At 36.8% G+C, this 144,179-nt stretch overlaps 11 protein-coding genes and 3 long non-coding RNA genes across 21 annotated transcripts; 3 read left to right on the top strand and 11 right to left on the bottom strand.

Annotated features, from left to right (window-relative positions):
• Positions 1 to 7,675: 7,675 nt before the first annotated feature.
• On the top strand, positions 7,676 to 9,385 carry LOC109193838. Its single transcript, XM_019344670.1, has one exon. It carries the CDS (start codon positions 7,676 to 7,678, stop codon positions 9,383 to 9,385), a length of 1,710 nt encoding a protein of 569 aa, XP_019200215.1.
• Positions 9,386 to 15,930: 6,545 nt separating this feature from the next.
• LOC109193889 (ras-related protein Rab7-like) lies at positions 15,931 to 18,423 on the top strand. Of its 3 annotated transcripts, none has more exons than XM_019344718.1 (8): positions 15,933 to 16,326; positions 16,402 to 16,428; positions 16,529 to 16,696; positions 16,767 to 16,932; positions 17,565 to 17,651; positions 17,763 to 17,908; positions 18,060 to 18,095; positions 18,215 to 18,423. In XM_019344718.1, exons 1-8 carry the CDS (start codon positions 16,274 to 16,276, stop codon positions 18,279 to 18,281), a joined length of 750 nt encoding a protein of 249 aa, XP_019200263.1. In that variant the 5' UTR covers positions 15,933 to 16,273; the 3' UTR covers positions 18,282 to 18,423. The 3 variants fall into 3 exon arrangements, with proteins under 3 accessions (XP_019200268.1, XP_019200263.1, XP_019200273.1); XM_019344728.1 differs by having other exon boundaries at positions 15,953 to 16,326; positions 16,529 to 16,628; positions 16,786 to 16,932; XM_019344723.1 differs by lacking the exon at positions 16,402 to 16,428 and having other exon boundaries at positions 15,931 to 16,326.
• A 15,608-nt stretch (positions 18,424 to 34,031) lies between these two features.
• On the bottom strand, positions 34,032 to 34,669 carry LOC109193301. Its single transcript, XR_002056253.1, has 3 exons — positions 34,634 to 34,669; positions 34,385 to 34,464; positions 34,032 to 34,240 (listed from the first exon to the last, which is right to left on the bottom strand). It is a non-coding gene; the product is annotated as an uncharacterized LOC109193301 (long non-coding RNA).
• Positions 34,670 to 35,429: 760 nt separating this feature from the next.
• Positions 35,430 to 36,109, bottom strand: LOC109193293. Of its 2 annotated transcripts, none has more exons than XR_002056244.1 (3): positions 35,936 to 36,109; positions 35,708 to 35,820; positions 35,430 to 35,581 (listed from the first exon to the last, which is right to left on the bottom strand). It is a non-coding gene; the product is annotated as an uncharacterized LOC109193293 (long non-coding RNA). The 2 variants fall into 2 exon arrangements; XR_002056251.1 differs by having other exon boundaries at positions 35,732 to 35,820.
• A 53-nt stretch (positions 36,110 to 36,162) lies between these two features.
• Positions 36,163 to 40,642, bottom strand: LOC109193829 (MDIS1-interacting receptor like kinase 2-like). Its single transcript, XM_019344660.1, has 4 exons — positions 40,345 to 40,642; positions 36,412 to 38,922; positions 36,305 to 36,324; positions 36,163 to 36,195 (listed from the first exon to the last, which is right to left on the bottom strand). The coding sequence occupies exons 1-4, from the start codon at positions 40,640 to 40,642 to the stop codon at positions 36,163 to 36,165; spliced, it is 2,862 nt and encodes a 953-aa protein (XP_019200205.1).
• A 10,707-nt stretch (positions 40,643 to 51,349) lies between these two features.
• Positions 51,350 to 53,032, bottom strand: LOC109193819. The gene is made up of 6 exons (XM_019344648.1): positions 52,961 to 53,032; positions 52,756 to 52,870; positions 52,527 to 52,712; positions 52,106 to 52,417; positions 51,826 to 52,005; positions 51,350 to 51,480 (listed from the first exon to the last, which is right to left on the bottom strand). Exons 1-6 carry the CDS (start codon positions 53,030 to 53,032, stop codon positions 51,350 to 51,352), a joined length of 996 nt encoding a protein of 331 aa, XP_019200193.1.
• Positions 53,033 to 56,091: 3,059 nt separating this feature from the next.
• On the bottom strand, positions 56,092 to 75,725 carry LOC109193268 (MDIS1-interacting receptor like kinase 2-like). 2 transcript variants are annotated; one of them, XM_019344126.1, is made up of 5 exons: positions 75,345 to 75,725; positions 72,681 to 72,956; positions 72,485 to 72,591; positions 69,795 to 70,076; positions 69,278 to 69,616 (listed from the first exon to the last, which is right to left on the bottom strand). In XM_019344126.1, exons 1-4 carry the CDS (start codon positions 75,643 to 75,645, stop codon positions 69,813 to 69,815), a joined length of 948 nt encoding a protein of 315 aa, XP_019199671.1. In that variant the 5' UTR covers positions 75,646 to 75,725; the 3' UTR covers positions 69,278 to 69,616; positions 69,795 to 69,812. The 2 variants fall into 2 exon arrangements, with proteins under 2 accessions (XP_019199663.1, XP_019199671.1); XM_019344118.1 differs by lacking the exons at positions 69,278 to 69,616; positions 69,795 to 70,076; positions 72,485 to 72,591 and adding an exon at positions 56,092 to 56,506.
• LOC109193310 lies at positions 58,468 to 74,891 on the top strand. Its single transcript, XR_002056255.1, has 3 exons — positions 58,468 to 58,495; positions 63,668 to 63,669; positions 74,751 to 74,891. It is a non-coding gene; the product is annotated as an uncharacterized LOC109193310 (long non-coding RNA).
• Positions 62,067 to 63,061, bottom strand: LOC109193279 (protein LURP-one-related 10-like). Its single transcript, XM_019344138.1, has 2 exons — positions 62,289 to 63,061; positions 62,067 to 62,116 (listed from the first exon to the last, which is right to left on the bottom strand). The coding sequence occupies exon 1, from the start codon at positions 62,964 to 62,966 to the stop codon at positions 62,334 to 62,336; it is 633 nt and encodes a 210-aa protein (XP_019199683.1). The 5' UTR covers positions 62,967 to 63,061; the 3' UTR covers positions 62,067 to 62,116; positions 62,289 to 62,333.
• LOC109193244 (MDIS1-interacting receptor like kinase 2-like) lies at positions 68,459 to 90,851 on the bottom strand. 4 transcript variants are annotated; one of them, XM_019344088.1, is made up of 7 exons: positions 90,739 to 90,851; positions 87,482 to 88,312; positions 82,712 to 83,166; positions 82,239 to 82,632; positions 81,897 to 82,057; positions 81,714 to 81,808; positions 68,459 to 69,077 (listed from the first exon to the last, which is right to left on the bottom strand). In XM_019344088.1, the coding sequence occupies exons 1-3, from the start codon at positions 90,748 to 90,750 to the stop codon at positions 82,822 to 82,824; spliced, it is 1,188 nt and encodes a 395-aa protein (XP_019199633.1). In that variant the 5' UTR covers positions 90,751 to 90,851; the 3' UTR covers positions 68,459 to 69,077; positions 81,714 to 81,808; positions 81,897 to 82,057; positions 82,239 to 82,632; positions 82,712 to 82,821. The 4 variants fall into 4 exon arrangements, with proteins under 4 accessions (XP_019199633.1, XP_019199639.1, XP_019199644.1 ...); XM_019344094.1 differs by lacking the exons at positions 68,459 to 69,077; positions 81,714 to 81,808; positions 81,897 to 82,057 and adding an exon at positions 69,670 to 69,705; XM_019344099.1 differs by lacking the exons at positions 68,459 to 69,077; positions 81,714 to 81,808; positions 81,897 to 82,057 and adding an exon at positions 82,063 to 82,116.
• On the bottom strand, positions 86,314 to 87,180 carry LOC109193287 (MDIS1-interacting receptor like kinase 2-like). The gene is made up of 3 exons (XM_019344149.1): positions 86,995 to 87,180; positions 86,520 to 86,908; positions 86,314 to 86,389 (listed from the first exon to the last, which is right to left on the bottom strand). Exons 1-2 carry the CDS (start codon positions 87,164 to 87,166, stop codon positions 86,538 to 86,540), a joined length of 543 nt encoding a protein of 180 aa, XP_019199694.1. The 5' UTR covers positions 87,167 to 87,180; the 3' UTR covers positions 86,314 to 86,389; positions 86,520 to 86,537.
• An 8,300-nt stretch (positions 90,852 to 99,151) lies between the features above and the next one.
• Positions 99,152 to 103,016, bottom strand: LOC109193810 (MDIS1-interacting receptor like kinase 2-like). Its single transcript, XM_019344636.1, has 6 exons — positions 102,983 to 103,016; positions 100,413 to 102,911; positions 99,939 to 100,327; positions 99,771 to 99,859; positions 99,529 to 99,644; positions 99,152 to 99,186 (listed from the first exon to the last, which is right to left on the bottom strand). Exons 1-3 carry the CDS (start codon positions 103,014 to 103,016, stop codon positions 99,957 to 99,959), a joined length of 2,904 nt encoding a protein of 967 aa, XP_019200181.1. The 3' UTR covers positions 99,152 to 99,186; positions 99,529 to 99,644; positions 99,771 to 99,859; positions 99,939 to 99,956.
• A 716-nt stretch (positions 103,017 to 103,732) lies between these two features.
• On the bottom strand, positions 103,733 to 104,457 carry LOC109193803 (leucine-rich repeat receptor-like serine/threonine-protein kinase BAM2). The gene is made up of 2 exons (XM_019344624.1): positions 103,846 to 104,457; positions 103,733 to 103,792 (listed from the first exon to the last, which is right to left on the bottom strand). Exons 1-2 carry the CDS (start codon positions 104,455 to 104,457, stop codon positions 103,733 to 103,735), a joined length of 672 nt encoding a protein of 223 aa, XP_019200169.1.
• A 28,694-nt stretch (positions 104,458 to 133,151) lies between these two features.
• Positions 133,152 to 136,579, bottom strand: LOC109193786 (MDIS1-interacting receptor like kinase 2-like). The gene is made up of 6 exons (XM_019344601.1): positions 136,208 to 136,579; positions 135,768 to 135,916; positions 135,552 to 135,695; positions 133,478 to 135,407; positions 133,201 to 133,391; positions 133,152 to 133,166 (listed from the first exon to the last, which is right to left on the bottom strand). The coding sequence occupies exons 1-6, from the start codon at positions 136,563 to 136,565 to the stop codon at positions 133,152 to 133,154; spliced, it is 2,787 nt and encodes a 928-aa protein (XP_019200146.1). The 5' UTR covers positions 136,566 to 136,579.
• Between the last annotated feature and the right edge of the window lie 7,600 nt (positions 136,580 to 144,179).

Raw genomic sequence — 144,179 nt, 5'->3', positions numbered from 1 at the left:
GAGACAAAATTAATTTTTTTTAAAACTACAATGTCACATTTTTTCTAAAAAAGGATATTGTTTTAGACTCGTATCTAGAATGTATTGTGGACACAATTCCACAGCATAATTTGCGAATCAAAACAGAAAGGAATTTTATTAAATGGGCTCAACATGTTGGGCTCAAAGAATGCGCTGACACAATTTTAATAACATCTCTAACTCAATATTGATAAAAACACTAGAGCCCGATATTTAATTACAAAATTATTAATAATAAAAGTATAAACATAATTAATTAAAAATTGCATATGAATTATACAAATTTTATTTAAATTGATAATAAAAAGAAGGCTCATCAAAGAAAAAAAGGTTAAAATTGATCACTGAATTGTATTATATATACAATAAGATGCAATTAGGTCACTGAATTTTAAGAAAGAAGTGCATTTGACTCCCTCAACAAGTTAAAAGCATGCAATTAGACCAAATACGCATTTATTATACAGATCACCAACTGGTTATCTTGTTATTATAGCCGATTATTTGTCATTTTTATCATGTTTATTTATATTTACTAAAATTATTATACATCTAAATATGTCTTCATTAAAAAAAAAAAAGTTCAATCACAGTTATTGTCAAGATAAAATATCTCAATATGAGACGAACGAAGTAACAAACTTCATCTTTTTTGTGATCCCAAAAATTAAATGAAACAACAAGTTTCGCCTCTACTTAAATGTTAATTGCACAAATTTAAATAGTTAGATGTTTCAATTGCATACTTGATGATTTAAATAAATAAATTGTAAAAGTTCAATTGCATATTTGATGTTTTTTCGTTATAAATAAAAGAATCAAATAAATAAATAAATTTGTAAGGAAGTAACAATTAACCATTAATATGAAATATATATATATATATATATATATATATATATATATATATATATCAAAATCACCTAATATTTATGAAAGTCATAACTAATTCTTTAATATCAGAGTACCCAAAATAAGAAAGAGCATACTTTGCATGCAATGCATGAGTGATTATATAGCCATCCATTTCAACATTAATTTTGTCTCACCTCAATTTCAAATAAGCTTTTTGAGAAAGTCATTTTATATGTAATAATTTATCAAACACATTTTTATAATCAATTAATAATATCAACTAATCAAAATCACTAACCCAATCAACTAACAGCTATTTACCAAACAATCCCTTAATATTTTTTAGCTATTTTTTTTTTTCAACTGAATTATAGACGCCATTAATTAATAGAGCATGACTTATCAAAAGTTAAAATTGCCTCGATATGAAGTGTAATATATTTGTGAAATTTCAACATCCAATAAACAAATTAAAGCAATAATCGAAATGCAATATATACCTCAAATTCATTAATCAACTTTTCAACCAATTTGACAATATGCATGTGAAGTCACAAGAAAAGCTACATGACTTGTGACTGCTTCAATTAATAATGTGATAGGAAATCTCACAAAAAAGGTTGCTTTAGGATGTGTATTCAATATGACATTTATATATTTTAAAAGTTTGGGTGCATTTAAAATTTTGATAAATTTTTAAAAGTCAAATGTAGTATTCGATTTAAATTTTAATTTTTAAAAGTAGAGTGGTATGTGATTAGACCTTTTAAGTAGTATTTAAAAAAGAGTAAATACCTAAAATAGTCCCTCGACTATAGCTAAATTCACAAATTGGTCCTCGACTTTCAATTTCAAACAATTAAGTCCTTAACTTTGTAATTTTAACACAATTTGGTCCTCTGTCTATTTGACCGTTTGTTGACTGTGATTTTTGAGGATATATATGTAATTTCATGGTCCATCGTCGGTTTTTTAAGGTATCGGTTGCATTTCCAGACCGCATTGTTACATTTGAATCCACTTTAGAAAGCAATCTACCAAATCCGGTCGTCTTTCTTCATCCTCTCTTTGGATTCAATGTAATTGAGTTCAAACTAGAACGAAGAAGACGGCATGTTTTCGAACCGGTGCAACGTCATCCTGGAGGCCTCCACATGCTCCGACGAGAGTTGAAGGTTCTTCTGGAGATCGTTGATCACGGTCAACAAACGGTCAAATAGATGGAGGACCAAATCGTGTCAAAATTGCAAAGTTAAGGACTTAATTGGTTGAAATTGAAAGTCGATGACCAATTTGTGAATTTTGCTATAGTCGAGGGACCATTTTGAGTATTTACTCTTTAAAAAAATACTTCATATCTATTGAAATTTATTTCTTACCTGATATTGCTAAATTGTTTTCTCCATATCTAAAACCTACTTACTTTTTCTCTATATCTAAACTCTACTAACTATTTTTCTCTTCGTGTCAAAACTCTACAAAATCTATCTTTCTACTTTGCAAATTTTTTCTCCTATCTAGACTTTTATTTTATCTAAATTTTATAGACATTTTCTATGGCCTAAACTCTCTCGACATTTTCTCCGTACTTAAATTTTACAAGTTTTTTTTTCTCAAAGTTTATATTTAACATTGGTAGTGAAATTTGCTAAAAACACATTTGAGTATTCCTTTTTTTTTTTTTTTTTTTTTTTTTTTAAGTGTTGCATATTACCATGCATCTTATGTACCTAATTAAGCCAATGGTGGATGGAAATTAAAGGGGTTAACTGTCCCCCCACCCCTACCCATACATCATCATCATCATCAATACTTTTTTTCTTTTTTTCCTTATATTGTTTCGTATGAGAAATCTTTGATTTCAAAAGAAGATGATTATGAAATTAGCTAACAAATTCTTTAATCTACATAGCGGTCAGTTCAATATATTCATTAATAAATACTTTTTGTTAGACATTTTGATTGTTTATTTATTCTTCAAGGTTGATATTACATTACTCCGCATTAGGAAATTTTATTTTATAGCTTGCTCTTAAATATGTAACTGCTAGTATTAAATTTTGATATTAATTTTTTTAGATTGCAAATTAAAATTATCGAAATGAATTTTGAGTTTACTTTTGCTTGCAACTTACTTGTATTTAATATGTGAATTCTAGTAAAATTGTTATTATTTAATTATTGTCTTATTAAAGATTTTAACTTTATTAATACTTAATTAATTACTTGCTCTCAAAATAGAAACTTTCTTTGCTTAAATGCTTAATGCTTTCGGATCTGTTTGACAAAATCTCAGCTCCAGCCTCCACTACTGAATTAAGCAAAGGTTAAATTCAGAAAATATAAATCGGAAGGAAAGAAGAAGATCAAAGATGTGATGAACATATTGTGTTGTTTGGGATAATATGTTCAATGAGAGCAAATTAACAATGATAATGCTAATTAGCAAGAAGCCAACAACCTAAATACTTGCTCTTGTGGACGAATTCCTAGCCTCACACCTTAGCTTGACAAGATAAGTATATAAATAAATTACAAAAATATATAGGTTCTATTTTGTAAACTACTTAGTCTATCAGTCAATTTGATTTATTCGACTGCTATTAGTTGTTTGACTTGGTCAAATAATCAATATGAGTGTTTGATTAATTAACTTTTTGTAACAATTTATTGCTCCAATGCTAAAATTCAAAAAGCTGCTCAAAGTAGCATTTTCAATCAACTTTTTGAGAAAGTCATTTTGTATATAATCGCTAATAGCTAACAACTAATTCATCAAACATTTTTCTATAATCAGCTAATTTTATTAACTAGTCAAACTCACTAACCCAATCAACTAATAACTATCAGCTAATAACCATTTACCAAACCCCCACGTAAATACATTAGGTGGGAGGACCAATGTCTGATGTTCACAAAGAGTTAACTATATTATATCTGACGGATATATTAGGAACCGACCCGCACCGACCCGAGAGCGCGGAAAAGAACAGGGCCCGGGGCGGCGCCACGTACCCGCCCCGGACGGGGCCCCGCCACGTGGCCCCCGCACGGGCCACGTCGGAGGCCGGGCCGACCTCCAGATGGGCTCGGCCCGAGCTCATGACGGGCTCGGCCTGGCCCCACAGCACGGCCCGGTCGCGAGACCGGGCGCGGTCAACTCGGATCTAACCACCCCCCGCTTTAGGGGGTAGCGGTTAGGGGCGGGGGTTGTATAAAAACCCCCCACCTTGTCCAGTTAGGACACGATCTATTTTACGGACACACTTTGTACTGAAGAATCATTGTAATAGCCAATTCCACGGCATTTAATACAATTTACGGTCTCACGGCCTTCGCTATATCACTCGTATAATCTCTTTATTATTCATATTCTCATTCGGGTTAGTTAAGTCGGACCCCCGGTTTAATTAATTCCATCAGTGGTACTCTTGTTGAGAGTTGTTGTACAAGCTTAAGCGCTCTCTCCCCACTATTGTTCATCGACAGCGATGGCACGATCGAGATCCAGCTCTCGTCATTCCAATGGTTCCCGCGGCACCCAGCTCGTCGCGAACGGGAACGGCCCCAACGGGGCCCCCGCTCCCAGCCTCCAACCAGCCGCCTCCGCCAGGTCGGGGGAGGATCTGAGGGCCCAGCTCACCAACCACCGCAGTAGCGGTGCGCCACCAGCTCCCCCCGCCGCCCCCGCTCCAGCTCGCGCACTCATCCAGGAAGGGGTGGCGGTCTTCGAGCAAGCTTCCACCGCGCTGGCGCGCGTCGCGGCGGGCCTCCGAGCAGAGGAACAAGCCGCCCTGGGCGCCGCCGGGGGGGGCGCCGGCGTCGCCTCCGCCTCCTCCTACCCGGGGGCGCAGCGGCCCGAGCACCCGACCGCCCCAGGCACCTGTCACCCAGGGGGAGGTCACCTCGCCTCGACCATCGGAGAGGCGGGGAGGAGGAGATTCCCGCCGAGACCGTCAGCGTGACGACGATGGAAGGGCGCCGACCCAAACCAGGCCTGCCCTGGAGAGATTGGGCGATCGCGTGACAGCCCGGGATAGGTTGGGTCCGAGGCCGGCCAATGGGCCACCGGCGGCGGAGTCATGCTCCCGCCGGCCGCCACGACAGGGATCGGTCACTCGGAGGTCGCCGAGCCGTGGGCCCCGCGCCCCGCCGCGACACGAGGCAGCCTCGTGCGGGTCAGCAGGTCGGGTCCCCCGACTCCACCCGCGACGCGAGCAGGCCTCCCGGGTCAAACGATCGGGGGAAACGAAAGGTAGAGCTCCGAGCTCCCATCGGGTGGAGGTCGAGAAGCTGCAGAGGAGGATAGACGAGCTCCAACGGAAGATTGATGAGAGGGACGGGTCTCCGGAGCCCCAGGACGTGTTGGCCTCCCCATTCGCGGACACCATCATGGCAGAGCCCCTACCTCGAGACTTTCGCTTTCCCACCATTAAAGCATACTCGGGGACCACGGACCCGCAGGCACACCTGACCAGGTACAGAGCCGCCATGATGATCACCGAGGCAACAGACGCCATCCTATGCAGGGGGTTCTTCGCCACCCTGGACGGGCAGGCACACGATTGGTTCGGGTCCCTCCCGGCGGGGTCCATCTCCACCTTCGCGGACCTCACCCGGCAGTTCCTATCCCATTTCGCCACCAGCATACAGCGGAAGAAGCAAATTGCCGACCTGTGTGATTTGAAGCAGGGGAGCTCGGAATCACTCGTTGAGTACCTTAGCAAGTGGAAGAAAGAGGCCATGGGGGTCGCCGACTTTGATGGGAAGTCGGCCATAGTGATTTTTCGGAACAACCTGAGGTCGGGCGCCTTTCACCAAGACCTCATCAGGTACCCCCCCAGGACCTATAACGACCTGATGGATAAGGCAGCAAGGTACGCTGACGCCGAGGCTGCCGAGAAGAGGAAGAAAGAGTAGGAGGAAGGATGTGGTCGAAAAGACAAGGCACCCCAGGAGGAGCGCAAAGCGCCGCGGCCGCACCGACGTGAGTACGCTGAGGGGCCCAGACTGAACCCCACACGCTATCTCACCCCGCTGACACAACCAGTGGGTACCATCTTGACGCACGCGGATGACCAGGGAGTCGTGGTGTTCCCGAAGGAGGAGTGCATGAAGATATCGGCGAGGGGGGATCCCAACAAGTACTGCAGGTTCCACAGGCAGAAGGGGCACGATACAGACGAATGCATCCTCTTGAAGCGACAAATCGAGGAACTCATCCAAATGGGTTACCTCGGCCAATTCATTAAGAGGCCCGGCCAGGCGCAAGGGCAGGCACAAGGGCAGGCGCAGGGCCAGAAGCTAGGCAACGTATGGAGGAAGGGGGGTGGCCAGGCGCCATCCACCTCGGCTCCCCGCAAGAGGGACCACCACGACCACAGCTCCGAGGAGGAGGAGAAGACGACGGAGGACTCCCAGCCCCCGAAGAAGCGGACCATCTACGTCATCTTTGGGGGGCCCGAGGGAGGGGACTCACCAGCCGAGCGGAAGAGGTGGGCGAGGAGCTTGTACGTGGGGGAGGTAACACGTACCCCCCACGAGAAGAAACCAAAGAGGGAACCCATCATGTTCACCGACGCCGACCTGCCAGATGGGCCCCTCCCCCATCGAGACGCCCTGGTGGTTAAGCTGGACATAAACAACGTGGTGGTGCACCGGGTGCTCGTAGACACGGGCAGCTCGGTAAACGTCATGTACTACGACACGTTCACCCAGCTGGGATTCTCAAGAGGACAGCTGGAGCAGGTACGGACCCCCCTGTCCGGGTTCACGGGGGATTCGATCGAAACGGAGGGGTCGATCAATTTGGAGGTGGAGATAGGCACCCCACCGCACACCAGGAGGTGGGAGGTTGAGTTCGTAGTCGTCAAGATCAGTTGCGCCCACAACATTATTCTCGGCCGGCCCGCCCTGGAGGACCTCAGGTGTGTGATTTCCATGGAGCACCTGTGTCTCAAGTTCCCAACACCAACCGGGGTTGGGGTCGCCCGGGGAGACCAAAAGGTGAGCCGCAGCTGCTACCTGAAGGCGTGCTGCCAAATTGGTCAGAAGGACCTCCAGGTCCATACCATTGCTGAAAAGGCGTTTCGAGAGGAGGCAGGTCGACCTCGAGCCGAGCCCGTGGTCGAGACAGAGGAGGTCATCCTCGACCTCAGCCGACCTGACCGGGTCGTGAAGGTAGGGGTCGGCTTCCCGGCCGACCTCCGGGCACGGATAATCGACACCATCAGGAGCTACAAGGAGGTCTTCGCATGGGGCCCCGAGGATATGCCGGGCCTGAGCCGAGACGTGATCACGCACAAGCTGGCTGTCGACCCCGCGGTCAAGCCAGTCCAGCAACGCAAAAGGTACCTCTCCGCTGAGAGGAGGGAGTTCGTCAAAAAGGAGGTCGATACCCTGCTAGAGATTGGCCATATCCGGGAGGTCATATACCCCACGTGGTTAGCAAACATAGTCCTCGCCCCGAAGCCACCCACCTGGAGGATGTGCGTGGACTACACCGACCTCAACAAGGCCTGCCCTATGGACCCCTTCCCCCTCCCCAACATTGACCAGCTGGTGGACGAGACTGCAGGTTGTGCCCTTATGAGCTTCCTAGATGCGTCCCGGGGGTACCACCAAATTTTCATGGAGGAAGCCGATGAGGAGAAGACGGCCTTCACCACGCCAGAGGGGGTCTATTGCTACAAAGTCATGGCTTTTGGACTGAAAAATTCGGGCGCCACCTACACTCGAATGGTGGCCAAGGTGTTCAAGCAGGTCCTCGGCCGCAACCTCCAGGCCTACGCCTGACGACATGATCGTCAAGAGCACCGACGCCGACCTCCACACGGACGACCTTACCGAGGTATTTTCGATTATGCAACGCTTCAATTTACGGTTGAACCCCAAGAAGTGTACTTTCGGGGTACACGGGGGGAAGTTTTTGGGGTACATGGTCTCGAAGAGGGGAATTGAGCCCAACCCCGACAAGATCAAGGCCATCCTGGACATGGAACCTCCGAGGTCCCTCCGGGAGGTCCAGCGCCTCAACGGCCGGTTGGCAGCCTTGGGCCGTTTCCTTTCGAGGTCGGCCGAGAAATCGTTGCCATTCTTTGGAGTCCTCAAAAAGACGAAGGGCTTCGAGTGGTCCGAAGAGTACCAGAAGGCGTTCGAAGACCTCAAGACGTACCTCATGTCACTCCCCCCCCTGGCCAAACCCGTTAAGGGGGAGGTCCTGTACCTCTACCTGGGCATCTCGCAGGCCGCGGTCAGCTCCGTGCTGGTCCGGGACGATGAGGGGGTCCAGCGGCCCGTATACTACACGAGCCGAGCTCTACGGGGGGCGGAGGTCAGGTACACACCCGTGGAGAAGGCTATCTTCGCGGTAGATGCGACGGCGAAAAAGCTGAACCACTACTTCCAGGCCCACCCCGTGCAGGTCCTCACAAATCAGCCACTAGACGCGGTGATGAGGGCCTCGGGGTCGGCCAGCAGGTTGGTCAGGTGGGCCATGCGGCTGAGCCAATTCGACATCCAATTCAAGCCCAGACCCGCCATCAAGGGGCAGGCACTGGCTGACTTCATAGTCGAGTGCACCGCCCGGGAGGCCACGGGGCGGGTCCGAGAGGACGACGAGGAATGGTGGACCCTCTCAACGGACGGGTCCTCCAGCGCCAAAAGTTGCGGGGGTGGGGTCGTACTCATAACCCCGGAGGGGTTCTGGGCCTACTACGCCCTCCGCTTCGCGTTCAAGTTATCCAACAACGAAGCCGAGTATGAGGCGCTCCTAGTGGGGCTCCGCCTCGCGCTAAACATGAGGGTGAAAAAGCTCAAAATCCGGTGTGACTCCAGACTCGTCGTGGGACAGGTCACAGGTGAATTTGAGGCAAGTGACGAAAGAATGAGGAGGTACCGGGACGTGGTGCTCCAGCTATTGGGGCAGCTGATCAACTACGAGGTCCTACAGGTACCTCGGGACCAGAATACAGACGCTGACATCTTGTCCAAACTCGCCCAAGGGGCCCCAGTACATATCTCAAAAATAGCTCGAATCGAGGATTTCGAGAGGTCGAGCCTGGACGCCTACCCGGTCCTACCCGTGCAAACCAGGCCTCCTTGCTGGCTAGACCACCTCAAGGAATACAAGAGAACAGGTGCACTGCCTCCCGACGAGGCCGATGCCAAATTGGTGAGACGACGAGCCCCCACGTACGTAATCATGGGGTACACACTTTACAAGAGGTCCTATAACGGCACCTTGTTGCGCTGCCTGTACCCGGACGAAGCCAGGGCAGTCATGGAAGAAATCCACGAGGGGACTTGCTCCGCCCACCAAGGGGCCTTCGCCGTGTCCCGAAGGGCCATCATACAGGGTACTTTTGGCCCAAAATGGCCAAGGAGTGCGCTGACTACGCTAGGGGTTGCGAAACCTGCCAGCATTTCCAGGTCACCCTCGGCCGACCCGCCACGAGCTACACCCCCATCAGCTCGGTCATCCCCTTCTCCAGGTGGGGAGTGGACCTAGTGGGAGCTCTGCCTATGGGGTCGGGAAAAAGGAAATACCTCATAGTGGCAGTGGACTACTTTACCAAGTGGGTGGAGGCGGAACCACTGGCAACCATAACAAGCACCCGTTGCAAGCACTTTGTGTACAAAAACATCTTGTGCCATTTTGGGGTCCCGATGCAACTCATCACCGACAACGGACGCCAATTCGAGGGGCAAGAGTTCAAGGGGTTCTGTGCAGAATGGCACATTACTCACAGTCGGGTGGCCGTGTGCTATCCCCAAGCAAATGGGCAGGTGGAGAATGCCAACCGCACCATAGTGGGCGGTCTGAAAAAGAAATTGGAATCCGCAGGGGGGGCGTGGGTAGAGGAGCTCGACGCCATTTTGTGGGCCTACCGCACCACCCCCCGGAGGGCCACGGGGGAGACACCTTTCTCCCTGGCCTACGGGTTCGAAGCTCGAGCCCCGGCAGAGGTAGTCATACCTTCCCGCCAGGAGGAGGACTACGACCCCGACACGAATGAGGAGCACCATAGAACTGACCTCCACCTGATCGATGACAGGCGCGAAGCAGCTGCGATTCGAGCCGAGAATTATCAGAGGCAAACCAAAGCTTACCATGACAAGCGGGTACGGCCCCGCTACTTCCAAGCGGGAGACTACGTACTCAGGAGGAGAGAGGCAAGCCAGCCCCAGGCGGGAGGAAAATTTGCCCCTAATTGGGAGGGCCCGTACATTATAGCAGCCGTGGTCCGCCCGGGCAGCTACAAGCTCAAAACTCCCAAAGGAAAGATGATAGCCAGGGTCTGGAACTCAGAGCACCTGCTGAAATTTTACCAGTAGACCTACCACGTGAGAGGCGGGTCTTGGCGTGCTATTCTAGGAGGAGGACCATTCCCCTCCCCTAATAATGTCTTAGTGAGCGGCAATAGTCAGAATAAAATCGCATATTACAGAACACATTGTGCGCAGGATCCTTTTGCTACAAAGTTGGTTCTCATGCATTTTATCTCCCTTAAAAAAAAAAGTAGAAAAAATCACGAAACAGGGGGGAACGAGTGCTTACTCATGTCTTACCCCCCAGCGAACCCTAAGGGGGCACGAGGCCCGACCTCGCGTACAAACCCCGACGGAGGACGCACCCTAAGGGGGCACGAGGGCCGACCTCGCGTACAAACCCCGACGGAAGAGCCCAGTGGCACGGTCTTGATAGGCCGTGCCCGAGCAGCTAACGCGCACCCTAAGGGGGCACGAGGTCTAACCTCGCGTACAAACCCCGACGGAGGAGCCCGGAGGCCTGGTCCGACAGGACTGGGCCCAAGTGGTTTGGCGCACCCTAAGGGGGCACGAGGTCCGACCTCGCGTACAAACCCCGACGGAAGAGCCCGGTGGCGTAGTCCGCAAGGACTTAGCCTGAGAGGCTAACGCACCCTAAGGGGGCACGAGGTCCGGCATCGCGTACCAACCCCGACGGGAGAGCCCGATGACATAGTCCCCTCGAACTTTGTCGAAGAGGCTAACACATGGTAAAAAAAAAAAAAAAAAAAAAAAAGATAGGCCTATCACGCCCCGGCGACATCGGGGCGCAGCAAGGTGCCGCCTCGGCCGCACAACCGGGGCGCACCATGCTGCGTGCACCTCGGCTGTGCTGTCGGGGTGCACCATGCTGCGTGCACCTCGGCCGTACCGCCGGGGTGCGCCACGCTGCATCAAGATCCCCGGCATTGGTCGGACACTCAAAAAAAAAAAAAAAAAAAAAAAAAAAAAACCCCAACATGGTTACGGCAGCAGGAACGCATAATCAAACATAAGTCATAAACATATAACGAAGATCCAACATTCGAAGCACAGCAAGATAAAGCAGGAAGAGTCATCAAAGGAAACAAACAGCAAAAGAGGGCAAGAGTACACGTCTAAAGTCTATGCCCGGATACACAAAACAGGGAAGGAGCTGAAACGAGCACAATCAAGGCTGCTCATCCAAACCCGGCGTGGCGGCAAGTGGCAGCTCAGTCGACGGTGCAACGGCAACGGTCACTCCCTCGGCCCCCTCATCCAAGTCAGGAACATGAACGCTCAGCAAAGTGGGAGAAATAACTCCCGAGGAGGCCACCAACTCCACAGGCTCGTCGACACGATCAAGGGGTGATAGTGAGAAGCCCGCCGCAGGGGTCACTGGCTCGGGGTTCTCCATCTCGACCGGCAGCTTAAGGGCGACCGGGTCGAAGGCATCTCCTTTCTGACGAAGGGCGGTGTAGATCTCCCGCTGCATAGCATATCGGCCCACCTGGAAGGCCATAGCACTCTCCTCCGCAATCGTCTCCTTCCCAGCATCGCTAGCTAGCCACGAGGTGACTATATCGCCGCTGCGCCCACGGACATACTCCTCGGCATCGCGCTCAAACTCATCCGACTTCTTGTAGGCGGGGACGACCTGTGCAAGCTCCTCCGCATGCCTCTTCCGCTCCGCCTCCAGGGCCTTCCGGGACTCAGCATCACGCCTGACCGCCTCATCGGCCCGCCTGGTCTCGGCCTCCAAAGCTCGCACCAGCTCACGAGCGCGAGCCTGCTCATCCTCGACAAGGGCCACGGTGGACACGGTCCAACCCTGAGAAGAGACACAATCATAACAAAGCAACATCGAGGACTAAGTGCAATAAAGGAAGTCACAAGCAAGAATGCATACCTCGATGGTACGGAGGGCCTCTCGAACGACAGGGGGCAAGCTCTGCGTCGCGTGCTCGGCAGGCGGCGACGGGGGCGGTACAGCCGGTGGTACAGGGGGGCGACTCGCCTGCGGCCGCGTCCCTCCCAGTGGGGGCGCACCAGGCTCAGAAGGGAGGACGCCAGACTGCGCGGTAACCTTCTGTCTCTTCGCAATGGGGCCACGCGCCACGACACGCTCAAGGCGCTCACGAAATGAAGACATGATGGGAGATCTCGCTGCAAAAGGAGACGAGCAAGGGTTAATCCATAAGCCATATGCACAAACAACGGGCCAGCGAAGGAAAAGGGAACAAACCACGAGTAGAGGCACGCGAAGGGCCGACAGGGGGATCCGGAGGACCTGGGCTCAGCAAAGACCTCGCCCGAAGAACCCGAGGATCCCGGGGACTGCTCTGGGGGCTCATCGTCCGACAACTCGATCAAGGGACGTGCATCCGACTGGGGCGTACGCAGAAGGCGCGGGCGAATACGAGGTGGTAGCGGCCCATCCGATACAAAGCCCAGACTACGCATGTTCTCCGGCGTAATCATCTCGCCAATGATAATCTCTCCCCGATCGCCCCGGAAGGCATGGACGTCCCGGGCTAGAGCGGCCGTCTGGAGCGGGTCCCTGTGGCGCACAAACCTGTTGTTCCAAGATAGGAACGGCCGACGATCACCAACCGAGATGAAGACAAAGTGCGGTTTCCAATCTCTGTTGGTCTGATTGAAGTCATGGAACGTCTTCATACGCGTCCGGGCCGCTATACCCACAAACCCCTTACTGGCCTGGCCGGAGGACGAGGTGACTTGAAACAAACTCTGGAAGAGATCCATATAGGGCTTGACACGAATGGTGTGGTAGCGAAGCAAGAAGGCAAGAAGTAAGTAATGGGCATTCGGCACCAACTGCCCGGGTGCGATGCCGTAGTGGTTGAGGAAGGATTCGACGAAGGGATGAATAGGGAAGCGAAAACCAAGGTACATGGACTGCACGTGAACCCCGAAGAAGAGGGGTGTCGGCGGCTCGGTGACATTCCCCGACGGAGAAGGCAGGCGTACCTCGCCCGCAGATCCAACATAGCTCTTGGCCTCCTCAAACTCCTGCACAGAGGTCTGAGCCAAGGTCGAGGCCGCGACAAGTGTCTCCAGAGGAGTGTACTGGACGGGATCCTCGTACGGGACTACGAAGGGATCCTTCATGACGGGAGGATGGGCGTCCAACGGACCCTCGTACGGCATGGTGACCTCCCCAGAGGGGGAATGAGCAGGAAAAGGAGTGGGGGGGGGTCGCTAGTTTCGTCCATGGGGAGGACGTGAGTGTCTACGGAGTCCAAAAAATCGTCCAAGGAACCGGAAGAAGTGTACATGCACCAACTAAACCTACGAGATAAAGAAGAAGGGGTGTAAGACCGGGGAGTGTTCGAAAAAAAAAAAAAAAAAAAAAAAAAGGGGGGGGGGCGGTTTTAGAGGACCTCGGCCCAAGGCCGAGGTCAAGGTCGGCACACCCCGTGGCGACGACGCCACGGAGCTGCGGCCTGTAGGCCCACCCCGTGGCGACGACGCCGGCGCACCGGCGCCGTGAGGGACGGCGTGTTCAAAAAAAAAAAAAAAGAAAAAAAAAAGGGGGGGGGGGGGGGGTGCAAGTTGGAGGACCTCGACCCTAGGCCGAGGTCAAAGTCGGCCTGACCTTAGCAGAGCAGCAGGCCGGCATGGCCTCGGCGAACGGGGTCGGCCCGGCCTCAACAGGGCAGGCCGGCACGACCTCGCCGGGGCCTGAACCCGAGAGGTCGGCCGGGGACCACGGGAGCGTGGCTGGCGAGCCGCCCCCGTAGCAGTGGCCGGACAGCGCCACCACGACGGAGCAGCCTGCCACCGTGGCACGACCGCGACGGGGCGGCGGCGCCACCGGAGTAGCCCAGCACCGGGGCGCGGGCAGCGGCGCCGCCGGAGCAGCCCAGCACCATGGCGAAAAAAAAAAAAAAAAAAAAGAGGAAGAGGGAAGAGAGAGGGGCGTACCACGCTCGGGCCTACGGGGCTCGGCGACGGGGTAGTGGGAGGTCGGCCGGAGCTTGTTGCCGCGAGCTCGTCGGAATCCGGTGGTGGCTCGCCGGAGGTGTCGCCGGAATCCGGTGGGGGGGGGCTCGCCGGAATTTTGAGGGAGAGGATGGGTGTTGGAGTGATGGAAAGTGGAGAATGAAAGAAGGGAAGGGGTTTATATAGAAGAGGGGGAGTTTTGAAATTCAAAATGCAAAAAAGGGGGGGGGGGGGGGGGAAGATGAAAAGAGGGATGTGATTGGTTGAAAAGATGGATGTGATTGGTTGACTTGGAGAAGATGACCAAGACCTAAGAGGACTCCACTGTGTATGTGTCCTAACAGATGAAGGAGTCATATTCCGGAGGGAGTTTGTTCATCATTATCGCGAGAAGCACACTTGGACGACATCTATAACGCGGGGACGCGGGCGTCTTGGGGTCGGCATTTTTGGAGGTCGGCCAGAGCGTCTACTCTGCTTCACTGACGATTACTCGCAGCTCGGAGAGTGGGGGACTGATGATGGATATATTAGGAACCGACCCGCACCGACCCGAGAGCGCGGACAAGAACGGGGCCCGGGGCGGCGCCACGTACCCGCCCCGGACGGGGCCCCGCCACGTGGCCCCCGCACGGGCCACGTCGGAGGCCGGGCCGACCTCCAGATGGGCTCGGCCCGAGCCCATGACGGGCTCGGCCTGGCCCCACAGCACGGCCCGGTCGCGAGACCGGGCGCGGTCAACTCGGATCTAACCACCCCCCGCTTTAGGGGGTGGCGGTTAGGGGCGGGGGTTGTATAAAAACCCCCCACCTTGTCCAGTTAGGACACGATCTATTTTACGGACACACTTTGTACTGAAGAATCATTGTAATAGCCAATTCCATGGCATTTAATACAATTTACGGTCTCACGGCCTTCGCTATATCACTCGTATCATCTCTTTATTATTCATATTCTCATTCGGGTTAGTTAAGTCGGACCCCCGGTTTAATTAATTCCATCAATATCTAAACTCGACCATATATCATTGCCCATAATAGGTCAAAGTACCTTCTAGGTTTCTGTATTGTAGCATTTTGTTCAATTTAGTCTCAGTACCTTAATTTTGTTCAATTTAATCACTGTACTTTAAGATTTAGAACGATTAAGAACAATACTTAACACCGTTAATTTTTTCCGTTAAGTTTGTCCACGTGGCGTTGGATTTGCCATGTCAGATTGTGTGATGTGGCATAAAATAACTATTATTATATAGTACTTCAGAAGAATAACTATTATTATATAATTTTAACTAACATTAAACAAGTGCTACGTGTAGCTTAGCGGTGGAGAGCTCATCCTTTAAAGCAAAGGTTCTAGGTTTGAGTAGGGATGACCAGTTCGGTTCGAATCGGATGTTTGAACCGTAACTGAGGCACTGTACTAACCGAACCGAAACCGGAACCGTCCGTACGGTTTCAGATCCGGTTAAGGTTTATAGAATCTGAAGTACTATATAATATATAATAGTTATTTTATACCACATCACACAATCTGACATGACAAATCCAAAGTCACGTGGACAAACTTAACGGAGAAAAAGTTAACGGTGTTAAGTATTGTCCTTAATTGTTCTAAATCTTAAAGTACATAATTTAATTAAACAAAATTAAGATATAGGGACTACATTGAACAAAATGCTACAATATAAGGATCTAATAGGAGGTACTTTGTCCCCCATAATATAATCTATCACTTTAAAACCAACTAAGTCATGGAATGACAACCACCTAAACACTTCATTTGTGGGATGCACGACCTCTTGGATCGGAAGAAAAAAAAAAGCTACACCGTATTTAATAAAACTCGAGACTATAATTAAGTTGACAAAATGTTAGCTTTATTTGCTGTCAGCCGGTCTTTCAGGGGTGTTCTCAAAGGAGAAGAATATTGGAGAATGGCCTAAAAAATGTCAACCTTTATCCTCATCATATTAATTATTTCGCCCAGATATTGATCCTTCGATCACCAACTAACCCGGCCACTTTATTAATTATACCCCGTTCTGGAGAACTCCATAGCTTAAATCTTTAAATACAAAAGCAAATTAAAGCCCGGCCTCCTCATATATATTGCATGCGTACAACTACACACTATATTACAGTACTTTTTTCTATATATCATGTCCACTTCCTCAAGAAGTTTGCTTAAGGTGATTGTGCTGGGAGATTGCGGGTAAGCTAGATTTTACTTTAATTTTCAATTTTTCATATGTGATATATATATATTTTTTTAATGATGAATTTTCAGAGTGGGAAAGACTTCTCTGGTGAATCAGTATCCACGATATAATAAATAATATTTTTACGTATTTATCAATATTTTGGGAGAAGTATAGGTAGTCGATCCCTTTTTGTTGCCTTGACTGGCATTGCAGATATGTATACAAGAAATTCAGAGAGCAGTACAAGGCAACAATAGGGGCGGATTTTGTGACCAAAGAAGTTGAGATTGATGAGAAAGTTGTCACCTTGCAAGTAAGTCGTTATATATTATTAGCTAGTGAAAAAATTAAGGATGCGTTTTGTTCAATTGAAGCATGTGCTTCATCTTAATTAAAAGCCTAAATTGATAGTTGGATTGCACATTAATGGTTATATGCTCAACACGTTCATGGGTTGGAAGTTGTTGCAGATTTGGGATACAGCAGGGCAGGAAAGATTTCACAGCCTAGGAGTCGCGTTTTACAGAGGAGCAGATTGCTGCGTTCTTGTCTATGATGTCAATGCACCTAAATCGTTCCAGACTCTTCAACACTGGCATGAAGAGTTCATCAAACAGGTTAATTATTACTATATATATATTTTTTATTGAGTTAATACCCAAAATCGTCATCGACTATAATGGTTTTTCTCGATTTCGTCCTAAACGACTTTGGTGACCTAATATCGTCCCAGACTTTTGTGTTTCGCTCAATTTAGTCCTCAATTTGTTATTCCGTCAAATTGGTGTTAAATTAAGGGACAATTCAGTAATGTCAATGTTGATCTCTCTTTACTTTCAACTTGTGAAATGTGAAATTCCTATTTCTTGTACGAATTACACCCAGAATTACTCCCGGACCTGCAAATCAAATTTTATATTCGCGGTTTTAGAAGTAATTCTGGTAGTAATTCGTAAAAAAAAAAAGGATTTCGCAGTTCACATGTCTATGAGTAAAGATATGCCAATATTAAAATTACTGAATTGTCTATTTATTTAACACCAAATGGACAAAATAACAAATGAGGGACTAAATTGAGCAAAAACACAAAAGTCTGGGACTAAATTGAGCGAAACACAAAAGTCTGGGACGATATTAGGTCACCAAAGTCGTTTAGGACGAAATTGAGAAAAACCACTATAATCGAGGACGATTTTGGGTATTAACTCATTTTTTATTTTATTTTTTTTTAATATTTTTTTTTTTTCAGGCAGGGTTGACTGAACCTGAGAAATTCCCTTTCATATTAATGGGAAACAAAGCAGATTTAGAAAGCAAAGAAAGGAATGATGAAACAGTAAGCATATATAATGCCCGCAGCCTGTAATTCATTATATATATGTGTGTGTGTGTATATATATATAGGCCGGAATATATAATGGTTCTTGAATTGATATATGATCTGCAGATATCTGAGAAGAGAGCAAGGGAATGGTGCACTTCCAAGGGAAACATACCTTACTTCATTACCTCCGCCAAGGAGGATTACAACGTGGGTGCTGCATTTCTTTGTGCTGCAAAACTCGCACTCGCCAATGAAGATGAAAACAGCTTGTCAGTATTTTCATTTTTCAACAACGAACTTCAATTCTCATGTGGATGGACGTTTGATCGAGTTTACGCATAATAATATCATATATATAAATCGTGTTACATTAATTAATGTTTCTGATCTAAATCTATTTCTTGTTGTTCTTTGAACCAGTTGGCAGGTACTAGAAGAGGAAATGCCATCGCATATGTAAGTAGCTAGCTAGTGTTATTATGTTATCGTGTCAAAATGAAATTAGAATTTCATCATTTTTTTGACACACACATGTTTGCAACTTTTTTTTTTTTTTTTTTTTTTTTTTTTTGCAGACATCTTCAAAGAATACCAGAATCTGTATCAGGAATCGAGCAACAGAAAGGAGGATGTGCATGTTGAATCCCTAAATACATTGCGTAGCGACGTTACGTATTGTGTCATTTATTTAGAAATTAAGTTGTACACTTGCATTGCACATTACTTTTTATACGCAAATCCAATTGAATCCCTCATGCTTTGAACATATCTTCTAGTTACGTTTGTTGATGACTTAAATGATTAAATGAAAATTTGTTGCATTTAATTTCGCGGTAACTTAGTTTAAGGTTTAGGGTCTTTTTGGAATCCCAAACATTTTATTAAACCATCCAAATCAAATACAAAGAAGAGATTGGCCTGGACCAAACTATATGTTCAAAATTTCACAAATATATCACACTTCATATCAAGGCAATTTTAACTTTTGAAAAGTTGCGTTCTATTAATTAATGCTGTTTATAATTCTATTGAAAAAAATTAGCTAAAAATATTAAGATGGGTATTTGATCTGTTAGCTGATTGGTTAATGCGTTTAACTAGTTGATAGCATTAGCTGATTGTAAAAATGTGTTTGGTAAATTAGCTAATATATAACTTATTACATTCAAAATAACTTTCTCAAACAGCTTATCGAAAAAGTTATTTTAAACAACTTTTTGAATTTAATTTTTACATTTTGAAGCAATAAGTTGTTATAACAAGTTAATTAATCAAACGCTTATATTAGTTATTTAATCAAGCCAAACAGCTAATAGTGATAAAATAAATCAAAATTAACTAATAAGCTAATTATATGTTACCAAATCGGGTCTAAGTATCGTATTTAAACCTTTAATTTAGCATTTGTAGTATTTGAATGCATTATTGAAACTAAAAAATAAATAAATTCACTTTTTCATATGAGTATTTTGATTAACATTGTCAAAGCAGGCCTGCTCGCGGTCTAATGCAACCCTAGCTCGCCCATGCTTGCGAGTTGACGGGCCCCAAGTCGGCCCGCAATTTTTTTTTTCCTTTCTAATTTTATTATTCAAAAAATACATAAAATCTAAAAATACTAACATTGTGAATTCACAATCCAACTTTAAAGTTTAACAAAAATTAATATTAATTCAAAGTTCAAAAAATTAAGTCACGGCTGGAAATCAACGATTTTCCAACCACCAAAGAGTGGTTGGAAGTCACCAAAATCCAGTAAAAAAACCATTGTTTCGACCGCATTTCCGATCACTTTTGGGATCCAAAAAAAAAAAAGCTTGTCGGTATTTCTGACCACCCCATGCAATGGTCAAAAATACCGTCCACCAAAATAGTGGCGTAGAAAATTTTCGCCACCGTATGGAAAAGTTTCGTTGGCTGGTCACCGGTGGTCAGAAAACTGGTGACAAATAACATCAAACATTTCCGACCACTATTTTGGTAAGATGCTGAAAACATATACACATTTCATATGCTTGAAGAAAATTCATTCATCAATATGCAGTAGAAAATTTAAAACAAATCAAAATTTGACATCTCTATATTAGTCTCTTAATTTTTGAATTTATAAACATGAAATACATCATTTCTTTACTCACTTTTTTTTTTTTTTTTTGAATGCTACTAACTTTATTACAATGTAGTATCTGTTCATAACTACTTTCTCAACCTGCTGAAGCACAAAAAGCTAATAATACCTCCACTGAGGCTTGAACATAGTTGCACATATAGTGTGAATAACTTTTCCTTTTCTTCCTCATATTTGTTCACAACATTTGTCAAATATCCTCAACGCAGTCATCAGTATATATTATAAGGTTCTCAAAACTAGGTCTACAATATCCAAAATCATCTTTTTTGGTTGGACTAAGCCAACCGGCAAGCATTTAAGAAAGATACCTTTCAGAGTCTGCAAATGTGTAGCCTTCCCCTTGCTGATGAACTTCTCATATAGATTGCTTGGAACTTGGCACTTTCATTCTTCAGTAAGTTTTCACACGGCATGTAAGCAAGCAAAATATGTTCAAACTAGAAGATACAAGTTATTAATTGTCTAAACAACACTATAATAATCCATTAAAAAAAAAAGAAGCAATATCAAGTTAAATTCGGTTGCGATGATCAAGTACTAGCTCTCAAGAGCATCTAATCTTTGCTGCATAAAAAGCAATGAAATATCAGGCTTGTTAAGTGACATGAGGGCATAAGAGAAGAACAAAAGGTATAAATTAAACCTTTGTCATATAAAGATGTGTTATATATCACCATATTTCTCAAGAAAGTGCTCCTTAGATAATGCATTCTGCAATACAAAGACAATAAAAATAAAAGACAATTCACCAATAATGTGTTAGTCTATAAAGTTCTTAGCAATCTAGTTATCAATCTGACCATTATTACAAGCATTTATTATCTACTACCATATGCCCAAAAAATGTTGTATAGGCAACACTCAAAAACTACTTCAATATCTTAATACAATTCATTCTTCTCATTAAGCAAGAGAAGAAACTCATATTTTATATGATTTTGTCATTAATAGATTGCATTTATATATCTCAGCGGGCAGATGATGCATCAAATACATAGAACTAAAGTGCTCGAGAAACCATAGTTAGGGGTGGAAATGGGCCGAGCCGAGCCGAGCTTTGAAAATTAGGCCTGGGCCCGTTACGAAAATCTAAGGCCTAGGCCCAGGCCTGAGCCTGTATGTAGGCTTCTTGTTAGGCTCAAGCCTGAGCCTGCAATTAGCCTGGCCTAGCCTGAAGCCTCCTTAAAAGCCTGTTTAATATTTAGGTCATTAAAAATGTTTCAAAGCAAGTCCTACCTTGAGTCTATTAAAGCCTACATGTTAAAACTTTAGTATATTTAAATAATATAAGAAATGTACCTAATACAAAATAATACATAATTACATAAGTATATCATCACCACAATGCAAACATAATAGCAAATAAATATAAAATAAAACAAAACAAGTCACGACTTCAGCATGCTCGTTAACTTGTTTAGAAATAAATTCAATTGTATTATTGTTTGTTATCCTATATAATATTGTAAATAATTAACAATCTACTCACATAATTAAGTTGTGACATTTCATTAAATATTATGATTGTAAGAACAATTAATAAAAAAAAAATTACACAATAAGAACACTCATAGCAGGATTAACAGCAATGTTTATAGTTGAGTCATAATTTATAATGAAATTTTGGAGGTGCAGGGTTAGGGTTTGGTAATTATATATACTTGGGGTTATATTCTAAATAATATATATTTATATATAGGCCAGGCCTGTAGGCCTGAAGGCCGAGCCTGGTATATATAGGCCTAGCCTGTTTAGTTTAATAGGCTTTGAAATTGGCTCAAGCCTGGCCTTTTTACTAAACGAGCTAGGCCTAACTAGGCTTTAATTAGGCCTGGACATAGGCCCCTACAAGGGGCCTGGCCTATTCCCACCCCTAACCATAGTAGCAATGGAACATAAATGTTCAATCAATAGTTTGCATATCAAAAAACAAGAGTTTGAAGTATTCCTATGTAACCACGGATGTAAGAAATATTAGTACTAAATGTGCAAACCTGGAAAAGTTAAAAATTACAGATTTTAGTGTTCAAGTTTGCATAGTAAAGTTGATCATAATTACAAAAATGTCACTGCGTTTTTTGATCTGATGTGATCCATCTGTTTTTTTTATCAGATGTAAGGCTATGATTAGTTCTTATTTCTCTTTTAAGGACTTGTTCTCATTTGATCCAACACACACACTCTTCATATATAAATAATAAACGCATCATCGATCTAATCTTTTAAGGGAAAATCACACTTTTGATCTCTCAATTATTACTGTATATGCAATGTAGTCCCTGGTTTCCAATTTTAACAAATTCAATCCCTCAATCTTTCTAACTTTAGACAATTTATTCCATCCGGTATTTTTCACGTTAGAATATGTTTAAGGTAGGGATAATTTTGGAATTGCACACATCACTTAATATTTTCTCCCAATTTCTTCCCTCCCTTCTCCCCCTTCTGCCATTTACGCACAATTAGTTGGTGGGTGAAGGAGAGCTGGAAGCGGTGGTGAAGAAACTATTTTGGAAGATCAAGAAAGGAGAACTGGGTTCTGCCAATGAAGGCCCTTTCAAGAATGTTCAACTTATTCCAATCGACAAAGATATATTATCCAACAGGAATGATATTTCCATAAAGATTAAGGAACTAGGCGGCCTAAAGGGAGTAGCATATATAGGGAATGGTAAGTGCAATTCTGGATTTGGGCGATATGAAAAGGTTGGTGGAATAGCCAGTGAGCGGTGGGATTCAGCAATGGCAACTGTTGGTTTCCAACGCCAGCCACACCACTATGGCGGAGATAGGGAAGCTACTAGCACTTTTGGAGACAATGTCGTTGCTAGCGCCGACCATGGTAGGATATGATTGATAAGCACAACCACTTGCGAGACTTATTTAAGGTGTCAAGTTTACCATTCCACCATGAAAAACGATTGGGATTTGCAGGTCATGCCAATGGCATCAAAGTCAACTAATCATGAGATTTCTCCCTGATATGAAATCCCCTTATCTTCTCATAATCTTATCCCTAATAATTTTTCTTTTCCGAATGTTGGGGTAATTGTTCCAATAGAAACTAAGTGATTATGATGCTCTAGAATCAACTTATTTCTGAGAATTTTTTGAAGATCAGTATGGGGAAAACATTGCATTCTTTAGTGTTCAGATTTATTCTCCAGAAAATGCATTCAGTCCTCTTATTACGGATTGATTGATTTTGAAAAACTTCATATATTATTGATAAGTGCCAAATATGCCATGTTTGATAGGGTAATTAGGAGGCATTTTGTGCTATAAGTGGAGTCCTTTGAACCTATTTTGTGCTTAAATTGGTAGAAATTAGGATTAAGGACTAATTGTGATTGCCTTTGGAAAAAAGAGCAAAACATTGTCAATTGTAGGGCATTCCGGCGATAGTTCAGTAGATTGATCATATCTTGAGTTAGGAGTGTCCAAATGAGGTGATTCAAGTGGCTATTGTTCGGCAACTTCAAGGGCTACGACTTTGCCGAAGACAAGAATGAAAAATTCCCACGAACGTGTTCCCACGCGCGTTGTGAAGTGCGTTGTCGGGAAACATAAAGTTCCACGCATTCCACAACACGCGTTGTGGCCTGCGTTGTGCAGTTTAGAGTAGGGATGGCAACGGGGCGGGGTGGGGGCGGAGAGTATACTCCCGTACCCGTCCCTGCTACCCCGACCCCGTCCCCATCCCCACCCCCATCCCCATCCTCGTCCCCGACGGGGAATTGAAAAAGTTCCCCGTCTCTGTCCTCGCGGGGAATTTGGTGGGGACGGGGAATCCCCACCCCGTCAACCCATAGTCAAAATATGAAACTAGTACAATTTTTAAAAATAAAAAAAAAAAAAGAAAAAATTAAAATCCATAAGTCATAATAAGCTTATTTTATAAATTATAATTCTTCAACAACTAACATTGAATTATTTTTACACTAAAAAAAAAAACATTGAACTATTTTTAATAATAAATAGTAACTTACTGAGTTTCCGATCATTGGTGCTTTAATTTTAAATTCTAATAAAACAAATACTCTAATTCCTATTTTCAAAAAAAAAAAAAATACTCTAATTCCTAATACTGATATCTAATCTAATAAAACTAATAATCTAATCTAATTCCTAATCCTAATAAAACACAGTGTATATATATACGTGTGTGTGTGTATATATATATATATATATATATATATATATATATATATATATATATATATATTATTTTTTATATATATTTTAAATTTTCGGGGACGGGGACGGGGACGGGGACGGGGCGGGGCGGGGCGGGGAGGGGTATCCCCGTCCTCGTCCCCTTCGGGGACTTTCAAAAATTTTCCGTCCCCGTCCCCGATCTCCGATCCTTTTCCCCATCCCCATCCTCTACGGGGACGGAGATCCCCGACAGAGACGGGACACATTACCATCTCTAGTTCAGAGCGAAAATTTCAGGATTTAGTCTATTTAAAAGACTTGTGGCGGGATCACTTTAGAACATAACACTTTCCTTCTTAAGAAATGAGATTTTAGCACTCTTAGTTAGGTTTCTTAGGATAGATTTACATTATCTTCATCATCTATCATTTCATCTTGTAATTTCTCCCAATTAGAAGTAGATTAGATCTCTCTTTCTAGAATCTAGGTCATTTCTAGCCTATTCCATTGTTGAAGACTCTTGGAGAAGAAGATTGACAAGCTTCAATTCAAGGGACAATTGTAGAAGAGATCAACTATTGCAATCTAATTTGGTATTCTCTTATAGCTTTCATTCTCTAATTGTTGTTTGATTTCATATTGCAATGTTGATTTACTTAGTTATGCTTGGCTAGAATCCCTTATGAATTGGATCTTATTCTCTTGTGTTGAATGTGATTGATCTATGGATTTGTGATGATGTGTTGATTGCCTTGTTGTAGGAGGACCTTGTATAGACTCATTGGATGTGAGTGCACCACACATTTATGTAGGTTTGAGAAGGATCAAGCTAACAAGAGATTGTAGCTTGATCCTAAGCTCCTCCTTCTTGCAATTGCCCTCTCAAGGAATCCTATGGGACTTGGTCGGGAATGAGATGTAGACAAGGTGTTTGTAGGAATGCTCCTTAGGAATGGTCACGGAATGGTGCTCCATACCAAGGAAATGCCTGGTAACCCGAGAGGTGAACGGTATTGGGAGTCATCTCATGTAGGTTATGCACCACTAGTTGCACTCCTAGGTTGATTCATTACACACACACACAAGGGATATGAGTCCAATTCACCTAACTCCATCCTTACTAGCTAGTTTCCTTCCTTTGCACACTGATTTCAACTAGCTTTCCCATTGCGATTGTGGACTTGTGTTTGACCTCACGACATTTGATTCCGATTGTCCATCCTTTGACAACGACAACCCTGGGAATCTTCATTTCCAACATTCTTTCCACCCCACGCATACTACGACTTGTCAATTATTGACTGTAATTGATATTTACGTGATTCTAACATGTATGTTTCATGCGAGAAGGGAGGAAGAAATTGTGCGTAAATGGCAGAATGGAGGAAGAAGGGATGGAAGAAATTTGCGTAAAATATTAAATGGCGTGTGTAATTTATACTAATTATTTTCAATAGTTAAAAATGAAAATTTTAAAATTGAAAGAAAATGAATTCATGGCTCTCTTTTGGTATTTAATTTTCATACTTTTTGGGAGAAATAGAAAAATTACAACATGAATTCTGAAATTATCCTCCATATATTTATTATGTAGGAGTAGTTAAATATTTATTATAATTATTTTTAGGGAAAATTGCATTTTTCGTCACTAAGTTATAGGGTAATTGTAGAATTCGTCCCTGAGTGTTGGTCATGCTCAATTTTCGTCCCTAAGTTATCATTGGTGTTGCACTTTTCGTCCCTGAGTTATAGAGTAATTGTAGAATTTGTCCCCGAGTGTTGTTTATGCTCACTTTGCGTCCTTAAGTTATCATTTGCGTTGCACTTTTCGTTCCTGAGTTATACTAAAATTGCAATTTTCGTCCCTAATCACTACTACATAAATGGTATACTACGTCACTTAATAGACAGGTGTTTTTTAAATAACCACTGTCTTATATATTTTGTTATACTATGTCATTTAATAGACAACGGGTTTTTAAATAACCGCCGTATATAACTTAATTAATTTTTTTTACGTCATACACTTTAAATAACCACCGGCGGTGTTTTTACACATACACGACAGTTTTCGAAGTGTCGCGCGTGTAAGTGACTGCCGTTGTAAATATACACTTTCTACGACAGTTTTGGAAATCGTCGTGTATGTTAACTATATACGGTGGTTAAAAAACTACCGTGTATGTCAACTATATAGGTAGTTATTTGAACAACCGTCGTCTATTAAGTGACGTAGTATAAGTGTATAACAGAATATATTAGACAACGGTTATTTAAAAAGTGACGTAGTATACAATTTATGTAGTAGTGATTATGGGCGAAATTTGCAATTTTAGTATAACTCAGAGACGAAAAGTGCAATGTCAATGATAACTTAGGGACGGAAAGTGAACATGACCAACACTTAGGGACGAATCCTACAATTACCTTATAACTCAGGGCCGAAAAGTGCAACGCCAATGATAAGTTAGGGACAAAAAATGAGCATGACCAACACTTAGGGACGAATTCTACAATTACTCTATAACTTAGGGATAAAAAGTGCAATTTTCCCTTATTTTTAACAACTTATTTTTCACAAACTAAATTATAAAATTAATATTTCAAATAATTTATTTTTCGAGAAATTTGAATGAGTCAACAATGTATATAAGTAATTAATTTTAACTGTAAACTGTAAATGGTGTAGGAAGACTCCAAAAGCAGTCTTCTGTTGTTGGCAACTCACCAGTCACCACACTTGGAACATTCCAAGAAAAAAAAAAGGTAATCTTGTAATTAAATATTAATGGTGGCCATTATTTTGTAATGTTTGTAACAGATATATTAATGTCTCTTTATGTATGCCATTATTATTCTATATTATATATGTGTGCAATCCTTTTGTAAGAGAATGCCATGGAAATGAAATCATATCACTCCCTTCTCTTTGTCTATTACTTCTTATTGTTGATTCAATCTTGAAACTCACCGGTTAAGAGCTATAGGTCAACGGGCACAAACAACAACATGATAACACGTTATCAGCCGTTCAATCCCCGGTGAACGGTAACTTTATGTATATGTTCTGTGAATATATGCACATGATGATATGATTACTTTTTTTTCTAGGAATCTGCCTAGTATCTACTGACATCCTGCTTATTGCATATTGCCTATTATTTCAATTCCATTATGGATATTTATAGGCTAAATATCATGCCATTTTTTTTCATCCCGAATTGCTAAAATACTTGCATATTTGTATGCTGTGGATCTGTGGATATGATTATATTGATTATATGCAAGATATTGTTTCTGCTTTGAACTACCGAAAAAAGACAAGAAACAAAACAAAAAAATTTCGATTTTTTTTCAAAACTAGAATAATTTCGACACCTTCGAACAAGAATTCTTTCTTTCTCAGAATGTATGTTTCTCAAAAATAATAAAACAAACAAAATTCATGTATATGCATATTTTTTCCCAGTATGCAACAAATTCATATTTTTTTCGAAATTTGAAAGAAATTATATATTTCGGGCATACACAGTTTTTTCGAAAAAAAATAAAAATACAGTCCTGATTCTTTTTCGGCAAGCAATTTGTAGTGAACAAATTGATACATTTTATACAACTCTATAGATCGAATCGATTGTATGTGTATTTTTTTCGAACAAAAAGAATCATCAATACCTTTTGGTGTTTTGCGGCTATGGCGACGCATGAGACCTCTGGTTTGGAAATTGTTTCTTTAAGGGAAAAGTTTTACGGAGTATTTTATTTTATTTTAAAAAAGAGGATTGGATCCAAAAATAAAATTCGCTGGACAATATGATAATAACACTAGGACAATTTATATGACTAATGTCAAATTGACTTAATTTTGATTTGAAAGTCAATAATTTATTTGTCGAAATCCGTGCATATTGATGGTGCTAATTTTATCATAAAATTATATGACATGAGTCTTGAATCTTGAATCTTGAATATCTCAAATCTGAGTATCAAAACAAAATAATAGTGCATATTTTTAATAAAATTTTGCCCAGAGGTAAACACTTACATCACTAATTTTTTTTTTTTGACACCTTTTGGTCTAAACCATCAGTTATGAATATTTGATCTAAAAGGATCTATAGACCCTAAGTAAATCCCTGAAGGATATTTGGTGTATGCATATCTCATTGTCAACTATGATGGTTATATTATTGCCCATATTATTTACGATATTTTTTTTTATATATTGGCTATTCATGTCAATTTTGAAATTTGTGAGAAGGCAATATTACTCTACTTGTTTCTCTCATTATCATGAAACAATTATTTAAGATAGACAATATCATTTTTTTTAAACCAAAGTTCAAAATCTTAATACAACTTTGTCCGGAAAGCAAATTAAGCAATTTTGGAGGAAATATTTTGTTGGGGACCTTCAAAATTAAAAAACCAATATGCTGATCCACTACATATCGCATACGCTAGTACAAGATGCATTTCCCTATCTGCGTTAATTTTTTTTAGTATGCAACCCTTCTAGCTATATCTCATCATGAGAAATCAATAGTGATGTTGGTTGCATTATAAGATCTTTTCTCGGCATTAGGGGTAGATTTGAAATTTCTAATTAATTAAATGCTGAGAAATTGATAAAAATCTTCAAACCCATGTACTAGCCTTATAGAACCAAAAGTTCAGACATTGAACAAATTATCTGCTAGAAATCTCAAAGAGTCACTAAGTCCATAGAAAATATTTCATATATATTAAGAGTTGAAATCCCCAACTAGGACTAAATATTTCTACCATTATGCAGGAAGCATATATTGGTTTAAGAATTTACAAAACTAGATCTAGTATAGAAATTTCGTCACTCCAGAAATATAGAAATTTTATCCTGAAGATTTTCGTCTAGAAGGCGAAAACCCCCAGTAAAATTGTAGGTGCACCAAACAACTAAAATATTGGGGAAGCGGAACAACCAAATTCAAATAATCTTGGGAAATGCCATATTTTTTGTTGATACGAAATGGTCATGTGTATAAAAGATATTTACAAAGCTGTTATAGTTGTCGACAACATTTTTTGCCTCTATTGCTCATAAATACTTAAATCTTGATCCATAAATGAAAACAGTAGCATAACGTCTGCAGCGTGCTAACTGTTTTGATAGAAAAGAGCAATTAAGGCATACAAATCAAAACTCGCTAATAAAAGGCGAGTTGAGGGTTTTCGCAGAGACCCAATATTACTCATGGCTTTATATTCCGCTATTCAATAAAACTAGCAGTAAATAAATTAGATATGTAGCTAATAGTTATAGTTATAACATATTTATATGGGTAACTTGTTACTTATATTTAAAATTCTTGATGGATTTTCTCAAAATGTGATGAATGAAAATCACAAAATAAGAAGTATAAAAGTTAGTAAATTACTAACTATGATCTTTCTTATAGTCAATAATAAATTGACTAAAGGTATTTACTCCCACATAACAAAGTATGAAAACATATTATCATAAACATGCCTAGTGGCCCTAGTAATGTTATATGTGATTAGGAAACTTAAATATTGTTTCCTCTTGAAAATATCCTAAATATATCCTCTAGTTTATCTTGAAAAATCCCTAATGAATTTATAATTCCCGAAATGAGGATTTATTTATGTGTCATTATTTACTCTTTAAAGAGTTGCGAATGGGGTTATTATCCTCATATAGAAGGAATAATATGTACCACTATATGCTCAATAAGGAGTTGATAATGGACTTATTTATTATCTCAGTCAACATTTATGGTGTAAACATCAATGAAATATGTAAAGAGCTTGATGATGTTAAGTTATAAGATAAGATAACGAATAGTAAATCAAGGTACAAATACTCGTATTGATGCTTTTTGGCATGAAGTCATCATACTTGTTACAGATAAAAACGTATATAGTTTTTCATGATATAAAATACCTTGATCCACATGAACTCCAGAAGAGTGATAAAATATTTGTTCAGAAGGTTTGCTCCAGTGACAAGTTAGCAAATATATACCTACAAAATATCCATAAGATTGATATGTGTAGATAAAGAAAAATTATTATATTTAGGGGGAGCAACAAAATATAAACTATAAATAATTTTATTGGTCCAGATGATCATGAGAAAATATGATAAATTCTAATGACAATCCTGAAAATTGTACCACATCCCTTCTCTACACCCTTTAGAAACAATGATTTTACAGGCAATGTAGAATTTGAAGATTGTTATCTTCAAGGGGAGACAGGAAGTACATTCACTCGAGTCAATCCCGTAGATTGGGTCTTAAAAAGACTAATAGTTGCACTTTTTGCAGCGTATATATTCAATTGAGTCAATCCTGTAGTTTGAGTCTTAAAATGACTAATAGTTATACTTTTTGCAGCATATACATACCATGTGGTTTTTAATGAGGTATGAGTATGTGGGGAAGTTGTATATAAACACTTAAGTAAACAAACCCCAAATATCCTGAAGATTATGCCTTGAAGGCTTATAATTGTGCTCTTTTTCCCCTTAACTAAGTTTTTCCCACGAGGTTTTCTTAAGTTAAGGTTTTTAACGAGGCAATCAGTACAATATATGAGTTTACAAATATCATGTATTCTTTTCTTCAAACTAGGTTTTTCCATGTAGTTTTCCTAGTGAAGTTTTTAACGAGGCATGAATATTTTTAAATATACTTTACCTTGTACTCTTTTCTTGTATAGGTTTTTCCCACATGGTTTTCCTAGCAAGTTTTTAACGAGGCAAGGTCATGGACAAATAATGTCCAAGGGGGAGTGTTGTAATTAAATATTAATGGTGGCCATTATTTTGTAACGTTTGTAACAGACATATTAATGTCTCTTTATGTATGCCATTATTATTCTATATTATATATGTGTGTAATCCTTTTGTAAGAGAAGGCCATGAAAATGAAATCATATCACTCCCTTCTCTTTGTCTATTACTTCTTATTGTTGATTCAATCCTGAAACTCACCGGTTAGGAGCTATAGGCCAACGGACACAAACAACAACATGATAATAGGTAACATATTATTGTTAGATGACTTAAGACGTGCTAATGCACGTATACGGGGCAAAGTATTTATTGTATGTAGTAATGAAGTTGACAAGTACGTACGTACCAATATATGGATGGCATTGCAGATTTGCAGGCTGATATTATTTCCCATGATTTATATATATAAACCCTTTGACTACTGATGGATATATTATACCCACGATCCGATCCGGAGCATCACAGTGGAGTCCAAGAGCAACGCGGACCTGGGACACCACATTAGAACCCAAGAGCAACACGGACCCGGGGCACCACGGAAGTGCCCTAACCCGAGCCGAGCCACGTGGGGCTCAGGTCGGATGGCACGACCCTACCCGAGCTCGGCCCATGGCGGGCTCGGGTAGGGTAGCTCGATATCAATCGAGCTCGGCACCACCCGAGCTCGAGACCCGACCTGACCCGGTCCACCCGGGCCCGGTCAAAGTAGTGATCTAACCATCCCCCGACAATGGGCATTCTATCTACATTCTACACTTATTACACACTTTGTCTTACCGAATCTTTGTAATAGCCAATTCCTACGGCAATTAATATAATATACGGTCTCACGGCCTTTTGCTATATCATTCTATATTATTTATATTAGGTTCTTATCCATATTTATTGATTCGGGTCCACCCCGGGTTAATTAAATCCATCAACTACTTTGATCAATTCGTCACTTGAAAATCAAGCAGCTAAAGATTGAGCTACTAAATTAGACATTGAAGATAAGTTAATTTCAATTTTGGTCCTAGATTTATATGTGACATTTTATTTTTAGTCCTTTCTTTCTTCAAAATATCAATTTTTGATTCTAGTATTACTGTGGCATGATCATTTTTTGTCCTCCATAAAAAAAACAGTTTAAATTTCGTCAAATACAAGAGCATTTCAATCTTCAATTTTTATTTTTTAAAAATTAAACATAAAAAAATATAGTGGGTCATCCTATTTTGTATAAAAAGATCGAAATGTCCTTGTATTTAATAGCATTTTAATGATTTTGTTAACGGAAGACCAAAAATGGTAATGCCACAACAATACTAAGACCAAATGAGAATGTTCTAATAAAAATGGATTAAAAGTGAACTACCACCTATAAATCTAGGACCAAAAATGAAATTAACACTTTTATATACAAATAAAATTCATGGAGTATATATATATATATATATATATATATATATATAGACTTGCACTCGGGTGCGAGCGGTTCGCCTAGGCGCGAAATAGGAATGGATTCTGTTCGTTCACGTGTCCAGATCTAATGAATGAGAAACATTGATTTTTTTAAAAAACACGGTGGCATTTTCGTAAATAATTGAACATCGAAGTGCAAGTAAAATGTATTACAAGTGCATGTAAAATGTATTATAGGTGCAAGTAAAAATTTACACTAAGCATCAATACTTAGTTGCACTTATAGTTCTAAGTAGTTGCACCTATAGTTCTAAGTAGTTGCACACATAGGTATAAGTAGTTGCATCTAGGTGTATGAATGTTTGCGAGTGGTTTTCAGGAGTATTACTACCCGCTAAACTCATATCAATGAATGTTAACAAGGCAAAATTACATGTACTTATAGGTGAAAGTAGTTGCATCTATAGTTATAAGTAGTTGCACCTATAGTTATAAGTAGTTGCACCTATAGTTATAAGCACACCCAGGTGCATGAATGGTTGCAGAAAGTGAATGCTAACAAGGCAAAATTACATGCACTTATAGGTGAAAATAGGTGCACTTATAAGAGATTTTACTTGCACTTCGATGTTCAATTATTTACGAAAATGCAACCGCGTTTTTTTTTTAAGTTATTAGATCTGGACACGTGTCGCGCGCTGATTCGTTCGCATTTTCTTCCTGGGCACTTATTCGCACCTGAGTGCCCCTCTCTCTCTCTCTCTCTATATATATATATATATATATATATATATATATATATATATATATATATTAGGAAATTTCAGACGAATTGAAACAACTGTCTGCATGGTGCCTTATTATTGTGATCTCTTTCCTTAGATATGATATAGACGCAACAGATCATAGAAGCGTACTTGAAAACAGCAGTACAGTGCAGTGAATGATGCATCTCCAGTCCTCCTGCATCCATCTTATATTAGAGATGTCTGTCCATTGTCAAATTAAAAACTCAGATCGAAATCAAGAAATACAGGATAGAGAACACGACAAGCGATGATAAGTTATCTTCATTCTAAGGTATTAAAAAACTCATATGGAAATCAAGAAATAGTCACCGGAGAACCATTTGTTCCAAAATCCTCAAAAGAGGCAGAAATGGAGCCTAACTTGTATCACGTTCTTCATTGCTCCATTAAGCCTATGAATATGAATGCTCTATATCAATATGTTGTTCCTTCAGGGTATGCCGGGAGCACCTTAACTGGCATGAAAATGTACTCCAGGGAAGATCTGATGAACCAAAACTTCAATTCGGTGATGAAGATGCAGAAGAAGATTTGGTAAACACAAATCTGAAATCTCTTTATTCTTATTAATCAAACTTTGCAGAAGAACAAAAACTGAGAATTCAGAATTTTGTTGCAGGGTAAAGTTCTTAAAGGAAAACAAACTATGGAGATGGATTGGAAGCAGAGGATTATCAAAGGAATTAAAGATGCAACCAAGTGGTTAGGAAAAAAAAAAAAAAAGGAACAACTACAGAAGCCTAAGTCCAGTAAAGCTGAACTCTAGTGGCCAATCTACAGTTGAATGTTTACAAACACATTTGCATATTCCTTAATTACAAATTTAAAAAAAAAAAAAGATTTTGAATGACTGCAAAATTGCACCAGAAAATTAAATAGCATGTAATCCTTGATCATTGTTAAGAGAGCAGAGACAAAGTTGTTCGTTCAACTTTGTATAGAGAGGAAAAGAAGTGTTCTTAAACCAACAAATAGTCAAATACCATGTAATCCTTAAGATCTATCAAGCCATCACATCACATGCTGTCACCGCATTCTGTAATATTGAGTTCTGGACACAATGCAATGACGACAACCGCCATTATATCCAAGTGAAGATGATTGTTGTTGCTATGTGAAACAGTGATGCTCCCTACTATGGCCTCCCCTGGGCAAATGGTTAGAACGTTTTCAAAGTCGAGAGCCGTTTATTTCCAATGTGGTAGCAGGCAGGCAGGCATGGATGTATCCGCAACAAGCTTCAAAGGAGCAGTGAAGCGAAGGATGCATCTCTTGCATCCATCTTACAATTGTACATTGTCTGTAAATGCAAAAATATAATGTTATCACTGAAAATATGAAAAATTATATATAGACATGCAAGAGATGAGTAAAAACTCGATCACAACTCAAGATATATCTAAGATGATTAGGTTTTAAAATCAACATGAATAATAGGTCTTACCACCTTCATTAATTGCAATTCATAACAATTTGTTCACAACAAGCTAAGAGGTTCCACATTGCTTACTTCTTTCTTCCAAACTGCAATTTCCAGTAAATGCACATAGTTTTAGATGAAAGCAAACTTAAATATATAGATGCTAGTCAAGGACTCTTTCTTTGCACACGTACGCTTATCCTGAATACTACTCAGTATATATAAAACGTTGAAGCTAGCTCAAGCCATATGGTGGTGCACCGGCCAGCTCACATTCATTCTTGTCCTTCATACTCACCATCTTCAATCACAACTCCATCTTATACCTTCAATACAAGCCAACAAGGCAACAAGTTAAGATAGCAGTACTGGAATCTTTAAATGCGTGTGTGTGTTGGTAAATTAAGAAGAGTAGAAATGAAGACTTGAACCCAAAACCTGATCAGTAGTTTTTGTTTTCCACCAAGTAGAAATCATCATTTGTCCTAACAATTCATTACAAGATCGAATACTTACTCACCACTTGCCAATAGCATAAAGGACTATTTATTTTCACAATTTCTTGTGCCATATCAGCCAATGTGGAGTAGGAGTCGAAGGAGTACTTAGCACTGGTCATATCACTCCCTATAGTTTACAGTATACCAATCTGAAGAAAACACATGCATAAGGGTAAAGCAAACTCCATTTTCAATTCACATATATTTTCAATCAGCAAGTATATATGATATGAGGGTAATGAAGTTGACCAGTGCCCATATATGGATTTGCAGGTAGATTTGTTTTCCCATGATTTATATAAACTTTGACAAATTCATCACTTGAAAATCAAGCAGCGAAAGATTAAGCTACTAAATTGGGTATTGAAGATAATTATACAAAGAAAATACCATAATACAACCAAACTAGTCCAGTAGATCAGATCAACAACCTTTTGCATTTTGTTTATTCAAAACAGATCTTTAATTAAGTAAAACTAATAACCATAATCACAATTCATAGCATTCACATATCACAAATAGCATAGATGATAGTGATAAAACTTGTTTAGGATAACTTACTTTCAATGGTGTATAGTAGGAAATTTCAGACGAAGCAATTCAACTGTCTGCCTTATTGTGATCTCTTTCCTTGGGTATAGAAGCAACTGAGAAACTTGAAAACAGCAGTGCAGTGAATGATGCATCTCCTGCATCCATCTTAGCGATGTCCATTGTCAATCTGTAAAAGCAAATATGTTATAGACATGCAAGAGATGATAAAAAAAACTCATAAATCAAGAAATAGCTAATATTATTAATTAGATTCTATAATCAACATGAGAGGGCATTGCAAATTGAATGCGACCTTGTTTGACTGGCAGTTTGATACCATTTGTTTATGATCGATCTATGTACGGGTTCCAAGATTGCCTACTTCCATATGCATCCTCATGTTAAAACCACATACATTGTTCCAAACTGCAATGTCCAGTAAATAGCCATGGTTTTAGAAAAAAACAACAAATGTAGGAAGCTAAGCCCTATATATAACTCAAATAGATAGGGATAACATGATAGTTTAGTATGAACATACCTTGAATAGTGTAAAAATTTATGGATTTGGAAATTCAAGACCAAACAACTGGCTTAAGGTGATATCAAGAGAAAAATTTGGAAAATCCCTTTCCTTGGATAGCAACATAGAAACTTGTTGCATAGTTGGCCGATATTGTGGATTGGAATTCAAACAAGATACTGCTATCTTTGCAACCAAAACGAGTTGTTGCATGACATTTCTTTTTGGAGTAGGTACTCGAGGATCTAACAGATCCTTAAAAAGCATGCCATCAATTGCTGAAAACGAGGATGAAGAAAGGCATGTAATGAGGTCTCCAGGATGTTTCCCCATAATCACTTCAAGTGTTACCACTCCAAAGCTATACACATCACATTTGCAGTTTACCTCTGCAGTGTAAGCAAACTCTGCAAATAAATACCAATTATATTAGACCATATATAAGGTCAAAAGGGGAAGAGAATAACAAGAAAAAAAAATATAATGGTGCAGACCCGGAGCTGTATATCCCATGGTTCCAGCAATTGAAGTCCAATTTGATGAATCAAGGCTCAAAAATCTTGCTGTCCCGAAATCGGAAACATGAGCTTCATGCTCAGAATCGAACAGAACATTGTTGCTTGATATGTCCCGATGAATAATAGGAGGTAAACAATCATGGTGCATGTACGATAAAGCTTTAGCTACAGCTTTGACCACATTTATCCTTTCCAACCATCCCAACTGGAGTGCTTTCTCATCATCACTCAAAATTTGTGCTAGACTCCCCCCTTGTAAATACTCATAAATCAAGAATGAATGTCTATTGTGAGAACAAAAGCCATAGAGCTTCACAATATTTCGATGCCTCAAATTTGTTAATGTGCTTATCTCATTTGAAAAACTTTTGAGATCATGCCACCTTTCATCATCTTGCATGCCTAATGTATGAAACTTCTTCACGGCAACAATCTGACCACTAGGTAGCTCGGCCCTAAACACACTTCCATGCCCTCCTACACCAATGCAATAACTGGAGTCGAAGTTCCCTGTTGCTTCAATAATGCTTTCATATGTCATTTTTCCATCAAAGCTCCATATTGTGAACAAATCTTTTGTAAAGTCTCTACGCTCCTCCACTGTATTTCTCATGGGTCGTCGAAAGACTAAAAGAACTATAATAACCACGGTCAATAGAAACAAACTTCCCAAGACTACTGATATAATTACTACCAAATTTCTATTCTTGCTATCAATTTGACTGTGTGGAGAGCAAGGCTTTATGCCAGAATGATTGCCACATAACCCTTTGTTATTACTCAAGGCAGCATATGGTGCTTGTAGAAATGCTTTAGTGTTAGGGATAGGGCCTTCCAACAGATTGTAAGATATATCAACAGAAACTAAAGCTGCACATTGAGCAATGCTTGATGGGATGGAGCCTGAAAAATTATTGTGAGATAAGTCCATGGTGTTTAAATTGGTTAATCCTCCAACTTGTGGAGGTATCTGATCAGAGAGCATGTTGTGACTGAGACTGAGATTTTCAAGGGATTTCAAGCTTAGCATATCAAGAGGAATCTTGCCCACAAGCATATTTCTGCTCAGATTCAATGTGATTAGGTGTTGGCATCTTCCAATTTGTGGGGGAATTGAGCCAACAAACATATTTGAAGCTAAGTTTAGCTCTGAAAGCAAATATAGTTCCCCAACTTCTAGTGGTATTTTGCCAGTAAGTTTGTTATTATCTAACTTTAGCATATACAACAATCTCAGCTTTCCCAAAGTTGTGGGAATCTTTCCAACCAACTGATTTGATGAGAGATCAAGAAACTGTAGTTGAGATGCATTGACAAGGTCAAGTGGGATATTTCCAGAAATTCTATTGCCCGACATCTTCAAAGCAGTAAGTGTTGGACAAAGACCCCAATTTGAAGATAATTGGCCGTGTAAGTTATTATAACTCAAATCTATGTAATTTAGGTTTGGATATATCCCAAAATCTTTTGATACATCTCCATAAATCTCATTTCCGTCAAGCCTAACTCTATTAAGGCTTGTACAATTCTTGAGACTTTTAGGAATCTTTCCACTAAATTCGTTGTTTGCAATAGATAATTTTTCAAGTGACTGGCCAAAACATATATTCTCAGGCAAAGATCCAGTGAGATGATTACTGCCAATTTGAAAACTCCTCAAATTAGTGAGATTGTTGAACTCAACTGGAATTTGACCAACAAGGTTATTTGAAAGCAATATTAGCCTTTGAAGAGATTTCAACTTTCCTAACTCCTTAGGAATGGATCCACGGAGCTGGTTTTTGTATAGATTTAAGTGTACCAACATTGACAAGTTCCCTATTTCTGGAGGGATTTGACCAAAGAGAGCATTTGATGAAAGATCCAAATACACAAGGGATTTTAATAATCCAATTTGTTGAGGGATATGGCCAGATAAATTGTTGCGAAAAAGGACCAAGAATTTTAAGTTTTGTAAGTTACCAATTGAAGCTGGAATTTGGTCATAGACTTGATTTTCAAGTAAAGAAAAATTTACCAACTTTGACAACTTCCCTATTTCTTGAGGGATATAGCCAGACAAATGATTATAGTCAAAATATAAAGCTGTCAAATCTCCTAAGTTCTCAAGTGAAACAGGAATTTGACCCGTAAGAGTGTTTGTCCGAAAATCCATTTGTACAAGCGAAATCAGCAACCCAATTTCTTGAGGGATCTGCCCTGATAGATTGTTGTTGTTTAGAGACAACACTTTTAAGTTCTGCAGGTTCCCTATTTCTTGAGGGATTTGACCACTGAGAGCATTTGATGAAAGATCCAACAATATTAGCAATTTTAACAATCCAATTTGTTGAGGGATTTTGCCACTAAGGTTATTTGAGTACAACCATAACCCTTGAAGAAATGTCAATTTTCCTAATTCCTTAGGGATGGATCCATAGAATTGATTTATAGATAGAGATAAATTTACTAACTTTGATAAGTTCCCAATTTCTGGAGTAATCTGACCTGAAAAATTGTTGCCATAAAAAAAACAACCATTTTATGCTTTGTGTGTTCACAATTGAAATAAGCATTTGGAAAGTGGGAGAGTTTTGATACAATGACAAATGTACTAGCTAGTCATACTAACAAACCCAATTTCTTGGGTAATGTAACTCTAAAATTGATTACTTTTAAACATATTGACTCCGTTTGGTAAAATATTTAGGCTATAGCCAATTTTAGTTTGTTTGACTACTCTTAGCTGTTTGACTTGGTTAAATAACTAATATGAGTGTTTGATTAATAGCTTTTTGTAACAACTTATTGCTCCAAAACACTAAGGCCCTGTTTGGTAAATAGTTAGTCTATCAGTCAATTTTGACTTATTTGATCACTATTAATTGTTTGATTTAATTAAAATATGAGTTAATACCCAAAATCGTCCTTGACTATAGTGGTTTTTCTCAATTTCGTCCTAAACGACTTTGGTGACCTAATATCGTCCCAGACTTTTGTGTTTCGCTCAATTTAGTCTCAGATTTTTGTGTTTTTGCTCAATTTAGTCCCTCATTTGTTATTCTGTCCATTTGGTGTTAAATAAATAGACACTTTAGTAATTTTAATATTGGCATCTCTTTACTCATAAACATGTGAACTGCGATTCACAAGAATGCTAAAAGTGTTTTAATTCACAAAAGTGTTTTAATGCTAAATGAGTTAATTTTAATTCACAAAAGTGTTTTAATGCTAAATGAGTTAATTTTAATTCACAAAAGTCTGGGACGATATTAGGTCACCAAAGTCGTTTAGGACGAAATTGAGAAAAACCACTATAGTCGAGGACGATTTTGGGTATTAACTCATTAAAATATCAATACAAGTGTTTGGTTAATTAACTTTTTGTAACTCCAAAATGCTAAAATTCAAAAAGCTACTCCAAACAACTTTTTCAATTAACTTTTTGAGAAAATAAATTATACCAAATAGCTATCAGCTAACAGCTAATTTACCAAACACCTTTCTACAATCAACTAATGCTATCAACTAGTTATACCCTCTAATTAACCCAATCAGCTAATGCTATGAACTAGTTATACCATCTAATTAACCCAATCAGTTATCGGCTAACAGTTATTACCAAATAGGGTCTAAAATTCAAAAAGTTACTCAAAGCACATTTTTCAATCAGCGTTTTGGAAAAGTCATTTTGTATGTAATAATCTATCAAGCTAAAAGATAATTTACCAAATATATTTCTACAATTAACTAATGTCATCAACTAGTCAAACCCACCCTCTTAATCAGCTAACAACTATTTACCAAACACCCTATTGTATTAAATTTCACAAAGATGAATAATTTCTATGTTACAATGAAAAGTGCCTTTAACAAAGATGAATAATTTATAAAGAGGCAAGAATGAAAAATTTAAATCCTTAAGCGTACCTCGTAAGCCAAAACCAGTAAGGTCCAAGCTTATAATGTTTCCATCAGCGTTGCAGTGAATTCCAGTCCAATTGCAGTGACTGCCACCATCAACCCAGGATGACAATAGTTTTTGGCTTTTGCGGTCGAGGCTGGACTTCCATGTTAACAGAGAAGCCACTTCATTTGCTATTTGCAAATTTTTGGCAGAAAATAAAGAATGGGTATTTGTAGAGTTGAAAAGGGAAGCAGAAACTGGAGGAGAGGCAAAGAGGTGTATAAGAAGCAGTTGGAGTATTATAAAAGCAGGATTTGCCATTGTGAAAGGATTGATGAGAAAAGGTACTAAAAAGTGAAAATGTATTGGGTGCGTGGGAAGGATCAAACATGTAGAGTATATATATATATATATATACAGATGTTTGCGCGTATCCTGGATTTATTTATTTGAGAAATTTTATATTTGTATACATTTAAAAAAGAGATAATTCTGATTTAATGCACTGCGAGGATGTAAATTACGGTGACTCCCACACTATCGTCGTCGATGTTCGAACTTTGGTCTCTTCTCTCAAATACTGTTCACTGAAACTATTGAGTTAAACCCGTGCGGGCATTCAATTTTAATCTTAGTATTATTGTAGTATTATAATTTTTTTTTATCTTTTATCACCAAAACAGTTTTAATATCATTAAATACAAGGTGTTTCGGTCTTCAATTATGAATTTTTTTTTAAAAAATAAATATAAAAAAAATAAGGATTCATCCTGCTTTGTATAAGAAAATTCAAATATTTTTGTGTTCAATGACATTTCAATGACTTTATTGATAAACAACTAAAACTGATCATGCCACAATAATACTAGAATCAAATGATCTGAAGATGTTTTAATAAAAAAAAAACTAAAAATAAACTTTTATCGATAAATATATGACCAAAAGAAATAACTACATTTTGCTCCGATCACGGTGTATTCGGCGTTGCTCCATTCCGGGGTGCGGACTTCGAGGGGCTTTTTCGGCATTGCGAAGTTTTCTTGGCAGCGGAGATTTTTCCGGCGAGGTGGGGTTCCGGTGAGGCTCCGGCGGCGAATCCGGTGGTGGTGCAGTGTTTCTGTCGGGTTCGTACGGCGAGGGGGAAGGGTGGCGCACGGTGGTGGCGGTTGGGCGCGTTGTGGCGTCGCCTGGAAGCGGGTTGCGGCCGGGTGTGGCGTGGGCGGTCTCCGGGCCTCGACGGCGGCGTCTCGGGGCGATGGGGTTGGCCAGGTGGTCGTCGACGATGGGGGTTGACGGGCGGCGACCGGGATGGTGGCGTGTGGCCGGCGGGTTCGTGGGGGCGTTGTCGGGTTTGGGGTGGGAGTGCGGTGGAAGAGAGAGAGAGAGTGAGGGAGGGGGGGGGGGGTGTGAGGAAGAAGAAGGGTTTTTGATTTGGGGGTTTTTGAGATTTTTAGGGATTTGTGAAGGTTTAAGAAGGGAGTATTCCCTTAAGGTTTTAAGAGACACTCATAGTCTAGTAGTTTGGAACTTGGTTTTATAAGTGGGGTGTCTAGGGTTCCATTCTCATTGGTAGCATTAGTTTCCTTTGTTGTGTGTTTTTGTCCTTTTCCTTCTTTTGTCTTCTAGTGGTGGGGAATTTGATTGGTCCTCCTTGTGGTCTGTTTGTTGTCTAATTTTTTCTTTTTACGCTAGAATATTTTGATTTTATTTAAAAATGATTCCGGAGTAGCTAAGCTAAGTAGTTTTTCTACAAGGGTGGTTACAAGGGGTTTCTTAGTCTATCCTAAACCGAATTCGTCTTCTTGGTTTTCCTCTGGTGGGTGCGCGTGGTCCTCGTCTTCCGGGGTCATGTTCTGTTCGTTGAGGTTGCCCTCGTTCCCAAGTTCGGCTTGCTTGCGGCTCATGATGAATACTTTTCCGGGGGCACCGTGATTCCCTTGGTTGCTTGTGCCTCCGTGTTGGCCCATGTTCACGGGGCGTGAGCTTGAGGGTTGTAAGCAGTGGAAGGCCTTGTGTCCTTCTTTCCCACAGTTGAAACACCGTAAGGGGTTCCCCATGCAGTCCCTGCCCCTGTGGCTTTGGTTGCATTTTGGGCAAGGGAAGCCCCCTGTATTGGCTTCGTTGTTTCTTGGGGATGGTCTTTGTCCATTTGGGTTGTTTGGCCTCGTGCTGGTGTCGGTTCTTGTTCTCTTTATTGGTGGTGTACCTCCTCCTGTGTTCCTTTTTCGAATCTGATCTTGAACCCCACGTTGTAGTAGTTGGATTCGGTAGAGGTTGGCAGCACTGGAGTAAGCCTCGTTGAGGGTCTGGGGTCCGCTTACTACTAGTGCTTTCCGATCTTCGAAGTTGAGGCCCGATACAAACCTTTCTATTTTTGTTGATTCTGTGGGGACTAACTCTGGCGCGAAGCGTGCCAGTTCGAGGAATCGTTTATGGTATTCCGTGATGGTAGTCGTTCCTTGTTTTAGGTGGAGGAACTCTTCGTGCATAGAGGCTCTTACGTGTGCCGGGTAGAATCGTTCTCGCAGGCGTGTTTTCAGGTTTTCCCAGTTGAATCCTGGTTCTTGCCTGTAAGTGGGTCCCTCGTGGATCCACCAAAGGTCTGCCGCGTGTCCGAAGTAGAACGAGGCTATCTCTACACGACGTTCTTCTGGGCATTCTACCAACCCTAGAATCTTGTCGAAGGTCCGTATCCATTCTTCGAGGATGGTGGGATCTTCTTCTCCTGAGAACGTGGGTGGTCGATGGTTTGAAACTTGTCGGGCGACTTCTGAATTTGCGTTCGGTGGAGGGAATGGTGGCCTGTTGTTGCGGAGGGCTACGTCGCTTAGTGCTTGGGCGACCTGGGTGAGTTGCTGTAGGGTTTGAGCCAGGTGGTCGTGTGTGGTGGGTTCCGGAGTCCTTGATTGTCTTCTGTTTGGTGCCATGTTGCTTGATCTATAGAGTCAATGTTTATAGTGATTTAGAGGGTTGCACCCTTACCTCGGTGTGATAAGCGAAGGGAGTTTATTTAAATTAGGGCGGGGTAATGTGAGGGGAGGTCATGTGTAGATTTCTCAATCTCACCGCACGTCCTAAATTCCTGAGTCCTATGTTCTTAAATTCCTGGAGTTCAGTCCTAATGTTCTAAAGCCTGGTCTTAAGAGTCTTATCCTAGGGTCAAACTTAGGCTCTGATACCATCTGTAACACCCTGGAATTTTTCAATTTTTAAGACTTATATAATAGAGGTAAATTCTCATTAATTCCCAAAAGTATAATATAAGAGTATGGGGTGCTATGCCACACCTGAGCTAGAGAACTCAGGTGCACAGGCTAATTATCTAAAATCCTTAATAATGTCAATACATAAGCATGGCACGCAGGCCGAAAGGGAACTACCTACTCTACACTTCCAATCTCTAGCGCGCTCCAGTGTCTACTCATCCGTGCCTGAAAGCCAAATATATCTGTTCAGCGAGAGATGCTGGTAACCCACTCCAACGCGTTGAAATACATTATAGATAGATATATATAGATATATGAAAAGTCATTTCGAAGCAGGAAGATATATACTTAAGTGACACTACTTTAAAACCAGGAATAGACTCAGCAATTAGGGACAAGCACATCAAATAATAAATAGTTATGTAGAGATAGTATCACCAGGAATACATGTTTCAGGTCACCAATCATTTTTCCATTCCAAACACATCATCATTCATATCACATAATCATTGATGGCGCCACGGGACCAATCGCATGCCCCGAACATGAGGGTTAATGCTTATAGCATTAACACGGCCCCACAGCACCCTACCTCAGTACCGCGGTACGAGGGGAGTTGATCGCAACCAACCCTTTGAGAACCGCTGACGAACTCAACGTCGGACCACGATCCGACACACCGCTGATGCACACAGTCGGTGGACTGCGATCCCCTTTACAAGGGGGGACTTACAACCCTACACACCGTCGATGCGCACAGTCGGTGGACCATAGCGGATCAAGCCCGGCTTACCGCTGAGCTATACTCAGTCGGTGGGCGAAGATCCTCGGAAACTATGGCCCTACATACCGCTGTCCCATCATTCGGTGGATCGCAGCCAGCCGTAGCCCTACACACCGCCTGATTACTCAGGTCGGTGGACTACAGCCTTCCTCGGCTTATTGGCCCTACACACCGTCCTGGCACGTTCAGGTCCAGTGGGTCATAGCACCGAGGCCCATAATTGGACCTGTAGTCCAAGAAGTGAATCAATTTGGCCTTAGCCACTTCTGAGCCTTAGCTCAAGAACAATCCATTTGGCCTTCAGCCACTTCCGAACCTTTAGTCCGGGAACCATCCATTCGGTCTTCAACCGATTTCTGAACCTTAGTCCGGGAACCACCCAGTTGGCCTATAACCAAAATGGGGGATCATGCAACACATAACACATAGGAGCACGTAATAGCACATCGGGAGGGGAAAGACATATAAATAAACTTACGTGTGATCATTCACATACTACGAATAGTCCTAAGGGTTCATACAACTTCCACCTAAGCCAACGGGTTATCAATTCAACTAGCATGCAATCCCTAAGACTCATATAGCCTACGAGTGGAACCCGAAACATCAAACTAGACTCAAACATGACAAACAGGGTCCGTTGGGACACCACGGGGAATGGGGAACGTCAAACGGGGAAGTCGAGGACCCGGGGTGGGGTACGAACCAGCGGGTAGCCGGTGGGTGGGGACACCCGCCGGCTGCCCGCCGGAGGGCACTGTTCCGGGCAGCGGGTTGCCGGCTGCCCGGTGGCTGCCCGCTGCCGGGTAGTGCCCTTTTGGGCAGCGGGTAGGTGGTGGGTTCCCCCACCCCCACCTGCCCCCCACTGACTCTTTACTCGTATACTCGTCCCGGTAACCTTCGTGGAACCCGAAACCATGCTTAGACACTTTTAAACGAAAATAATGACATCACGTAAGCAATTAACGGATCAAAGCAAGAATCATGTAGGACTTATCCTATTACGACTTCTAAATATCAACAATACCCGAACATGCGAATTCCCACCCAAATATAAATCAAGAGCACCACAATACAAATTCCCAATCCAACCTAGGGCTCTAATCCCACCCAAATCATCAAGAACATATTTTATCATCAAGAAATATCAAGATTCGTCAAGAATTATCATATCATAATCAGGAACTTCTTTTTAACATATAAATCATCCTATCAATCATCAAGAACATAACACAATTATCATAGAAGAATTCAATCAAGACACAAGAATATAGAGGGAGGCCAAGGAAGGAGATTATAGCGAAGAAAATAGGTTTTGTTGAGACATGGGTTACCTCTTAGCCTTAATTAATTTCCTTGGCTATGAAGGGTCTTTCTTTAAGATTTCTCCTTTCTTGATTTCTCCTAAGGGAATTCTTGGAACTTCTTGTGTGGTGAGAGATTATTTGTGGTGTGTGGTCTAGGTGCCTCTTATGATGCTATATATATATATATATATATATATATATATATATATATATATATATATATATATATATATATATATATATATATATATATATATATATATATATATATATATATATATATTCCCAAGTGTTCTAATTGGAGTCTAAATGCTATGGGCTTGCTAATTCTATTCCTTATAGGACTAAGGGGTTGGTTATAGGGATGTGGGCCCATGGACTATAGTGGACCTTTCTTAGTTGATTAATGGGTTTTTAATTCTCTTTTTAGGATAAGTGATTAAATATTTGGTTAGGGTTAGGGGTCGTAACACGGGGTGTTACACCCTGCTTTGCTGGTCCAGATGATGCGCATGTGGATTGCCTATCTTGTTCTTTACACCTAATAGTGTTAATTCCCACGTAAGCGGTAAATAAATAACAAGTCCAATCAAAGCAAGTAAATCTTTTATTGATCGGGTGAAGGACCTAAATACAATCTACACTGGCTATTCCGAGGGCCGACTGAATGCGGTCGGGATGCTCTGACAATAGCCTATCGATCGTCCAAAAGTCCCCTCACACTGTTGCCGCCGTGGGTATTTATAGCCGCTAGGCCGGAGACACAAGTCCGGCCATCCGGCATGTCACCCATGTAGCAACCACATGTCCTCCTCCCGGGAGGCCCTGCCTGTCAGCGCGTAATGCCGCCACGTGTCTCTTATCGGCTCTCTCGCCTAAGGGCCACTGATCGGGAACCGAAGATGTCGGTCGGGTGATGCCCGGTCAGTTCTTCTAAGAAAATTCGACCTGTAACCTGCACAAACAAGAATAAAACACGTGGCATGTCGGTCGGGGTATTCCCTACCAATACCCAACATGATTATGTGTACGGGACGCCTCCTATGCCTCTGAGGCCCGTACGAGATGTGGGCCACCTATCCTACTTTTTTTTTTTTTTTTTTTTTTTTTCACGTTGCATTGAATACTCTACTATGCAGGTCTAACATGATGATGTGTACGAGCAGCCTTCTATGCGGCAAATTATATCGTGCACTGTGGTGCATAATCGATTATGCACTGCGCATCAAAACGATGTCGTTTTGTTTAATGAAAAGAAACAGTATCCGTTTCTCGCCGTTCCGCAAAAAGTAACTCTGTTATTCAGTTTCATTTTGTATACACTGCAGTTTCAGTTCAACACAACTACAGTTCCATTTCGATATAACTACAGTTTCATTCGATATTTATAGACTCAAATATGTGAAAATGTTATTTAATTTTATTTTATACACACTATAGTTTTATTAAAACACAACTATATGATCATTTTGATATAATTACAGTTTCATTGTACAATACACTCAAATATGTGAAATGTTATTCAGTTTCATTTTATATACACTGCAGTTTCATTTCACCACAAATTCTAACTAGAAACGAGATCGAAAAGGCTTGATTCAAGACAATCAAGCTTGAGCTCGTGTGCGCGGGTATCATTTTTCCAACTCGAAACATCGGGGCCGAAACTGTGTGGAGATTGAATTCATCTGTTACGGAATTAATTTTCTATTAATTCCAATTTTGAATTCTAAATTCAATTCTCAGGTAGTGGTCTGCTGTTATAGCTGTTGGAAAGCCAACTTTAATGCCAGTTCACCCCTATATAAGAAGGAGTTGGGCAGTAGCAGATTTACAATAACAAGAAAGTAAAATTTTCAGCCTCAAAACTCTCTGCTTATACTCTTTCTTAAGCCTACCGTGTTCATAATCTTGCTCTAGTTCGCCGGATTCCTTGTTTGGGTGCTCAAACATTGAATTGTAGCAAGTTTTATCCTGGGAAGCCTAGGCAACAACGCTCCTAGCACTTTTGGGAGGTGGCAAATAAGGTTTTGATAAGTGCTAATTCTTAGTATTTTTATGTGCATACTTGATATCAAACTCATATGATTTCATGTTAATTGGAAGCTAAGTATGTGCCTATTTGATTCCTTTGTGTCATTTAGGTTATTTGGAGGCATTGGTTGTAACTTCATGTAAATTGGAGCTCAATTGGTTGTATTTTGAAGTCATCTTGACAGAAAGGCAAGTTCCGGGAGTCATTAAAGGTTAAGAAAATGAAATAAAGCGAGTTGAAGTATCATGACATGACCCGAGGACCCAAAGGAACAAAGGAGATGAATAAATATGCATTTTTGAAGTGAAAAACATGGGTCACGCAGGTGGTCACGCGGTGATTGCCAGCGTGACACCATTATGCTTTGTACTTTTTTTCTGTCAGGCGAAGTCTCGGTAATTTGAGCATATCTCAAGCTAGGAGTGTCCAAATAACGTGATTCAAGTGGAATTAGAAAGGAAACTCAGAGAGCTACAACTTTCATGAAAACCACAAAGGCTAGTTCAGACGTTTACAATGTGAAAAATGGTCTAGATATCAGATACTGTGCAGAGATGATGGTCACGGTGTGACGTTGACCGTGACCAGAAAAGACCTGCGAGGGTTAGGCCTAGTCATGATGAAGGTCACGCCGTGACCTCTATCATGACCAAGCATTCTGGAAGCAGTTAAAAGGACGTGATTCCAAAAGTATAAAGTATCTTTAGGCATTATTTTCATCTATCTTTCAATATCCAATCTCCCTCTACACCTTCTCTCCATCCAAACCCTTTAGAACAAAAAATCCATTGTATTCCATCATCTTTTAGAGAAGATTTAGAGGGAGATTAACGTATGTAATTGGAACTTACACTTTCAGTTTCAGATTTACATTCTACAAGTTCTATCAAGTTAAGTTCTCAATTTCTTACTTTCACATTTCACATAATTTGTAGTTTGAATTTATTGTTCATTACTTTAATTGCTTTTAGTTTATCAATTTCATTATGAGTAGTTAAACTAGTTGGGGATTTACATTGAATTGCTTTGTATGAATGTCAACATGAATTAAATTGGAAAACCTAGGGCTTGCAATATCTTTAGATTTAATTTGATTGTGAATTTGGTAAAATGTTTTGACTCTTGCTTGGTTAGGGCCCAAGTATGCAAGAGGTCACTGGATTTGGTGCTTCACCTATGAGAATAGGGATTCACCATAGCCAAACCTATCACAATTCTAACTCACTCTTGAGAAAGGGGAGTTGGAAGGGATAGAGCACACAAGGTATTCGATTAATTGCCTCATCTAGTGTATTTGCCATGAGAATGAAATTAGAACTTAGGTGATAGCACAATGACCATGAGAATGGCATTAGCACTTGCTAAACACCTTCACTTTCATTCTTGATCTTTGCTTGGTTTAGAAACTTAGAACATTATTCGCATTTATGCAAAGTGATTTTATCTAAATCCTTTCTTTCGATATTGTCTGTTACTTGATTCATTGCTTTATCTTAAACTTGTTCTCTATGCAAACAAATATTTCCTTTTGGTTAGCTTTCGAACACTCAATGATCTTGTGTTTAACCTCTCTCTACTCAATTCCCTTAGAGCCATTCCTAGAGGATGACACTCACTAAATATCACCACTAAAATCAACTTTCAGGTTTTAAGGAAAGAGTGATCGCTTGACTCTTGCTAAAAACCCTACACCAAACACTAGCCAATCTCTTCATCTTTCCTTCCCCTTTTCCAGAAAAATAATAATCTTATTTTATTGGATTATTATTTGTTTTTCACCAACGGAATTCCCAACAAATTATTCATTATAAAAAAATTTAAAAGAAATATAATTTCATTAGTTATATTATCATTATTTTCTACAATTCAAAGATTCCTTACCTTCAAATTTATTAATTTATTTTTTATTATAAGGAAGGGGATACCCTACATATACACACTACAATTCAAAGATTCCTTACCCTAAATTTATTAATTTATTATATTCAATACATTGTCCATTGTCTTCTTTTTACATTATCTTCTAATTAAATATAAAAGTTATAATACAAAATATGTTATATATATTTATTTACCAAGTATTTTATACAAATATAATAAATATTAATATTTTGTTCAATACTCTCACAGGATAACCTACGATACACATCTCACAACACATGAAACATGTAGGGGAAAAACTATCACTACTAAATATCAATAGGTGTTTGTAAGATAAAAAGTTCATATTACAACTAAAATATCAGTCATATACACAGCAAAGCAAATCTACAGCTTCCTACACCATAATTTCATTGCATGATGAATCCCTCTATGCTGCCACCAGTAACCTAATTGTACATGACACACTACCAATTGTACAAAATCTGCAACATCAATAGTAACTTGTTGATGAATAAGTGACATTATGATCCAATTCTATTGTTTTAGTATCAATTGAACTTTTTTTTTCTTCTTTCAGTTTAGAAACCTAATTGCATTATTCTTTCCATATAGGGATGAAAATGTTGGAATTTTTAACTTAAAAATGGCATTTAAGTGCCTATTTTATGGTGTAAATATATGTGGGGTTCATTTCCAATTTGGATCGAGTCAAAGTGGATTTGCACTCTTCGTTGTGAGACAAAGAAATTGATATATTGTACGTTCAAAACGGATAATGAGTGATGAGAAATTGATTATCAAAGTTGACCCATTTGAGTTAGAGAATAGATGTGGAACGGCTTTGGAAAAGCACTTGTCTCACATCGGTGTGAGAAGTGATTTGCACTACTATATATACGAGAGCTTTTTAGAAGGAGGTTGAATTGTATAGCATAGAGACTCTCTTGTGCATAGGGGATGCAAATCAAATCCCAAAATAAGCTTGACTCGTGTGCGCGAGCACGACTGTTGTCTAGAAAATTGGCTAGCTTTATTTTTTTTATACTTTTCCAACTTAGAGCCACTGTCCTTGTTTACCATTCGGACTGTCCAAATTAAAACTCCAGATTAAAGTTGCAATGCAAGTTACTATTTTAGTTCTAAATTAACAAGCTTATTTGAAAAAATAATAATTTAGTTATTATATTTGAGTATTTTTTATTGTTCTATATTTTAATATAACTAGTGAATTTTATTATTTTATTATATATGGGTAAGTAATTTTAATAATCTTTTAAAATTCTTTTTTTTTTTTTTTTTTTAAGAATAAAGTTGCAATATATTAATGAATGAAAGCAACAATAGAGTCAGGGGGAACAGAGTCCTAATACAGCGAGTTTGCCTGATCAAAGGCAGCTGCGGCAAGAGTGTGAGCATGTAAATTTAAAGCTCTAGGAACAAAACTAACAAAACAGTAATTAAATGTGGCCAAGGCCGCCTACATTGATCAATAACAATCCCAACATAAAATCGGGCAGGCACCTGTGACGAGATCAAGTTGCTGTGTAGCTCCAAACAATCAGTAAATAAATCCACTACCACCACATTACAATCCTTGAGCCAAGATAGTACCTCTTTACAAGCCATGTACTCCGCCATGAGAGGCGAGAAGCACACGGGTAGCTGTCCACTGCAAGCTGCCAAGAATCGGTCATCGTGAGTTAATAGCACCGCTCCGAATGTAGCCGACCCCGTGGCGTGTCTAAAACCCGCATCTATGTAACATTTGTGATTTTGCGATAGCTGGGGCATAGCAATCTCGGCTGATGGCAGCTAATGATCCTTCTGCCTCACGAGCTTCCAGCTGGCCAAAGCCGACACAGCTCTCCTCCAAACTACACTAGGCAGCGGCATATTCAGCTCCCAAACGGCCTGATTTCTCGCCCACCATATGTAGTATAAGGCTGCCACAACAAGTTGAACATGGTCCTTAGATAATGAGCATAAAATATTCCGCAACCATAGAGAAAAGGAATCAGCTACAATGTTTGTAATGGGGAGTGTAGACTCATGCCAAATTAGACTAGAGTATTCACACAAAACCAATGCATGCATAACACTCTCATGACCAAGACCACGTACATTTCGGACATGCCAAATCAATGTCGGCTCTCTTCAAAGCCAAATTCGTGGTGGTAGGAAGAATATCATTGATAGCTCTCCACAAAAACATCTTCCACTTGGGAGGAACATGTAACTTCCAAATAGAAACCCAACTATCAAAACTCCCTGGGTACTCTCATAATTACCAATAATGTACCTATAGCCCCCTTTCACTGTATAACAACCCCTAGGATCGTTGGGCCAAAACCATGAGTCATCATAGTCCGGGCTGACAGGAATTCTGGAGATCCGAACCGCCTCCTGAGAATCAAACAGATCAGATAAAATATGGGGGTCCCAAGAACCAGTATCCGGGTTAATCAAACCTGAAACCATAGCTCCCCGTAACTCATTAGGCATGGTAGACTGAATAAAGGGACCAGGCTCGTCAGGTATCCATGAATGATAAAATTAAAGTAGACTCACCATTACCTATTCTCCTCCTTACTCCACCACAAATTAGACCATGTGTTGCCATTATACTGCGCCAACAGTAACTAGGGCAGTTGCCCAGAGATGCCTCGTAAAAAGTGGATTTAGGGAAATAGCGAGCCTTGTAGACTCTAGCAGCCAATGATTCTGGGGCTGTCAGAAACCGCCAAGCTTGTTTCCCTAGCATAGCCAGATTAAAAGCTCGGAGATCCTTAAAACCGAACCCTCCATATTTCTTAGGCACACATAACCGATCCCAGGCTTTCCAATGGATTCCCTTATCATTGCCAGTACCCCCACCAAAATCTGTTCGTAGCTCTCTTAATCGATAAACAAACAGAAGTAGGTAGCAAAAAGACACTCATTGAGAAAGTAGGCATAGATTGTGCCACACTTTTCAAAAGAACCTCCTTACCCGCATGCGAGAGCAATTTCTTATTCCAGGAACCGATTCTCTGTCTAATCTTATCCTCCACATATGCAAAGACATCCCTTTTATTTCTTCCCACAAAAGATGGGAGGCCCAAGTATTTACCAAAATTAGGTGCCTGAACCACGCCCAAGAGTAGCAACTTCCGCCCTACACGCCTCCGAAGTGTTCCTACTGAAGCAAATACTAGATTTATTGAAATTTACAGCCTGACCTGATAAAGTCTCATAAACATTCAAACATTGCCTGATCACAAAAAATAAATGAGAAATAGGCAGAGCACCCCTGGCCACCCTACAACCCTGGATAGCTCCACGATCCTGGGCATTCTGTAATAACAAAGATAGGCCCTCAGCACAAATGATAAATAGATAGAGAGAGATAAGGTCACCTTGCCTGAGGCCACGGGTGGGGGTAACCTGACCACCACTTGCACCATTTATAGTGACTGAGTAAGTAACAGTGGTCACACATAGCATAATCAACTCCATCCACCTACTATCAAAACCCAGGACTCTCAACATTTTTTAAAATTCTTTTTAATAAGATAATAAGTTGTGGGTACCCGCATGCACTTGGTGGAGCGAGTTGATGGTGAGTTTTGAAAAAGTCTATCCACTAAGAATCAGGAGTAAAAGTGTGTGGAAAAAGTATAAAATGGATCAGATGGTGGATATAGCCATCTGATCACTGATAATTCTCACATGACTCATTGCCATGCATCTCTATATATTGAGACAGATATACTATGAATATGTGATATTACATATTTGCTTTCAATTAAATAAAAAAAAATTAACCAAAAAAAAAAAACATTTAGTTAAAAATTATTGTACCTATTTCAATCGTGATAGGCGCCCATTATATGACTCAACCTGTATGCACGTTTCTTTGAAAATAAGCATGTATGTTTGTTTGTTTTCTTTTCTTTTGAAAATGGGGTTAAGAGTTAAGACGTTAACTTTACTTTGGAGACTAATAATTTTATTCCTTGACTTGTTATTGATAATATTTAAGACTTTTGATAATACATTTATTCTCGATCTATCTTTTTAGAAACTTAACTTGAACTTTGCCTTAGGTTAAACTTCAATTAAAATTTACGGTCTACATATTCCACCAAAACTCTACATGTTAGCTATGGTAGGTTGATGACATGATAATTACAAAGTTATAAGTTCGATTTTCAATGGGAGTCTGTTGGTCTTATTTGTTTGAGTCGATTAGTTATGGACAACTTAGGTTGCCTTGTGATCATCTGTCAGCTCAGGTCACATGACGAGATTTATCTAGTATATTCTATTGAATAGTGGTTACAAGTTTACCTTGTCAGTTCTCACCAAAAAAAAAAAAAAGAAAATTATTGGTTAATTTGGTTTAAAATGTAAGTTAGCTAAATTAATTAACTGATATGTAATATGTTAATGAATTTACTAGTGTATATTCTAATGAATATTTTGTATTGTGGAATTATGGATTATTGATGGATTAAAATTATATAACTAAATTACTTGCTAAACTTTTATTTAAGTTTTTTTTTTCAATTTTTTTTTTTAAAAATTTTGAGTAATATTATTTTGATTATTAGTGATGGTAGAATCGGAATAAGTGGTTTGTGCATAACTAATTAACATGGCATTACAAACATTACACCGAAAATTAGTCGTCTTATATAAGGGATACAACAATATAATGCTGCCCAAAAGACTTGTTCTGATTTTAAAATTAAATCATTGAATTGTTGAATTCCACACTAATACAATGGAATATTGTATATACACAAACAATATTGATTAAAGTCAAGAGGCATTAATTGAAGTGAGGTTGACACCGATTTGCAAAATGAGACTATTCTCTATATTAAAATGATAAAATATAGTCGTTTGAAAATGGGGTTAAGACGTTAACTTTACTTTGGAGACTTAGAATTTGATTCCTTGACTTGTTATTGATAATGTTTAAGACTTTCGATAGTATATTTATCCTCGATCTATTTTTTTAGAAACTTAATTTGAATTTTGCCTTAGGTTAAACTTCAATTAAAATTTAAGGTCTACGTATGCCACCAAAACACTACATGTTAGATATGGTAGGTTGATGGCATGATAATTACAAGGTAATAAGTTTAATTTTCAATGGGAGCGATTTATTGGTCTTCTTGGTTTGAGTCGATTAGTTATGGACAACTTAAGTTTAATTTGTTTATTTCCTTGTGATCATCTGCCAGCTCGGATTACATGGCGAGGTTTACCCAATATATACTATATATTGAATAGTGGCGGTGAGTTTACCTTGTCACGAAAAAAAGAAAAACAATATTGGTTAATTTGATTAAAAATGTAAGTTAACTAAATTAATTAACTGATATGTAATATGTTAGTTAATGAATTTACTAGTGTATATTGTAATGAATATATTTTGTATTGTGGAATTATGGATTATTGATGGATTAAAATTATAACTAAATTACTTGCTAAACTTTTATTTATGATTTTTTTTTCAATTTTTTTTTTAAAATTTTGAGTAATATTATTTTGATTATTAGTGATGGTAGAATCGGAATAAGTGGTGTGTGCATAACTAATTAACATGGCATTACAAACATTACTCCGAAAATTACTCGTCTTATAAGGGATACAACAATATAATGCTGCACAAAAGACTTGTTCTGATTTTAAAATTAAATCATTGAATTGTTGAATTCCACACTAATATAATGGAATATTGTATATACACAAACATTATTGATTAAAGTCAAGAGGCATTAATTGAAGTAAGGTTGACACCGATTTGCAAAATGATACTCTATTCTCGATCTATAGTAAAATGATAAAATATAGTAGTTTGTTTCCATTGTGCATGTCTCTATCTGGAATTCTTCTATGCTTGTAGTTGTTCATACCACATAGGGCTGTCTTGTATAATAAAATATAAACAAGATCGAGCACACTGTGCCATAGAGAAAATAAATTGAATTTACAAACACGTTTGCATGCATGCATATTCCTTAATTACAAATTTTGATTAAAGAAAAAGATTATGAATGACTGCAAATTGCACCAGCAAATACCACGTAATCCTTGATCATTAATAAGAGTTGAGGCCGGAGACAAAGTTGTCCGATGAACTTGCTATAGAGAGGAAAAGAATTGTCCTTAAGAGGAGAAGAACATATATGCTGTCAATGTAATATTGAGCAGTGAAGGATGCATCTCTTGCACCAATCTTACAGTTGTACATTGTCTGTAAATCCAAAAATATAATGTTATCAGTGAAAATATGAAAAATTATATATAGATATGCAAAAACTCGATAAGAACTCAAGATATATATAAGATTATTAGGTTTTATAATCAACACGAATAATGGGTCTTACCAACTTGATTAATTGCATTTCATAACAACAAGCTAAGAGGTTCCACATTGCCTACTTCCTTCTTCCAAACTGCAATTTCCAGTAAATGCACATAGTTTTAGATGTAGAAAGCTATGCCCCATATATAACATAGGTTTGAAATATTCACTACAAATAGATAGGGGGATATATAAAATGATGGTTTAGTATGAACTTACCTTGAATAGTGTAAAAATTTATGGATTCGGATATTCAAGACCAAACAACTGGCTTATAGTGATCTCAGGGAAAAAATTGGGAAAATCCCTTTCTATGGTTAGCATCATAGAAACTTGTTGCATAGTTGGCCGACATTGAGGATTGGAATAATTCAGACAAGAGACTGCTATCTTTAAAACCAACACAAGTTGTTGTGCATCATGTCTTTTTGGAGTTGAGAGTCGAGGGTCCAACAAATCCATCAGAAGCATTCCAGCAGTTGCTGAGAGTGAGGATGAAGAAATCCATGTAACAAGGTTACCCGGATGTTTCCCCATAAGCACTTCTAGTGTTACCACACCAAAGCTATACACATCACATTTGCAGTTTAACTCTGCAGTGTAAGCAAACTCTGCAAATAAATTCCTAATACATTATATCATATATAAAGTCAAAGGGAAAAGAGAATAACAAGAAAGAATATAATAGTGTGGACCTGGAGCTATGTATCCCATTGTTCCAGCAAATGCAGTCCAATTTGATGAATCAGGGCTCAAAAATCTTGCCGTCCCGAAATCAGATACATGAGCTTCGTGTTCAGAATCAAAAAGGACATTGTTGCTAGCTTGAGATGTCCCGGTGAACAACACTACTGGAAATTATGGAATTTCCGACCACCTGAAAGTGATCTTAAATCAAGTCGAAAGCATTGTTCCGACCACTCTTGGTATCCAGAAAAACCTTTGTTGCTATTTCCGACCACTTTTTGGTATCAATTTGATTTAAAATCACTTTCAGGTGGTCGGAAATTCTATAATTTCTAGTAATGCAATAGGAGGTGAACAATCATGGTGCATGTATGATAAAGCTTTAGCCACAGCTTTGATCACATTTATCCTTTCCAACCATCCCAACTGGAGTGCTTTATCATCATCACTCAAAATTTGTGCTAGACTCCCCCCTTGTAAATACTCATAAATCAAGAATGAATGTCTATTGTGAGCAAAAAAGCCATAGAGCTTCACAATATTCCGATGCCTCAAATTTGTTAATGTGCTTAACTCATTTGAAAAACTTCAAGATCATGCCAACTGTCATCATCTTGCATGCCTAATGTATGAAACTTCTTCACGGCAACAATCTGACCACTAGGTAATTCAGCCCTAAACACGCTTCCTTGCCCTCCTACACCAATGCAATAACTGGAGTCAAAGTTCCCTGTTGCTTCAATTATGCTTTTATATGTCATCTTTCCATCAAAGCTCCATATTGTGAACAAATCTTTTGTAAAGTCACTACGCTTCTCCACTGTATTTCTCATTAGTCGTCGAATGACTAAAAGAACTATAATAACCATGGTCAAAATAAACGAACTTCCCAAGATTACTGATATAATTATTACCAAATTACTATTCTTGCTATCAATTTGACTGTGTGGAGAGCATGGCTTTAAGCCAGAATGATTGCCACATCAACCTTTGTTATTACTCAAGGCAGAATATGGTGCTTGTAGAAATGCTTTAGTGTTAGGGATAGGGCCTTCCAACTGATTGTAAGATATATCAACAGAAACTAAAGCTGCACATTGAGCAATGCTTGATGGGATGGAGCCTGAAAAATTATTGTGAGATAAGTCCATGGTGTTTAAATTGGTTAATCCTCCAACTTGTGGAGGTATCTGATCAGAGAGCATGTTGTGACTGAGACTGAGATTTTCAAGGGATTTCAAGCTTAGCATATCAAGAGGAATCTTGCCCACAAGCATATTTCTGCTCAGATTCAATGTGATTAGGTGTTGGCATCTTCCAATTTGTGGGGGAATTGAGCCAACAAACATATTTGAAGCTAAGTTTAGAGCTCTGAAAGCAAATATAGTTCCCCAACTTCAATTCTAGTGGTATTTTGCCAGTAAGTTTGTTATTTTCTAAATTTAGCATATACAACAATCTCAACTTTCCCAAACTTGTGGGAATCTTTCCAACCAACTGATTTGATGAGAGATCAAGAAACTGTAGTTGAGATGCATTGACAAGGTCAAGTGGGATATTTCCAGAAATTCTATTGCCCGCCATTTTCAGAGCTGTAAGTTTTGGAGAAAGACCCCAATTTGAAGACAATTGGCCTCGTAAGTTATTATAACTCAAATCTATGTAATTTAGGTTTGGATATATCCCAAAATCTTTTGATACATCTCCATAAATAATCTCATTTCCGTAAGCCTAACTCTGTAAAGGCTTGTACAATTCTTGAGACTTTTAGAAATCTTTCCACTAAATTCGTCGTTTGCGATAGATAAATTTTCAAGTAACTGGCCAAAACATATATTCTCAAGCAAAGATCCAATGAAATGATTATACCCAATTTGAAAACTCTTCAAATTAGTGAGATTGTTGAATTCAAAGTTATTTGAACGTAACCATAATTTTTGAAGAGATATCAATTTCCCTAACTCCTTAAGAATAGATCCATGGAGTTGATTTTCAAATAGAGATAAATGTATCAACATTGACAAGTTCCCTATTCCTGGAGGGATTTGGCCAATGAGAGTATTTACTGATAGATCACACATAACAAGAGATTTTAACAATTCAATTTCTTGAGGGATATGGCCTGATAGGTTATTTGTATACAACCATAGCCCTTGAAGATTTTTCAATTTCTCCAATTCCTTAGGAATGGGTCCATAGAGTTGATTTTCAAGCAATGATAAATATACCAACTTTGTCCAGTTTCCTATTTCTTGAGGGATATTGCCAGAAAATTGATTATCATCAAGATATAAGATAGTCAAATTCCTCAAGCTTCTAATTAATGTAGGAATTTGACCCGTGAAAGTATTTGACTGAAGATCCATCTCTACAAGCGAAATTAACAACCAAATTTCTTGAGGAATATGACCAGAAAGATTGTTATGGTCAAGATACAACCATTTTAAGTTTTTCAAGTACCCAATTGAAGTAGGAACTTGGCCAATGAGAGAGTTTTTGTACAGTGCCAACCCCACAATTGATACTAACAACCCAATTTTTCAAGGAATGTGTCCCAAAAATTGATTATCGCCAAGATCCAAAATTGTTAAATTTTGCAAATTGGACATTTGTTCAATAAAAGAAATGTTACAGTGGAAAGAGTTGAAAGACAAATCAAGGATTTCAAAAGAGGACAAGGATGAAAAGTTTAGACCCCCGAGCGTACCTTGTAAACCATATCTAATAAGGTTCAAGGATGTAATGCTTCCATCCAGGGGCGGACCTACAATGGGGACAGTGGGAGCAGCTGCTCCCACTCACCCCACCCCCAGCCCATATATAACCCTTGTATGTATATATGTATGTATATATAGTACAAGGTTTAAGTATAAGTAGATGAAAACAACTAATATTAATGAAAGTGAAGTTAGCCTAGATGGTAGAATGTGTGTGTAAGTCTGACGAAAGTCAAGGGTTTGATTCAGGCTTATGGCGTAAATGCATATATTTTGGAATTATATATATATATATATACTTTATAATACTTTCAAAATATATGAATATAGTTTTATATTAATAATAAGATCATGTGTTTTTTTATTAATAATATATAAGATTGCAATTTATAATGTGTTTTCTGTTAGAATTATTTTATCATTAATTATGTTTTATATTTTGTTATAAATATTTTTTTATTTTTCGTTCATATCGAACAATATTTATGACTAACTTCAGATGTGTAATTTATAATGTGTTTTCTATTGATAATAAAATGTGTAATTTATAATGTGTTTTCTATTAGAATTATTTTATCAAATTAATTATGTTTCATATTTTTTTTTGAATGCTACGACTCTATTACAATGTAGTATCTGTTCATAACTACTTTCTCAACCTACTGAAACACAAAGAGCCAATAACGCCTCCATTGAGGCTCAAACTCACAACCTCTCATATGTGAGCCCAATCCGGGTGCCATCTGTGCATATCTAACAATATTTATGGTTAATTTCTTAACTATTTCATCTGTTTTAAGCTATCCCTTTTGTTCTAATGTTTCGCCCCCACTGAACAAAATTTCTGGGTCCGCCACTACTTCCATCAAGGTTGCAGTTAATTCCAGTCCAATTGCCCACAGTGGGTGCCACCAACAACGTTAACCCATGATGACAATAGTTTTTGAGTTTTGAGGTCAAGGCTGGACTTCCATGTCAACAAAGAAGCCACTTGTAGTTCATTTGCTTCTCGCAAAGAATGGGTGTTTGTAGTGTTGAAATGGGAAGCTGAAATTGGATGAAAGGCAAAAAGATATATTTTCTGGATTTGCCATTGTGGAAGGATTGATGACACACATGCAGTACAAATGGTGTAAATAGTTAAATGAAGAAGGTTAGTGTATTGGGTGCGTGGAAAAGGAACAAACATATGGGACTATATATAGATTTTGTTTGTGTGTACTGGATCGAATTGGATTTATGATGCAACACTAATGACTATTTTCTATTTTATTTTAATTTTATTTGAAAAATGTAATAAATTTAAAATGTATGTTTTGGGTGATAAGGGAAACTTATTGCTAGAATTTAAAACTAAAAATAAAAAAAGAAAGAAAAGTTAAATTAAAATTTATAATAGTTATAATGATAAAAAGAATTATAATAAAAGATTTAAATAAATAGTTTTTTTTTTTTTTTTTGGGAGTGGAATTGGGGGTTGAATTGCAATTTCTCTTCCACCTAATTTCCTCCCTCCAACCAAACAGCTCGTTAATTGTTTAGTCCGACTCAACTCAATTCGTATATGGCAAATTATATCATGCACCACGGTGCATGATCAATCATGCACCGCACGTCCTTTTTTTAAATGAAAAGAAACGGTGTTTGTTTTCCGTCACTTCGCACCCTTTCGCAAAAAGTAACCCCGTTATTCAGTGTCATTTTGTATACACTGCAGTTTCAGTTCAACACAATTACAGTTTCATTTCGATATAATTATAGTTTCATTCGATTTTATAGACTCAAATATGTGAAAATGTTATTTAATTTTATTTTATATGCACTATAGTTTTATTAAAACACAACTACATGATCATTTTGATATAATTACAGCTTCATTGTACAATATACACTCAAATATGTGAAATGTTATTCAGTTTCATTTTATATACACTGCAGTTTCATTTCACTATAACTATTGTATCATTTTGATATAATTGCAGTGTCGGTTTATAGATACTGTAGTGTCAGTTGGTGTTTAATACACCAAACAAGCGGACTCCGTTAACTATAACGGTGGGCCCTTTTTTACTACCGTTCATATAACGACCGTTCATATATTTAATCGGCCATGATAAATGTAATCAATCTAAAGTCTAAACTAAAGAAATTGGACAAAAATATTACTCTGTAATGTCTTTTTTAATGTTTTATTGTTTGGTCCACTGTACTCTGATCAAACTCATATATTAACTAGACTAGCTCAATCTAATCTAATCTAATTTAAATAATTGCCAAATAAATGGCGGGCAAACTCATCCAATCGACACCAGAGAGAGAAAGAGAACTCAATCGATGAGAGAGAGAGAACCCAATCGACACCATACAGAGAGAGAAGAATTAAAAATATGTCTCATGAATAAAAAAAATGTGTCATGAGTAAAAATCTTGAAAGATATTTTTTGCAAAAATATGACGCTTTCCTTTGACCTAAATAAGTATTTTTTATTGACTTTTTTTTTTTTTTTTTTTGAGTTGTAAGAGACCTATGTCATTTAAACCACAAATAATATTTTTTTTTTGAATGTTACTGGCTTTATTACATTGTAGTATAGACTCTACAATACTGAAGTTCGAACTCACAACCTTTCAAATGAAAGTTCAACCCAGGTACAATTAAACCACATAGTCTTGGTAAACCACAAATAATATAATCAAATGAAATTTGATTGACTTTTTTTTTTTTTTTTTTTGAATTGAAAGAGACCTATGTCATTTAAACCACAAATAATATAATCAAATGAAATTTGATTGATTCCACATCACAATTAACAAGAGATTATTCTTCCAAAGGTTGAACTCCAACTCTAGAGTTTGAACCCTCCACACTCCGTCCTGACTCCTGACAGAGTATTTGGGAGGATGTAAATCATGATAACTCAACTAAACATAAACCATAGAGACTAGACATTTGCTTACTGCGCACGACGAGTCCTCCTCACAAAAAGAGATTATTCATATACATGTGTGAAGTGAAGTGATAATGTGATATAGCTTAGTCCTCACCCGACGTGTCCTGGTTAATTTCCTCAAGAATTACAACCAAAGCCACTATGAAGGCATAATCAACGTTGGGATAAACTGTGACCCCGAAATGTTCTTTCCCCAGAAATATGCTCCCTGCCGTGTGCTTCTTGTGCATCTGGGCAACAATGGCCGACGACTCTCCCGCGTAGATCACGCACGATCGTTCCATCCAGCTCCCCTTTATGTGGAAATCACACACCTCTCCTTTCGTGTTGCCCGCCAGGAACACATCCAGCTTCGTCTTCAGTTGAAACAGCGACGATTTCTTCACGCTGAACAGCAGATCTTTCGGATCTGTGCTCTCTCCCCTGAACGCTTGCCATCTTCTGTGAGCGGTCAATATCTTTTGCTGGAAAGTGACGATGGGGTTGTCGAGGGTGTCGACCAAGACGCGGTGATCGCGGAGGCTGAACAGTTTGCTTTTCACCTTGAACATGACGGCGCCGTTGATGTCGAGGACTTCGAACTTGCCTTCCTGGAGAGTCATCACCTTTCTCACCACCGCCAAATCCACCGGGTAGGGAACGATGAACTGTGGGCTGATCACCGCCGCCACCACCACCGGCTGAGGTGGGTACGAGGTGGAAACTTCGGTCATCATTGTGTGAATTGAAGGAAGATCGAGAGAGCTGAATTAGGATTGGGAATGATGTTGCGCCAATCCTTTTTGGGAAGAATTTATATGTAAGAAACAAGGGGCGGGGTGGCCTGGGTTGATAATCAAATATTAAATAATTTTAAAAAATACTTTCAAAAAGTATTATCCGAATTTTCAAACCGACTAAAAGAAAATGCATTATTTTCCATAGTGGACCAAATTAAAACTTGATTATATGCTGGAACCAATCAAACGTCAAAATATGGAAAATGATATTCCCACTCAAAAAAAAAAAGTTATTTACGTGGAATTTTCAATTTTGTTTCCAAAATTTGACAATACCCAAATGGAATTTTTGTGAGGTCGTTTTAATTTTCAACAACAAACTGTGGAGACCGGCATTATGATTTGCATAGTCATCCACTTACAGGAGACAAATCAGACAACGGCACTATTTGGTAAATGACTGTTAACTGATTAGATTAATTAGAAAGTATAACTAGTTAATAACGTTAACTAATTGTAGAAATGTGTTTGATAAATTAGCTGTTAGCGGATAGTTGTTGGTATAATTTCTTTTCTTAAAAAGTTAATTGAAAAAGTTACTTTGAACAACTTTTTGAATGTTAGCATTTTGGAGTTACAAAAATCTAATTAACTCAACATTTATATTGATTTTTTTAATCAAGTCAAATAATTAATAGTGGTCAAATAAATTAAAATTGACTGACAAGGTAACTATTTTACCAAACATGGCGAATAATATCTATAGAAAATTATATCCATCTGTTATATTTTTGATAAATTCATACAAAGAAAAGTAAATCTTTTTTATTTTCAAATACTAAATCTGCAACATCAGGATTCAATATTTTACTAGTTTAGAGTACCTGAGGGTTATACAGTTTTATTAATTCAGTTAGGGAAAAGGGTCAAATAGGCCCTCAAATATTTGCTAAAGAGTCAATTAGCTCCTTCAACATTTTAAAGGTGCAATTACACCCATAAACAATGCATTTTGATGCAATGAAGCCTAAATATAGATAAATGACCTGCTATCATAAGTCATTGAAGATTCGGTCATTTTTCAACGTATTTTAGGAGGAAAATGAGTCTGGTGAAAAATTGAAGATGAGAAAATAAAGTTAAGCAACCTTAATTGAATTTGGTGTAAAGAGAATAAAATTTGGTCCGAATTAGATTCACTATATAAGACACCCGGCCTTAAAATACAGTAATGTATGAAGAATGAAATTGATATTATTCAATCAATTTAATTTGGTCTAAAGAGAATAAAATTTTATTTCTTTTTTTTTTTTTACATAATCATTTTGTGTCCATATAGTGAAGGAAAAAAAGTGTTATGAGATGGATAAGTGAATCATATATCTAAATTGTTAATCCAAACTTCACACCAGATTACCAAATGGAGTGTATGGTTTTTGGGATGATGCCCATCCAAACTGTTGAAATGCGATGTCCATAACCATTGATTGGGCAAACCACTCATGCTTCATAATTCATCAAAGTATCCATTTTTTATGATATTATGATTTATAACATATAAGAATCACTAAATAAACTATAGTATGACTCTTCCTTGCATGCAACCAATATCACAAAAATTCAGTGTTCTAAAATAAGTGTATAAATGCAATATCGATCTAGATAATCTGCATTACATTATATATCATTAATTTAATTACATGCTAGTCAGTTATTGCAAATCTTGAGGTACACTTATATTTTGATATTAAGTAAGTTTAACTATATTAGGGAGAAATTCACCTGGGACTCTGGGAGACATGGAATAACCACTTGAGTGTTTGTTGGCTGACCACAGAGCGTTGATATCCCCGGGTCAAATAACAACGCATCAACCAGAATCTTATAGAGCTTTTCCTTGTATCCTGGCAGATAGGTCGGAGGTAGAGACAAAAATAGATGCTATTACTAAATTACTAAACAATAAGGAAAAGTAACAGGAATAACATGGAAGAATAGACAATATTCAATAGTAGAATTATTCTTTGCTTTTGAGAATATTTATACTGAAATTTTAATAGTCAAATAACGGCCTGTAATTTTATTAAAAATTATGAATTACAGATTCTTTGCCTTTTTTTTTTTTTTTTTTTATATATATACAATCTTCCTTATATTCATATCCATTACATTAATTAGTAAATTTTCTAAACATTATGGCTGCTTGAATTCTGGATCCTTATTATTATTCCATTTCCTGGTTCCGTTTCTTTTTCCAGGTAAGTTAATTTTGTTTCCATTTCCATTTTTTCTTTTGTACTGCTAACATTATTAATAATAATTAGTGAATTATGGATCATTTTTTATTTTCATTTTCTATTGTTTCCTCGATAATGTTTCCTTTTCTATTGTTTTGGTTGAAGTGTTTGGGCGGGAATGCACGAAAGAAAGATTTTGTTTTTAATTATAGTATACTTTTAATTGTAGTATAGATGTCAAACATTATGATTTATTTTTTCCTAAAACAAAATTAAAGATAATAAATAATGTATGTCTTGTAGCAGTCAGCCAGTCAATTTAAATGAGCACCTTTCTTCTATGGCGATTATATGACTCATCAACCAGTATGCACGTTTATTTGAAATCAAGTTTGTATGTTTAGTTTTCTTTTCTTTTGAAAATGGGGTTAAGGCGTCAATTTTACTTCGAAGACTTAGAATTTGATTCCTTGACTTGTTATTTATAATGTTCAAGACTTTTGTTAATACTGAAACACAAAGAACCAATAACATCTCCACTGAGGCTCGAACTCACAACCTTCCAAATAGAAGTTCAACTTGGGTACCATTAGACCATATAATCTTAGTATACTGTATATTTATTTATTCTCGATAATCTATATTTTTTTTAACAAACTTATTTTGAAAATTTCCTTACGTTTTTACTTAAAAAGTTAAGGTCTATGTAAGCCACCAAAACACTACTTTTAGCCATGTTAGGTTGTTGAAATGGCAATCATAAGATTATATGTTCGACTTCTATCGGAAGTGATATATTAATCTTTTTTATTTGAGTCAATTAGTTATGAACAATCTAGATTGGTTTACCTTCTTGTGGTCAATTGTCAACTAGGGTCACATACAAAGTGAAATTTATCCACTATACACTATCGGATCATAGATACGGGTTTCCCTCTTCACTAAAAAAAATTAATTATTTGTTAATTTGGTTATTAAAAAAAGTAAGTTAACTAAATTAACCAATATGTAATCTGTTAAAGAATTTACTAGTGCGTGTGTATGTAAATTGTAATGAATATTTTGTGTTGTGGAATTATATACGTATTATATTGATGCATTAAAATTATAACTAAATTACTTGCCAAACTTTTATTTATGATATTTCAAAAATTTTAAATTTGATTAATATTATTTTGATCGGTAAATTATGTTGTGCATCTGTGTGCACCATGCATGGTGCACACGGATGCAAAAACGACGTCGTTTTGACTAAAAACACGCGTCCAACTTTAAAAAAATTCTGGATTTATAGTTATGAAATTATGGATGTATAGTTATGCAATTCTGGATTTATAGTTATGCAATTCTGGATTTATAATTATGAAATTATGGATATGTAGTTATGCAATTCTGATTGTATATATAGTTATGAAGTTATGCAATTCTGGATTTATAGTTATGAAGTTATGGATGTGTAGTTATGCAATTCTGGATGTATAGTAATGGAGTTATGGATGTATAGTTATGCAATTCTGGATTTATAGTTATGAAATTATGGATGTGTAGTTATGCAATTCAGATTTTTTTTTTTAAGTGGACGTCAAAACGACGTCGTTTTTGCATGCATGGTGCACACGGATGCATAACATAACGACTTATTTTGATCAATCTATCAATTGTCTGGGAAAAGAATTGATTTGGTTAATGTGATGGTAGAATCAGACCAAAGTGGTGTGTGCGTGCATAACGAATTAATTAACATAATTAACATGGCATATATGTACAAACATTATTAATTTTATAATAGTAAAATGATAAAGTAGTTTCCATTATATATGTGTCTCTTTCTGGAATTCTTCTATATGTTTGTAGCTGTTTATATGACATAGGGCTGTCTTAGCTTGTATAATAAAACATATAAACATATATAAACAAGAGCACATTATGCTTTGAAAATAAACTGAATTTACAAACACATTTGTGAATTATTCTTCCTTAATTCTTCCTTGAATCAAAAACCTAATCCCAAACACCGTAGTTTTTGTTATCACTAGCATCTCGATCATACCAAATAGAAATCATCATCAGCCAATGTTAGTTTGAGCTAGCGCTCAACTTAAAACTAAATGTGAAAATATGTGGTCATGTATATTTGTCAAGAAAGGCAACCCTACATGTATATTTATATTACTTAGGTAATTCAATAACTGTTGTGAAATTAATTGCAGTAATGTACGTTTGAAATACTCACTCAAATAGATCAGATAGGGGATAAAATGATGGTTTAGTATGGGACTTACCTTGAATAGTGTAAAAATTTATGAATTCAAAAACTCAAGACCAAACAACTAGCTTAACTAAAGTGATGTATGTCATTTATAAATAAATTGAGAAAATCCATTTCCTTAATTGGATGGCATCACAGAAAGTTGATGCATAGTTGGCTGCTAAGCTATCTTTGGAACCAACATAATAAATTGTGTGTTTGTGGAGTGGAGAGTCAAGTGTCCAACATATCTTTCAAAAGAATACCATTGGTTGTTGAGAGTGAGGATGAAGAAATATATGCACGTAACAAGGTCACCCCGGTGTTTCCCATGCATAATCACTTCTATTGTTTCTGATCCATGGAGAAGCTATTTAGATCCATGGAGGTAATTGTTGTTGCCTAAGCCTAACTTGTATCACGTTCTTCATTGCTCCATTAAGCCTATGAAATTATGAATGCTCTATATCAATATGTTGTTCCTTCAGGGTATGCAAATGTACTCCAGGGAAGATCTGATGAACCAAAACTTCGGTGGCAGAGGATTACCAAAGGAATTAAAGATGCAACCAAGAGTGTGAAGGAACATAGTACCAGGTTGTCTTACAGATTAAGGACAAGGAACAATTACAGAAGCCTAAGTCCAGTAAAGCTCAACTCTGATCTAGTGGCCAACAATTGATGATAGGATGTGTGAGATTGTTAGTGAAGGCTTTTCTCATTTCTCCTTTCCTATTTGTAACTTTTGAGTTTTGATAGCAATTCAATCAACACTGCCAATATAGGAACTGCATGTTTTTTTTTTTTTTTTGGCTCAACATGAAAATATATAAAGTGGGAGCACCCTTAGCTTTTTCCATTTCTTGGACCAATCTACACTTAGAATGTTTACAAACACATTTGCATATTCCTTAATTACTAATTTCGAAGAAAACATTATGAATGACTGCAAATTAAATTGCACCAGCAAATAGCATTTAATCCTTGATCATTGTTAAGATACCAGAGACAAAGTTGTTTGTTCAACTTTGTATGGGGAGGAAAAGAATTGTTGTTGCACCAACAAATATATACCATGTAATCCTTAAGATCTATCAAGCCATCAACATCCACATGTTGTCACCGCATTCTGTAATATTGAGTTCTAGACACAATATAATGCAATGACAACTGCCATTTAACTAGTATGTACTTTAGCAGTAATTATATCCAAGTGAGGATGATTCTTGTTGCTATGTGAAACAGTGACGCTCTCTACTATGGCCTCCCCTTGGCAAATGGTTAGAACGTCTTCCAAATAGAGAGCCGTTTGTTTCCAATGTGGTACCAGGCAGTCAGGCATGGATAATGTATCCGCAACAAGCTTCAATTCAAAGGATGCATCTCTTGCACCCATCTTGCAGTTGTACATTGTCTGTAAATGCAAAAATATTCATTATCAGTGAAAATATGAAAAATTATATATAGACATGCAAGAGATGAGCAAAAACTCGATCACAACTCAAGATATATCTAAGATTAGGTTTTATAATCAACATGAATAATGGGTCTTACCACCTTCATTAATTGCATTTCATAACAACAAGCTAAGAGGTTCCACATTGCCTACTTCCTTCTTCCAAACTGCAATTTCCAGTAAATGCATCTAGTTTTAGACGAAAGCAAACAATGTAGAAAGCTAAGCCCCATATATAACTTAAATATATAGATGCTAGTCAACGACTCTTTGCACACGTACACTTATGCTGAATACTACTCAATATAAAATGTTGAAGCTCAAGCCATATCGTGGTGCACCAGCTCACGTTCATTCTTGTCCTTCATAGTCATCATCTTCAAGCGCTGTCAAGTACTGTAAAGAAAAGCTTTATCTGGAATCCAGCACGACTCCATCTTATACCTTCAATACAAGCCAACAATTTAAGATAGCAGTACTGGAATCTTTAAATGTGTGTGTTGGTAAATTAAGAAGAATAGAAATAAAGACTTGAACCTAAAACCTGATCTGAAACAGAGTAGTTTTTGTTTTCCACCAAGTAGAAATCATCATTTGTCCTAACAATTCATTATAAGAATACTTACTGACCACTTGCCAATAGCATAAAGGACTATTTATTTTCACAATTTCTTGTGCCATATCAGCCAATGTTTGAGCTCTCAACCTAAAAATGCAAAAATATCTGGTCATGTATATTTGTCAAGAAAGACCATCCTACTACGTCTCCTGTAGAATCATAGCTCACTACAATAACTGTTGTGGAATTACATGTAGTAACGTAGGTTTGAAATACTCACTACAAATAGATAGGGGGATAAAATTATGGTTTAATATGAACTTACCTTGAATAGTGTACAAATTTATGGATTTGGAAATTCAAGACCAAAGAACTGGCTTGAGGTGATATCAGGGGAAAAATTGGGAAAATCCCTTTCCTTGGATAGTAACATAGAAACTTGTTGCATAGTTGGCCGATATTGTGGATTGGAATTCATACAAGATATTGCTATCTTTGCAACCAACACGAGTTGTTGTGTAACATTTCTATTTGGAGTAGGTAGTCGAGGATCTAACAGATCCTTAAAAAGCATGCCATCAATTGCTGAAAATGAGGATGAAGAAAGGCATGTAATGAGCTCACCATAATCACTTCAAGTGTTACCACTACAAAGCTATACACATCACATTTGCAGTTTACATCAACAGTGTAAGCTAACTCTGCAAATAAATGCCTAAAATATTAGAGCACATATAAGGTCAAAGGGTAAGAAAAGAGAATAACAAGAAAGAGTAGTGTTGTAGACCTGGAGCTGTGTATCCCATGGTTCCAACAAATGTAGTCCAATTTCATGAATCAGGGCTCAAAAATCTTGTTGTCCCAAAATCAGATACATGAACTTCATTCTCAGAGTCGAATAGAATATTGTTGCTTGATATGTCTCGATGAATAACAGGAGGTATACAATCATGGTGCATGACCACATTTATCCTTTCCAACCATCCCAACTGGATTGCTTTCTCATTATCACTCAAAATTTGTGCTAGACTCCCCCCTTGTAAATACTCATAAATCAAGAATGAATGTCTATTGTGAGCACAAAAGCCATAGAGCTTCACAATATTCCGATGCCTCAAATTTGTTAATGTGCTGAAGCTGAAGCTGAAAGCATATGCTAGTCAATCTTCTCCTCCATCTTCACTTGCTGTCAAGTAGAGATAGATAAGCTTTATCAGGAAGCACGGGAGCGGAGCATCTATTTGTACCTTCAATTCGAGCCAGCAATGAAGTTCGGATAGATAGCAGTACAGCCATACACAAATATAATGCATGCCTAGAAGGGGTGTGCGTTGGTAAATTAATTAAGAGGAACAGAGATCATGGCTTGAATCCAGAACACCGGCATGATCCCAAACAAAGTAGTTTAGTTTTTTGTATTTCACCAAATTCTAACTGCATTTGCCCTTCAGCATTTCCTGCTTGCATGCAACAGAGAAAACGTAAAATTAGATGAAACCAGGCCAGTGGATATATATCTAAGAAAACAGCACTCAAATTTCCAATTAGGGTGCATAGAGACAGTAAGATAAACAAGGCACATGAAACGATGAAAGAACCATACATCCATGTATGTCAGATAATTTATGAACTATAAAAATGGACTTCTATAAATTGATTCATATATAGAAACTAGATTTGAGTATTTTATTTGACAGCAAACACTGCCAGCCATTAAACATGTATATAAAAATGGACTTCTTTTTCTTTTGTGTTTGGACTTCATGTGAGAGGGATATATAAAACAAAATTTACCAAAGTGGAGTAGGAGTCGAAGGAGTACTTAGCACTGGTCATATCACTCCCTATAGTTTACACTATATCTTCTGCCATTAGTTTGTGATCCCTACCGATCTGAAGAAAACACATGCATAAGGGTAATGAAGTTGACCAGTACCCATATATGGATTTGCAGGCAGATTTGTTTTCCCATGAATTATATAAACTTTGAATAATTCATCACCTGAAAATCAAGCACCGAAAGATTAAGCTACTAAATTGGGCATTGAAGATAATTATACAAATAAAATACCATAATACAACCAAACTAGTCCACCAGATCAGATCAACAACCTTTTGCATTTTGTTTATTCAAAACAGATCTTTAATTAAGTAAAACTAATAACCATAATCACAATTCATAAGCATTCACATATCACAAATAGGCATAGATAGCGATAAAACTTGTTTAAGATAACATACTTTCAGTGGTGTAAAATTCATGGAATATAGTAGCATATTTCATACGAAGCAATTCAACTGCCTGCCTAATTGTGATCTCTTTCCTTGGATATAGAAGCAACAGAGAAACTTGAAAACAGCAGTGCAGTGAATGATGCATCTCCAGCATCCATCTTAGCGATGTCCATAGTCAATCTGTAAAAGCAAATGTGTTATAGACATGCAAGAGATGAGCAAAAACTCAGAAATCAAGAAATAGCTAATATTATTAGATTCTATAATCAACATGAGAGGGCATTGGGAATTGAATGCGACCTTGTTTGACTGGCAGTTGGTTACCATTTGTTTCTGATCGATCTACGTATTCATCTTAAAACCACAGACATTATTGTTCCAAACTGCAATGTCCAGTAAATAGCAATAGTTTTATACAAAAGCAACAAATGAAGGCAGCTAAGCCCTATATATAACTCAAATAGATAGGGATAAAATGATAGTTTAGTATGAACTTACCTTGAATAGTGTAAAAATTTATGGATTTGAAAATTCAAGACCAACCAACTGGCTTAAGGTGATATCTGGGGAAAAATTGGGAAAATCTCTTTCCTTGGATAGCAACATCAAAACTTGTTGCATAGTTGGCCGATATTGTGGATTGGAATTCATACAAGATACTGCTATCTTTGCAACCAACACGAGTTGTTGTGTGACATTTCTTTTTGGAGTAGGTAGTCGAGGATCTAACAGATCCTTAAAAAGCATGCCATCAATTGCTGAAAACGAGGATGAAGAAAGGCATGTAATGAGGTCTCCAGGATGTTTCCCCATAATCACTTCAAGTGTTACCACTCCAAAGCTATACACATCACATTTGCAGTTTACCTCTACAATGTAAGCAAACTCTGCAAATAAATACCAAATATATTAGAGCATATCGATCAAAGGTCAAAGGGAAAGAGAATAGCAAGAAAGGAAATATAATGGTGCAGACCTGGAGCTGTATATCCCATGGTTCCAGCAATTGAAGTCCAATTTGATGAATCAAGGCTCAAAAATCTTGCTGTCCCGAAATCGGATACATGAGCTTCATGCTCAGAATCGAACAGAATATTTTTGCTTGATATGTCCCGATGAATAATAGGAGGTAAACAATCATGGTGCATGTACGATAAAGCTTTAGCCACAGCTTTGACCACATTTATCCTTTCCAACCATGCCAACTGGAGTGCTTTCTCATCATCACTCAAAATTTGTGCTAGACTCCCCCCTTGTAAATACTCATAAATCAAGAATGAAAGTTTATTGTGAGTACAAAAGCCATAGAGCTTCACAATATTTCGATGCCTCAAATTTGTTAATGTGCTTATCTCATTTGAAAAACTTCTGAGATCATGCCACCTTTCATCATCTTGCAGGTCTAATGTATGAAACTTCTTCACGGCAACTATCTGACCACTAGAAAGCTCAGCCCTAAACACACTTCCATACCCTCCTACACCAATGCAATAACTAGAGTCGAAGTTCCCTGTTGCTTCAATTATGCTTTCATATGTCATCTTTCCATCAAAGCTCCATACTGTGAACAAATCTTTAGTAAAATCTCTTTCCTCCTCCACTCTATTACTCTTTTGTCGTGGAAAAATAACAAAAATGATAATAACCACTGTCAATAGAAGGAAACTTCCCAAGACTACTGATATGATTACAACCAAATTTTTGCTTTTGCCGTCACTTTGGCTGAGCGAGGAGCAAGGCTTTAAGCTGGAATGATTGCCACATAAACCTTTGTTATTACTTAAGGCGGAATATGGTGCTTGTAAAAATGCTTTGGTGTTAGGGATAGGACCTTCCAACTGATTGTAAGATATATCAACTGAAACTAATGCTGCACATTGAGCAATGCTTGATGGGATGGAGCCTGACAAATTATTGTGTGATAAGTCCAATGTCTGTACGTTTGATAATCCTCCAATTTGTGGTGGTATCTGAGCAGAGAACATGTTGTGACTGAGATCAAGATTTTCAAGGAATTTAAAGCTTAACATGCCAGGAGGAATCTTGCTGGCAATCATATTTCTGCTCAGATTCAATGTAATTAGGCGTTGGCATCTTCCAATTTGTGGGGGAATTGAGTCAACAAACTTATTAGAAGCTAAGTCTAGGTGTTCAAGCAAAGATAGTTCCCCTAATTTTGGTGTTATGTTGCCAAAAAGCTTGTTATTATCTAATATTAGCACATATAAGAAGCTCAACTTTCCCAAGCTTTCGGGAATCCTTCCAACCATTTGATTTGATGAAAGATCAAGATACCGCAGTTGAGATGCATTGCCAAGATCAAGTGGGATATTTCCAGAAATTCTATTGCCCGCCATCTTTAAACTAGTAAGTTTTGAACAAAGAACCCAATTGGAAGACAGTTGGCCATAAAAGTAATTTTGACTCAGATCTATGTAATTTAGGCTTGGGTATATTCCAAAATCTCTTGATATGTCTCCGTAAATCTCATTTTTGTCGAGCCTGACCCTATAAAGGGTTGTACAATTTTTCAGGCTTTTAGGAATCTTTCCACTAAATCTGTTGTGATCAATAGTTAAGTTCTTTAGTGACTGGCCAAGACATAAATTATTTGGCAAAGAACCAGTGAGATGATTATCACCAACATGAAACTCACTTAAATTAGTGATATTGTCAAACTCGGATGGAATTGTGCCATTGAGGTTATTTGAAAACAACCACACCCCTTGAAGAGATTTCAATTTCCCCAATTCCTTGGGGATGGATCCATAGAGTTGGTTCTCAGATAAACCTAAGTTTATCAACTTTGACAAGTTTCCTATTTCTAAAGGGATATTGCCAGAAATTTGATTTTCGTCAAGATAAATGATTGTCAAATTTCTCAAGTTTCCAATTGAGATCGGAATTTGACCAACGAGTTTGTTTGACCGGAAATTTATCACGGCAAGTGAAATTAATGACCCAATTTCTTGAGGGATGTGACTTGACACATTGTTTCTTTCAAGATTCAACCATTTTAAATTTTGAAGGTTCCCGATTGAGCAAGGAATTTGACCACTAAGATTATTTGAAGGCAACCATAACTCTTGAAGAGATGTCAACTTTCCTAACTCCTTAGGAATGGATCCAGAGAGCTGATTTTCCCATAGAAATAAATATACCAACATTGACAAGTTCCCAAGTGAGATAGGAATTTGACCACTAAGGTTATTTGAATACAACCATAACCCTTCAAGAGATGTTAATTTTCCTAACTCCCTAGGAATGGATCCATAGAGTTGATTTTTAGATAGAGATAAATGTACCAACATTGTCAGGTTCCCTATTTCTGGAGGGATCTTACTTGAAAGATTATTGAGGCCAAGATGCAACTCTTTTAAGTTTTTCAAGTTCCCAATTGAAGTAGGAATTGGGCCACTAAGAGAATTTTCGTCCAATCTCAACTCCACAATTGATACTAACAATTCAATTTTTCGAGGAATGTGTCCTAAAAATTGATTATTGCTCAGATCCAAAGTTGTTAAATTTTTCAAATTGGACATTTCTTCAATAAAAGAAATGTTACCATGGAAAGAGTTGGCAGACAAATCAAGAATTTCTAAAGAGGACAAAGATAAAAAGTTTAAGCCCCCGAGCGTACCTTGTAAACCATATCCAGTAAGGTTCAAGGATGTAATGCTTCCATCAAGGTTGCAGTTAATTCCAGTCCAATTGCAGTGGGTGCCACCAACAACGTTAACCCATGATGACAATAGTTTTTGAGTTTTGAGGTCAAGGCTAGACTTCCATGTCAACAAAGAAGCCACTTCTAATTCATTTGCTTGGAGCAAAGAATGGGTGTTTGTAGTGTTGAAATGGGAAGCTGAAATTGGATGAAAGGCAAAAAGGTATATAATAAGCAGGAGGAGGAGGAGGAGTGTTATATTTTCGGGATTTGCCATTATGAAAGCTAAGGATTGATGACACACATGCAGTACTACAAATGGTGCAAATAGTTGTATTGGGTGCGTGGAAAAGGAACAAACATATGGGAGTATATATAGATTTTGTTTGTATATACTGGATCGGATTATATTGGATTTATGATGCAACACTAATGACTATTTTCTATTTTATTTTATTTTTATTTGAAAAAATGTAATAAATTTAAAATGTATGTTTTGGGTGATAAGGAAACTCATAGTTAGTATAGTAAGTAATAATTAACTTAGAGTTTAGATCACTTTTAATCCAATTACATGAATTTGGACTGTTTAGATAGTTAATTGTTTTTTTTTTTACAATTGACTGATTTTTTTATTTTTTTTTTGGCACTATAAAAAACAACTAAATTCTCACCCCAAAATCAATTGATTTAAGAAGGTAGAAAACTAGGGAACATAATGCTTTCTTTCTTCAGCCAACATAAAAAGATGAGAGTTCAAAGGCAAATGCCGCATATATATGCATCAAATGGACATCCACTTCGCCGCTATAATATCAACAAAACTGTATTTCCTATTTCAAAGCCTTACCATTTGTAGCCATAAATCCATAATGAGTGATTTAATTACAATTTTATGTGTAATTATGTGACTTATTTAACCCTTATGGTTTTAAATGAATCAAATTGTGGATATAACTAATTTGTAATCAAGGATTCAAGTGGTGTTAGAAGGCTCACAAGTCACAAAGTCTTTGGGAGCATGTTGTAATTGGTACGGTACTGTTGTGGGGTATAGTCGTATAGATAAGAGAGTATTTGGTAAATGGTTGTTAGATGATTGGATTAGTGGGTTTAACTAGTTGATAACATTAGTTGATTGTAGAAAAGTGTATGGCAAATTAACTGTTAACGGTTAGCTGATAACATACAAAATGATTTTCTCAAAAAGCTAAAAAAAAAAAAAAAAAAAAAAAACTACTTTAAGCAATTTTTTTTTTATTTTAACATTTTGGAACAATAAATTGTTAAAAATGCTAATTAATCAAACACTCATAATGGTCAAATAAATTAAATTTGACTGATAAGCTAATTATTTTACCAAACAGGGCCAAGAAGACTTAAATTCTTTGGCCTTTTAAGTCTTTTTGCATCTTGTGTTGCACCGTCAAAGGGGTTATAAGAACTAATAAGTGTATAATTGGGAGGTCCAGAAAATAAAGTTATGCACGGTACATTTGAAAGCAACTTATATAGATGTGAGCTTCACTTTGGAGCGTATAACACTTTGATTCTCAATTTACTTGTTGATGTCAATGTTTAGATTTTTTTGCAACATTTATTCTGATCTCTCCACTTACTCTCCTAATAGGCAATTTATATCCTGCACCACGGCGCGTGTTGCATTATGCGCCCAAATGCAAAATGACGTCGTTGGAATTTTTTATTTTTTTTTTAAATTTCGCTACCCAGTGTTTGACAGTTAATTTTCCTTAAAAAAAAATCTCATGTTCAAAAATGTACATAATGTTATACTAGAATACACATAATTGTATACATGAATATACATAATTATATAACAAAATACACATACTCTTTTTTAAAAGATAATACACATAATCTAACATAATACATGATAAACATAAACTTTTAACATAATACACATCAACTCTTAACATAATACACAAAAGTTTCCTGATTCGGATGTACATAATTGTATAAAAAAATGTACATAATAAAAAATATACATAATTATATAAACAAATATACATAATCATGCATGTCAACTTCCTACCGCGCTTCTCAAAACGACGTCGTTTTGAGAGGCGCGGGGCGCACAGTACACTGTGCGCCGTGGTGCAGAGTATAACGATTGCCCCTAATAATATACGGCTGATTTTTATTAAAAAAAAAATAATGTGTACAAAAATAAAGGTGTTGCTGGAATCAAAATCATCTTTAAAAGTGTACGAATCACTTTTCGATAAGTCTTTAATTAATCACCCTCACTTAACCAATATTAAAATTTATAATGAGATAAAAAAATATATACAAAATACCTTAGCATGTTATGATATAGGCTTAGACTACATCAAATTTAGTTTTAAATTTTAATAAAGCTTTTTTTTTTTTTTTTTTTTAATGCTACTAGCTCTATTACATTGTAGTATCTGTTCATATACTTTCTCAACCTACTGAAACACAAAGAGCTAATAACGCCTCCACTGAGGCTCGAACTCACAACCTTCCAAATGGAAGTCCAACCCGAATATCATTAGACCACATAGTCCTGGTTAATAAAGCTAATCATCATAATATGTAAACGAATTATATTACTTTTTTTTTTCTTTTTAGAAAATGAAAATTTTTTCCTTGAATTATATGCTTATACTATTTTTTACTGAAATTATTCATATATCAACATTATCTTCCTCAATTATTTCAAAAGTGATGATTTTCACTTCATTTATGTTAAATAGGTGTTTGGACGGTTAAAATTAGGACAAAATAAGTATTTCAAGTCACTATCATTCTCCAACAAATTATTACTTATATGTGCGAATCATAATAAATGCAAAAAATAACAGACATCATATGCAAATATTATAATTATAATTATAATTTTAATCTAATGCTAGTAATATAATTAAGACTTAAACACAAATTTAGCAATAATGAATTATTGGTGTTCAAGTCTTAACTCTTTTACTAGCATTAAGTTAAAATTATAACTCTAATATTTATAAATGGTATATGTTTTTTTTTTTTTTCAAATTTGCTTCCACATATATAAAATAATTTATTTGCAAAAAAGTAACTTGAAATACATATTTTTACCCTCTACACCAAACTTCCTAATATGATTCCATTTAATTTTTTTTACTCTCTGCATCAAACTTCCTAATATGTATGGATTCATATCTAGAGCAAAATATAAAATTAAATATTAAATTTCAGATCAATACAATCTTAACAAGCAAAACATTTAATTTAAATTTAATAAGTATTGCATTTATTCCATTACATTTGTGATAAACATCCATCTAATATTTTAACACTCATCAATAATTTAAATGAGTCAAATATTGAATATAATTATTTTGCACGTCAAAAGGGGTAAGAAGACTCATAAAGTCTTTGGTGGTATGCTTCATGCTTGTATAGTAGCAATTGAAAACTCCAAAAGCAAGTTTGAAAATATATCATTATTGGAGAGGTTGATATAACTAACTTAAGGCGTGAGCTTCACTCTGGATGCTAAAATTTTGATTTCTAGCATAGCTAGTTGATGGACAAGATACTAATGTTTTGGACATTCGGTAATAATAATAAGAAGGTGCTTGCATAACTTTATTAACTATAGGTCTAATATACTTGCACTCGTGCTTGATATATTTAATTTTTTATGACAGTATTATCAAAGTTTGACGTGGACTATGATTTATGATAATTTTCCATTTAATCTTTATATGTGTATTCCTTCCTTATACCATGGACCAGGATTTATAGTGTACTGTGGATCTTGGTTCATGTGTATATGTTTTGTGTTGTGATTTTTTTTGTCTTGCGTTATGAAATAATATAATGTCTCTTAAGAGTATGAATTTTGTACTTGGAACAGATTAGTAGCTGTGTCTTATGTTATAAATTTTTGTGCATGTCTTGTGTTATAAATGTTTGTGTCTTGTGTCGCAAAATTTTGTGCCTATATATGAACATAAATTATGTACTTAAATCAGATTTGAAAAATAAGTAAATATATAACATGTATATGTGTCTTGTTTTATGAAATTTTGTATTTTACGAGTATGAATTTTGTACCTCGTCATTTCAATCCAGGATTTATAATGTTACGTGTCTTAGCTTGTATTGTGATTTTTGTTTGTGTTTCATTGTAGTTCTTTTTCATCATCACTCAAATGTGTGCCAGGCTACCCCTTATTAATAGTACTCATAAATCAAGAATGAAATGTCTCTCGTAAGTACAAAAGCCGTAAAACTTTACAATATTCCAATGCCTCGCATCTGTTAATGTGTTTATCTCATTTGAGAAACTTCTACGATCAAGCCTCCCATCATATCGCATGCCTAATGTGTGATTCAACAATCAGACCACTTGGTAGCTCGACCCTATACACACTTCCATATGCCCTCTTACAGCAATGCAATATTCTGTTACTATACACATACACTTTAGTAACAGAATATTTCGTCAAATATTTATTATTTTAATTTACTCATTAATTTTCATAAGGAAATTCTTAGGTTCGAACCTCATCTCAATTAAAATTGACATAATTGTTAAACATATATATAATGAATATGTTAAAGTATATTTAAAAAAATACAATATAAAATTTAACATGAACTTTGGTAAATTAATTAGAATCACGCATTGAGCATTGATGAAACGGTACACCTAATTTACAGTATCAACTGAGAAACTATGCCTATTATCATTGTCTTTTTGAGAAGGAGGATTTGGTTCTGTTTTTGAATGTGCACTGTGCCAAGACACTAAAATTGCTGTGAAGCACACTAGGGGACTAGATCAAATCAAGAATTCATTTCTAACGGAAGTGACAATAAGATGAAGTATGAATCATGCCAATTAATAGGGTTTCATGTTCAAAAACTATGCGGTACTATCCAGTGAGGGTTATTCCCTCGAAAATTAGTATTGCACCAGTTTTTTTCTTTTTTTGAAGAAAGAATTGCACCAGTTAATCCAACATTTATGTCACAGGTCATAGTTACGTATTCTTGAAATATTTATTTTTATGAAAAATTTGATAATTCTGTATTGATATACGCTAGCTATGATACTGAATGATAGTTTGATAAATTATGAAACAGTAATTTAAAAATACACATTGGACATCAGATTATTCACGCAATGCGCGAGTGGGAACTAGTCTATATAATAGTACGCAATTACGTAATAGTGGGCACTTCAGTTGGTCACAGGATGAAATTTGAGAACAATGACTCGAAATTGAGTCTCACCAACTATTCTCCTAGATACTTTGTGTGACCTGGTTGTGGGGACTTTCGGGGTTGGAGATTCAACCTTGTGGAAATAATAGTGTGCAATTATTACGGGAATGAGAGTTGGTGGTGTAGTAATAAACTGACAAAGAGGTATAATAAGACACAAATTAAAGACCTACTCGTGTTCTACAGAACAAAGTTGATTAATTCTGAGAAGACTTTTAACTTCCACCGTCAAGGGGTTGCTGCTCATACCACATAAGGCTGTCTTGTATAATAAAACATAAACAAGAGCAGACTGTGCTTTGAAAATAAACTGAATTTACAAACACATTTGCATATTCCTTAATTACAAATTTTGAGACAAAAAAAGATTATGATTGACTACAAATTGCACCAGCAAATAACATGTAAATCCTTGATCATTGATAAGAGGCCGGAGACAAAGTTGATCACCTTTCTGTAGAGAGAAAAAGAATTGCACCAACAAATATATGCCATGTAATCTTTAAGATCAAGCCATCAACTTGTCCTAAACCCATGAGGATGCAACCCTTAATGAAGCCATCACATGCTGTCACCACATTCTGTAAAATTGAGTTTTGGACACAATGCAATGCCGCCCATTTAAGCATTACATCTAAGCATTATGGTAAGAATGTCTTCTGAGCAGAGAGCCATTTGTTTCCAATGTGCGGCTTCCGACATTTGGCCCTGTGTATGTAATACTTTCACTGTTAGATTCACACAATTTAAGTACATACCAAAAGAGCTAATTAACATGTATGTATGTGTTTACCCCAACCGCAATCAATCATTTAGGCGAATGCATTAACTGATGGCCTGGCATTATATGAATTTGATCTGCAAATCCTGCAATGAAATAATTTTTTTTTTTATATATATATGGCAATATAAGTGAAAAATGGTGTTGAACATTAAAGTCCCATTTTATAATTCTTTGAGGCTGGAACAAATATGGTACCAGGCAGGCTGGCATGGATGTATCCGCAACAAGCTTGAAAAGAGCAGTGAAAGATGCATCTCAGGACTCTTTCTTTGCACATGTACGCTTATGGTGGTGCTGCAGCTCACATTCATTCTTGTCCTTCATAGTCACCATCTTCAATCGCTGTCAAGTACTGTAAAGAAAAGCTTTATCTGAAAGCTAGCACGACTCCATCTTATACCTTCAATACAAGCCAACAAGTTAAGATAGCAGCAGTACAGGAAGAATAGAAATGAAGAAGAGTAGAAATGAAGACTTGAACCCAAAACCTGATCTGAAACAGACTAGTTTTTGTTTTCCACCAAGTAGAAATCATCATTTATCCTAACAATTCATTAGAAGAATACTTACTGACCACTTGCCAATAGCATAAAGGACTATTTATTTTCACAATTCTTGTGCCATATCACCCAATGTTTGAGTTCTCAACCTAAAAATGCAAAAATATCTGGTCATGTATATTTGTCAAGAAATACCATCCTACGTCTTCTGTAGAATCATAACTCACTACAATAACTGTTGTGGAATTACAAGCAGTAACGTAGGATTAACTTGAAATACTCACTACAAATAGATAGGGGGGATAAAATGATGGTTTAGTATGAACTTACCTTGAATAGTGTAAAAATTGATGGATTCCGAAATTCAAGACCAAACAACTGGCTTAAAGTGATCTCAAGGGAAAAATTGGGGAAATCCCTTTCCTTGAATAGCATCACACAAACTTGTTGCATAGTTGGGCGACATTGAGGATTGAAATTCATATAAGAGACTACTATCTCTGCAACCAACACAAGTTGTTTCACTTCATGTCTTTGTGGAGGGCAGATCAGAGTCGAGGGCCCATCATATCCTTCAAAAGAATTCTATTGGTTGCTGAGAGTGAGGATGAAGAAATGCATGAAACAAGGTCACCCGGATGTTTCCCCATAATCACTTCTAGTGTTACTACTCCCAAGCTATATACATCACATTTGCAGTTTACCTCTGCAGTGTAAGCTAACTCTGCAAATAAATGCCTAAAATATTAGAGCATATATAGGTCAAAAGGTAAGAAAACAGAATAACAAGAAATCGTGTGGACCTGGAGCTGTGTATCTCATGGTTCCAACAAATCTAGTCCAATTTCATGAACTTCATGCTTGGAATCAAATAGAATATTGTAGCTTGATATGTCTCGATGAATAATAGGAGCTAAACAATCATGGTGCATGTACGATAAAGCTTTAGCCAGAGCTTTAATTTGACCACATTTATCCTTTCGAACCATCCCAACTGGAGAACTTTCTCATCATCACTCAAAATTTGTGCTAGACTCCCCCCTTGTAAATACTCATAAATCAAGAATGAATGTCTATTGTGAGCACAAAAGTCATAGAGCTTCACAATATTTTGATACCTCAAATTTGTTAATGTGCTTATCTCATTTGAAAAACTTCTGAGATCATGCCAGCTTTCATCATCTTGCAGGCCTAACATATGAAAATTCTTTACGGCAACAATCTGACCACTAGGTAACTCAAGCCCTAAACACACTTCCTGAATAATACTCAATATAAAATGTTGAAGCTCAAGCCATATGGTGGTGCACCAGCTCACATTCATTCTTGTCCTTCATAGTCACCATCTTCAATCGCTGTCAAGTAAAGAAAAGCTTTATCTGGAAGCTAGCACGACTCCATCTTATACCTTCAATACAAGCCAGGCCAACAAGTTAAGATAGCAGTATTGGAATCTTTATATGCGTGCGTGTGGTGTGTTGGTAAATTAAGAAGAGTAGAAATGAAGACTTGAACCCAAAACCTGATCTGAAACAGAGTAGTTTTTGTTTTCCACCAAGTAGAAATCATCATTTGTCCTAACAATTCATTAGAAGAATACTTACTGACCACTTGCCAACAACATCAAGGACTATTTATTTTCACAATTTCTTGTACCATATCATCCAATGTTTGAGGCTTTGAGCTCTCAACCTAAAAATGTGAAAATATCTGGTCATGTATATTTGTCAAGAAAGACCATCCTACATCTCCGGTAGAATCATAGCTCACTACAATAACTTTTGTGGAATTACAAGCAGTAATGTAGGTTTGAAATACTTGTGAAAGAGTGAAAGGTTTCATCTATTTCTCATAATAGTAGTGCTGTATAGATTACAATAATTTATACAGCAAAAACTATAATCTAATGGGCCCACTGTAACGAGCCTAGGGTTTCAACAATACTCACTACACAAATGGCAAATTATTCAGTGGACCATAACAAAAAGTAAATTTTTAATATACTAAATGTACATTATTTTTATACTGAGTGTACATTATACAAAATAATGTACACTCAGTACAAAAATAATGTACATCCCCTGAATACAATGTACATTATTTTTGTGCTGAATGTACATTATTTTTGTACTGAATGTACATTATTTTATAGTATACAAAATATGGTCCACACAACTTGTATGGACCATGGTCCACACAATAATGATTGCACTACAAATAGATAGGGGGTTAAAATGATCGTTTAGTATGAACTTACCTTGAATAGTCTAAAACTTTCCAGATTCCTAAATTCAAGACCTAACAACTGGCTTAAAGTGATCTCAGAAAAAAAATTGGGGAAATCCCTTTCCTTGGATAGCATCACACAAACTTGTTGCATAGTTGGGTGACATTGAGGATTTGAATTCATACAAGAGATTGCTATCTCTGCAACCAACACAAGTTGTTTCGCTTCGTGTCTTTGTGGACTGGAGAGTCGAGGGTCCAACATATCCTTCAAAAGAATTCCATTGGTTGCTGAGAGTGAGAATGAAGAAATGCATGTAACAAGGTCACCCGGATGTTTCCTCATAATCACTTCTAGTGTTACTACTCTGAAGCTATATACATCACATTTGCAGTTTACCTCCGCAGTGTAAGCTAACTCTGCAAATAAATCCCTAAAATATTAGAGCAGATATAAGATCAAAAGGTAAGAAAAGAGAATAAACAAGAAATAGTGTTGTAGACCTAGAGCTGTGTATCCCATGGTTCCAGCAAATGTAGTCCAATTTCATGAATCAGGGTTCAAAAATCTTGCTGTCCCAAAATCAAATAGAATATTGTTGCTTGATATGTCTCGATGAATAAAAAGAGGTAAACAATCATGATGCATGATCACATTTATCCTTTCCAACCATCCCAACTGGAGTGCTTTCTCATCATCACTCAAAATTTGTGCTAGACTCCCCCTTGTAAATACTCATAAATCAAGAATGAATGTCTATTGTGAGCACAAAATCCATAGAATTTCACAATATTTCGATGCCTCAAATTTGTTAATGTGCTTATCTCATTTGAAAAACTTCTGAGGTCATGCCAACTTTCATCATCTTGCAGGCCTAACATATGAAACTTCTTTACGGCAACAATCTGACCACTAGGTAATCCACCAGGTTGAAACATGAGCCTCTACAGTAAAAAAAAGGTCAGTTTGTTAAGAGAATATACAGTTCAGCCATTTGAGTATGACCAATTACGTTTTTTTAATAAGTAACAAGAGGAAATTGCAACATGTATCATGGAAATAAAAATTGACCTGAAATGTTATTTCCCGATCGGGTTTAGGTTGTAATGCACCCTGGCTAGCACGTCTAACAGTAAGAGTTTTATCACCCTACATCTTAATCCCATTAAGAGCTGCACAAGCAATATCAGTAACTGAAACATCTTGATAAACACAGACGGCATAGCAGCCTTATGAATTTCCGATTTCCCTATCTTTAACAAGATTAAACCCTCTTAAGTGGCCCAAAAGACTCCAGCAACTCCCAAATCTGATTTTCAGTGAAATAATAGGGAAGACCTCCCACAAAGACGCGGTCAGGACCCTCAGGTCCACCAGAAGACCCTGGAGCTAACCCAACAGGGTAGCTGCAAGGTTCAGGTTTGGACCAAGAGTAGCAGCCAGAGATGGATTATAATCAGTAGACTTGCTTGCAGCCTGCCCATAGTTTGGACATGGCTAACCCAAGATGTATGCCTGCCTGCCCACCCATATAGATGTGCACATGAATGAGATGACTTGATATAAAATGTTGAAGCTGAAGCCATATGATAGATGGTGAACCGTACCACCTCACATTCAATCTTCTCCTCCTGCTTCCTGCTCACCATCTTCACTTCACTTGCTGTCAAGTAGAGATAGATAAGCTTTATCAAGAGCCAAACTAGTCTAGCAGATCAACAACCTTTTGCATTTTGTTTATTCAAAACAGATCTTTAATTAAGCAAAACTAATAACCATAATCGCAATTCATAGCATTCACATATCACAAATAGCATAGATAGTGATAAAACTTGTTTAAGATAACTTACTTTCAATGCTGTAAAATTCATGGAGTATAGTAGCAAATTTCAGACGAAGCAATTCAACTGTCTCTGCCTTATTGTGATCTCTTTCCTTGGCTATAGAAGCAACAGAGAAACTTGAAAACAGCAATGCAGTGAACGATGTATCTCCTGCATCCATCTTAGCGATGTCCATAGGCAATCTGTAAAAGCAAATGTGTTATAAACATGCAAGAGATGAGCAAAAACTCAGAAATGAAGAAATAACGAATATATAATTACATTCTATAATCAAGAAATTGCGAATTGAATGCGACCTGGTTTAACTGGCAGCTTGTTACCATTTGTTTCTAAATCTATCTACATACTGGTTCTAAGATTGCCTACGTCCTTATGCATCCTCATGTTAAAACCACATACATTGTTCCAAACTGCAATGTCCAGTAAATAGCCATAGTTTTAGACAAAAGCAACAAATGTAGGAAGCTAAGCCCTATATATAACTCAAATAGATGCTAATCAAATAGATAGGGATAAAAAGACAGTTCAGTATGAACTTACCATGAATAGTGTAAAAATTTATGGATTTGGAAATTCAAGACCAAACAACTGGCTTAATGTGATATCAGGGGAAAAATTGGGAAAATCCCTTTCCTTGGATAGCAACATAGAAACTTGTTGCATAGTTGGCCGATATTGTGAATTGGAATTCATACAAGATATTGCTATCTTTGCAACCAACACAAGTTGTTGTGTGACATTTCTTTTTGGAGTAGGTAGTCGAGGATCTAACAAATCCATAAAAAGCATGCCATCAATATCTGAAAACGAGGATGAAGAAAGGAATGTAATGAGGTCTCCAGGATGTTTCCCCATAATCACTTCAAGTGTTACCACTCCAAAGCTATACACATCAGATTTGCAGTTTACCTCTGCAGTGTAAGCAAACTCTGCAAATAAATACCAAATATATTAGAGCATATCTAAGGTCAAAAGGGAAAGAGAATAACAAGAAAAAAGATATAATGGTGCAGACCTGGAGCTGTATATCCCATGGTTCCAGCAATTGAAGTCCAATTTGATGAATCAAGGCTCAAAAATCTTGCTGTCCCAAAATCGGATACATGAGCTTCATGCTCAGAATTGAACAGAATATTTTTGGTTGATATGTCTCGATGAATAATAGGAGGTAAACAATCATGGTGCATGTACGATAAAGCTTTAGCCACAGCTTTGACCACATTTATCCTTTCCAACCATCCCAACTGGAGTGCTTTCTCATCATCAATCAAAATTTGTGCTAGACTCCCCCCGTGTAAATACTCAAAAATCAAGAATGAATGTCTATTGTGAGCACAAAAGCCATAGAGCTTCACAATATTTCGATGCCTCAAATTTGTTAATGTGCTTATCTCATTTGAAAAACTTCTGAGATCATGCCACCTTACATCATCTTGCAGGTCTAATGTATGAAACTTCTTCACGGCAACAATCTGACCACTAGGTAGCTTGGCCATATACACACTTCCATGCCCTCCTACACCAATGCAATAACTAGAGTCGAAGTTCCCTGTTGCTTCAATTATGCTTTCATATGTCATCTTTCCATCAAAGCTCCATACTGTGAACAAATCTTTAGTAAAATCTCTTTCCTCCTCCACTGTATTTCTCTTCTGTCGTGGAAAAATAACAAAAATGATAATAACCACCGTCAATAGAAAAAAACTTCCCAAGACTATTGATATGATTACAACCAAATTTCTATTTTTGCCGTCAATTTGGCTGAGCAAGGAGCAAGGCTTTAAGCCGGAATGATTGCCACATAAACCTTTGTTATTACTTAAGGCGGAATATGGTGCCTGTAAAAATGCTTTAGTGTTAGGAAGAGGACCTTCCAACCGATTGTAAGATATATCAACAGAAACTAAAGCTGCACATTGAACAATGCTTGATGGGATGGAGCCTGACAGATTATTGTGTGATAAGTCCATTGTCTGTAAGTTTGTTAATCCTCCAACTTGTGGTGGTATCTGAGAAGAGAGAATGTTGTAACTGAGATCAAGATTTTCAAGGGATTTCAAGCTTAGCATATCAGGAGGAATCTTGCCCACAAGCATATTTCTGGTCAGATTCAATGTAATTAGGCGTTCACATCTTCCAATTTGTGGGGGAATTGAGTCAACAAACTTATTAGAAGCTAAGTTTAGCTCCGAAAGCAAAGATAGTTCTCCAACTTCTAGTGGTATGTTGCCAGTAAGTTTGTTATTACCTAATTTCAGCACATATAATTTGCTCAACTTTCCCAAACTTGTGGGAATCCTTCCAACCAACTGATTTGATGAGAGATCAAGATACTGCAGTAGAGGTGCATTGCCAAGATCAAGTGGGATATTTCCAACAATTCTATTGCCTGCCATCTTCAATGCAGTAAGATTTGGACAAAGAGCCCAATTTGAAGACAATTGGCCAGAAAAGTTATTGTAACTCAAATCTATGTAATTTAAGTTTGGATATATCCCAAAATCTTTTGATAAATCTCCATAAATCTCATTTCCGTCAAGCCTGACTCTGTAAAGGCTTGTACAATTCTTGAGACTTTTAGGAATCTTTCCACTAAATTCGTTATTGGCAATAGATAAATTTTCAAGTGACTGGCCAAAACATATATTCTCAGGCAAAGATCCAATGAAATGATTATACCCAATTTGAAAACTCCTCAAATTAGTGATATTGTTGAACTCAAATGGAATTTGACCACTAAGGTTATTTGAACGTAACGATAAATTTACCAACATTGACAAGTTCCCTATTTCTGGAGGGATTTTTCCAATGAGAGAGTTTGATGAAAGATCACACACAACAAGAGACTTTAACAATCCAATTTCTTGAGGGATCTGTCCTGACAGATTGTTGCTGTAAAGATACAACGATTTTAGATTTTGCAGGTTCCCTAGTGAGATAGGAATTCGGCCACTGAGGTTATTTGAATACAACCATAACCCTTGAAGAGATGTCAATTTTCCTAACTCCCTAGGAATGGATCCATAGAGTTGATTTCCCCATAGAGATAAATTTACCAACATTGACAAGCTCCCTATTTCTGGAGGGATTTTGCCAATGAGAGCGTTTGATGAAAGATCACACACAACAAGAGATTTTAACGATCCAATTTCCGAAGGGATATTGCCTGATAGGTTATTTGTATGCAACCACAGCTCTTGAAGATATTTCAATTTCCCTAATTCCTTAGGGATGGATCCATAGAGTGGATTTTCAAGTAATGATAAATATACCAATTTTGTCAAGTTACCTATTTCTCGAGGGATATTGCCAGAAAATTGATTCTTATCAAGATAAAAGATAGTCAAATTCCTCAAGTTTCCAATTGATGTAGGAATTTGACCCGTGAAAGTGTTTGATCGAAAATCCATCTCTTCAAGCGAAATTAACAACCAAAATTCTCGAGGAATATGACCTGATAGATTGTTGTGGTTAAGATTCAACAACTTCAAACCTTTTAAATTTCCGATTGAGGTTGGAATTTGGCCACTAAGGTTATTTGAGTCCAACCTTAACCTTTGAAGAGATATCAATTTTCCTATCTCTTTTGGAATGGACCCATACAGTTGATTTCCCCATAGAGATAAACTTACTAGCATTGACAAGTTCCCTATTTCTGGAGGGATTTGGCCAATGAGAGTATTCGATGAAAGATCACACAGAACAAGAGATTTTAAAAATCCAATTTCTTGAGGGATCTGTCCTGACAGATTGTTGGTGAAAAGATACAACATTTTTAGATTTTGCAGGTTCCCTAGTGATATAGGAATTCGACCACTGAGGTTATTTGAATACAACCATAACCCTTGAAAAAATGTCAATTTTCCTAACTCCCTAGGAATGGATCCATAGAGTTGATTTCCCCATAGAGATAAATTTACCAACATTGACAAGTTCCCTATTTCTGGAGGGATTTTGCCAATGAGAGAGTTTGATGAAAGGTCACACACAACAAGAAATTTTAACAATCCAATTTCTTGAGGGATCTGTCCTGACAAATTGTTGTTGTAAAGATACAACGATTTTAGATTTTGCAGGTTCCCTAGTGAGATAGGAATTCGGCCACTGAGGTTATTTGAATACAACCATAACCCTTGAAGAGATGTCAATTTTCCTAACTCCCTAGGAATGGATCCATAGAGTTGATTTCCCCATAGAGATAAATTTACTAACATTGACAAGTTCCCTGTTTCTGGAGGGATTTGGCCAATGAGAGCATTTGATGAAAGATCACACACAACAAGAGATTTTAACAATCCACTTTCTTCAGGTATTTGACCACTAAGGTTATTTGAATACAAAAATAACCCTTCAAGAGATGTTAATTTTCCTAACTCCCTAGGAATGGATCCATAGAGTTGATTTTTAGATAGAGATAAATGTACCAACATTGTCAGGTTCCCTATTTCTGGAGGGATCTTACTTGAAAGATTATTGAGGCCAAGATGCAACTCTTTTAAGTTTTTCAAGTTCCCAATTGAAGTAGGAATTGGGCCACTAACAGAATTTTCGTCCAATCTCAACTCCACAATTGATACTAACAATTCAATTTTTCGAGGAATGTGTCCTAAAAATTGATTATTGCTCAGATCCAAAGTTGTTAAATTTTTCAAATTGGACATTTCTTCAATAAAAGAAATGTTACCATGGAAAGAGTTGGCAGACAAATCAAGAATTTCTAAAGAGGACAAAGATGAAAAGTTTAAGCTCCCGAGCGTACCTTGTAAACCATATCCAGTAAGGTTCAAGGATGTAATGCTTCCATCAAGGTTGCAGTTAATTCCAGTCCAATTGCAGTGGGTGCCACCAACAACGTTAACCCATGATGACAATAGTTTTTGAGTTTTGAGGTCAAGGCTCGACTTCCATGTCAACAAAGAAGCCACTTCTAATTCATTTGCTTCTCGCAAGGAATGGGTGTTTGTAGTGTTGAAATGGGAAGCTGAAATTGGATGAAAGGCAAAAAGGTATATAATAAGTAGGAGGCGGAGGAGTGTTATATTTTCGGGATTTGCCATTGTGAAAGCTAAGGATTGATGACACACATGCAGTACAAATGGTGCAAATTACATAGTATTGGGTGCGTGGAAAAGGAACAAACATATGGGAGTATATATAGATTTTGTTTGAATATACTGGATCGGATTGGATTTATGATGCTAGTAATAGAATTAAGATTTAAACACAAATTTAGCAATAGTGAATTATTGGTGTTTAAGTCTTAACTCAGTTACTAGAATTAGATTAAAATTATAACTCTAATATTTATAAATGGTATATGTTTTTTTTTTTTCAAATTTGCTTCCACATATAAAAAATAATTTATTTGCGAAGAAAAGTAACTTGAAATATATATTTTTACCCTCTACACCAAGCTTCCTAATATGATTCCATTTAATTTTTTACTCTCTACACTAAACTTCCTAATATGTATGGATTCATATCTAGAGCAAAAATATAAAATTAAATATTTAATTTCAGATCAATAAAATCTTAACAAGCAAAACATTTAATTTAAATTTAATAAGTATTGCATTTTTTCCATTACATTTGTGATAAACATCCATCTAATATTTTAACACTCATCAATAATTTAAATGAGTCAAATATTGAATATAATTATTTTGCACGTCAAAGGGGGTAAGAAGACTCATAAAGTCTTTGGTGGTATGCTTGTATAGTAGCAATTGAAAACTCCAAAAGCAAGTTTGTAAATATATCATTATTGGAGAGGTTGATATAACTAACTTAAGGCGTGAGCTTCACTCTGGATGCTAAAATTTTGATTCTAGCATAGCTAGTTGATGGACAAGATACTAATGTATTGGACATTCGGTAATAATAAGAAGGCTTGCATAACTTTATTAACTATAGGTCTAATAAACTTGCACTCGTGCTTGATATATTTAATTTTTTATGACAATATTATCAAAGTTTGACGTGGACTATGATTTATGATAATTTTCCATTTAATTTTTATATGTGTATTCCTCAGTGATGCAATCCTTATACCATGGACCAGGATTTATAATGCACTGTGGATCTTGGTTCATGTGTATTAGACCTGGCAATTATGGACACGACCCGTTAACACGACACGAAACCGGACACGAAAGTAACGGGTTAGTGTTTAGCCTTAACGTGTCATGGGTCATTAATGGGTTGACCCGTTATGTTTCGTATCTTAATGGGTTAACCCGTTAAACCTATTAAGAACCCGTTTAACCCGTTAATATTATCGTGTTAACCCGTTAACACGAACCCGTTTGCCAAACATGTTTATAACCCGCTAAGAATCATTGTCATTTAGGTAAGAACCATTGTCATTATTGAGATTACAAAAGATATTATGAACATGCGCAAATTATGCCATGGAATCGTGTTCACCGAGAATGGTGAACACAAGGCAAAACGACGTCGTTTTTACGCCAAAAAAAAAAAAAAAAAAAATCGCAGATGTGGAGTTAACGGCGCGCGTTTGATCAAATTATGAATTTTCTGTTATGAGATTATGAATTTTATGAAAATTCATAATCTCATAACAGAAAATTCATAATCGCATAACAGAAAATTCATAATCTCACAACAGAAAATTCATAATCTCATAACAGAAAATTCATAATCTTATAACAGAAAATTCATAATCTCATGGTTCCAAAGTGAATGTGTAGGCATGGTTCCAAAGTGAATGTGCAGGCATGGATTCATAATTTATGAATGTCCGTGATTTCGGACGGGAATATGTAGGCATGGTTCCAAAGTGAATGTGCAGGCATGAATTCATAATTTATGAATGTCCGAAATTATGAATGTAATGAAAATCCATAATCTCATAATAGAAAATTCATAATCGCATAACAGAAAATTCATAATCTCATAACTGAAAATTCATAATCTCATAACAGAAAATTCATAATCTTATAACAGAAAATTCATAATCTCATGGTTCCAAAGTGAATGTGTAGGCATGGTTCCAAAGTGAATGTGCAGCCATGGATTCATAATTTATGAATGTCCGTGATTTCGGACGGGAATGTGTAGGCATGGTTCCAAAGTGAATGTGCAGGCATGAATTCATAATTTATGAATGTCCGAAATCTTTGTTCACCTCAAATTAAAGTGAAACCGCAAAATGTGAAAATAAAGAAGAAAAGTCACGCAATTAATTAAAAAAAAAAAAAAAAAAAAAAAAAAAAAGAAGATAACGGTGTACTAACACCGTTAGAACCGTGTTCACCATGAATGGTGAACACGGTTCCATGGCATAACGTCTGATGAACATGACTAAGGATGAAATTACTACATTAGACCAAGATCCTACACCAATTAATTGATGTTCATCAATTTGAAATTTGAATTTTTATTGTGTTCAATTTTATTCTAAAAACTTGTATAGACTCCTTTAATTATGATTTTTGGATGTTATTTTATCTTTTTATGAATGTTATGAATTGAATATTTTTAGTTTGTTTGATGAATTGAACGGTAGTTTTTATTTATTTATATTTTTTTGTAGAACTTAACTTTAAATTTTAGTTTTTTAAATATATTAATAGAGATAGCGGGTTTAAACGGATTTCGTGTCATATCGTGTCGACCCGACTTGAAACCTGTTAACAAAACGTGTCTATCATGTCAACCCGTTAACAAATCGTGTTCGTGTTCATGTTAAAAATTTGAACATGTTAACCTTAACGTGTCGTGTCCGTGTTTAGCCTTATCGTGTTCGTGTCGTTATCGTGTCTACCCGTTAACGGACCCGTATACACGAATTGCCAGGTCTAATGTGTATATGTTTTGTGTTGTGATTTTTTTTTTTGTCTTGCGTTATGAAATAATATAATGTCTCTTAAGAGTATGAATTCTGTACTTAGAACAGATTAGTAGTTGTATCTTATGTTATAAATTTTTGTGCATGTCTTGTGTCGCGAAATTTTGTGCCTATAAACATAAATTATGTACTTAAATCAGATTTGAAAAATAAGTAAATATATAACATGTGTATGTACTTGTTTTATAAAATTTTATATTTTACGAGTATGAATTTTGTACCTCGTCATTTCAATCCAGGGTTTATAATGTTACGTGTCTTAGCTTGTATTGTGATTTTTGTTTGTGTTTCATTGTAGTTCTTTTTCATCATCACTCAAATGTGTGCCAGGATACCCCTTATTAGTACTCATAAATCAAGAATGAATGTCTCTCGTAAGTACAAAAGCCGTAAAATTTTACAATATTCCAATGCCTTGCATATGTCAATGTGCTTTATCTCATTTGAAAAACTTCTACGATCAAGCCTCTCATCATATCGCATGCCTAATGTGTGATTCAACAATCAGACCACTTGGTAGCTCGACCCTATAGACACTTCCATATGCCCTCTTACATCAATGCAATATTCTGTTACTATACACATACACATTAATAACGGAATATTCTATCAACTATTTATTATTTTAACTTACTCATTGTTTTTCATAAGAAAATTCTTAGGTTCGAACCTCATCTCAATTAAAATTGACATAATTGTTAAACATATATAATGAATATGTTAAAGTATATTTCAAAAATACAATATAAAATTTAACATGAACTTTGGTAAATTAATTAGAATCACGCATTGAGCATTGATGAAACAGTACACCTAATTTACAGTATCAACTGAGAAACTATGCCTATTATCATTGTCTTTTTGAGAAGGAGGATTTGGTTCTGTTTTTGAATGTGCACTGTGCCAAGACACTAAAATTGTTGTGAAGCACAGTAGGGGACTAGATCAAATCAAGAATTCATTTCTAATGGAAGTGACAATAAGATGAAGCATGAATCATGCCAATTAACAGGGTTTCGTGTTCAAAAACTATGCTTATGGTACTATCCAGTGAGGGTTATTCCTTCTAAAATTAATATTGCACCAGTTAATCCAACATTTATGTCACAGGCCATAGTTATGTATTCTTGAAATATTTATTTTTATAAAAAAAATTGATAATTTTGTATTGATATACACTAGCTAGGATACTGAATGATAGTTTGATAAATTATGAAACAGTAATTTAAAAATACACATTGGACATCAGATTATTCACGCAATGCGCGAGTGGTAACCAGTCTATGTAATAGTGCGCAATTACGTAATAGTGGGCACTTCAGTTGGTCAGGGGATGAAGTTTGGAAACAATGATTCGGAATTGAGTCTCACCAATCATCCTCCCAAATACTTTGTTTGACCTGGATGTGGGGGACTTTCAGGATTGGAGATTCAATCTTGTAGGAATAATAGTGTGCAATTACGGGAATGAGAGTTGGTGGTGTAGTAATAAACTGACAAAGAGGTATAATAAGACACAAATTAAAGACCTACTCGTGTTCTACAGAACAAAGTTGATTAATTCTGAGAAGACTTTAACTTCCACTGTCAAGTGTCAAGGGGTTGTAAGAATATTAAAAATTCTCAGTCTTTCACGGCAGCAAGAAAAGTGATACATATTTGAAGCACAAGTTTTATAGACTTCTAGATGTAACTATCACTTTGGAGTGTATAACACTTTGGCTTCTAAACCTAGTTGTTGATATATGGTGATTGATATTTAGGATTCCTGGTTCCCTTCACAAAACAGACCATGTTTAGTGCTCTGATTACGTACACATCAGTGTAAGAAAAATATTATGTGTACTCTTATTTTGTACTCTCAACTTGTACTCCCACACAAAATTTTGATATAGACATTTGTATAACTTATCAGAATCAACCACATCAGAGAATAAAATTTAGAAAGTAAGATTAGGAAGTACTACATATAGTAAAACTCTCCGTGTAAGGGTGTACGTAAGTAAGAAGACTGCTTTCCGTCCAAAAAACAATTAAGTTTGTAAATATATCAATATTATATTCGTGGGGGGCGGGGGATCATTTAATTCCCTTGGAAGACTAGGGGACTTTAATTCTCAGATCAGCCTAGCTAATTGAGAGAGAGACAAGATAGTAATGTTTGGTACACACTCCACTACAGACAAGATAGAGATCAGTCTTCACTTATGGTTAGTTTTAGAGAAGGACCTTGAATTGGTACACCCCATCGAAAGGGTTGTAAGAAGACTCAAATTAAAAAACCAGTACGTCTTCCACGGCACTTCAGCAATATAATTATATTGGGAAGGTCCAGATCAGATCGAAAAATGAAGCACATTTGAAAGCAACTTATATATAGAGGGTTAGTCGTGAGCTTCACTTTAATTTGGAGTGTATAACGTACTACACTTTGACTCTCAGCCTACTTGTTGATGTTTAGGATTTTTGTGCAACTAACATTTCTCCATCTCCCTATGTAGGACTGATTTTTATTAGAAAAATGAGCACAAAAAATGAAGGTGTTGAACATTAAAGTCCCATTTTATATTTCTTTGAGGAACATTAAAATATGGATGTATCCACAACAAGCTTGAAAGGAGCCCGCAGTGAAGGATACATACATCTTGCAGCTGTACATTGTCTGTAAATGCATAAATGTTATCAGTCTAAAGAATCTCTTCTATTGCCTTTGCACCAGCAAATAACATGTAAATCCTTGATCATTGATAAGAGGCCGGAGACGGAGTTGATCACCTTTCTGTAGAGAGAAAAAGAATTGCACCAATAAATATATGCCATGTAATCTTTAAGATCAAGCCATCAACTTGTCCTAAACCCATGAGGATGCAACCCTTAATGTTAAGCCATCATATCAGATGCTGTCACCACATTCTGTAATATTGAGTTTTGGACACAATGCAATCACACCCATTTAAGCATTACATCTAAGCATTATGGTAAGAACGTCTTCTGAGCAGAGAGCCATTTGTTTCCAATGTGCGGCTTCCCACATTTAATTTGGCCCTGCGTATGTAATACTTTCACTGTCACAATTTAAGTACCAAATTAAAAGAGCTAATTAACATGTATGTATGTGTTTACCCCAACTGCAATCAATCATTTAGGCGAATGCATTAACTGATGGCCTGGCATTATATGAATTCGATCTGCAAATCCTGCAATGAAGTAATTTTTTATTTTTTTTATATATATGGCAATATAAGTGAAAAATGGTGTTGAACATTAAAGTTCCATTTTATAATTCTTTGAGGCTGGAACAAATATGGTACCAGGCAGGCGGGCATGGATGTATCCGAAACAAGCTTGAAAAGAGCAGTGAAGCTAAGGATGCATCTCTTGCATCCATTTTACAGCTGTACATTGTCTGTAAATGCAAAAATGTTATCCGTGAAAATATAAAAAATTATAGACATGCAAAAACTCAGAACTCAAGATATAGCTAATATAAGATTAGGTTTTATATATAATCATCAACATGAGTGGGTGGGGTTTACCACCTTCATTAACTACACTTCATAATAATTTGTTCGCAACTAGAGGTTCCAGGATTGCCTACTTCCTTATTCCAAACTGCAATTTCCAGTAAATGCACATAGTTAAGATATCTGAAAGCTTTATCTGAAAGCTAGCATGACTCCATCTTATACCTTCAATACAAGCCAACAAGTTAAGATAGAAGCAGTACAGGAAGAATAGAAATGAAGAAGAGTAGAAATGAAGACTTGAACCCAAAACCTGATATGAAACAGACTAGTTTTTGTTTTCCACCAAGTAGAAATCATCATTTGTCCTAACAATTCATTAGAAGATTGAATACTTACTGACCACTTGCCAATAGCATAAAGGACTATTTATTTTCACAATTGTTGTGCCATATCACCCAATGTTTGAGTTCTCAACCTAAAAATGCAAAAATATCTGGTCATGTATATTTGTCAAGAAAGACCATCCTACGTCTTCTGTAGAATCATAACTCACTACAATAATTGTTGTGGAATTACAAGTAGTAACGTAGGTTTGAAATACTCACTACAAATAGATAGGGGGGATAAAATGATGGTTTAGTATGAACTTACCTTGAATAGTGTAAAAATTTATGGATTCCGAAATTCAAGACCAAACAACTGGTTTAAAGTGATCTCAAGGGAAAAATTGGGGAAATCCCTTTCCTTGAATAGCATCACACAAACTTGTTGCATAGTTGGGCGACATTGAGGATTGAAATTCATATAAGAGACTACTATCTCTGCAACCAACACAATTTGTTTCACTTCATGTCTTTGTGGAGGGCAGATCAGAGTCGAGGGCCCATCATATCCTTCAAAAGAATTCTATTGGTTGCTGAGAGTGAGGATGAAGAAATGCATGAAAAAAGGTCACCCGGATGTTTCCCCATAATCACTTCTAGTGTTACTACTCCCAAGCTATATACATCACATTTGCAGTTTACCTCTGCAGTCTAAGCTAACTCTGCAAATAAATGCCTAAAATATTAGAGCACATATAGGTCAAAAGGTAAGAAAACAGAATAACAAGAAATCGTGTGGACCTGGAGCTGTGTATCTCATGGTTCCAACAAATGTAGTCCAATTTCATGAACTTAATGCTCGGAATCAAATAGAATATTGTAGCTTGATATGTTTCGATGAATAATAGGAGCTAAACAATCATGGTGCATGTACGATAAAGCTTTAGCCAGAGCTTTAATTTGACCACATTTATCCTTTCGAACCATCCCAACTGGAGAGCTTTCTCATCATCACTCAAAATTTGTGCTAGACTCCCCCTTGTAAATACTCATAAATCAAGAATGAATGTCTATTGTGAGCACAAAAGCCATAGAGCTTCACAATATTTTGATACCTCAAATTTGTTAATGTGCTTATCTCATTTGAAAAACTTCTGAGATCATGCCAGCTTTCATCATCTTGCAGGCCTAACATATGAAACTCTTTACGGCAACAATCTAACCACTAGGTAACTCAAGCCCTAAATACACTTACATGTGCATTGAGAGGACAGGATCTGTGCTAATTAAAGATGTTGAAAGACACAGAAGCAGCAACCAGAGATGGGGGGGATTATAAACAAACAATATATCCTCTGCCAGGCATTAATTTGTGATCCCTACTGATCTGATCTGAAGAAAGCACATGCATAAGGGTAAAGCAAGCATATTTTGCAGGTATATATGATATGACTTATAAGGGTAATGAAGTTGACTAGTACCCATATATGGATTTGCAGGCAGATTTTTTTTCCCATGATTTATATAAACTTTGACTAATTCATCACCTGAAAATCAAGCAGCCCTAGTAAATTACGTATACAAATAAAATGTTATAAATTAAGATTGAGCTAGGGTCACTCAACGGGACCAATTAGCTAGTTTATCAAACTGTTTACATTTTGTTTATTCAAAATGGGCTATATTGCACATAGGTCAAACCACACTAAAAGATAGAATCCAACCAAAAAGCTAGTTTAACCCATAGCCTTATGAACCCATATGTCCTCTCTTATTTTATCAATGTGGGACTCTTAACAAAGTGAAACTAATAACCATAATCACAATTCATAGCATTCACATATCACAAATAGCATAGATAATGATAACACTTGTTTAAGATAACTTACTTTCAATGGTGTGAAATTAATGGAGTATAGTAGGAAATTTCAGACGAAACAATTCAACTGCCTGCCTTACTGTGATCTCTTTCCTTGGATATAGAAGCAACTGAGAAACTTGAAAACTGCAGTGCAGTGAATGTTTGCAAAAACTCAGAAATCAAGAAATAGCTAATATTATTAGATTCTATAATCAACATGAGAGGGCATTGTGAATTGAATGCGAACTTGTTTGACTGGCAGTTTGTTACCATTTGTTTCTGATCGATCTACGTACTGGTTCCAAGATTGCCTACTTCCGTATGCATCCTCATGTTAAAACCACATACATTGTTCCAAACTGCAACAAATGTAGGAAGCTAAGCCCTATATATAACTCAAATAGATAGGAATAAAATGACAGTTTAGCATGAACTTACCTTGAATAGTGTAAAACTTTATTGATTTGGAAATTCAAGACCAAACAACTGGCTTAAGGTGATATCAGGGGAAAAATTGGGAAAATCCCTTTCCTTGGAAAGCAACATAGAAACTTGTTGCATAGTTGGCCGATATTGTGGATTGGAATTCATACAAGATATTGCTATCTTTGCAACCAAAACGAGTTGTTGTGTGACATTTCTTTTTGGAGTAGGTAGTCGAGGATCTAACAGATCCTTAAAAAGCATTCCATCAATTGCTGAAAACGAGGATGAAGAAAGGCATGTAATGAGGTCTCCAGGATGTTTCCCCATAATCACTTCAAGTGTTACCACTCCAAAGCTATACACATCACATTTGTAGTTTACCTCAGCAGTGTAAGCAAACTCTACAAATAATACCAAATATATTAGAGCATATCTAAGGTTAAAAGGGAAAGAATAACAAGAAAAAATATATATAATGGTGCAGACCTGGAGCTGTATATCCCATGGTTCCAACAACTGAAGTCCAATTTGATGAATCAAGGCTCAAAAATCTTGCTGTCCCGAAATCAGATACGTGAGCTTCATGCTCAGAATTGAACAGAATATTTTTGCTTGATATGTCCCGATGAATAATAGGAGGTAAACAATCATGGTGCATGTACGATAAAGCTTTAGCCACAGCTTTGACCACATTTATCCTTTCCAACCATCCCAACAGGAGTGCTTTCTCATTATCGCTCAAAATTTGTGCTAGACTCCCCCCTTGTAAATACTCATAAATCAAGAATGAGTGTCTATTGTGAGCACAAAAGCCATAGAGCTTCACAATATTTCGATGCCTCAAATTTGTTAATGTGCTTATCTCATTGGAAAAACTTTTGAGATCATGCCAGCTTTCATCATCTTGCATGCCTAATGTATGAAACTTCTTCACAGCAAAGATCTGACCACTAGGTAGCTCGGCCCTAAACACACTTCCATGCCCTCCTACACCAATACAATAACTAGAGTCGAAGTTCCCTGTTGCTTCAATTATGCTTTCATATGTCATCTTTCCATCAAAGCTCCATATTGTGAACAAATCTCTATTAGTAAAATCTCTTTGCTCCTCCCTTGTATTTCTCGTTTTTCGTCGAAAAATAACAAAAATGATAATAACCACCGTCAATAGAAAGAAACTTCCCAAGACTACTGATATGATTACAACCAAATTTCTGTTTTTTCCGTCACTTTGGCTGAGCGAGGAGCAAGGGTTTAAGCCGGAATGATTGCCACATAAACCTTTGTTATCACTTAAGGCGGAATATGGTGCTTGTAAAATTGCTTTGGTGTTAGGGATAGGACCCTCCAACTGATTGTAAGATATATCAACAGAAACTAAAGCCGCACATTGAGCAATGCTTGATGGGATGGAGCCTGACAAATTATTGTGTGATAAGTCCAATGTCTGTAAGTTTGTTAATCCTCTAACTTGTGGTGGTATCTGAGCAGAGAGGATGTTGTGACTGAGATCAAGATTTTCAAGGGATTTCAAGCTTAGCATATCAGGAGGAATCTTGCCCACAAGCATATTTCTGCTCAGATTCAATGTAATTAAGCGTTGACATCTTCCAATTTGTGGGGGAATTGAGTCAACAAATTTATTAGACGCTAAATTTAGGTCTTCAAGCCAAGATAGTTCCCCAACTTCTAATGGTATGTTGCCCGTAAGTCTGTTACTATCTAACTTTAGCATATATAACAAACTCAACTTTCCCAAACTTACAGGAATCCTTCCAACCAGCTGATTTGATGAGAGATCAAGATACCGCAGTTGAGATGCATTGCCGAGTTGAAGTGGGATATTTCCAGAAATTCGATTGCCCGCCATCTTCAGAGCAGTAAGTTTTGGACAAAGAACCCATTTTGATGACAGTCGACCGTAAAAGTTATTGTAGCTCAAATCTATGTAATCTAGGTCCGGATATATCCCAAAATCTTTTGATATGTCTCCGTAAAGCTCATTGCTTTCAAGCCTGACTCGGTAAAGGGTTGTACAATTCTTGAGGCTTTTAGGAAGTCTACCACTAAATTTGTTGTTTTCAATAATTAATGTTTCTAGAGACCCGCTAAGACACAAACTCTCTGGCAAAGAACCAATGAGATGATTATCATTAACTTGAAAATTCTTCAAACTAGTGAGATTACTGAACTCAGTTGGAATAGATCCATAGAGCTGATTCTCAAATAGGGTTAAAGTTATCAAGCCTGACAAGTTTCCAATTTTTGAAGGTATTTGACCACTAAGGTTATTTGAATACAACCATAGCCCTTGAAGAGATTTCAATTTTCCCAACTCCTTAGGGATCGATCCAGAGAGCTGATTCTCAGATAGTGATAAAGTTATCAATTTTGGAAAGTTCCCTATTTCTGTAGGGATTTGACCACTAAGGTTATTTGAATGCAACCCTAGCACTTGAAGAGATTTCAAATTTCCCAACTCCTTAGGGATGGATCCAGAGAACTGATTCTCATTTAGGGATAAATTTATCAACTCTGACAAGTTCCCTATTTCTGTAGGGATTTGACCACAAAGGTTATTTGAATACAACCATAGCACTTGAAGAGATTTCAAATTTCCCAACTCCTTAGGGATGGATCCATAGAGTTGATTCTCACCAAGTGATATATTTATCAATTGTGGCAAGTTCCCTATTTCTGTAGGGATTTGACCATTAAGGTTATTTGAATACAACCATAGCACTTGAAGAGATTTCAAATTTCCCAACTCCTTAGGGATGGATCCAGAGAGCTGATTCTCAGATAGTGATAAAGTTATCAACTCTGACAAGTTCCCTATTTCTATAGGGATTTGACCACTAAGGTTATTTGAATACAACCATAGCCCTTGAAGAGATTTCAAATTTCCCAACTCCTTAGGGATGGATCCATAGAGTTGATTCTCACCAAGTGATATATTTATCAATTTTGGCAAATTCCCTATTTCTGTAGGGATTTGACTACTAAGGTTATTTGAATACAACCATAGCCCTTGAAGAGATTTCAAATTTCCCAACTCCTTAAAGATGGATCCAGAGAGCTGATTCTCATATAGGGATAAAGTTATCAACTCTGACAAGTTCCCTATTTCTGAAGGGATTTGACCACTAAGCTTATTTGAATATAACCATAACCCTTGAAGAGATTTCAATTTCCCCAACTCTTTAGGGAGGGATCCATACAGTTGATTCCTATCAAGGGATAAATATATCAACTCTGACAAGTTCCCAATTTCAATAGGGATGTGACCACTAAGGTAATTTGAATATAACCATAGACTTTGAAGAGATTTCAATTTTTCCAACTCTTTAGGGATGGATCCAGAGAGTTGATTCTCAACAAGTAATAAATTTATCAATGTTGACAAGTTCCCTATTTCTGTAGGGATTTGACCACTAAGGTTATTTGAATACAACCACAGCTCTTGAAGTGATTTCAAATTTCCTAACCCCTTAGGGATGTATCCAGAGAGCTGATTCTCATATAAGGATAAAGTTATCAACTCTGACAAGTTCTCTATTTCTAAAGGGATTTGACCACTAAGGTTATTTGAATACAACCATACCATTTGAAGAGATTTCAATTTTCCCAATTCCTTCGGGATGGATCCATAGAGTTGATTCTTACCAAGTGATAAATTTATCAATTTTGACAAGTTCCCTATTTCTGAAGGGATTTGACCACTAAGGTTATTTGAATACAACCATAGCCTTTGAAGAGATTTCAAATTTCCCAACTCCTTAGGGATAGATCCATAGAGTTTATTTTCAATTAGAGATAAATTTACCAACTTGGACAAGTTTCCAATTGAAGCAAGGATTGGACTGCTGAGATTATTTGTTGACAACCATAGGCATTGAAGAGATGCCAATTTTCCTACCTCTCTGGGGATGAATCCATAAAGATGATTGTTTGATAGAGATAAATTTGTCAACATTGACAAATTGCCTATTTCTGGAGGAATTTGGCCCGTGAGAGCATTTGATGAAAGATCCAGCTTTACAAGCGATTTTAACATCCCGATTTCTTGAGGAATGCTTGCCGAAAATTGGTTATCATAAAGGTACAAGACTTTTAATTTTTGCAAATTGGACATTGCTTTGATAAAAGAAATGTTTCCATAGAAATAGTTGCCAGAAAAGTCAATAATTTCTAAAGTGGTGAAGGATGATAAATTTAGACTGCTTAGTGTACCTTGTAAGCCATATCCAGCAAGGTTCAAGCCTCTAATACTTTCATCAATATTGCAGTGAATCCCAGACCAATTGCAGTGACTGACACCAGCAATCCAAGATGACAATAGTTTTTGGGCTTTGAGGTCAAGACTGAACTTCCAGGTCAACAGAGAAGCCACTTCATTTGCTATTTGCAAATTTTTAGCGGGCACTACTGAATAGGTGTTTGTAGCATGGAAATGGGAAGCAGAAAGTTGATAAAAGGCAAAGAGGCGTATAATGAGCAGTAGGAGTATTAAATATGCAGGATTTGTCATTGTGAAAGGATTGATGACAAAAGGTAGAAATATTGTATTGGGTGTGTGGGAAATGATCAAATGATGTGGTGGTATATATACATATTTGCGCGCATATTGGATTTATGATGCAATTAGTGATTATCTACTCTTTTTTTCCATTTGAGAAATGTTATTATTATTATTAATTAAAAATTAAATTTAATATAATATATTATTTTTTAAAAATATGTGGACGCAAAAAATCTTCATCATATGTGGTCTTTTCATAATGTTTTATTGTTAAGTATAGTCATGGCATTTTCAATCTATCTATCTATTCAACAAATAAATAGGGGTTCTATCTATAAATATGTATGGTCTTGGATAATAAATAATGATTTTTCTTTTGAATTCAGTTACTTGATCGACCCACTTACTTCTATTATGTCAATATTAGTCACTATTATTGGAATTTTGGTTCTTATTTATAGTGATAATTATATGACTCATGATCAACGATATTTAAGATTTTTTACTTATATGAGTTTTTTCTGTGCTGTCATGTTGGGATTAGTTACTAGTTCTAATTTTATACAAATTTATATTTTTTAAGAATTGGTTGGACTATGCTCCTATCTATTAATAGGGTTTTGGTTTACATGACCCGGTGCGGCAAATGCTTGCCAAAAAGCGTTTGTAACTAATATGCCACATCAGCTCGCCAAATCAGCTTGAAAAATTCAATCATCAAATAGTTGACCTTTAACTTGAAGGCAACTTACAAATAGTGTTAATTGCATTCTTTTCGTAAGTCTAAGGTTCTAATTGAAGCTTTTTGAAGTTGAAGGGCCTAATTATACAAATCTGTATAGTTTGAGGGCTCAAACCCGCAACTTCCCATATGGGAGTTTAACTTGGTACCATTGAACCACAACGTTTAATACTTATTGGTTTAGATTACTAAAATAGATATTTTCAAAAAAAAAAAAAAAAAAAAAGATTACTAAAATAGATATTCTCACTTTTTTTTTAAATTTATTTAGGCCATATTTGGTAAAATAGTAAACCTATATGTCAATTTTGACTTATTTGACCACTATTAACTTTTTAATTTAGTTAAAAAAATTAATATATATATATATATATATAAGTGTTTGGTTAATTAGCTTTTTGTAACTCCAAAATACCTAAATTCAAAAGGTTGTTCAAAGCAACTTTTTCAATTAGCATTTTGAGAAAGGAAATTATACCAAACAGCTATCAGCTAACAGCTAATTTACCAAACATCTTTCTACAATCAGCTAATTATGTTATCAACTAGTTATAGAGTCTGTTTGGCAGAGCTTATAGCTTATTTTAAGCTACTAATAAGCTATAAGCTCTGTTTGATAATCTTTCCAAAATAAGCTCATAGCTTAAAATAATAGCTTATTCTGGAATGCTACCTTAGGTAGCGCTTTAAAATAAATTAGTAGCTTCCTAATTTTTTTTTATATCTTTGTTCTTATTATTTTAAAGAAATGACATCTTTTACCCATTCCAATTAAAACCCTTTTCTCATCTCATTTATCTGCAATTTTCACCGCAAATATTATTATTATTATTATTAGATGAAGGAGGATCGCAACAATATTGCTACTTCATTATGGGATGCTAGATCATGATTATGCTAATAATTTTATTTCAAAATGTTATTTTTTTAAGACAAAAAAAATTTAATATGTAAACAAACTAATTTAAATTTTATGAAGATGTCATTTTTTTTTCTCTTTTTACATTATCAACTTATCAAAAAGCTAATTTTACCAAACACTTTCAAGCATAACAGGTAGCTTAACAGCTCTTCAGTTTTCAGCCCCTAGCTTATAGCTTTTAAGCTTTCAGCTAGATTTGTCAAACATAGTCATGACCCGACCCAAAATCAAAAGTGACCATCATTATTCCATGGACCATGGTTCACATATTTGTGTGAACCATAAATAAAAATTACATTTTTAATATACTAAAAGTATATTATTTATATACATAAAGTACATTATTTGAAAGTACATAATTTTTTTTTATATTATCAAATCATGTACATTTAGTACACAAACAATGTATTTTTAGTATATTAAAAATGTATATTGAATTTATAATCCACATAACTATGTGAACCATGTTCCACTGCTCAAAAGTAAACCCCATTAAAAATTACACACAAAATGATGACTTTAAATATCAAGTTGACCCATTTTTTCAAAAGAATCTATCCGGCCACGTATATTTAGTGCAAAATGATGCAAGTTTTTACTAAAACAATGTGCAATGTTTGGATCATGCCAAAACAATGTGTGATTAGACTTCTTGATCTATTAGTACGTATTTAGGCCAAAGCTATTTATGTTTGGAACATGAACGTTTAGTCTAAAATGATAAGGTTAAAGTTCATGCTTATTTATACCAAAACAAATAAGAGAAAAGGCCCCTAAACTTTACCCCAAAGATCAATTAGGTCCTAAATTTTAAAAAAGTGCAATTAAACTCTCAAACATATCAAATTGGGTTATTGAAGCCCAAAAATCGATAAATAACCTGTTATTACATGTCATTTCAATTCCCGCGACGAATTCAGGTCACCGGCGAAAAAATTCGACCACCGGCGACAAAATCCGGCCATCCGGTCATTTTCCACTGGAGAAGACGACCGGACGGCTGTCTTCTCCAATGGAGAAGCCGTCCGGTCGTCTTCTCCAGTGGAAGACAACCGGACGGTCGGATTTTTGTCGCCGGTGGTCGGAATTTGTCGCCGGAATTGAAATGACCTGTAATAACAGGTCATTTATCGATTTTTGGGCTTCATTGACCCAATTTGACATGTTTGAGGATTTAATTGCATTTTTTTAAAATTTAAAGGCCTAATTGACTTTTGGTGTAAAATTTAGGAGCCTATTTGATCCTTTTCTCAACAAATAAAGTGTGTTTAGACTTCATAATTTATCAATGCATACTTAGTCTAGAGAAATGTAAATTTTTTCCAAAGCGGTGTAGATTTCCCCAAAATGTTTGTTTCAGAAAGATGCATGTTATTTTATCCGGAAAGATGTTTTTTCTGAAATAATGTTTATTTTTGTCCTAATAATGTAATAAAAGTTTGACATATTTATGAAAATATCGATCATTGCACCTTTTACTTAAGTACAAATGACATTTACCATTATTTTAGGATGAATAATGGAGATTTCTTCTCATTTTTTCCCGAAAACACATTATTTTGACGAGATCACAGACACACATCTAACAACATTTATCAATTTCAATTAGTCAAATTTTGATATAGGAAAAATTGTAAAAAATGTCCCTCTATAATATGTCAATTATTAATGTCATCTCTGAATTATCAGTGGTGTAAATGTTGCCCATCAATTATCAAAACGGTACACATATAGCCCCTCCCGTAACGGACATGTGGTTCCCCATTAGTGTACGACACCGTTAAGTCGGAGTAAATATGTAATTTAGTTGTTTTTTCCCTCCCTCGATTCGAAGTACCAGCGATGGACAGCGGTGGGGAACCACAGGTCCGTTACGGGAGGGACTATATGTGCACCATTTTGATAATTGAGGGGCAACATTTACAACACTCATAATTCAGAGGTGACATTGATAATTGACATATTATAGAGGGGCATTGTTTACAATTTTCCCTTTGATATAATAAAATTGATTTACACCGTCAGGGGGGGGGGGGGTAAGAAGACTCCAAAAGCAGTCTTCTGCTGGTGCAATTGAATGGGATGTTTAAAAAAAAAAAGTTTGTACTGTATATTGTTAATTTATTATCATGGGGAAAGATGAGTTTAGACGTGAGTTTTGTTTCAAGTGTAAACTAAAGTAGGGATATTACTTATGAGAAATGTTCTTTATTAAAGCCACTTTTAGTAAATTTTTTTTTTTAAAAAACACTTTCAGTAAAGTTATTTAAGCTGTTTTTTTTGGGGAAAATAGCACGTTTTTCTCCTGAGTTATATGCTTATAACACTTTCTCTCCCTGAATTATTCAAGTGGCTATTTTTCTCCTTGAAATGTTAAACAACCATATTTACCCTTAAAATAAATATTTAAAATAAATATTTTATTTATTTTTCTTCTCCAACAAATTATGACCACAATTTGGTTCAAACCAAATAGATAGTATAGCAACCAAACCGAAATATTCCAATTACAATTTAGAACTGAAAGCCAATATTTAGAGTTTATTAAAATCGTGAGTCGGAACGGCCGGTTCATGTTCCGAACTGAAAAAATAAAATACATTTATTATTCATCAGATGAGGGATATAGTCTTCTATTTTGCTAGGCGATCTGCGAATCGCGCTGCCCATGCTCTAGCTAGGGAAGCCGTTTCTGTGACAGGTTGCGGGGAGTGGCATTATTTCCCTCCTATGTTTCTGCTGAACATTCTTGGTTCTGACGTAATGCATTAAGTTTTTTCTCTCAAAAAAATAACAAATAAAAAATAAAATTTTAAAATAAAGACGGTTCAAAATTATGAACCGGATCCGGAACCGCCGGTTCACGATTCAGGATCTAATTTTTTCGATTCATAATTTTAATAAACTGAAATCCAAATAGTGGGTTCTGGATTTGAATCATAACCGGAAACTTTTAATTTGATTGCTATAATGTCCGGTTCAGTTAGAACCGAACCGTGATCATCCCTACGTATACGCAATAATTGGTTGGAGAAGAAAAATAAATAAAATATTTACTTTAAGGATAGAAATGTCAATTTAATATATGATGGGAAAACAGTCACTTTTAAAATAATTAAGGGGCTAATGAACTTGCATGAATTTAAGAGAAAAAAGTGTTATAAGTATATAACTCAATGAAAAAAAAGTGTCATTTTCCCTTTCTTTTGTCAATTAAGTGGCATCATTTCCACCTAATTAATCGGGTCCTAATCAAGGTGGCATCAAAAAACTTATGAGTCTTGTGAATCTTTTTGGTCTTTGGTTGGCCTTATCGTTTCAGTGAAAAGATTCTGCAAACACAGGATTTTATTAAAAAAAAAAAAAAAAAAAAAAAAGCCACTGCACTTTGTCTTCAATTCATCAAATTTCATGAGCTCATCCTCACTATTGCAAAAAATTAGAATGAAGATACCTTTCGCTAGATTTTGTAGTTCAAGATTAATTACTCTTTGTTTGATAAGTAATGTTAAATAAATTATACAGAGGAATTTATACCTAAACTCAATGAGAATTAGGGTGTGTTTGGAAACCCGAAAAATAAGTTATAGAAAATGTTTTTCGGGTTTTCAGTGTTTGGCACGAGAGGAGAAAATGAGGTCAATGAAAAATGATGTCTTAGTCAAAGAAAAATAGGTACGTTTTGGAGGAAAATGACTTTTTTTTTTTTTTTTTTTTTTTCTGGGAAGTCATTTTCCAATACACTAATGGTATAGTGTATATATATAGACATTCAAAATTATCCAAACGGCTTATAAGTGCTATTCACAAAAGGATTTATCAAAAATATCAAATAATTAAAATTTCGAAGTATTCAATTCTTTCCATTTTCATGCTCATTTTCTGGAAAATGAACCATACACAAATATTGTTTTACTTTGTGTAGCCAAACACCGAAAAGGAAAATGTTTTACAGAAAAACAAAAGTACTATCATTAACAGTGGCGGAGCCCCTGCCCCCACTCCCCCACCCCATATATATTAAACATACTAGCTTTTAAATAAAGGTTAACGTGGCTTAGGTGGTAAGGCTCAAACAATATATGAAATAGTCTCTGACAGGGGAGGAACCAGGATTTGTTGATGTGGGGGGCCAATCACAATTTGAGAGAGAATAATAAAATACATTAATATTTATTTAACATATTTCAGAATATATCATTATATTACAAATCTACTAAAATTTAGAACGTCTCCCTGAATTCAATGACTCAATACTTGTAAATGATTTACTTGAGATTGAATCTTCAAAATTCTTTCTATTAAAGAAAATATCAATTCTTTGTATCTTTTTCATTTCAACTCAAACTTCCGATGTTCATAGTGATATATATATATATATATATATATATATATATATATTGACAAATCAATTGAATTGACTAAAACGAAAAAAAAAAAAAAGAATAAATAGACAAAGATTAAAGTAGTAGAAATTTAAAGATTTTGGTAGAAATAACAATTTATTATTATAATAAGCACAATTCACTACTGAAAATTATGGAATTTCCGACCACCTGAAAGTGATCTTAAATCAAGTCGAAAGCCTTGTTCCGATCACTTTTGGTATCCGGAAAAACCTTTGTTGTTATTTCCGACCACTTTTTAGTTTCAACTTGATTTAAGATCACTTTCAAGTGGTCGGAAATTCCATGATTTCCAGTAGTGATTGCAATGTATAGTATTTCATTTGCATATTAAAATACTAACTAAATAGCAAATTAACAATCCATTAAGTTACCCTAAAAGCTTGATTGGGGGACAAAATGACAAATATTTAATGAGGGGACCAAAAAAAAAAAAAAATTACAATACTAATATTAAAAAAAAAAAAAAAGGCCGTAGGGCCAAGGCCCCTGCAACTTACATGACTGGTCCTTGGTTTGAATCCTGCAGCATAATGATTTAAGTTTTGTTTTTGGCAAATTTTAATAATAATAGTGAGAATTCTAAATGAATTTTTTATTTGTAATATTGTGACTTCTTCTCTCTCTCTTTTTTTTTTTTTAATCTTTATTTTTTTTAATATTAATAGTGAGATGTGTGATTTATAATGTACTTTCCATTCAAACTATTTATCTAATCAATTATGTATTATATAATGTTTTAAATATTTTTTTTTTATTTTGATGTATTTTGATTTTTCATCTCTAGTCAACAATATTTATAACTTGGTTTTATCTAATTTTTTTTGAAAGGAAAAAAAAATTAGATAAAACCGAGTTATAAAATGTTTTAATTTTTTTTTTATCTTGATGTATTTTGAGTTTTCATCTCTAATCAACAATATTTATTGTTGGGTAATAAGGTAGAAAAATCTCAAAATAATAATTCTACGGAAAGATTATTATTATATGGGAAAAACAGAAAAAATAGAGAAGGAAAAGGTGGAACAATTTGGGTAGAGGTTAGCACGAGTTTGAACAGATTGTTCTTTTCCTTAAAACCTTATTTGCTACCTCCCACAAGTGCTAGGAGCGTTGTAGCCTAGGTTTCCCAGGATAAAACGTGCTACGATTCTTTGTTTAAGCACTTAAACAAAGAACCCAGCAAACAAAGCACAGTATGAACACTGGTTGGCTAAAGAAGAGAGTAGAAGCAGAGTTTTGAGAAGCTAAACGTACTGGAAATCCTTTAATTTGTTTCTTGTTGTGTGAAAAGCTTCTGCCCTACCTCTCTTTATATAGGGCTGTTGGAGGGATAGCATTCAACAGGGCCATTAAATTGGTATTAAAACAAATTGTGTAACACCTGTAAAAGCCACCCACTAACTAGGACTAAACCTACCTCTCTTTATATAGGGCTGTTGGAGGGATAGCATTCAACATGGCCATTAAATTGGTATTAAAACAAATTGTGTAACACCTGTAAAAGCCACCCACTAACTAGGATTAAACTCATATTTAAAATTGGAATTAAAACAGTATTAATTCCGTAACAGATGAGTTTAATCTTCAGAACAGGCCGAACCTTCGGGTTTCAGACCGTTGGGGTGCAGGTTCGCTGTTCAGGACATGAGAGCACAAGGACCAGCAACACGAGAGTGCACCTCTCGTGTTTACCGTTGCACGAGAGTTGTGTTCTCGATGCACCACAACCTCTCGTGCTCTCGTGCTCTCTGTAGCACGAGAGTGGTGCTCTCGTGCTCTCGTGCTCGGCCGAACCAGTGACTATATCGGTTGGAAAATGATACCTCCTCTCGTGCACGCAAGTACTGGCGCACACGAGTTTGGGCTTGTGTTCTCGATGCACCACAACCTCTCGTGCTCTCGGTTTCGGCCGAACCAGTGACTATATCGGTTGGAAAATGATACCTCCTCTCGTGCACGCAAGTACTGGCGCACACGAGCTTGGACTTGAATCAAGCCTTTTTGATCTCGTTTCTAGTTGAAATTAAGAAAGCTTCTATGCTATACACTTCTACAAACTCCAAAAGAGCTCTTGTATATAAGGGGGGCAAATCCTGTTTCCAAACCAATGTGGGACAAAGCTCACTTTTCCCTTCATTTTCCAACTCAAATGGGTCTACTTTGAGAATCAATATCTCATTCACCCATTATCCGTTTTGAGCGTACAATATATCAATCTCTGCATCTTACTATGAAAAATCCGAATCCACTTTGACCCGACCCAAATCGGAAGTGAACCCCACAAATAATTGTACCACAAAATAGCCACTTAATATGTCATTTTATGTCATTTTAAGCTATTTTTTCCAACATTTATAACTCGATTTCTAAATGCTTCATTTTTTTTTTCAAAATATCTTTGTTAGTTTTAATACTTCGCCCCCACTGAACAATATTTCTAGATCCGTCACTAATTATTAGAGTTGAGCAGGTAGCAAGGGCAATTTTGACTAACCTTTGTCACTAATCTGAACAAATGCGCGCCGTTAACAACACATTAACTAAATTTTTATTTTTTCCGTAAAAATGACACCGTTTAGACCCGTATTCACCATTCATGGTGAACACATTTCCACGGCTTAATTTGCATGTTTCAATAGTGTAAACTAAAGTAGGGATATGACTTATGAGAAATGTTCTTTATTAAAGCCACTTTTAGTAAAGTTGTGTTTCTTTTTTATTTTGTCAATTAAGTGGCATCATTTCCTACTAATCGGGTTCTAATCTTTTTGGTCTTTGGTTGGCCTTATAGTATCAGTGAAAAGATTCTGCAAACACAGGATAAAAAACAAAAGCCAATATCCGCTGCACTTTGTCTTCAATTCATCAAATTTCATGAGCTCATCCTCACTATTGCAAAAAATTAGAATGAAGATACCTTTCGCTAGATTTTGTAGTTCAAGATTAATTACTCTTGTTTGAAGTAATGTTAAATAAATTATACAGAGGAATTTATACGTAAACTCAATGAGACTTAGGCTCCGTTTGAAAAGCAGGAAAATGACTTTTGGAAAATAAGTCATTTTCCAGAAAATATTTTCCTTTCCGGTGTTTGGCTGCACAACAGAAAACTGTCTTTGTGTATTTGGTTCATTTTCTAGAAAATGAATAGGATTGTATACTTCAACATTTTAATTGTTTAATACTTTGATAAAATCCTTCTGTGAATATCACTCGTTAAGCCTTGTGAATGTGTGTGTATATATATATATATATATATATATATATATATATATATATATATATATATATATATATATATATATATATATATAAAAGGCTCATATGCGGCAGGGTCCTTAGGTACGGCGGTGCGGTCATATCAGCATTGCCCATTTTGCTTAATCTGATGACAGTGGCTAATTTCTGAAGATTTGAAGATTTAAGCGCGTCTTGGTAAGTGGGGGGTATTATGGTAATTGTAGTGGTCATTTATATCGGTCGTTTAACAGAATACACCAACAGTGTTAACAAAAGACACTAATAGTGTTAAGAAAAGTACAACAATGAAATGCACAAATACACCAAAACAACACACAACACACCCAAAAAAATACACCATATAACTCACCACCCCAATGGTGTATTTCCGAACATTGTGTGGTGCTTTTATTCATTCTTAATGGTGTGTCCTGGTGATGTGTACCGAATTTGTGCATGTTTTTTTGGTGTGCATTTTCTAACATAGATGGTGTATATTTGTATAACAATTAGTGCGGTCGCACTGATCGCACGGGAAGGCACCAACACGAATCCACAAATACACCCGAGTAAGGTCAATAATGCACCAATAACGAACATAAAACACACAACACTATGATTTGCCCTCTTCTGGTGCCCAATGACAACTTTAACCTTGCAGTTCGCGTAGAGTGAGAACATGCGCGAAAATATCGGAGAAGCCCTGATGAATGTGATTCATTGGATTTATCTAATCTAATGGCCTACAATTGACTGCACCGCCGCACCTAACAGCACCTCCGTACTTGAACCTTCCTCTCTCTCTCTCTCTCTCTCTATATATATATACAATATTATTGTAGTACTGTAGTTATATATATACCGTAGATATATATATATTGTAGTATTGTAGTTATATATACAATATCTATACTACATATATATATAGGGTAGATACTGTAGTACCGTAGAAGCTATATATATATATATATATATATGACTAAGGCCTATGACCGTATGAAAGGGTCGTTCTTCGTGGTATGTTACTGGCACTGGGCTTTGATAATAGTTGGGTGGAATTGATAATGCTATGTGTAACTACAGTGTCATACAATTTCTTGGTGAATGGCACCCGTAGTGATAAGGTAACGCCCACTAGAGGGTTACGGCAGGGAGATCCACTATCCCCGTATCTCTTTATTATTTTTGCAGAAGGTCTATCATTATTGTTGCAGCAGGCACAGAGCAATGGTTCTATCCATGGATGTAGAGTGGCGAGGGGTGCCCCCATCTCCCACCTATTTTTTGCTAATGATAGTTTACTATTTCTTAAGGCCAATGCGCATGAGATTAAAAATTGTTTGTCTGTGTATGAGAATTTATCTGGGCAGGTGGTAAATTATCATAAATTCAATATATGTTATAGCAGGAATACATGTGAGGCGGACAAGGAGGAAGTGGTGCAGATCCTACAGGTGGTCCAGACTCCTAATTTTGGTAAATATTTGGGACTACCCTCTTTCATTGGAAGAAATAAAAAGACAGTTTTCTCATATATTGAGGATAAAATCGTACACAAAATTGGGTCCTAGAGCAAAAAATTATTATCACAGACAGGCAAGGAAGTCTTATTGAAAAGTGTGGCTCAATCTATGCCCACTTTTTCAATGAGTGTTTTTTTGTTGCCTATATCTGTCTGCACAGCTATTGAAAGGACCATGAACCGTTATTGGTGGGGCTCTGGAACTGAACGTGGTATCCACTGGGAGGCATGAGATATATTATGTGTCCCAAAGAAACATGGTGGACTGGGGTTTAAGGATTTGAGAGCCTTTAATCTGGCCATGTTAGGCAAACAGGCATGACGTTTGCTTACTAAATCTTACTCTTTGGTTTCTCGTATTTATAAGGTCAGGTACTATCTAAGGGATCATTCTCTGAAGCAAGCTTGGGGAATAAGCCTAGCTTTTGTTGGCGAAGTATTATGACAACTAAGGACTTAATCTGTAGCGGGGTGAGACGCAGGATTGGGAATGGGGAAACAACACTAATTTGGGATCATCCCTGGCTCTAGGATGATCAGGATCCTATGATACATACTGAAATGCCTCCACAGTGGTGCAAAAGTGGTTGGATTAATTGATCAGGATACTAATTCATGGGACCACTCCATCCTAGCTGATATTTTCCCTACAAATGTGGCTCGAATTATGAAGATACCAATTTCCCCGAGTTATGAGGATACTTGGTATTGGTATGGGAATCCTAGGGGCTGTTGGTTAAAAGTGGATACAGACTCATTGTTGGAAATTATGTTGCGAATGAAGGCACTTTTATTAAATGGCTCACTCTATGGAGCCTGAGAATCCTCAAAATGGAAAACCTTTTTATGGAGAGCATTAAGTGACATCATGCCCACTACCACCAATTTAATTGAAAAAAGGGTGGAGATTGATCCCACTTGTGCTATGTGTGGTAATGACAATGAGGATACTATGCATTCTTTGGTTCTATGTGCTTTTGCAAGCTCTATATGGCGTGACTCCCGACTTCCAATCCCCAATATTATGGCGAGACTGCCGTACCATTACCAGCCGCAAATACCAATACCGCACCGTCCTTGATTCGGTTGTGTCACTTCGATGCAGCCTATCATCCTACGACAAACAGGGCATCAGTTGGGGCGGTACTTCGAGACGGGAACGGAGGATACCTTGCAGCGTTCAACAAAATTCTTCCCCATTGTTTTTCACCATTTATGGCCGAAGCTTATGCTTGCAAAGAAGTGCTATCATGGCTCAGAAGTCGTGGGGAGTGATGAGGACGATTTTCACGCATCCATCAAGTATCAAATTACAGTATATAGTTTAGATATCGTTCCACTGGAGATAGCTCTTGTAATGTTAGGAATTGATTGCAAAGCGGAGTTAAGCACAAGCTAGAACTATTCTTTTAGAAGCTAGACCTATTGGTAAGGAGTTGGGTTGATATGATTATGCTAATAACAAATAAGACAAGTAAAACAAAGGACCGGGACTTGGTTGATTCAAGCTAAGATGCCAAATATTGTACTAAAGATTAGAGAATTAAATCAAGGCATAGGGTAAGTGAGATGCACAAAAGTGTCCAAATACCACTCTCGTAGTTATTTGGACTTGCAACCTCACCTTAAACTCCACTCTCGTGGCAATTCAACCCCTAGGTTTCCCAAGCAAAGAACACAAGGCATAAATTCTCCTTAATACCCAAAATACTCTCGTATTGGGCATTAAGTGTGTGAATGTGTGGCTAGTGTACAAGCTCTACTCTCGTAGCAACAAACACACTCCAAATCAAGCATATAATTGAGATCCAACTATTATACACAAATTTCTCAACAAACCCATTTCACACAACAACCCTAGATCACCCAAATAATCCCCTTTATGCAATACAACTCAAATAGGCATCAATAGCAAGAAATCAAACCAAATCCTAGTCCCAAAACACTTAGATACTCATAATATAACAATAGATACACAATATTAAAAGAGAAATTGAAAGCATAGATGAAAAGTAAAGAGAAGAGATGAATAAGAAAACTTCTCTATTGAAGCCTTGAAATCCAAGATTTGCAATGTTCTTGAGCTTGGAAAAGGAAAGGAAACACAAATTTACACTAATCTAAGCTATTCTAAACTAACCCTAACTAGAGAAATGAAAGGGAAATGAAAGATAAAATGAAAGATATGTTTTGGGGTGGAAAAATCCCCTTAAAAGGGTCAAAAACGCGCTGTCAAAAAGTGCAGAGGGCTGGCCACGGGCGTGGCTTCACCTGTGGCCAGAAATGCAGATCACACTGCCCAGTGGCCATGGGCGTGGCCTGACCCGTGGCCACAAGGCAGTGTGCACTGCCTGTGCACTGAGTCTGTCTTCTAGGTAATTGTTCACCCTTGAAACGTTTGAATTAGCCTTTGGTATTTGAATCAAAGTTGTAGCCCTTCAAGTTGGATTTCCAATGGCACAAGAATCACTTGATTTGGACATTCATATGCAGAGATATGGCCAAAATACCGAGTAGTGGACGATTTGTGCGTGAATTTCAACTTCTTGCTCTTTTGTTCCACTTTTGCCTTTGTTTGTCCAAATGACCATGACCACTAAACACACCACAATTTGGCTCTCTAAAAGGTGTTTCTCCCATCTTCATAGCTTCTCATTGGCTCCGATTGGCTCTACAAGCATCCGAAATGTCCCAAAAATCACTCAATTCATCTAAATCATCAAGAATTACTCATAAGCACACAAATGAATCAAATGAGGACACTTTGGGCATAATTATAACAAATAACAAGGAAAATAAGCTTAAATGCAAGGTGAAATTATAAACTTTTAGACTCTTATCAGGGAGTAGTACGTTCAGCTCTACACGGACTGTCTAACTCTTCAACACTATTTGTCGTCCACCACTGGACCAGTGCGTTCGTATCAAGGTTGCAAAAATCGCTAGGCGCCTGGGGACCGCCTAGGGCGCCTAGAGCGCCTAGGTGGCCGACCGCCTAGCGCCTAGGCGCCGATTAGGCGCGATTTTTGCAACATTGGTTCGTATGTTGGCTATGCCATAGATAGTTGCAAATTACTTACTACTCTCTTTGATTATTGTTTTATCAATTTTGTTCCTAGGGCAAGTAATTTAGTAGCTCATACTCTAGCATCTACAGCTTTTGATCATACTACTGCTATGTATTGGGATACTATCCCACCAGACTCTATTTCAGCTTATCTCTAATATATGCCGTGCTGGCTTTTTTCAAAAAAAAAAAAACTTGATTAGTTGCTGCTTTCAAAAAAAACTTGATTAGTTGCTTGTAACTGATCCTAGTGTTAAGTACGTTAGCAACATGCAAATGTATCTCTAACTTTGGTTTCTTTTGTGTGACATGTTTAATTCCTAATGTATATTATTCATGCATGTATGTGTTAGTTCATTCACAATATTTCAATGATATAAAATGCAATTTTCATATATTATATATGAATTTCGTTCATTTGCAATGAAAAGTAATCAATTGAATTGATATAAATAGTTATACTTGGTTACTATGACTACATGCTATACAAAATATATATTTCTTTGAGGTTTGGGGAGAAATCAAAGTATGGAAACAATAGGTACCTTAGATATTGGAGGATACCAATTAGAATATTTTAATCACGTGCTTCTACGATTTCATTTGAATCACGTTTTTTCTACAATTTACACACTTTTTCTCTCTTTTCAATATGGCCCCCTAGTGCATTTGTCGATGAGGAATTAGAATATCTAGCGGAATCAGAGATTCTAACCAAAAAAAAAAGAAAAGGAATGTCCTCTTTTGGTTTAGCGATATCCTTGCGAGTCGGAATGAGATTTTTAGCCACTGATTCTCATTGAATCAGAGAATTCTTTTCGATGAATGGATCATGAAATCATTCTCCATGTATGTATTTATATAAGTCTTGCAAATGTATTAGTGCTGTTGAGCTTATTAAAATGGAGTTTGGTAAATTTTCTGTGAATAAATTAGATGAATAGGTACTGTATGTTGTTGTCGGAAATGGAAGTCGCCTTCCCTAAAAAAAAAATTGTAAATACATAAAAGAGAAGAAGATGAAAAACAAAAATAAAAGAAGAAAGATAATGGGAGAGAAAGAAGAATCTATCATTTTAATCAATGTCGCCTTCAGGCGACTTCCTTTGGTTTGTATCCCAGAAAAGAGTTTTCCCTTTTTCAAATCCCATGCAGATAATTTCTTCCCTGGAGTAAATGATTCGAAAATTGACTGTTTACAATGATAATCAACCATATGGTTACTGTCTCCCTCCTAATCTTTTTGTTTCTCCATATGAATCGCTCTTCCAAGTGACATTGAGTTCTCGCAGGTAGCAAGACTCAATATTTTTTGTATGGGGAGAAAGACATTTTCAAAATCCAAACTCACGAGTGTGCTCAGATTTGTAGAACCAATATATTTTGCACATAAGTTGAAAGAAATGGAAACTTCAATTCGAATAAAAGGAAATCTCTGATCTGTGGCCATGATATTATAAATAGAAGTGTTTTGTCAGTGAAGAATCTGCTGTACATACAACAAGTCATCTTAAGAGTATACTCAATTACTCATTTGTTAAGATACAAAGCTACCCCAAACAAACCCTTTAAAGGAGTAATACTACAAATCCAAATTTGAATAATTATAGGCAGTACTAGCATCAATACTTTTATGGATTTTTTTTTTAATAAATCTAAATAAAAAAGGGAGTTTATTTCGCATCAAACAAATTAAAATGGTTATGCCAAACTCTTTATATATATATATATATATATATATATATATATATATATATATATATATATATATATATATATATATACCTCTTCTTCTTTTTTTTTGTTTGAAAATATATATACCTCTTTCATTGTGAAGAATGTGAATTCATTAACATATTTGTATAATACAATTCAATTGTCATTATATTATATTGTACCTGTGACATACATTTTAACAAACATTACCAACCATATAGTATTTTTTAATACCAATTCATCACATTGTAATTACATACTTCTAAACAATCTAACCACACATTATATAAAAATAAAACCAAATGAATATTCAAAATTTTTTAGAGAAAAACATAAATCCATTAATTCATGCCAGTCCTAAGAACATCCAAAAGAAACATACAGGAGGAATGGAAATCCATTCCGCACAAGCAGACTTGAGTATGGCTTCTCTGGCTAGACAATGGGCCGTCATATTCATAGCTCGTTTAACAAAAGCAAAGCTTAGACAAGAAAATTCAAACACTAAGAAAATCTATAGTGTGCAATTAACGTGATTGTGCATGCTGGCCAAAGGAAAGTTTTGATTTTAGCCCAAGGCTTTGCTGTTGTAGTGATAATCCCAATGGATTTGGAAGAGAAACCCGGCTTAAATAGAATAGCATTCAATAGCCCCCACTCTACTCGGTCATACGCCATGCTTAATTATATCCAATTTCAATCCGGCCAGTAAAACCCACCCTTCCTTGAGTTTTTCGATTGAAATAGTGTTGAGTTTCGAAATGCAGCAAGAATTGTTGGGATGAATTTGTCGATTTTACACAAAATAATTGTAAGGAATAAGGTTCAAATTGGTCACTGCACGTAACCTGAAAATGTAATTAGGCAACTGAACGAAAAAAAAAACATGCAATTAAATCACTGAACACCCTAAATGTATGCAATTTAACCTGATAGCAGGTTACCATCCATTTATGAGATTGCCAGCTTACGTGGATGATGAGTTGGCATTTTAAATAATTATTAATAATAAATTTTAAAAATAAAAGTGGGTGGCAGGGCGGCCACCTGGCGTTTTCTTTTCTTTTTTTTTTTTTAAATAAAATTTAAAATTTTTATTTTTAAAATTTATTATTAAATATTATTAAAAATGCCAATTTACCCTCCACATAAATAGACAACCTGATGAAATGGATGGTAACCTGTTATCAGGTGAAATTGCATTATTTGGGGTGTTCAGTGACCTAATTGCAAGTTTTTTTTGTTCATTGACCTAATTGCATTTTCATGTTATGTTTTGTGGTCAATTTGAATCTTATTCCTTTTTAATATACTAAATATACATTATTTGGTAGTATTTATTTGATAGTATACCAAATAATATACCTTCAATATATAAATAATACCTTCAATATATAAATAATAATGTACCTTCAGTATATTAAAAATGTACCTTTTGACAACGGTCCATCTTACAAGGTGGACCATGGTCCGTTATATAATTTGCTCTCATCAAGTGTTATACCATGGACTATGCATGGTTCACCTTGCATTGTGGATCATCTAAAAAGACATTGAGATTATGTACATACAATTAATATATTATGTACCTTTTTTTTAACCGCAAAAGATGACCTTTAGTTAATAAATTATGTACTTACTACAATTAGCCTATTATGTATTTGCAGTTAACATATTATGTACTTGCAAATAACATATAATGCACATGTACTTAATAAATTATGTATCAATTATGACTACTACAATTAGCATATTATATACTTATAGTTAATAAATTATGTATATGTATAGTAGTTAACATATTATGTAACTTCAATTTATTTATAGATACATAATATATTAAGTGCATGTACATAATTTAAATATTATTTTGGATCAAGATTCACAATGCGAACTGAGGTGAACTTTAATCCATGGTATAATTTGTCATTCTATTTCTTGCTTTCATGCATGCCTCTATCAATGCGTTCAACTTCACACACGTAAGTTTTTTTGTTTTGTTTTTTTTTTTTTAAATTTTTGGAATACTAAAATATTTTAGTTAACAATATGTATAAGTACACCCCTAATGATATGTATAAACAAATGATAATAATTAACATAATTATATATTATATTTTAGTCTTTTAGATCTTTTAAATGTATATCAATTTTTTTTAAAAAAAAAAATCATAATAAGAAGTTAAACATTAAATATTGTGATTATTTCTATAGACCTCCATCTAACAACATTCATCAATTTAAATGAGTCAATTTAATTTGGAATGTAATTAATTTGCACCGTCAATGGGGTAATAAGACTCCAAAAGCAATATTTTGTTGTTGCAATTGGATGGGACATACAAAAACCAAGTTTAATTTGTACATTGTCATTGTGGGAAAGAGTTACTCAACACGTGAATTTTATCTCAACTTAATAAAATAATGTAAACTAAATTAGGCATATGCGAGGAAATCTTCTTTACTAAAGTAACTTTTAGTAAAATAATTATCTTTTAAGTTTACTATATCTCCCCTATACTTATATTTGGTAGTTGCCATTTACCCTTTAAAAATGGCACCCCTTGCTTACCATTGATTTCAAATCTAATGGATGAAGTTTCATTTACCCTTCAAAAATGGCACCCCTTGCTTACCATTGATTTCAAATCTAATGGATGAAGTTTTTTGATCTAATTTTTTATTTATTTTTTCATTTTAATTGCCCTCAATTTTTAAAGAAATAACAACTTTACCATTACTTTTTTGTCTTCTTTCTCTTTGCCTTGATGTGATCTTTGTCTTCTTTTTTCTCCATCAATCCAACACTTCATTCTTCTTTTTTTTTTTTTTTTTTTTTTAACATTCTTTTTTAGAAAACCACTATATTATTCTAGCTAACATCTCCATTCTCTCCCTCAAAATCAAATCTAATGTCCTCCCGCATGTTCCTAATTCAATTCGTGTATATCATGTTGGTATCTAAATAACTTATTTATGTATTCTTATTTATTTTGTCATATAACAATTATTAAAAATTATATATATTATTATTTAAAAATTAGAACATACTCATTTTAAAAATAAAAAAATAAAAAATTAGAATATACTAATTGATTGTTGGACATGACGTTTTGCGCAAAGCGCGTGCGGGCCCACGACTAGTAGACACATAATCTCTACTATATATATTATTTTGGGAAAATGACACTTTTTCCCCCTGTGTTATATGCTTATAGCACTTTTTCCCCTTGAGTTATTCACGCATTCACATTTGCCCCCTCAATTATTATAGAAGTGGCGGTTTTTCCCCCTGATAATATTAAATGGACATTTCTACCCTTAAAACAAATATTTTATTTATTTCTCTTCTTCAACAAATTATTGCTTATACGTAGGGATGACCACGGTTCGGTTCGAACTGAACCAAACACTATAGCAATCAAATTAAAAAATTTCGGTTATGATTCATAACATAACCCAATATTTGAGTTTCCGTTTATTAAAATCGTGGAAAAAAATGGATCCTAAACCGTGAACCGGAGGTTCAAATCGGAACAACTACTAGCAATAGCTTAAATTAGAATTATAATATTTACAAATAATATATGTTTTTTTCCGCATTTATATTGACTCTCACATATAATTATATATAATCGCGATTTGAGTTTTATTTTGAACCGTCGGTTCACGATTTTGAATCCAATTTGAACGGTTGGTTCAAACTTTCTTTTAAATTTTTTTTTATTTTTATTTTTAAAATATTCTAAATTCAACACTTAATGTATTTTATTTTTTCAAATCGTGGTTATAATTTGTTGGTGAAGAAAAATAAATGAAATATTTATTTTAAGGGTAAATATGTCCATTTAATATATCAGGGGGAAAAACTGCCACTTAAAGAATTTAGAGAGAAAAAGTGCTATAAGTATATAACAAAGGGGGAAAAAGTGCCATTTTCCCTATTATTTTTATTCATTGATGTGACACGACAAGCGATGATAAGTTATCTTCATTCTAAGGTATTAAAAAACTCATATCGAAATCAAGAAATAATCACCGGGGAACCATTTGTTCCAAAATCCTCAAAAGAGGCAGAAATGGAGCCTAACTTGTATCACGTTCTTCATTGCTCCATTAAGCCTATGAAATTATGAATGCTCTATATCAATATGTTGTTCCTTCAGGGTATGCCGGGAGCACCTTAACTGGCATGAAAATGTACTCCGATCCAGGGAAGATTTGATAAACCAAAACTTCGGTGATGAAGATGCAGACGAAGATGATGATCATGAGGCTGACTCCCCAAAAAAATTGATAAATATTTATTCTTAGGAATAAGGTTCAAATTGGCCATAACCTAAAAATGCAATTAGGCCACTGAACGAAAAAAAAAAAAAAAAAGAAAAAAAGTGCAATTAGGCCACTGAACTCTTCAAAAACGTGCAATTAGGCCTCTGAACACTCGAAATGAATGCAATTTCACCGGATAAACAGGTTATCATCAATTTTAGCAGGTTACTTGCTTACGTGGCAGCTGAGTTGGCATTTTAAATAATTTTTAATAAATTTTAATAATTAATTTTAATATAAATTTTAAAATTTTGAAAAAATGAATAAATAAATAAATAAAATAAAATAAAAAATAAAATAACGGGGTGGCCTGCCGTCGTTTTTAAGTTTTTTATTTATTTATTTATTTTTTAAATTTATTATTAAAATTTATTAAAAAAATTATTTAAAATGCCAACTCAGCTGCCACGTAAGCAGGTAACCTGCTATCAGGTGAAATTGCACGCTTTTGAAGTGTTTAGTGGCCTAATTGCACTTTTTTTTTTTTTCGTTCAGTGGGCTAATTGCATTTTCAGGTTACGTTCAGTGGCCAATTTGAACCTTATTCCTTATTCTTATTAATCAAAACTTTGCATGCAGAACAAGAACAAAAACTGAGAATTCAGAATTTTGTTGCAGGGTAAAGTTGTTAAAAGGAAAAGAAACTACGGAGACAGATTGAAAGCAGAGGATTAGCAAAAGGATATAAAGATGCAACCAAGAGTGTGACTAGCAGGTTAAGGAAGTGGTTAAAATCAAAGAAGGAACAATTACAGAAGCCTAAGTACAGTAAAGCTGAACTCTACTAGCCAATCTACAGTTGAATGTTTACAAACACATTTGCATATTCCTTAATTACAAATTTCAAAAAAAAAAGATTTTGAATGACTGCAAAATTGCACCAGAAAATTAAATAGCATGTAATCCTTGATCATTGTTAAGAGAGCAGAGACAAAGTTGTTCGTTCAACTTTGTATAGAGAGGAAAAGAATTGTTGTTGCACCAACACATACTCAAATACCATGTAATCCTTAAGATCGATCAAGCCATCACAATCACATGCTGTCACCGCATTCTGTAATATTGAGTTCTGGACACAATGCAATGACGACAACCGCCATTTAACTAGTATGCATGTACTTTAGCAGTAATTATATCCAATTAAGTGAGGATACGATGATTCTTAATTGTTGCTATGTGAAACTAACAGTGATGCTCCCTACTATGGCCTCCCATTGGCAAATGGTTAGAACGTCTTCCAAATAGAGAGCTGTTTGTTTCCAATGTGGTACCAGGCAGGCAGGCATGGATAATGTATCTGCAACAAGCTTCAAAAGAGCAGCGAAGGATGCATCTCTTGCATCCATCTTACAGTTGTACATTGTCTGTAAATGCAAAAATGTTCGTTATCAGTGAAAATATGAAAAATTATATATAGACATGCAAGAGATGAGAACTCGATCACAACTCAAGGTATATCTAAGATTTGGTTTTATAATCAACATGAATAATGGGTCTTACCACCTTCATTATATTAATTGCATTTCATAACAACAAGCTAAGAGGTTCCACATTGCCTACTTCCTTCTTCCAAACTGCAATTTCCAGTAAATGCCCATAGTTTTAGATGTAGAAAGCTAAGCCCCATATATAACTTAAATATATAGATGCTAGTCAAGGACTCTGTGCGCACGCCATCTCACATTCATTCTTGCCCTTCATAGTCAGCATCTTAAGTCGCTGTCAAGTACTGTAAAGAAAAGCTTTATCTGGAAGCTAGCTAGTGTGACTCCATCTTATACCTTCAATACAAGCCAACAAGTTAAGATAGCAGTACACAAATCTTTAAATGTGTGTGTGTGCGTGAACTAAGAAGAGTAGAAATGAAGACTTGAACCCAAAACCTGATCCGGAACAGAGTAGTTTTTGTTTTCCACCAAGTAGCAATCATCATTTGCCCTAACAATTCATTAGAAGAATACTTACTGACCACTTGCCACTACCACAAGGACTATTTATTTTCACAATTTCTTGTGACATATCAGCAATGTTTGAGCTCTCAACCTAAAATGCAAAAGTATCTGGTCATATATATTGGTCAAGAAAGACCATCCTATGTCTCCTGTAGAATCATAGCTCACTAAAATACTCACTACAAATAGATAGGGGGACAAAATGATGGTTTACCTTGAATAGTGCAAAAATTTATGGATTCCGAAATTCATGACCAAACAACTGGCTTAAAGTGATCTCAGGGAAAAAATTGGGGAAATCCCTTTCCTTGGATAGCATCACACAAACTTGTTGCATAGTTTGGTGACATTGAGGATTGGAATTCATACAAGAGACTGCTATCTCTACAACCAATACAAGTTGTTTCGCTTTGTGTCTTTGTGGAGTGGAGAGTCGAGGGTCCAACATATCCTTCAAAAGAATTCCATTGGTTGCTGAGAATGAGGATGAAGAAATGCATGTAACAAGGTCACCCAGATGTTTCCCCATAATCACTTCTAGTGTTACAACTCCGATCTGAAGCTATATACTACATCACAATTGCAGTTTACCTCTGCAGTGTAAGCTAATTCTGCAAATAAGTGCCTAAAATATTAGAGCACATATAAGGTCAAAAGGTAAGAAAAGAGAATAACAAGAAAGAATAGTGTAGTAGACCTAAAGCTCTGTATCCCATGATTCCAACAAATGTAGTCCAATTTCATGAGCCTCGTTCTGCAGTAAAAAAAAAGGTCAGTTTGTTAAGAGAATGTACAGTACAGGCATTTGAGTGATATATAAAACAAAATTTACCAAAGTGGAGTAGGAGTCGAAGGAGTACTTAGTGCTGGTCATATCACTCCCTATAGTTTACAGTATATCTTCTGCCATTAGTTTGTGATCCCTACCGATCTGAAGAAAACACATGCATAAGGGTAAAGCAAGCTTCATTTTCAATTCACATATATTTTCAATCACCAGGTATATATGATATGAGGGTAATGAAGTTGACCAGTACCCATATATGGATTTGCAGGCAGATTTGTTTTCCCATGATTTATATAAACTTTGACTAATTCATCACCTGAAAATCAAGCAGCGAAAGATTAAGCTACTAAATTGGGTATTCAAGATAATTATACAAATAAAATACCATAATACAACCTGTTAAAGCAGTGAGTTACCTCTGTAGCTCTCTCTCATTCTGTGTGTCTATAGAGCTAGTCAACTACTCCTTAAATATAAGAAGAGTCTGAACTGATATGGTAAGCAGATATTTAGATCCCTAAAATATGGGATAGTCAATCACAGAGAATATTCTCCCAATATTCTATAACACTCCCCCTCAAGTTGGAGCAAAGATATTGATCATGCCCAACTTGTTACACAAATAACTAACTCGGGTTCCAGTAAGGGCCTTCGTGAATAAGTCCCCAAGTTGTTCTCCTGTCTTCACAAATCCTGTGGAGATTAACCCTTGTTGTATCTTCTCACGTACAAAGTGACAGTCAATTTCTATGTGCTTAGTTCGTTCATGGAACACCGGGTTTGATGCAATATGAAGAGCAGCTTGGTTATCACACCATAGCTTTGCAGGAATTGGAGCTTTGAAACCAGACTCATACAAAAGGTTGTGTATCCACATCACTTCACTTGTTGATTGTGCCATCGCTCTATATTCAGACTCTGCACTCGAACGAGATACTACACTCTGCTTCTTACTTTTCCAGGAAACCAGATTACCTCCAAAGAAAACACAATATCCAGTGGTTGATCTACGATCCTCTTTGGAACCTGCCCAATTTGCATCAGTAAAACACTCAATCCGAGTGTGACCATGATTCTTATACAATATTCCGTGTCCCGGGGCTTCCTTTAAGTAACTCAAGATGTGCTCTACAGCTGCCCAGTGATCAATAGTCGGAGATGACATGTACTGACTCAAAACGCTAACCGGGTATGCAATATCTGGACGGGTTACGGTCAAGTAATTTAGCTTCCCAACCAATCTCCTATACCTCTCAGGATCTTCAAACAATTCCCCCTCCTTTGTCAATTGCAAGTTCGGTATCATGGGAGTATTGCATGGTTTAGTCCCAAGTTTTCCTGTTTCAGAGAGTAAGTCAATAACATATTTTCGTTGAGATAGTAATATGCCTGTTTTGCTCCTCATAACTTCGATACCCAGGAAATACTTCAGTGGTCCCAAATCTTTTGTTTGGAATTGACTATGAAGAAATGACTTGAGAGACAAAATCCCTTCGGTGTCGTTCCCTGTAATGACAATGTCATCTACATAAACCACCAACCAGATGATACCTGTTTTGGACCACTTGTAGAACATGGAATGATCCGATTTGCCTTTCACCATCCCAAAATTCTCAACAACCTGACTAAACTTGCCAAACCATGCACGTGGACTTTGTTTCAGCCCATACAACGATCGCCGAAGACGACATACTTTCCCAGACTCCCCCTGAGCAACAAACCCAGGAGGTTGCTCCATGTACACCTCTTCATGAAGATCCCCATGCAAAAATGCGTTCTTGATATCAAGCTGATGCAAATGCCAATCATGAATGGCAGCCATTGAGATGAGTAACCTAACAGAAGTAAGCTTAGCCACAGGTGAAAAGGTGTCAGAATAATCAACTCCATAAGTTTGGGCATATCCTTTAGCCACAAGACGGGCTTTCAATCGAGCCACAGACCCATCAGAATTGACTTTGACAGTAAACACCCATTTACAACCAATAGGTCTTTTACCTGCAGGCATAGTGACCAACTCCCAAGTACCGTTGTGATCCAAAGCGTTCATCTCTTCAAGCATGGCATTTCGCCACCCAGGATGGGACAAGGCGTCCCTAACAGTCTTAGGAATGGATATAGAATCAAGGGAAGCAATGAAAGAACACGAGACAGGTGACAGCCTATCATATGATGCAACAGAGGATATAGGATAAGTACAACTACGTTTACCTTTCCGGGTAGCAATCGGACGTTCATCAACCAAGACTGGAACAGATGACACAGAGGTGGTGTCAGGGCATGGAGCCGAATCTGGAAGGGGAGCGGGAGGCGGTGCCGGTACGAGTGTGTCAGGCCGAGGTCGACGAGAATACACATGTAAGACAGGAGGGGTAGGAACAGACGCCGTGACCGTATACACCAATATATCTTCCTCCTCCCCCTTACGAACAACCTCTGGAGGTGAAGGAAAGAAAGGGACGTCCTCATGAAAGGCAACATCAATGGAAACAAGAAACCTTCCAAGCTCAGGAGAGTAACACCTATACCTTTTTTGCACACGGGAATATCCAAGAAACACACACTTCAAAGACTTGGGATCTAACTTGGTGACATGGGGACGGACATCCCGAACGAAGCATACACAGCCAAATATACGCGGGTCAACATGGAACAAAGGTTTTGAAGGAAACAGAGTGTGGAAAGGTGTTTCCCCACCCAAGACCGCAGAGGGCATCCGATTGATCAAGAAACAGGCTGTGGAAACGGCATCAGCCCAAAACTGCTTGGGAACCCCCATTTGAAACATCAAGGCTCTTGCAGTTTCAAGCAGATGCCGATTTTTGCACTCAGCGACCCCATTTTGAGAAGGTGTATCAACACAAGAGGACTGATGTAACATACCATTCTGACGCATATAAGAGACAAAAGGGAGCGAAAAATATTCTTTAGCATTGTCACTACGTAAAATTTTGACAAGAACATTAAATTGAGTCTTAATTTCAACGCAGAATCCACAAAACACCTCAAAAAGTTCAGAACGAGACTTCAGTAGGTATAACCATGTGATTCGAGAAAAATCATCAACAAATGTAACAAAATATTTAAAACCGAGTTTAGAGGTCACAGAACACGACCCCAAATATCAGAATGCACTAACTCAAACGGAAAAGACGCTCGTTTGTAAACCCTAGGACTCAAAGGCACACGATGGTGCTTGGACAACTGACACGACTCACAATGTAAAGAAGACAAACTTGAAAACTGCGGACACAATTTCTTCAACAAGGGTAGGGAAGGATGCCCCAGACGACAATGAGCTTCTATTGGAGTGACAACACCCGAACAAGCAACCGGCTCCCGCTTCGTGGCGTCAAGAACATAGAGGCCCCCAGACTCGTGCCCCTTACCAATAACCCTCTTCGTCAAAAGATCCTGAAACAGACAATAATCAGGGAAGAACGTAACAGAACAGTTTAAAGTACGGGTAAGTTGGCTGACCGAAATTAAGTTGAATGAAAAATTAGGTAGATGCAAGACAGAAGACAAGGGGAGCGAAGGGATGGGCGTAATGGAACCGGACCCAAGAACATGAGAGGCAGAACCATCTGCTAAGGTAACGGGGGAACTATGTGGGCGAGAAGAAAGCGTGGAAAACAAACTAGAGTTACCTGTCATATGATCCGTGGCACCCGAGTCTATCACCCACTTGGAGGAGGATGAGAGAAGGCACGTAGTTGCATTACCTGAGTCAGCAATAGCAGTGACTGAAGAGGATGAACGCTTTAAAGATTCTTGATACTGAGAGAACTTGGCAAACTCGTCGGCAGATACAGTGATCAACTTGGAAGATGCCTCAGGTGTGGATGCAGCATTAGCAGTCGGATTTCCTCGCTCCCTCAACCATCTCCTACAGTCCCGTTTTATGTGGCCAGGCTTATGGCAATAGTGACACACAATACCACCAGAAGTGTATCCCTGGGAATTTTTTCCATTCCCACTGCGAGGATGACGGCCAACGAGAGCATTGTTGGATGGGATGGTAGCCTCAGGCACACTTGGTTGCGATTGCACCGACCGACTCAGACGTGGAAAAACATTAGCAAGAGAAGGGATGGCAGAGCTACTAAGAATTGCAGACCTCGCCGTGTCAAACTCAGAAGGGAGACCTGCCAAAAAACTCAGAACAGCCAATTGTTCACGTTGGTTTTGCTGCTCTTTAATGTCAGCGGTGAATGGCATAAGCTGATTAAGTGCCTCATAAGTCTTCTTAAATTCCATAAAGTATGTAGGGAGAGACAAATCATGTTTTTCAGCACAGAAAAAGGACTTACAAACATCATAAACACGAGTAATATTCCCTTTCCCAGCGTGTAAGTATTCCAAATACTCCATCAACTCTTTAACAGAGGCACAATGACTAATGAACCCAACAATACCCTCATCAATGGAATTACGAATTTGTAGGAACAAACGGGCATCATCCCGTACCCAAGTAGAATCTTGGTCAGCCAAAGGTTTAGACAAGTGGTCACTTTTATCCAAACTAGTAAGATAAAGCTTAATGACGTGAATCCATTCCAATTAATTAGAGTCATTAAGCTTACAATCCGTGATTTTAGAATTAACAGGAACTATATCAGTGACAACCACAGACGTATTCCCAGCCATACCCACAAATTTAGGACCACAAACAGAGCAGAAAACACAAAAAAAAAAAAACGGAGCCGAATGGTAACGAAACAACCTGACTGTAGAATCGAAAAGACCAACGCAAAACTGGTCCAAACTGAGCCCGGAACCGAGATCCCCGAACTCAGGCGACCCTGGAAAGACCGGCCGGAAAAATTTCCGGTCGCCGGAGAGCCCTCAGGCGCCGGCGTGTGGCGGCGCCGGCGGCGGCTGTCGGTGGCGCGTGAGGGTCACGCGCAGGTCGTCTTGGCCTGAAAATTTCCAGGCAAGGTCGCCGGACGACGGCGAGTGGCGGTGGACCGGCGGTGAGAACAGGAGACGCCGGAAAAAAAAATTTTTATTGCCCTGGCTCTGTTACCATGTTAAAGCAGTGAGTTACCTCTGTAGCTCTCTCTCATTCTGTGTGTCTATAGAGCTAGTCAACTACTTCTTAAATATAAGAAGAGTCTGAACTGATATGGTAAGCAGATATTTAGATCCCTAAAATATGGGATAGTCAATCACAGAGAATATTCTCCCAATATTCTATAACACAACCAAACTAGTCCACCAGATCAACAACCTTTTAATTGCATTTTGTTTATTCAAAACATATCTTTAATTAAGTAAAACTAATAACCATAATCACAATTCATAAGCATTCACATATCACAAATAGCATAGATAGATAGTGATAAAACTTGTTTAAGATAACTTACTTTCAATGGTGTAAAATTCATGGAGTATAGCAGGAAATTTCAAACGAAGCAATTCAACTGCCTGCCTTATTGTGATCTCTTTCGTTGGATATAGAAGCAACAGAGAAACTTGAAAACAACAGTGCAGTGAATGATGCATCTCCTGCATCCATCTTAGCGATGTCCATTGTCAATCTGTAAAAGCAAATACATTATAGACATGCAAGAGATGAGCAAAAACTCAGAAATCAAGAAATAACTAATTAATATTATTAGATTCTATAATCAACATGAGAGGGCATTGCGAATTGAATGCGACCTTGTTTGACTGGCAGTTGGTTACCATTTGTTTTTGATCGATCTACGTACTCATCTTAAAACCACAGACATTATTGTTCCAAACTGCAATGTCCAATAAATAGCCATAGTTTTAGACAAAAGCAACAAATGTAGGCTGCTAAGCCCTATATATAACTCAAATAGATAGGGATAAAATGACAGTTTAGTATGAACTTACCTTGAACAGTGCAAAAATTTATGAATTTGGAAATTCAAGACCAAACAACTGGCTTAAGGTGATATCAGGGGAAAATTTGGGAAAATCCCTTTCCTTGGATAGCAACATAGAAACTTGTTGCATAGTTGGCCGATATTGTGGATTGGAATTCATACAAGATACTGCTGTCTTTGCAACCAACACGAGTTGTTGTGTGACATTTCTTTGTGGAGTAGGTAGTCGAGGATCTAATAGATCCTTAAAAAGCATGCCCTCAATTGTTGAAAACGAGGATGAAGAAAGGCATGTAATGAGGTCTCCAGGATGTTTCCCCATAATCACTTCAAGTGTTACCACTCCAAAGCTATACACATCACATTTGCAGTTTACCTCTGCAGTGTAAGCAAACTCTGCAAATAAATATCAAATATATTAGAGCATATCTAAGGTCAAAAGGGAAAGAGAATAACAAGAAAAAAGATATAATGGTGCAGACCTGGAGCTGTATATCCCATGGTTCCAGCAATTGAAGTCCAATTTGATGAATCAAGGCTCAAAAATCTTGCTGTCCCGAAATCGGATACATGAGCTTCATGCTCAGAATTGAACAGAATATTTTTGCTTGATATGTCCCGATGAATAATAGGAGGTAAACAATCATGGTGCATGTACGATAAAGCTTTAGCCACAGCTTTGACCACATTTATCCTTTCCAACCATCCCAACTGGAGTGCTTTCTCATCATCACTCAAAATTTGTGCTAGACTCCCCCCTTGTAAATACTCACAAATCAAGAATGAATGTCTATTGTGAGCACAAAAGCCATAGAGCTTCACAATATTTCGATGCCTCAAATTTGTTAATGCGCTTATCTCATTTGAAAAACTTCTGAGATCATGCCACCTTTCATCATCTTGCAGGTCTAATGTGTGAAACTTCTTCACGGCAACAATCAGACCACTAGCTAGCTCGGCCCTATACACACTTCCATGCCCTCCTACACCAATGCAATAACTGGAGTCGAAGTTCCCTGTTGCTTCAATGATGCTTTCATACGTCATCTTTCCATCAAAGCTCCATAATGTGAACAGATCTTTAGTAAAATCTCTTTCCTCCTCCACTCTATTTCTCTTCTGACGTGGAAAAATAACAAAAATGATAATAACCACCGTCAATAGAAAAAAACTTCCCAAGACTACCGATATGATTACAACCAAATTTCTGTTTTTGCCGTCACTTTGGCTGAGCAAGGAGCAAGGCTTTAAGCCGGAATGATTGCCACATAAACCTTTGTTATTACTTAAGGCGGAATATGGTGCTTGTAAAAATGCTTTGGTGTTAGGGATAGGACCTTCCAAGTGATTGTAAGATATATAAACAGAAACTAAAGCTACACATTGAACAATGCTTGATGGAATGGAGGCTGACAGATTATTGTGTGATAAGTCCAATGTCTGTAAGTTTGTTAATCCTCCAACTTGTGGTGGTATCTGAGAAGAGAGCATGTTGTGACTGAGATCAAGATTTTCAAGGGATTTCAAGCTTAGCATATCAGGAGGAATCTTGCCCACAAGCATATTCCTGCTCAGATTCAATGTAATTAGTCGTTGGCATCTTCCAATTTGTCGGGGAATTGAGTCAACAAACTTATTAGAAGCTAAGTTTAGCTCTGAAAGCAAAGATAGTTCTCCAACTTCTAGTGGTATGTTGCCAGTAAGTTTGTTATTATCTAAATTTAGCACATATAACTTGCTCAACTTTCCCAAACTTGTGGGAATCCTTCCAACCAACTGATTTGATGAGAGATCAAGATACTGCAGTAGAGGTGCATTGCCGAGATCAAGTGGGATATTTCCAAGAATTTTATTGCCCGCAATCTTCAATGCAGTAAGATTTGGACAAAGAGCCCAATTTGAAGACAGTTGGCCAGAAAAGTTATTGTAACTCAAATCTATGTAATTTAGAGTTGGATATACCCCAAAAGCTTTTGATACATCTCCAGAGAAGTCATTTCTATCAAGCCTAACTCTGTAAAGTGTTGTACAGTTCATCAAGCTTTTGGGAATGTTTCCACTAAATTTGTTGTGAGGAATAGTTATAATTTCTAGTGACTGGCCAAGACATAAATTATTTGGCAAAGAACCCGTGAAATGATTTTGGCCAAGATTAAATACCCTTAAATGAGTGATATTATCAAACTCAGATGGAATTTTGCCATTGAGATTATTAAAAGATAGCCCAAGCACCTGAAGAGATTTTAATTTCCCCAACTCCTTAGGGATAGATCCGTTGAACTGATTCTCATCTAGACCTAGATTTTGAAGAGATTTCAATTTCCCCAACTCCTTAGGAATGGATCCATAGAGTTGATTTTCCCATAGGTATAAAGTTATCAACTCTGACAAGTTCCCTATTTTTGAAGGAATGTTGCCTGAAAGATTGTTTTGTGAAAGATCTAGCCATGTTAAGTTTTGCAAGTTCCCTATTTTTGAAGGAATGTTGCCTGAAAGATTGTTTTGTGAAAGATCTAGCCATGTTAAGTTTTGCAAGTTCCCAATTGAAGCAGGAATTTGACCACTAAGGTTATTTGAATATAACCATAACCATTGAAGAGATTTCAATTTCCCCAACTCTTTAGGGATGGATCCATATAGTTGATTCATCTCTAGGTATAAAGTTATCAACTCTGACAAGTTCCCTATTTTTGAAGGAATGTTGCCTGAAAGATTGTTTTGTGAAAGATCTAGCCATGTTAAGTTTTGCAAGTTCCCAATTGAAGCAGGAATTTGACCACTAAGGTTATTTGAATATAACCATAACCCTTGAAGAGATTTCAATTTCCCCAACTCTTTAGGGATTGATCCATAGAACTTATTTCCATGTAAAGATAAATATTTCAATTTTGACAAGTTCCCTATTTCTTGAGGGATCTGGCCTGACAGATTGTTACTCAAAAGAGACAACACTTTTAAGTTTTGCAAGTTTACAATTGAGATAGGGATTTGCCCACTAAGGTTATTTGAAGACAACTCTAACACTTGAAGAGATTTCAAGTTTCCTATTTCCTTAGGAATGGATCCATAGAGTTGATTTTCATCCAGAGATAAATTTACCAACATTGACAAGTTCCCTATTTCTGGAGGGATTTGACCAATGAGAGTGTTTGAGGAAAGATCAATAATTTCTAAATAGGCCAAGGATGAAAAATTTAGTCCCCTAAGCGTACCTCGTAAGCCGTATCCAGTAAGGTTCAAGCCTGTAACGCTTTCATTAGTATTGCAGTGAATTCCAATCCAGTTGCAGTGGCTGCGACCAACCACCCATGATGCCAATAGGTTTTGGCTTTTGAGGTCAAGGCTGGACTTCCACGTCAACAGAGATGCCACTTCTTCATTTGCTATTTGCAGATTATTTGCAGGCAATGATGAATTGGCCGACTTTCTAGCATGGAAATGGGAAGATGAAATTGGATGAATGGAAAAGAGTATAGTAAGCAGTAGGAGTATTATATATGGGGGATTTGCCATTGGGAAAGGATGGATGACACAAAGTAGAAATAATAATGGTACTGGGAGCAAAGACATGGGAGTATATATAGATGTTTAATTTGTGTGCATTTTTTTCATTTGGGCGAGTCACTTCGTGTCACTAAATCAAGGTCATTCACAAATATTATATAGACGTAAAAATTTATGTTTTGAATAATATGATGGTGATCATGAGAGTGAAAATTTTGATGCATCATATATTTGTCTAATAATTTTACATTTTTTCAATTACACTTATATTGAAAAATATTATATATTTCTTAAAAAAGTATTTTTTTTTTTAAAAAAAAAAACATTATATGCTTTGTTTTCAAAGTATTACATTTCTCATTGAAAAATATTATATATTGTTTAAAAAAATATTAGGAAAATGGTTCAATAAACTTACTATAAACAAAAAAAGCAATTAGGTTATTAAATTATTAAAAAAAAAAAATTGCAAGAATATGATTATTGTGGGGAAGATGAATTAAGATGTGAGCTACACTTAAAACGTAACTTTCAAAGACAAAAACATTAATTCTTGGCATAGTAAATTTAAATGTTTAAAAAGAAATTTAGTTGTCCAATTAAATAATGTCACATTAAGAAGGAAAGATTGGAAGAAAAATATAAGGATGAATATAATGTAGCATTATAGATTATTCTTATAATTAATTAACTAATAAATACACAATAAAAAAATATTAAATTAATTCCTAAAAGTTGAATATAATAAATAATGGCATGTAACAATAATCCCAAAATAAATGGAGCCAAATATCAGTACTATCTATAAACTTGAGTGGCATTTACAATACTTGTTTAGGCAATAATAGAAATTTATGTAATATTCAATAAATTCAAATGAATGAGAGTTCACGGTATAATTAATTTGCATGCACTACATACTGTGAAAGAGCTGAGTTATAAGAACACACAAATTAAGACCAGTACAGTGTTCCACAATTGATTTCAGAGAAGACTTGTATGATTAATTTGTAGCGTCAAAAGGGTTGTAAGAAGACTCGAAAAACCAGTCTTCCACGGCTGCCCGCAATTATATTTGGATCAAAAAAGTTATATACACTAAATTTGAAAGCAACTTAATTAATTATATAGACGTTTCAACGTGAGCTTCACTTTGGAGTGTATAACACTTTGATTCTCAGTCTAGTGATTCTTTACATCATCAAAGAAACACTATTCACTTAGGAGCTGAGTGCATAATAGTATAGTGTTAAATAATCATTTATGCGCTGTAACTTAAATGCGGAAGCACAATTAACAATGATCGCATGTAAATCAAATCAATCAACTAAACAATATAATGTTCATGATCATAGACTTTTAATTAAATAGGAAAGATAGGACTTACTTGGTTCCATTGAAGATGTAATCTCTAAATTGAATGAATCAAGAATATAATGCTTCACCTCTCTGATCCGTATACCTTATTCACCTCCTGATGATACGGAAACTAGAAGACTTAGAGATTTGAAACCGTTAAGATCCCTAGAGTTTTCCTGGGTATTTATAGATGTGATGAGAAACCATCTTTCAAGAGGAATGGGGAACCTCCTTTAGGAATAGAAATCCCTTTAGGAATGTGACCTCCTTTTAGGAATAGAAATCCCTTTAGGATTGTGAAACCCATAACCTTATCCATTATACATCTTTTAACCCTTATAAACTTAAATTTTAACAGAATGAGAGGGAGGGAATTTCACCCAGTAATTCCGCCTTTACACATCACTAATCATCAACGTGAGTACCTTATGGAATTACAACCTTTATTATATAAATCATTGTTAGGAAATAATTGTTTCTAACAGTCTCCCACTGATTCATATGAGCATGACACCTTAATTATATGAATCAACGTTAGGAATAAATTATTTCTAACAATCTCCCACTTGATTCATATATGCGTGACTTTACAATTTTCAATCCTTAATTTGAGCTCACTTAATATGAAAATGTAAAAGTCACCACCTTATCGAACTTTATTAACCGAATCATGGCGGTTACAGGCCTGACATAGCGTCCCGCTCCCTTCCATGTATCACAGTTAATAAGAATTCGAACCATAACAATAAGGTAAAATCCGAAAGTACCTTATTCCTTATGTCTTAAACAAGACCATTGTTATCACTTCTGAATTATGCATAAGTAAGTGATCAACATCAACCATAACAAAATCAAAACCTGAATAGATATCTAAGAGTATCATCAACCTGATGTGCTATCAAACATAAATCCATACATGTATGGCAGAGTTAACCGTTATACAAGGACTTTACCAGTATGCCCATCCTCCCAACATGGCCAATGAAGGTCATGGGCGCCAATCCCTTAGTCAACGGATCCGTGATCATAAAATCGGTGCCAATATGCACTATTGATACTCTTTTGATTTTGTACCTTCTCCTTAACAGACAGAAATTTCAAATCCATGTGCTTGGCACCGCTAGTATATCTGTCGTTCTTTGAGAAAAACATAGCTGCTGTATTATCATAATGAATCCTCAATGGTTTGGCTATAGTGTCGACAATGCCCAAACCATAAATGAAATTACGCAACCATGATATATTATTGAATTGTAGCCTCAAAGCATGCTACAAATTCTGCCTTTATAGTGGAAGTAGCAATGACAGGCTCCTTCACACTCATCCAAGATATTGCTCCATGAGCAAGTGGAAAAAGATATTCGAATGTGGATTTTCGGGTATCCAAACATCCGGCATAGTCTGAATCCGAATAACCTATAACCTTCAGGTTATTCGTTCCTTTTATAGGTGAGCATGTGGTCCTTAGTGCCTTGTAAGTATCACATGACCCTCTTTTGCAGGTTTCCAGTTTATATCTTTCTAAAACTTTGTTAATGTGAGTCTTCTAGGATAAACCTAAAATCCCATGTGATCTATCACAGAATATTTCTTATTCCAATCACATATGAAGTCTCACCCATATCCTTCATTTCAAAGTTCTTAGAAAGATATTCCTTAACATCACGCAACATCCTTTTTATTATTAGCAGCAAGAAGAATGTCGTCAACATGTAATACTAGGATTACAAACTTGCTTCCATTAAACCTTTATGTGGATACACCGATCAACAGTGATCTCTACAAAACCAAATGACAATTTCAAGTACCATTGTCTAGAAGCATGTTTTAATCCATAGATCGACATCTTCAATCTACATACCAGATTTTCCTTTCCTGTGGCCATGAAGCCTTGCGGCTAATCCATGTATACTTCCTCTTTTAATTTACCATTCAGAAAGGCAATTTTAACAACCATTTGGTGGAGCTCAAGAACAGAATGAGCCACCAAAACCAAAATAATTCTCAAAGAGAATTATTATCATGTATGGCTTGGTTAAATGAGACTGGATAATTATCAATGCTCAAGTCACTTTCATGCTCAAGTGCATAAACAATGAATGGCTGATCTTTTCTATCTAGTAGATCTCCTTAATGCCACTTCCTGCTGAGATTTCACTTGATCATCATCTTGAGTTTCAACCTCATCTTCATTTACAATAGCTTCCTCATGTGGAATTTGAGCATCTAGTTGTTGTTGTTCCAAAGTATTTCCATAAGGCTACACTGCACTGCAGCAATAGAAACAACAACAGGAAAAAAGATCACTTGATGAATCTGGAACCATTAATGACTCCTTAATCTCAACATTACGAGCTCCCACACTCCCACTGACTTCGCCATTTTAAATGAAGCGAGCATCACCAGACTCAACAATCCTCGTACTTATGATTAGGACAATAAACATGTACCCTTTAGACCTTTCTGGATATCCAATGAAATAACCACTAATGGTTCTGGATTCCAATTTATTTTCATGTGGATTATATATCATCACTCCAGCTTGACAGCCCTAAATGTGAAGATGCCTCAAACTAGGTTTCCTTCTTGTCCACAGTTCATAAGGTGTTTTTTAAAATAAATAAAAAAATAAAAAAATAAAAAAATAAAAAAATAAAAACAACCTTACTAGGAACCCTATTGAGTAAGTATGTTGTTGTCTTTAATGCATATATCCACAATGAAACAAGCAATGTACAGTTATTGACCTTACTCATAACCATATCCCTTAGAGTACGATTTCACCTTTCTTTCACACCATTTTGATGTGGTGTGCCTAGCATTGTGTATTATGCACAAAATGCCCTTAGATTCGAGGAATTTCTTTAAATGGGTCAAGAATTTGCCCAACTTTTGATGTTTTCCCATAATACTCATCACCTTTATATGATCTAATTGTCTTTACCTTTCTATTTAGCTGACTCTCAACTTCAAATATGAATGTCTCTAGGACATCCACAGACTGAGATCTTTCACGCAGTAAATAGATGTAATAGTACCCAGAATGATCATCAATAAAGGTAATAAAGTATTTATCACCGCCCTAAGACGGAACATCCTAAAAATACCACAGATATCTGTATGTATTAAATCAAGTAATCATGAGCTTCTTGTGGCTGAGTGTACTGATACATGTCTGACTTGCTTTACCTTTATGCAATCGACACATGCACCATTCCAGTCAATAAAATCCAATTGAGACAAAATTCCAACTTTAATAAGTCTCAATATCCTTAATAAGTCTCAATATCCTTTCTTTGGATATCTGACTAAGCCTTTTATGCCACAAATCAGTGGAAGATTCTTTTGGCGCACTCCTTTTAACACAAACATCACATTAAACAAGGAATTAACAAAGACATCATTAAGATTGAAACAGTATAGTGTATCCAACAAAACACCAGAACCATAAAGGGTTTTGTTGATACGAACATTTGTCTCCGTTCTTAAAGTAAAAACCCAATGTTTCCAACCTAGCTGTTGAAACAAGATTTCTAGAACAATTTGGAACATACAGACAATTCTCAAGATCAAGGCAAAAACCTGTATCCAGCTTAATTTTGTAAGTTCCAATACCTTTAATTCTAGCTTTCATGATGTTCCCATGAAAAGACACTTTTCATTTTCCCTATGAGGTTGAAACATAAAAAATCTTACTTAATGTGCCCAGGTTTGTTACGGAAATAGCATTGGATTCAAGATTGGATTCAAAGCATACTTAAACTGAGTGTATACTTTTCATTCCATCCAAGCTTTCCTCTTCAGGCATTCAGCCTTCTTGTGCCCAGGTTTGTTACGGAAATAGCATTTCTGCACTTTCTGAACATTACCTTGCACCTTCATAGGATGCTTGACCTTCTTTTTTAAACTTGCTGCTATTACCACTGACATTAAAACTGTCACCATTATAGCGTGATATTATAGTGTTCACTGCGAACATTTATCTCACATATCAATTGCTTTGAGTAACAAACCTTTATTCAGACTATAATTTATAGACCTTAAGTTTGCATTTAAATCCGCCTTTGGGTCAAATTTAAATACAATGTCAATTTACCGACATGCATCATTCACACATACTTGAATGAGACTATTCATCAAGTTTCAATTTAATATATAGGCCATCTTTGGACATGCACTACATATTAACAAAACAAGAATCATAATCTCCTAAATTGTCATTAATCACATGTCTGATCTACCTTTGGGCAACCGCTAGAACCATGTGTTAATGATCACAAATGTTTATCAATCCTTTAGTGTCATTCAACGATGCAAAATACTTGTGTACGATAAACATTTGTAAACATAAATAATCATTTAGCTATTTCCTTGAGTGGGCCACTTTGGTGACTAACACACTCGCCTTATGCTAATAATTTATTTATGTGAATAAACTTTAATTTATGTTGCAAACATAAACATAAATGATCATTTAGCTATCATCATGAGTGGGCCGCTTTGGCGACTAACGCACTTGCCTTATGCTAATAACTCATTTATGTAAGTAAACCTTGATTTATATATATGTTGTAAACATAAACATAAATGATTATTAGCTATTACCTTTAGTGGGCCGCTTTGGCGACTAACGCACTCGCTTTATGCTAATAATTCATTTATAAACATATATATAAACTAATAGTGGATATAACCTCCAACCATAATTGATCCCAAATGAGCTTATAATTTAAAGCAAGTCCTTAATGCCTTAAATAAACCAAACAGCTCAAATATAAACCCAAATTAAATGAGCCTAGAATTTAAAGCAAATCCATAATACTTTAAATAACCCAAATAGACTCAAATATAAACACAAATTAAATGAGCCTAAAATTTAAAGTGACTCCATAATACTTTAAATAAACCCAAATAGACTCAAATATAAACACAAATTAAATGAGCCTAAAATTTAAAGTGACTCCATAATACTTTAAATAAACCCAAATAGACTCAATTTAATTGTCCAAACAAAATAAACCTTAATTTATATGTCGTTCTCTTATAACATATAATTCATGATTTGATAGAGACAAACCATATAACATATGAATCATATACCGTACGAACACAGTACAACTAACATGATTCCATATGATTCAATTCCAAAAACATATATATATTACAGTATATACATACACGTATGACATATATGTGATGCTTGGAAGAAAACAAAATTGCATTACATGTCTGAACAGTACGTACATAGCCTTGAATTGTACATACATAGCTTGATGCCAAACATTGCCAATCAACATATAGTACGTATATACTTATATATGTTGATCCATTTGATTCAATTCCAAAACAACATTCACATACATATATGCATATGAGTTACTTCCCAGAGAACAATACATTGCACATTAATTCCAGATTCCCAGACATTTGATTCCAAATCAACAAATTGATTTTGATTCCATTAACAATTTCATACAGACAGTATGTATACGAATGGGTTTTAACAGAAACAAGGCAGTACTATACGTACCCATCAACAACGAACTGTACAATCACATGTACATACACACGTATAATATTAATTCCATAATTATATGTGTACAGTTACGAGAACACTTGACATGGATAATAATCAACAACCCATAATCAAATAAACCTTATAATTAAAAAATCCCCAAATATCATGAACCCTAATTTTAGTGATTAATCAATTTACAAGCAGACTCTGATACCAAATATTAAATAATCCTTTATGCGCTATAACTTAAATGCGGAAGCACAATTAACAATGATCGCATGTAAATCAAATCAATCAACTAAACAATGTTCATGATCATAGACTTTTAATTAAATAGGAAAGATAGGACTTACTTGGTTCCATTGAAGATGTAATCTCTAAATTGAATGCATGAATCAAGAATATAATGTTTCACCTCTCTGATCCGTATACCTCATTCACCTCCTGATGATACGGAGACTAGAAGACTTAGAGATTTGAAACCGTTAAGATCCCTAGAGTTTTCCTGGGTATTTATAGATGTGATGAGAAACCCTCTTTCAAGAGGAATGGGGAACCTCCTTTAGGAATAGAAATCCCTTTAGGAATGTGACCTCCTTTTAGGAATAGAAATCCCTTTAGGATTGTGAAACCCATAACCTTATCCATTATACATCTTTTAACCCTTATAAACTTAAATTTTAACAGAATGAGAGAGAGGGAATTTCACCCAGTAATCCCGCCTTTACACATCACTAATCATCAACATGAGTACCTTATGGAATTACAACCTTTATTATATAAATCATTGTTAGGAAATAATT

Source organism: Ipomoea nil, unplaced genomic scaffold, assembly GCF_001879475.1.
Source record: "Ipomoea nil cultivar Tokyo-kokei standard unplaced genomic scaffold, Asagao_1.1 scaffold0222, whole genome shotgun sequence".
Classification (NCBI taxonomy): Eukaryota; Viridiplantae; Streptophyta; class Magnoliopsida; order Solanales; family Convolvulaceae; genus Ipomoea; species Ipomoea nil.
Note: the sequence above shows the minus strand (reverse complement) of the source record. Positions and strands in the feature narration are given on the sequence as shown.

Excerpts from the sequence above, each read along its gene's own strand:
- LOC109193810 (XM_019344636.1), bottom strand. The coding sequence starts at position 103,016 with ATGAGAATCAGCTCTCTGGATCCATCTTTAAGGA. Across the intron at positions 102,912-102,982 it reads TCTGGATCCATCTTTAAGGA|AAATAGGGAATTTGCCAAAA; the intron begins GTTGGGAAATTT and ends AAATCCCTACAG. Across the intron at positions 100,328-100,412 it reads CATGGGATATACAGCTCCAG|AGTTTGCTTACACTGCTGAG; the intron begins GTCTGCACCATT and ends TATTATTTGTAG.
- LOC109193838 (XM_019344670.1), top strand. The coding sequence starts at position 7,676 with ATGATCGTCAAGAGCACCGACGCCGACCTCCACACGGACGACCTTACC.
- LOC109193268 (XM_019344118.1), bottom strand. The coding sequence starts at position 75,645 with ATGGCAAATCCCGAAAATATAACACTCCTCCTCCTCCTCCTGCTTATT. Across the intron at positions 72,957-75,344 it reads TACTGGATATGGTTTACAAG|GGGGGAGTCTAGCACAAATT; the intron begins GTACGCTCGGGG and ends AGTATTTACAAG. Across the intron at positions 56,507-72,680 it reads CATGGGATATACAGCTCCAG|AGTTTGCTTACACTGCAGAG; the intron begins GTCTGCACCATT and ends ATTTATTTGCAG.
- LOC109193244 (XM_019344088.1), bottom strand. Across the intron at positions 83,167-87,481 it reads GTGTAGGAGGGCATGGAAGT|GAAGTGTGTTTAGGGCTTGA; the intron begins GTGTATATGGCC and ends AGTATTATTCAG.
- LOC109193786 (XM_019344601.1), bottom strand. The coding sequence starts at position 136,565 with ATGTCTTTGCTCCCAGTACCATTATTATTTCTACTTTGTGTCATCCAT. Across the intron at positions 135,917-136,207 it reads TACTGGATACGGCTTACGAG|GCCAGATCCCTCAAGAAATA; the intron begins GTACGCTTAGGG and ends ACAATCTGTCAG. Across the intron at positions 135,696-135,767 it reads CAAATAACCTTAGTGGTCAA|ATTCCTTCAAAAATAGGGAA; the intron begins ATTCCTGCTTCA and ends CTTTCAGGCAAC.
- LOC109193889 (XM_019344718.1), top strand. The coding sequence starts at position 16,274 with ATGTCCACTTCCTCAAGAAGTTTGCTTAAGGTGATTGTGCTGGGAGAT. Across the intron at positions 16,697-16,766 it reads TGTTCAATTGAAGCATGTGC|GGGTTGGAAGTTGTTGCAGA; the intron begins TTCATCTTAATT and ends CAACACGTTCAT. Across the intron at positions 18,096-18,214 it reads GAGGAAATGCCATCGCATAT|ACATCTTCAAAGAATACCAG; the intron begins GTAAGTAGCTAG and ends TTTTTTTTGCAG.
- LOC109193287 (XM_019344149.1), bottom strand. The coding sequence starts at position 87,166 with ATGCACCATGATTGTTTACCTCCTATTATTCATCGAGACATATCAACC. Across the intron at positions 86,909-86,994 it reads CATGGGATATACAGCTCCAG|AGTTTGCTTACACTGCAGAG; the intron begins GTCTGCACCATT and ends ATTTATTTGCAG.
- LOC109193279 (XM_019344138.1), bottom strand. The coding sequence starts at position 62,966 with ATGATGACCGAAGTTTCCACCTCGTACCCACCTCAGCCGGTGGTGGTG.
- LOC109193829 (XM_019344660.1), bottom strand. The coding sequence starts at position 40,642 with ATGGCAAATCCTGCTTTTATAATACTCCAACTGCTTCTTATACACCTC. Across the intron at positions 36,325-36,411 it reads CATGGGATATACAGCTCCGG|AGTTTGCTTACACTGCAGAG; the intron begins GTCTGCACCATT and ends ATTTATTTGCAG. Across the intron at positions 36,196-36,304 it reads AGTTTGCTTACACTGCAGAG|CAATTGATGGCATGCTTTTT; the intron begins GTAAACTGCAAA and ends CCTCGTTTTCAG.
- LOC109193803 (XM_019344624.1), bottom strand. The coding sequence starts at position 104,457 with ATGACAAATCCTGCATATTTAATACTCCTACTGCTCATTATACGCCTC. Across the intron at positions 103,793-103,845 it reads ATGGATTCATCCCCAGAGAG|CAGTCCAATCCTTGCTTCAA; the intron begins GTAGGAAAATTG and ends AAATAATCTCAG.
- LOC109193819 (XM_019344648.1), bottom strand. The coding sequence starts at position 53,032 with ATGGAGTTGATTATGCTATGTGTGACCACTGTTACTTACTCAGTCACT. Across the intron at positions 52,006-52,105 it reads AAGGAGGAGAATAGGTAATG|GTTTGATTAACCCGGATACT; the intron begins GTGAGTCTACTT and ends CTATGGTTTCAG. Across the intron at positions 51,481-51,825 it reads GGGCTATAGGTACATTATTG|CCTTATACTACATATGGTGG; the intron begins GTAATTATGAGA and ends TTGTTGTGGCAG.